A 144,179-nucleotide genomic window follows, 5' to 3' on the forward strand; every position below is an offset into this window, starting at 1 on the left:
TACTCAGAGGTTGATGCGCTTGCTGCTTCCTGAGCAGCTCTTCTTTTCTCCACCCTAGCAGCCCACTTCTTCTCTTCTTTCGTCGGCATCTTTTTGCATTTAAACTGATTAAGTCAGTGTTTGTGTTGCAATTACTTAATACATTTTCCTTAAGTTTCCACTTAAGCTGGCACTTAAGTCTTCAATCTACCTCAAGAATAATTTAAGATATGAAGAGGTAGGGGAAGGGACCGCGAAGGTGGTAGGGAATGAGAATGGCACCCATACACATGCGCTGCACGGCTGCCCTGCTGGTCGCTGCCGAGAGTTGATTCTACAATAAAATAAAATGAGGAATAACCTTGGAGGTCAATCATCACTTTGAAAGCGGATAGTAGACGTCATGTAGTATATGTGTACTAAATTTCAGGTCAATGGGCCAAATGGTTTGTGAGCTACAGGTGATTTAAAATCCTGGACAGACAAACAAACAGCCACGGTAGCGTATTATATAAGAAGATATGCCCATTGATGCCTAAGGTTCCAATTACTCTGACGTCTCGTTCTACACGCATGAATAAGCAGTTTGGTTAAAGTTAAAGTAAAGTAGCAGAGGTACCAAGTGATACAGCAGAACATGGTGAAGACAGCAGTGTGGAAAAGTGTCAGTAGCAGTTGATAATAACAGCCAAGCTTTTACTTTTGCAACCTGAACAGGCAAATCAGTGGCTTAAATGAGGATATGCCAGATTAAATGTTAAATTTGATGGGGCATCCCATAGACTTTGGCATATCATTCCAAGGTTTGAAAGCCTGATGCTAAATGTTTTACCTCTTGCTGAAGTTTAATTTAACCTTGAAATGTTTAGAAAACCTGCATCTTGTGATCACATTGTGCTCTCTTATAGTGTGGATTTGTTTTATTTTTCTCTTATATTCTTCTCTTCTCTTTTTCTAGTTTCTTTAGTTTCTTTTCCCATCATTCTGGTTTTGAAATACCCACATTCTGATTCTGAGCTTATTTATTTTATTAAAAACATTTTTAAATGTGTTTCTTTTCTGATGCCATTTTGTTTATACCACTATTCCACAGATTCCAAGGTGCTGTTTTTGGTCTTCTTTGTAACGTCATAGAAAACTCCCGGATAGAATTTGGCCGTGCTGCCATATGAAGGACTGCTGTTGAAGAGTGCCTCCATTTAGACAGCATAGCTGCAGCTGCTTTCAGTAAAGCCAAACAGCCTTAGTTAAAATTTTTTGGGAACTTCTTTTTATTGTGATATGATGTACTACTCACAACTTTGCTCTGATACGTATCATCCCAACAGTCTTCCTATGCAGTTTTAATAATAAGAAGTAGAAATAATTATTCACATTCAAACAGCTGTTTCTCGATACTCAAAGCAGTTTTCAGAGTGAGTGGAGAGTCACTTCAACCACCACTAATGTGCAACATCCACCTGGATGATGCGACGGCAGCCATTTTTTGTGCCAGTACTCACACCACGCATGAAGTATTAGGTGATGAAGTGGTGAGAGAGAGAGCTTATTGACCAGGCCATGGAGGGCAATTTAGCCAGGACATCAGGATATGCCCTGAACTTTACAAAGGATGCTCATGGATCTTTTATGACCACAGAGAGTCAGGACCTTGGTTTTATCAAAGTCTGCAAATCCCAGTCAAATTAAGTTTTGTAAATAACATAAATAAGTAGCACACCTTAACTTTTAGTGAAATAGAACGGACTTTAGGAATGCCTTCTCTATGCATATTATAAACATTTATACAGCTTCTGTGTTGTCATTCCAGGACAGTCATTTACCTTCAGCCAATCAGCTTCAGTCTTAGCTCTGACATCATAAACAGAGACTGAATGTAAAGGCACTCAAAATCCAAGCTGGAAGTAAAAACAAACCTTTCATTCATCATTTGCAAAAACTCATTAAAATATTTATGTGTAGAGCTTGGTGGATGCAATATGTCATTACTTTCATTTTTAATGTAAACAGATTTTTTAGATTGTCATTAAATGATGTGAAATTGTGCTTTATCATGTATGAGGATAACTTGAAAGCTGATTGATTCAATGTAAATAACTGTCTTGGTTATAAAAACATCCTAAAGAAGTCAACTTAACTTAGCTGAATGATCTATCTACTAATATACAGTACAAGATACTCATTTGGTATTAGCATTTACGTTAAGACTAAAAATCCATTTTTTGGCATTGACTATAAAAACACAAGAACATAACAAGTTTGACAAAGAAGAGCAGATCATTCAGTCCACCAAGTTTGTCAGATTAGCTAGAAGTTAAATTGTCCCAGTATATCATCCACTTGAAGTACACGACTCGGTAGCTAACCAGTTAACCACGACTCTCTGCACAAAGACGTTTTTCCTGGCTTTAGTCTATTTAGCATTAATTTCTACTGGAGTCCTCAAATGTGTGATTCACTATTAGATCTAAAGGATTCTGCTGCATCAAATTCCATTTGAGAATTTTCACGACTTTGATGAGGTCTCCACACAGCCCTCTCTGCTCAAGTCCTAAGAGCTGTAACTGCCTGAGGGTGTCATTGGAGGACATGCCCTTTAGGTTCTCCTCTGCAGTTTCTGGTGATGATTACTTCACAGTACATCTTGCCTGAAGAAGGGGCCTGAGTTGCCTCGAAAGCTTGCATATTGTAATCTTTTTAGTTAGCCAATAAAAGGGGTCATTTTGCTTGGCTTTTCTCTACATTCGTAATAGCTAACACGGTACAACAACCTAGTACTACAGTACTCCAGATAAATTCTCTAATTGGGCAATCTTCGTATAAGATATCATAAGCAATTTTTACAAAATAAGCTCACAATTTATTTGCCTTTTCAGTTGCTTGTGCAGTTCGTCTAGATGATGAGAATGTTTCATCAATGTAAAATCCTAAATCTTTTTCAAAAGGGCTCTCTGGGCTTATTACACTGACAATTACTTATATTATCAGTGTCTGCAGTTTTATTAATTCATTTGTACATATTTAGTAGTGCTGTTGTTTAACTATAATTATCACTGTTTTAGTTTGAAAATACTGTATTGCATGTATAAATGTGTGTGAGCTTGATAGTGGGAAATGAGCAATGCTGCCAGGATAGAATTAAGCCTCCCATGACCCTGTCATTGAATTAAGTGGGTTCAAGAATAGCTGGCTGGATGTGTATAAATATATGTATAACTGCACTGTATATTATATAAGACATTTTACAGGCCATTCGCTCCTTCACATGCATTTTACTATTAGCTGGAAAATTGCAACATGCAGCAGACATGCTGCCAAATGATGTGGACATTTAACCTTAATTATACTGAAGAGCATGCTCTCCTCTAGCAAAAAGAGCTCTTGGAAATAGTACAGAAAATGGAACAGATGATTAGAGAGAAGGGGGCTGATAAAAGGCTGCTGCGAAGAAAAAGAGACAAAGGCATCAAGGGCGACTGTCAGCTTGAGAGCAAGCTGATGCTTTGACTTTGAGCGTTTTCCTGATTTCTTTCAGGTAGGCACAATTTACAGTACTGTGAAAAAGTTTGGACACCACTGGCCAAATGGCATAGTTTATTGACATTTGAAGTAAACCATTCAAAATACAAGCTTGACAGCAAACAAACTAAAACATTCACATTTTTATCAAAATGTTAATTTCCAGTTACATTTTTTTATATAAAAAGGTAAAAGAGCCAATGTAGCACCTGCAGATTTTTGGTCTTCCTACTAAGTCAGTACTTAATAACATTCCTCTTTAGCAAAAATCACAGCTTGCAAATGCTTTGTGGCCAGCTATGAGTCATTGAATTCTTATTTTTGAATTTTTTCCTTACTCTTCCTTCCAAATCACTCCCAGCTGTGAAATATTCTTAGGCTGTCTTGTGCACACAGCACATTTAAGATCTACCTACTAATTTTCAATGATGTTCAGATCTGGGGAGTGCAAGGGCTGGTCCAAAACCTTCATCTTGTGCTTCTTGAGGTACTTCATAGTAGATATCGATGTGTGTTTTTGATCTTGACATTCTTTTTTCAGCTTCAATTTCCTGACTGACTCTCTGACATTCTTCTGAAGGATTTGTTAATATTTAGCAGAATGCCTTCTTCTGTGTACTCACATAATGTTTCCTGTGTCATTAGCTGCCACATAATCCCAAAACATAATAGATCCACCACCAAAACTTAGCAGTTAGCAAAATATGTTTTCCTCAGATCCCACTCTTTTATTCTCTCCAAACAAACCTTTTGTGGTTGCCCTGACAAAATCAAACAGGTTTGCTGTTGTCTTTTGTCATAGGGGCAGACTCTGCGTGCATGAGAGCTTAAAACCAATGAAAGCTCATCTGGAAGTATTATACATATAATGCAGAGACATGGAATTAAGAACGTAGCTGATTTGGCCCTCAAAAATCTGTCTGATGTGTTTTACGTACCACAACAGAATGGAAAAGCTCTGGCTCCATCTGGCAGCACCCCATTGGCTGTCAAGAAAATGGGAGAACAAGTCTGCGTAGGAAAGTCTGCATATAATTGTGTGTTTTGACATGCAAAGCAGTTTACAGTCATGTACAGTAACTGATATGGTCCGGTGATTTGATCGGCAACTTCAGTCGGACATACCCTACGACAAGACGTCACACAATACGACCTCAGCTTAAGTAATTCTGCACAGAAGATCAGAGTACCATCACTCCTTTTTCAGCTAAACCTGCCTTCAGGTCCCTTGAAGTCATATGAAGGTTTTGCTTTGCCTTTCTGAACAGTATATGATTACTTTTATCTGTCAGTTTTATTGGTCTTCTTGATCTTGTCTTGACCATGACAGTTCCCATTTTTTTAATGACATTTTTTACTTCAGAAATTGCTAGCTGGAAATGTTTAGATATATTTTTGTAGCCTTCTCTTTGTAGGCATCAGTTAGTTTAATATTGTAATCCTCAGAAGCAGCCATGGTTGTTGAGTGTTGCAAAATGTTTGAGAAGTCAATTTATTACACTTCAGAACTGCTATCAGCTGACTATTCCTAATGGCGGTTCTTGACCAGGGAGCATGCACCACCACACGACAAACTACCTGGACTGGGACCCGAGTGCAGCGGGTGACACCTCAGCACCACACTGGAACAGTGAGAGGTTTTCCACGGTGCCTGGAGTGCCAACCAGCCTAACACTTAATGAGCTAAGCCAGACCAGACTAACAACTTAACAGGTTCTGAGACTTTACAACAGAAAAGGGGCCCAGACATTTGAAAATGACACATTTACACTTTTATTTTGTTTTTACATTTTCTCAAATAAATTGTTAAGCGTACATTACAATCTTCATTAAAAAAAGTTGTTGTTTAAGTTTGTTTGCAAGTTTAATTTACAATTGTGTACTTCAAATGTCAACAAAATTGGTAGTATATTATAAAAATGTTATCATTTATCTGTACGGTAATCAGCAGCAGTAATTTAAAATAAAGAAAGATTATACAGAAAAACAAGTAATACTTGATGTTTAAGATTAACCTCCAAGCAGAATAAAATTAAAATTTTAAATGACCATTTACTGCTTTTTATTTTCTACAGATATTTGTTCATATACTCAGTGAAATGAATGAATAAACAGACTCACCCACTTTTCTGTTGATTTCTTGCTTAACCAGATACGTAGCAATAAAGGTTTATAAAAGGTTTAATCCTACTTTTAGCCATCATAATAAAGACAACAAGTAACATGTGAAATAAATACAATTTTAACTGAGAATAACAAAGTTTTCAGAAGTTAAACTGTCATAGAGGGCTAATTTAAGTCTAGAAAATTAAATTCCTCTATGTGAGAAATCAAATAGAAATGACAAATCAGATATTCTTCAAATCAAATTTCTTTGCCAACTTCTCAAGAAATATGTTAAAACCAATTAAATGCCTCTGAAAAAGGAAACTCTGTATTTTCTGATACTGTTAAAAATTTTATATCCTGTCTCCATGGTCTATTCCCACTTTTAACTGGTCAGGGCAGCAGGTTGTCAGTGTTGATGGAAATTATTAAAATAAAGGAACTGTTTGAAAACCCAGGATTAAGAAATGTGTGTGGTATTTATGCTCACTCACACCCTTTAGCATTTTCAACTGAATTACCAGCATTTCCTTAGACAGCAAGAACATGCAATTGTAAATGTTTATGTTCAATTTAAAACTTGAGAAATGAAAAGAAGGCAAAGGTAATAGTAATAGATCTTTTAAAAATCACTACCAAAATATAGCAGCTAGATCTTAGATCTTATATTCTTATATATGTGTTTACTGAACAATTGCTGCCACTTATAACAGGTGTACATATAATGGATAACTTTGAGTGATCTGTAAGAAAGCTACTGTATAATGGATTGTCATGTAAAATCATATATCATGGCCATCTCCATATTGAGTCACAATCCTGGTAGGAATCTAAAAAAGAAACAAAATATTTATGTCAACTGGAATGCTTACAGTATATTAGTTTTGAGTAGAAGAGAACCAGTGATGAAGCTGTAAATAAAATTGTAATAAGAAACTAAGAAAGTGTCATAAATAGCTATGAATGAAGCCCATACACTTCGCCCTTAGTTTGACAAAATCACAGAAATGTTCACAACCTTCACCAAACTCCACAAAATTCACTGACGTCAATAAGCAAGGAGGAACTGAATTAGTTTTGAGTGGATTATAATGCTGCAGTGGTGTTTTAGGTATTGTTGAGGGTTTAGGAAAAGTCTGCCAACTATGCTGGGAGGATTAAGGTGGCCAAATATGTGATCTGAGCTATAAAGCAGTAGAGCTTTAATTGTAGTACTATACTGCACAACCGTGCCTCAAACATCAAAAGACGCAGATGGAAGAAATGGCCACAAGCTAGCAATAAGTTAATTAAATAGAGATCGTTGCGCTCGTAGAGTTTTACTCTTGTGGCACACATTGGCCGTGTCACAAAGTGGTGATGCAGTTCTGGGTGCAGCGGGAGTATCTGCTTTTTTGTCTGATTTATTTGTGCAGATACTTTTATCAAGAAGAAGGAAACTTCTTGCAAATAGTAACAAAGGTTTATGTCATGTAAACGGTAAAAAATCTTTTGTTTTTATTATTTCACAGCATCTCCCTTGTTTTCTCATAAGGGGAAGGGAAAGGGTTTTATTAAGGCTGGTTTTGGGATGTAGCTGGGCACATGGTTAATTTGTATGCATAACTAGCCACGTGGTGCTGCACTGCCAGCACAAGGATCAATGTTAAATACCCAGTGATGGTACTTGTAATATTCTCATTAGGGTCAGCTAATTTAACTCCCAAATGAAAATACTTCAAGCTTATTCATTTTTTATTTATTTTAATTCATGCAGGATACAAATCTATTAGTGTTTCTTAATCTTTGTGTCTGATGAGTCACACATAGCAGTTGAAAAGCCGGAGGGATAGGTATGGAAGAGGAAGGCAGAAACAACTGCACGTGGAAGAGTGAGGTTCCCCCTTGAAGACATGAGTGTAGTTGAAATGGAGGAAAATATTGCGCAGTGATGTCAAACACAATACCTGTTTTTTTCTTGTGTGATTTCCACACAGTGATGTACACGTCAGCGACAATCTTACAGTAAACATGAGTGAAAGTTCTGTGCATGGCTGCTACAGCTCTGTGATGTCATGCTGGCTTCACAAAGCATCATGGGGTGCTTGCAAAAAATGTTTGCCTAAGCCAACCACATAGCGAATTTCCAGGTGAACAAGATCACTAGCGAACACAGCATATTCTCTGTAAAAAATGGTTTGGCGAATTTTGCTAATCATCTCTAGCCATAAATATAGGCATCACATACACAATAAAGATTATTTATCAAAGAAGAATTATCATTCAGGGCAAGTAACAGTCATTATCAGAAGTGGTCATCATTGTGAGAATGTCTTAAACTGAAAGGAGATGAAACTCTATGTCAATTAATGTGGCAAGGTTAGAACCAAAGCTTCCAAATGCTGGCAGTGCAGAGAAACACACCACATTTATTTCCTTTCAGCAGAAAGACAGGCTAGGGAAAAACAAGACCATCAATGCTGCACTAAATTGGTGGTCTGTAAAGACAGGACATATATAAGGCAGCTGACACTTTTCTGTAGGCAGGTAAGCTTCCCAGACAAACAAGAATGAGGCAGTTGCTGTACAACTGGTGACCTGAACTGATGCTTTGCTGATGGGCAGATTAACAAGAGGAGGAGAGGTGGCTTGACATAAGACAGCTTGGTCAATCTAACAGGACTGGAAAACTGTTGTTTAGTAAGTCACAGGCAACGTCCAGAAACAAAACCAAAAGAGATTATAGTCGCCAATCAGAAAAGCACAGCTAGGTTAATAAAACAGGACAGCCAGCACTCAGCAAGATATGGTGGAAGAAACACATTTTTTCCAAGACATTCAATGGAAAGTAAGATCTTCTCTGCAAAAACAACAGAGTTGAGATATGCCTGCAGATCTAGTTTTAGCAGAAAGACACCAGTGCGTTTTTCCCCAAAAAAGTATAAAATCTGCATTTCAGAGTAGACAAAACACTTAACAGTTATATTTAAGATGATAACTAAGGTCTTAATTCATCTGGTACCATTAACCTAAGTAACTAAGATATTTTACCCCTCTGCTAACAGCAACTAATCAAGATAATAAGACATCTAAAGGCCAAAAATGAAGATGTGTTTTTTCTAGAAAACCATGAATCCAATAAAAAAAATAAAATTGTCAAAAATGATTCACTGTTATATGTTTGTCTTTTTCATCTCTCTTTTGTTCCAACTTTTATGATTTGTCATAATTACTCTATTTGTATAGTTTTTCCCTTTATCAATTAATCTTTTTATTGTCTTTATTTAAACAAGAGTAATTTAGTAAACTTGATTTAAACCTAATTGCTAAGAACCTTTATCCATTATGAAAAGGGAGGAAAAAATAATTCACCCTTCTGGAAAATGAAATTAATACTTAAATAAAAAGAAAAAAACACAAATTTCCTATATGGTGCTTCCACAAAAACAATGGAAAGAGATAGCATGACATGGTTACTCAGTCCAGAGTGATTACAAGCATTCCTGAAGAAGTCCACTAGCAACTGATGTAAAGGAAACCTCCACTCAAAAAGAATATTTTTTATGTGTGACTTACCCAGTTGTCATTTTTAGTGGTGGCCGAGACAAATTTTTAATCTCATGTTTCAATGTTTCATGAGGGAAAAAAATATTGCATTCATTATAGGGGAAATGCCAAGTTGTCATGCCATTTTCTAACCTGCTCAATCCAGACCAGGGTTGCAGGTGTTGTGTTTGGGCTGGAGCCTATCCCAGCTAGCATAGGACACAAGGCAGGAACAAACCCTGGACAGGGTGCCAGTCTGCTATAGGTCGAACACGCACACACACACGCACGCACACACACATACGCCCCAAACTTGTATGTCTTTGCACAGTGGGAGAAAACCAGAGTGCCTGGAGGAAACCCACACAGATATGGTGAGAACATGTCAACTCCATCATGGAGGACCTGGGACATGCTAAATTGTATTGTATTTAATATCTGCTGGGGAAGGAAGGGACAGTGGCCTACTTGGCCCGGATGTACTTAATATAATTCTATTAAAGTTTTTGCTACATTTTCAACAGTGGCAACAGTAACATGTGTCAATAGCAGCCAATTAGGATGCAATCACAGATGTGGAAGAAATATGTGTCACCCTTTGTTTCATAAGAGAAAGAAAGACCTTTAATAACGGAAGAACTTTCTAGCAATGAAAGCAGGACATTAATAACACTTTAGCACTTCCCATCAACACAACTTTCCCACTACTTTCAAATCAGAAACTTGGCTAAAATTAACTTACCTAACCTTCACCTCCTACCCAATTCTACTCCAGAAGAAATGTTGATTGTTCTTGAAGTCTAGTGACTCAGACAACATCTCAATAATATAGAAACATGTTTTAAAGTCCCTTCCTTTCAAAGATCCCAGGGTATGGTGGGGAAAGGATCTCACACTTAACATCTCTGAAAAGGAGTGTAAGGCAGCCATGCATATAATATACATTAGCTTGATATGTGCAAAGAATTCAATCATTCAACCTATAATCTTTTATTGAGCACATTTAACTCATTTAAAATTGTCCACAATGTATCTAGGGCAAGATCCTACCTGTGAACATTGCAATCGAGCTTCTGCTTCACTGGGTCACATGTTCTAGGCGTGCACAAAATTAACATCATTCTGGACAAAACTCTTTGAATGTCTATCAGACAGCCTTGGTGTTACAATCACTCCTAATCCATTAACAGATGTTTTTAGTGGACTCCTGGATGGGATTGAAGTGGAGAAAGACAACTTGAGTGTAATTGCCTACACCACATTATTAGCATGTAGATTTATCCTGGTCAGCTGGAAGAATCCCAGCCCACCAGTTACAAGTTGGTGTGTAACTGATAATCTATACTATCTGAAATGGGAAAACATGTAATTCTTACTTAGAGGATCTGTTCAGAATTTTAAAAAAATGGCAGGATCTAATTATTAAAACTTTAAAACAAAATTTTATATCAGAGCAAAGGATATTCTCCCTTTTTGTTGTTATTAAGGATTTGTTGTTGCCTCCTCTCTTTCTCTCAGGCAGTGGTTGAATTCAGGTTTGTTAAGGTTGGCTCGATTGTATGTAATGTTATTTTCTCAAAATAAAATAACAACATATTAGCTCTATATATGATAGCCCTAGTGTCATTTTATAGCCATAGTATATAGTAGATTGAATATGCAAATGAAGCACTTTGCATTATAGTCAGTGATGCACAACTGTATTTATCAATAGGGCCTGATGACCCCAATTCTCTTGGTTCACTGACCCAATGTCTGTCTTGTGTTTCTGAGTGGATGGGTAGTAATTTTCTCAAACTAAATAAGGAGAAAACAGAAATCTTGGTTGATGGCAAAAATGGATATAATGAGGGTATTAAAAATAAACTTGATACATTAGGCTTAAAAGTCAAGATGGAGGTAAAAAAAACTTTGGGGTAATTATTGACTCTGACCAAAGTTTTAAATCACATATTAGTCAGATTACTTGGACAGCATTTTTTTCATATAAGGAAAATAGAAGAAGTTAGATCCCTTGTAACTTGTAAGTTTTTATTCGACTAGATCACTGTAACACACTCCTCTCAGGACTACCAAAAAAGACATCAATCGATTGCAGCTAGTTCAGAATACAGCTACCAGAATCTTAACTAGGAAAAGAAAATCAGAGCACATCTTTCCAGTTCTGATGTCACTACATTGGTTACCTGTGCCATTTAGAATTGACTTTAAAATACTGCTTATGGTTTACTAAGCCTTAAATAATCTCGCTGCATCCTATATTTTGGAAAAAAAAAATGTTAGTTTTTTTTAGTAAATATTACTAATAATATTCTTAATTAAAGATCTTTAGAATTATAAAAATACAAATCACTGTTTTGTTCTTGACCTCATCTTCGTGAACTTAGAAACAATTTCTTTTAAATCCTTTGTTTGAGCAAGTTAACTCTCCGGGTTGCTGAGAATTACTATAAGGACATACATACTGTATATTCTTATAATATACATAAACCACACAAATGACTGCCACTTTGGGTTTTTCTATAATTTTCACAAAATATTCCTGTTAATGCTGAAAACAGAATAGTAATAATAACTTGAGTAATATAAACCAGGCATAATACATAGTATTATTACAAATGCAATTCTAGACATTCCAAGGTTATAAAGTGTATCCTGACCATTTCAATGATTAGGCAGAAATCCAGCTTTGGAGTGGTTTTGTTCATATGTGGTGCAGTTAAATATTCTCAAGATTCACAAAAGGCACATAAATGATTCTTCTCATCAAGGCAATGCACTGTGCTTACAAAATGGAAAGAAAAAAAATGTACATATCCAAAATCTGCAACAACCTAATTTTTATGTTAGGAAAGATAAGATAAAGAACAAACTTGCTGAAAAGAAAACAGTGCTAAAGCAAAAGTACAACTATGAATTTACACTTGAAGAAAATAAAAACAACAGTGTTCAATATAAAAATAAACTCTGTGAAGCTGATGTGCAGCACATTCTTAAATTTGAAAGACCGTTGGTAGATTGTCAGACACTAAGACCATTAAACGTTGTCAGCACATAAAACTAAATTAAAACACTATAATAGGGTTAACAGATATTAATTAAGTTAGAGTCTATATTGCTTAAAAAAAGCAAAAGCAAAACATCTAGCTGTCTAGCTCTTCTCAAAAGTATATTAATGCTGTCATATCCTGATAGATAGATAGATAGATAGATAGATAGATAGATAGATAGATAGATAGATAGATAGATAGATAGAGTCTCAATACACTGGAAAGGTTTGGGGCAGCCACCTGTATATTGTCTCTAGCTCCAAAATGTTTTTTAAGTAAGCACTGATGTACATAGATTGAGCTCTAGACTGAATTGAACTGGTAATAGAGAAGATGGCAGTTTTAAAGGGTGAGGCCAGAAGTGATGTCATCTGAGGCTGGAAACCGGAGGTGACATCTTTCCTGGCGCTGGAACGGGAAGTGACGCCCTTCTTGGTGCCAGAACTTGAAGAGACATCTTTCTTGGTGCTGGAACCTGAAGTGATGTTGTTGATAAATCAGGCAGGTTTTCCCATATTTGGCCTGCAGAGATAACAGAATAAGGTTTAATGCACCCTGCCACCCCCTGGCCTGGTGGGTAATTACCTCCACTTGGTCCATGTGTGACAATAGATAGATAGAATTTTATTTCTCCCAAGGTGGAAATTTTGCTTTTTACAGAAGCTTAAGGAATACCGCTCCTCAAATGCACACAAAACTTTACGTAAAGATAAGGGAACAGTGTCAGTGAAGCATTAGGTATGTAGGTATGAATGAGCCCCAGTAGTTTTTCATGGCACACTTCTGCTCAGTAATTTGTTTACTAAAAGTTCTCATTGCTTGAGTCACAGAGAGGATGTGCAGCATTGCTCATAATGGCCATCAGTTTTATTTTCATTCTGTCCTCTGCTACTACGTACAGAATGCGTTCCATAACTGAGCCTGCTTTTGTAATTAACTTTTTGATTTGGTAGGTCTCTCCTGACTGAGTCGGAACAATCGCCATGGCCATTGCAGAATTCTACACTACGTAAAGGATGTCACTACCCATGTTAGGAAAATGCAGTCTCCTTTAAAAAAAAGGAAAAGCTGCCTACTTTGTCCTTCCTTATATAGTGCCTCTGTGTTTTGAGACCAGTCCAACCTGTCATTAATGTGGACCCCCATGTGCATATAGCAGCAGACCACTGGCACTACATGCACTCATTGAAAAGTGACTGGACATAAAGGCTCTTTTGTGTGGTGAAAGTCAACAAGCAGTTCCTTGGTTTTGCTGATGTTTAGCGGGTGACAAGTTGCACCAAGAAACAAATGTCTCCAGCTGACTCCTATACTCTGTCTCATCCCCCTTATCAATGTACCCCATTAGTACAGTCATCTGAGAATTTCTGCCAGTGTCATGATGTTGTGTTATATTTATATATTTTTGTCATACTACTACTAACAGTAATAATATTAAAAAAGGAATATTTGCTATTTTTTAACTTCATTTCAGAATTTTCACCTACCTTTAATATATTTAGGTAACATGATATTCATATTGCAATAAAACGTTAATAAACTATACATAAGTGTGTTAAAGATATGTTAATTCATCCCATCACTCAGTCACTATAAAACACCCAATACTTCTAGTAATGAGTTTTGTGTAGAAATTACAGAGCAATTTTTTGTTTTGTCACTGGAGGGAGCAGTCAGCTCAAGAGAAAAATCAAATCTGTGATAAAATACAAAGAAAAAAATGACAGAAAGAAAATTTTGTATATAGAGAATTTGAAGTCAGCTTATGAAAGGCTACTGCCAAAAATGACATATTGTATAATTTAATAACCGTTTACAATGCTCTGTCACAATTTTATTTCTTGTTGTCTGATTTTTGTGAACACCTCCAAAGTTAACACTCTTTTTCCACAAATACACAATCAACAAAGATTATGCGACTTAAAATGGCTCCCGGCAATTTCTTTTTTCCTCAGTTTGTTCATTTTTTGATTGGCAGCTTAAGTGGAGATAAGGAACTGTACAGCACCTTTGTCTGCTGATATGCTTGCTGTGACGTGAACAGAGGTGGCACTTGTTTTCTGTAATGAGAAACATGACAAGTTACAGGATTTCTAGCCTATTGTGTAAAATGCTGCCTGCATGGATTAGTTGGCCAGTACTGTGACAGAATAAACCTACTGTCACTCACTTGTCGACAAGAAAGCAAAGATGGAGAGCTAGAATTTAACAAAAAATGGCAGATATCTTAAGAAAAGCTGTATAGATAGTTAATGGTCATGATCTGCAAACAGAAAGGCTGGCTGGGCATGAGACTAAGTCATTCTCTCCGTGATGAGTAGTTAGAGACATAGCTGCTACATTATATTAATTAAGTAAAAATTACATTTTTTGACTTATTTTTTTATTTTTTTAACCAAGACCTAACTTAGCATCATTAACCACAAAGCAGGAAAAAACCCAGAACAGAATGACAGTACATTGCAGGGCGCTGTCATGCACAAACCCACACTTGGCTGTTGGAGACGTGCTAATTATTCTAATGTGGATATCTGTGAAATGTGGAATGAGCAAAACCCACATGGACACACAGCAAGTACGTGTTAATTCTTCACAGGCAGTGGGCTGGAATTGAACCTTGGCCTCCAAAGCACTATTATGTCACTTCTCTAATCAGTATCCACTTTTCATTTTTTAAGACATAATACATATTCATAATAACGGGCATTTCTAGAACTCTTGTGTATAAGAACACATCTAGGTGCACCTTTAAATGGACTGGCATTACTTTGCTGATTTCTGTTGATAAAATCTTCTTCTAACTTTTGAAAGTGAATTAGATTTATAAATTAATTTATACATAGATTGTCAACCAATATATAATTACAATTTTATTAGATCAATACAGTGATTAGCACTATTACCTTACAATTCCTGAAATACACTTTTCAATCCGATCCCATCTCATCCCAGTGACTGTGTGGTTTCCATGATTTCCATGTGTTCACAACAGAAACAGAGTCTCCAGTTTCTCCCACATTCAAAGCCAAGTCTGATAGGCTAAAGGATGACTGTAAATTGACTCTGTGACACGTTAGCCTCCTGTCCAGAATTTGTTACTGCCTTGTGTCTGTTGGTACGACATCACGTGTGCCTCGACCAAACCAGTGGAGACTGCCATAGAAAAATAAACTGGAATAAAAAAATAAATAAATGAACTGTTCTGGATGAAACCTGTTTGCAAATTCAATACATTAATACTATAAGCTTAATAATGAAAGACTAGGGAGCTTTGCCCCCTGCTTGCTTTGAGATTTGAGCCAGCGACCAAGCCAGTGGATCATTGTGAGTTGTTTAAGGAGTTTTTGTAAGTAGTGCTGTATCTGTACTGTTGAATTTTCATGTTTGTTTGATTATTCTGTTGCTTTATATCAAGTATTGTGATTAGTGGAACGTGATTTGGAGTTGGAAGATGATAAGAGGCAAGTGACATGAACTGTAGAATGTGTAAATGGTGGTAGCAAGGCGCTTGGTGAGAGCCGAATTTGTGGAAAGTGGACCCGCCACCGCAAGAGTTAGAAAGGGACCCCTAATTTTGTTATTCTGTGTTGTTAGCAAAGGTTGCGCCTGTCTGGGCTTCTTTCAAAAAACAATGCAGTATTTTAGGCTATTCTTCAACAGCACCCTAACCCTGAGCCCCCACTATGCTAGAAACACACCATGCTCTTCAATAATATATACATATAACATTGCACTAGAAAAACACTTGAAACAACACCCTCTTTTACGTTTTATACAGTACATATGACATTGCACTTAGAACACCAAGGGGAACCAAAATCCCTCTACCCCTACTGTTCTATGTCACATACGTATGACATTGCACTAGCAGTACAAAGGTGGATATCTTCGATATTATATAATGTACATGTAACATTGTGCACTCTTCAGTGTTACATTTTGTATTATGGTTTAAAGGAAAAACACATTATTTATTGGGATGGTTCCTTGCACCATTAAGCAGGTTTTGAACTTTCCTTGGAGCTGGAATTTTGCAGGGCCTAGCAACCCTTGCCTTGGTGAAGATTTATTTAATTTACAGTGAAAGCCGATGGTGAATTAAAGTTGTTATTTTAGTACCCTTTTTGGTTGCATGTTGTATTAAGCAAAGTGATTGAAGAATCACTCTTGAATTTGTATGCCTTTTTTATATATATATATTTTTTTATTTATTGATGTTCTGTTGCATTATAATATATTCATTGCTGGTTTGGGTTTTCTGCCAGCTTGTAAGTGCATGTTTGATACATAACAACTTCTGTTAGGCTCCAGGCTGGCTGAGCAGCAGTGCAAACCCAAGGCATTATGTTGTGTAGGATGAAGTTCAGCTTGCTAAAGTCCAGTGGGTCTCAGCTTTTTGTAATGGGGGTTGCATCTCTAGTTGTTAAAAAGGAAATGTGGGCTGCTCAATAATAAAGCAAGATCCCACTAAATATTACCTTTACAAATAAAACACAATATATATGTTTAGCTGGTAATGACATCAAAATTTAGGAAGGAACATCAGCAGACTTGTGAATTTATAGATGTGAATATCAGTAGATATGTGAATTTCCCCTTGAGATTAATAAAGTATCTATCTATCTATCTATCTATCTATCTATCTATCTATCTATCTATCTATCTATCTATCTAGACTTGGATGGAGTTGGATGAGAAAAGGATAATATTGATCACTGTTTACTCTTCCAGTCGTATGGTATTTTATACCAGAAAAAAGAACATGTGCGCAAACAAAGCCAGTCAAAGTGTAGGAAGACAGAATGACGATCATCATGCAGGACAGTTGGGGCCTGGACAAAGAGGATTAGTATCAAAAACATAGTGTTGCTATAGTGGGAAATCATACACTGAAATGGTGGCTAACAAGGAATGCCTTTACCAATGTCAGCAAATCCCTGATTATCTAAGGTAAGGTGGACTGATGCTACCTCACATAGGTGAAAACTCGGATTAAATGTGGCAAAGGTGCTATATAGGCATCAACCTGACACAGACTGACAACAGAGGCACGTAAAAATGAAACAAAAGATTTATTTTTCTTCAGCCGTGGGGCACATCTTCCCCTTGTCCCACAGGTCCTACACAGTCCCCAAAACACACACTAAAAGAAAAAACCCACAAAAATCACTCTCTTCTTCCTCCTCTCCTCCCAGGCAGTTTTGTCCTTCTCCCGACTCAGGCACCATGAGTAGTGGCTGCAGGCTCTTCTTATAACCCACCAAGAAGTGCTTCAGGTGATAATTAACCTAATTCAGGTTGCACTTCCGGGTGTGGCTGCATTCCAGCCCACATGGGCTCGTAAAGCTGTGCAGATTCTCCTGGTGGTGGCCACAGAGCCTAACAGGGCTGAGCCCTGAAGTCCCACACCTGTGGCCCTGATGTAACCCAGGAGGTCTGCCACCATGCATTCCGGGGGACGTAGTGTGCATCCCATGGCTGCTCCCCCGGTCCCAGTGTCAAAGGGGCATCCCGGCCGGGCATGGGTCCCGGCTGTCCGCCACAATGGATGGCCCCTGTGGTGGCAATGCAGTGTTGAGAAGGTGAGAGATGACACAAAGAGAGAGAGATCAGCTGATGTCACCAGGGAAGTGTACCACTCACAGTGGTCAGAGACAGGCTCTGTGCAGCTGATGGGCAGAGCGCTCCATTTATCTCACGCTGCCAAGTGCTCGCCTCTGAGCCAGAGAAGACGGGTCCATAGCCTACCACAGCACAAATCTTTAAAATGAGATGGTTCATTCAAAGCATTTATGAGTTTTAAGACAAGTAGTGTATTATCCTTACAGGTTCGCCTCAGTGAATCGGGACACAGATAAGGATTCTACTATACAAGAAGTGGCAACAAACTGAATTGCTATCTTCATACTATTCACAATTTGTGTACAGTTGACTTAATCTAGTTGACTGTTGGGTTTCAAGTACAACTTCTTCTTCTTTTGGTTGCTCCCATTAGTGGTTGCCACAGTGGATCATCTTCTTCCATATCTTTCTGTCCTCTGCATCTTGTTCTGTTACACCCATCACCTGCATGTCCTCTCTCAACACATCCATAAACCTTCTCTTAAGCCTTCCTCTTTTCCTCTTCCCTGGCAGTCTATCCTTAATATCCTTCTCCCAATATTCTCAGCATCGCTCCTCTGCACATGTCCAAACCAATGCAATCTCGCCTCTCTGACTTTGTCTTCCAACCGATCTACCTGAGCTGACCCTCTAATGTACTCATTTCTAATCCTATCCATCCTCGTCACACCCAGTGCAAATCTTAGTATATTTAACTCTGCCACCATCTCCAACCCATATAACAAAGCTGGTCTCACTATCGTTCTGTAGACCTTCCCTTTCACTCTTGCTGATATGCATCTGTCACACATTACTCCTGGCGCTCTCTCCACCCATTCTACCCTGCCTGCACTCTTTTTTTCACCTCTCTTCCACAATCCCTATTACTCTGTACTCTGTATTTAAACTCATCCACCTTCGCCAACTCTACTCCCTGCATCCTCGCCATTCCACTGACCTCCCTCTCATTCACACACATGTATTCTGTCTTGTTCCTACTGACCTTCATTCCTCTCCTCTCCTCCTCTCCTCTCCAGAGCATCTCAACCTCTCCAGGGTCTCCTCCACCTGCTCCCTACTCTTGCTACAGATCACAATGTCATCAGCAAACGTCATAGTCCATGGGGACTCCTGTCTAATCTGGCCTGTCAACCTGTCCATCACCTTGCAAATAAGAATGAGCTCAGAGCCGATCCCTGATCTAATCCCACCTCCACAATGAATGCATCTGTCACAACTCCTCTGGAATAAAGTCTTCCATTTGTATTTCTTGGTCAAAGCATATAGGAAGAACACACAATTTCAAGCACTCATGAGACATTGTAAAAATATTCTAACAAACTGTCTTGAGAGACATACAAGTTACGAGAGGATTATGAGCCTTTTCATATTAGGTTGTGTTAAAAATCTGCTAAACATAAAAGAGTGGCGGAATGACCAATGCAATTGATTTGTAATTGCATGCCAGTAGCATTCAGCCATTTGTTAGAGCTGCATATTAAAATGAGGCATGCTGCTGAAGTCTGTTGTGTAAGCAAATACTCAAGCTGGTGGCAGTTGAGTACGGGATGAGTACTCGGCCCAGCTACTTGTATCTACACAGGCCAGTCAAGCAACACAGCTATAAAGACTTTAAGGAACTGCTAGAGCTGGTTGACCAGCACCAAGATACAGTCACATCTGTACTTCAATTGTCCAATCGACTGAGCCTATAACAGATTTAATATGAAAGTGCACCATCTGCTACAACCAAAAGCACATTCCATGAATTTAAACAGGCTCTAATGGCAGCACATGCACTGTCAGGTCTACTCCATTCCAAGATAGATAAATCTGAACATGCAACATTTTTTGTTCATTTTTGCCTTCCCTGAACATTGAACTTTTCATTTAAATCACCAAAAATATATATTTTTTCTTAAAATGTTGATTAAAATGAATACATTTTAAAATGCCATGCCTTGCATGGTAGTGTGGAAGGGTCTAAGGCTGATGTATGAACCTGACCAGGCGTTCAGTTTTCTGGTGATATTTCCTCTCATGTTTTCTGTGGTGACAGTTGTTTCCTAACATCACTACATCAACCAACAGATCGTAAGCCTTGAAACATTTAAATAATTTGTTGTATTTGTTTTGGCTAGACAACCAAATATTTTCCATGACTTTGCCTAACTTATACACATCTGTAACCTTTAAAATACAACTGTGCACATCACTTGTCCAGTTCATTGTTGGCTGATAAACTACAGTATTTAGATGCAGTAAAGGTTTACGTGTTTTGGCATGTGACAAACTTAGGAAATGATCTGAAACACTAGTGGATAGAAAACTTGTAAAATACAAGTGGCTTTTTTCTGATTTATCTGTCAGTGTGGAGGCAGTCTCAGTTTTCTACCTCTTATATTTTACAGAATTGTACTTCTGAGAGCAGTTTGGGAGCTCTGGGAGCAGATCATTGATGGGGAGCAGCAGCTGGTAACGCATGAGCTGGAAACTGCTGGATAGACAGCTGTGGCATGAGGACATGGAGAAGGATTGCCTAAATGTTAAATGATGAGTGACACAATTAAGGAGTTGTCTTCTGGGGCTGGAGTTCACATTTGTAAATATAAATTTATATTGTCACACACATGAGTCGGGAATATCTAAGCAACAATTTGGAAGTAAGGACTCACAAACTGGCATCTGGGGAAACATAGTCAGTAATTGCCTCTTCCATTTCAATCACACTTTGGATGACGAATCCCACTGACGTAACTCCTCGTTGACTCAGAACATCCTGCCCCTTCCACCGAATGAGATATTTAAAGAGAAAAAGCAGCCAATAAGAGAGATCATGGAGTTCCAAGAGATGGAAAAAGAGGATGCACTGGATGACAAGTCTGCAAGTCCTTTTTGTCTAATGGACTTGTTCTTTTCTTTTTTTACATACTTATTAAGTGGGGTACTGACTGGTGCCCAACCCTTTACCATCTCATTTTATAATATACAGTATGGAAGTGAAGATCTGTGATACAGTTTGCATATTTGTAGCTGGAAATCCACAAAGAGAGAAAATGAATCACGTATCTTGAAATGGTTTTTTATTTCTAAGCATTTGACTCCTATCAGGAATCATCATCAGAGGAAAATGATTAGACTTCTAGGAATCCAAGGCAATATATAGCAAATGAGGGGAGGGAAGGGTAGGTGGATGTGTGGTGGGTGGTTTGGCGGTAACTGTTGAGGTGGGGTTCGGAGGGTGTTCGTCATAATCCTATGTATTAGTCTTCTTTTCCAGCCTGCATATGCTGGGTTCATGTCCCAATGTCTGCTAATGGTGTTTTCATTGGATAGCCACGTTTCACTCAGTTCTCTGGCACTTTTAGTATTAGCTTTGAATCTTAGTTTCACTGAGTCCCATTTAAATGTGTGTCCTGCCGAACTTGTATGTATTTAAATCAGAAACCATGAGTCCTTTCTTCTGACTGCATTGTGATGTTCCTGTGTACGTGTGGCGAGTGTTTTTGATGTTTGTCCCACGTATACAGCTTTGCATGATTCACATGGTATGCTATAAACTTCCTTCCATGTCTCTGCTGCTGATTTCTTGCCTTTAGTATTAAAAAGGACTGTGCCCAGCGTGTTTGTAGACTTCAGTGCTATTTGGATGCCTGCTCTGGATAGGATGCATGCTGTACCTTCTGACACCCCATGATGATAGGGGAGTGTGCACCAGGTGGGATGTGGATCAGGTTGGAGTCAATTGTTTGCTGGAGTCTATGGCGTCTCCTATGTAAGCATTGTCTGATGAATGACTCTGGGTAGCCATTTGATGTAAACAGTTGGAAATGACAGCACCTTTCTTTTTAGTCTCCTTGGTATTACAATGGGTGTGAACTCTTCTGAACATAGTCTTAACACAGCCATGCTTATGCAATGACGGCTGATTGCTAGCAAAGTGTAATATTTTTTCTGTCTAAAATTCCATATGATAAACACCTGCAATCAGGATGGGGTAAAATTCAAGTCTAATACTAAAAGTGCCAGAGAACTGGTTGAAACGTGGCAATCCAACAAAAATGCTATTAACACACATTTGGACATGAACCCAGCATATGCAGGGTTGCTATATATTGCCCTGGAATCCTGTAAGTCTAATCATTTTCCTCTGATAATCCATTATCCAACCTGCTATATCCTAACTACAGGGTCACGGGGGTCATCTGGAGCCAATCCCAACCAAGACAGGGCACAAGGCAGGAAACAAGCCCTGGGCAGGATGCCAGGGCGCACACACACACACCAGGCACACATTAGGGACAACTTAGAATCTCCAATGCACCTAACCTGCATGTCTTTGGACTGTGGGAGAAACCGGGGTACCCGGAAGAAACCCACGCAGGCACAGGGAGAACATCCAAGCTCCACGCAGGGAGGACCCGGGAAGTGAACTCGGGTCTCCTAACTGCGAGGCAGCAGTGCTACCCACTGCGCCACCATGCCGCCCAAGCTTAAGAATAAAAAACTATTTTGAGATATATGACTTATTTTCCTGTGGTGGGTTGGCACCCTGCCCGGGATTGGTTCCTGCCTTGTGCCCTGTGTTGGCTGGGATTGGCTCCAGCAGACCCCCGTGATCCTGTGTTCGGATTCAGCAGGTTAGAAATGGATGGATGGATGGATGGATGGATGACTTATTTTCTCCCTTTGTGGATTTCCAGCTACAAATATGCATTATATATGAATAAGATACTTTACATATATAAAATAAGACTGGATGAAGCCAGTTCTTTTAATTTCCCTAAAGCGAGTTGTATTTCCTAACAATTCTTTCTATTACACAATAACATAATTAAAATGCTCAAAAAGTGGTTAGTGTAGCCTGACAATATTTTGTATTGACAGAAATTCTGCAATTATGTTCTTTTTGCACTAGCCTTGACTAACAGTGACTCTAACACTCCCAGAAGGACACACTTTTCTCCCAGACGCTGAAAGCTGGGATGGGTAAGGTTGCCAAAGCTCACCTCGCTAGACGTCTCCTGCTGACACGGCAGACACCACTTGCTGTGATTTTCTCTTTTTGAAAACTGAACTTGAAAGATTTACATTACAATCTTTGACACTTTTGAAATGCAAAATGAGGACCAATGGCAGTGCATCTACTCCCAACCTCTCGACCCAAGCATGTTTAAGGTTTTTGTATCAAACTTCACATTAACTCTCATTATATTTAATTTATGGTTCTTAATGATTTTTAACCTCAAGGGAGCAAAGCTTGAAAGGAATTTGCAGTCAAGATGAAAGTAAATCATTCTGCACTTTTATTTTTATTGCTTCTGTTAAGTAGTTCTGTCTTTTTTCTTCTTCAAATTTGTATTTTATTAATGTAGACATTACAAAGGGTTCTTCAATCTGTTATATTGTAGTAAAACGTCAGGAAGAAACTCACCCACATTTACTTAGCACATGGTGGCGTAGGGGCTTATGTCAAGGTTAATGTTGCTCTCAAATGTATAACCTTTACACCCTTTATGTTGATAGCTTAAAATAAGGCACCAAGGCAGCTGGACAATCAGGACTTTGTCTCCTGCCTTATGTCTACTCTTTTATCGTTTGCTGCTGCTATTTGGCTTCTTCCTCTTCTTCTTTTTCTTATTCGTCTTCTTCTTTTTCTTCTTCTTCCTCCTTTACTTACTATTTATAGAGAGTAGGAACAAACTGAACTGTCCAATTGAGTGCTTGTTGTATTGTGGTCCACAAGGTCTTAAGTTGTTTGAACAAAAGCAACATGCATCTGATCATACCACAGTGGTCTGAACAATTTAATGTTCTCTTGCATTTGCTTTGCATTATGATGTAAACCTTTTTTTTGTACAGCTCTCATGCTTTTATTGAACTGGTCACATCATCGATTGATCTGACCTAAGACAGATGTTGATTGTTGCTTATAACATTAAAAATTAGCCCACATGGAAAATGACAATCAATATTTTTACGTATAGCTTTTTCTGTATTTCAGCAAGTCAAGTCAAGATGGGGAGCATGCGCTGGTACAGTGCGTTGGCACACCCACTACACGGCGAAACAACTCAGGATCCCGGTTTGGAACCTCCCAGGCAGACACGTGGTCCAGTCCCACCCTTCGGAAATAACCCTCTATCTGACGCAGCCAGGTGTTACGTGGGTAATCCCTTAGCCTGGTCCAGCCACTCGTGTTCCCAACAATGAGGATCTTATGAGCCAGATCACCCTCGGGTAAATGCGCCACATGGCCGTAGTACCGTAACTGACGCTCCCTCACAATGTAGGTAATGTGCCTTATTCAGGACACCAAGAGCAACTGCCCATTTGACACAAAGTCAAACCAACGGTACCCAAGGATTTTCCGGAGAGACACAGTACCAAAGGAGTCCAGTCTTCATCTCAGGTAACTGTAACCGTATAGCAAGACAGGAAGCACCAGGACTCTAAAGATTTGGACCTTTGTCCTTTTGCATAGATATCGGGATCGTCACACATCCCTTTCCAGCGACCACATGACCTCCTATGCTCTCCCAATCATTCTGCTGACTTCATAGGAAGAGTCACCAGAGACATGAATGTCACTACCAAGGTAAGTAAACCTCTCAACAAGGTCAACACTATCTCCACAAACAGACACACTGCTGATAGTTGTGCCAAAGAGGACATTAAAGGCCTGGATCTTGGTTTTTATCCAGGACACTCGCAAGCCCAGACACTCAGACTCCTTGCTCACTCTCTCAAGCACCCCGATCAGAGCCTCCATTGACTCCGCGAAGATCACAGCATCGTCAGCAAAGTCAAGATCCGTGAATCTTTCTTCTTTCTTTATTTCAGCAGTGACACATTAAAACTTTTCCTATACCTCACTCTCCTTTCCCTTTAAAATACATCATTCATCAGGGAATTTTATTGATCTCAATACAGAGTTGTGTTTACTGAATTTTTTTGCTGCTGGGTCAAAACTTATTACATAAGTGAACCACTTTCAGAAAGAAATCTTACAGACTTCCTTTCTTTTTACATTTACATTTATTCAATTAGCAGAAGTTTTTTTTTTATCTAAAGTGACTTTCAAAAGAGGTCAGCATAACTGAGTAACATCAGTCTGGGTTGGGTTGTTTTGAATGAAGTATTACTGGACAAGGTTACAAGATTGACCATCACGAGGTAAACAGCACTAAACAAAACAGCAGGACACAAGACTAATTTCTCTTTTCTTAGCTAATACTAACTTAGCATCAAAACCATTATCAATTAGAAAGATATTCACAGAACAAGAGAGTCTTGAAACCTTTCTTACCATGTGAAGGAGTCAGAAGTTCAAACTGAATGGGGTAGCTCGTTCCACCAGATAGCATATCAAGTTCAGAGTTCAAATAACATTCAGAAAAAGTTGTTTTAAAACACTTAATTCTTGAAGTTAAAGGAACACTATTGGAGTCTTTTAAAGGTACACAGCAAATGTGATAAATGTCTTCATTTGACTCCTGACATTTATTTCTGATAATTAAAGGAATTCACAGGTTACTCCATTAGCACTATCAATTTGCAAAGAGATTAGTCCCCAAGCTCCCTGAACAATCTGCAAGACATAAAATTCAGCCAGGTAGTGAACTGTTTATATTCCAGAGATATGGCACTTGTGCAAAAGCTACATCTGATCTAGATCAGGTCAGGTTGGGGAGCATGCACAGGTACAGCGCATTACCGCACCCACCACATGACAAAACAGCTCAGGATCCTGGAAGACCCCAGTGCTGCCATGCAGCGGGTGACACCTGGGCACTACACCACTTTTGATCCCCAACAGGCCTGACCTAATTGGCTCTCCTATGATTTTGACTCCTGAGGGCTTTCCCCTATCCCCTTCATAATGCGAGCAGCCTTCCTATGGGCGACTGTAGCAGAGCTGTGTTTTTTTTTTTACAGTAGCTGGAGTGCCAATCCTGCCAACAACCCCTATGATTTCCTTGCATGTTGGAGGACCTCTTGCTGCGCCAGATGCAGTTTAACATCATACCTGATCCAACAACTATTAAATAGAAAACCTGATATACCTGACACTCTTTTAATGGTGGATGGATTTCAACTTATTTGAGCAGACAGATATCAGTGCAGTGTGGGAAAAAGACAGATGGGGACTGGTCATCTATGTGATTTGAGGCATTGGACTTCTGGCTCTTAGAATTTGTGGATGTTATTTGCACGGTAAGATAAGTTATATCATTCTTATTAATATTTATATTTCTCCCTCTGTCAAGTGGGACTCAGTAATAGAAATTATTTACTGTTATAAACAAGCTAATAATGACTCATTCTGACCCTGCAGTTATAATATGAGGTGACTTCAGCCATGTGACTTTGTAAGAAACAAACCTCCATCATTTGTGTCATATTCACTTGATGAAATAACAAGCTGTGGACAAATAAAGATTCATCTGTCTATCTATCTATCTATCTATCTATCTATCTATCTATCTATCTATCTATCTATCTATCTATTGTGATAAAAATGCAACACAAACATCATAAAGATTTGGGGCAGCCACCCATATATTGTTTTCCCAGCTGCAAAAGATAAGTTTGATGAAGCACGATGTGCATAGAACAGAGTCCAAAACAGAACTGATCACAATAGACCAAGATATAGACTTTAAAGTCCCATAGAGGAAATGATGTCATCAAACGGGCCGGAACCAGAAGTGATGTCAGCAAAGGGGCCGGCTTCGGAAGTTACATCAGCAAAGGGGCTAGCTCTGGAAATAATGTCTTCTGAGGCACTGTAACCTTGCAGAAAGGTCTGCAGAGAACTGAGAAAGACAGTCAGTGCACTCTGGCGCCCCTGGTCGGATGTTTTATTACAATTACTCAGACCCTTTAGCTGTCTCCTACTTGCACGTGTGTGTCAAGGCCCCCACCTCAGCCCAGACCCATTGGGTCCGGCGTCCTGCACCGAGAGGTCGTGGGCACGAGAGAGAGCATCAGCGTTGGCATTGTGAGAGCCCTTATGATGAATTAGCAAAAACTTGTAAGGTTGGAGGTCAAGAAACCACCTAGTGACCCATGAATTCGACTCTTTGTGAAGGGCCGCCCACTGTAAGGGAGCATGATCCGTCACCAGAGTGAATTCCCAGCCCAAGAGGTAGTACCTCAGCTGTGTAATCTCCCATTTAATCGCAAGGGCTTCCCTTTTCACCTCTGCATACCTGGACTCCCGATCCAACTGTTTCCGGCTCAGGTACATGACGGGGTGTTCAACACCATCGACGCTTTGGCTCAGCATGGCCCCCAGGCCTATGTCTGAAGCATCTGTCTGGAGAATAAAAGGGAGAGAAATATTAGGAGCTTTTAATATTGATGCTGAAATAAGAGCCTGTTTTAAGTCACAGAATGTAGCATCCGCCTTGTCAGTCCATACCACATGATTAGGAGCCCTCTTCTTTGTTAGATCAGTCAAGGGCGCTGCTCTCTCTGAAAACCTAGGTACAAACCGGCGGTAGTACCTGGCCAATCCGAGAAATGCTTGGACTTGCCGCTTGGTTTGCGAACAGGACCATTTTCAAATGGCATCTATTTTTGAACAGTGTGGTTTCACAGTACCCCGACCCACCAGGCAGCCCAAATATTTTGCCTCTTTCAGTCCAAAGAAACATTTCTTGGGATTGATATGAAGCCCGGCTTCTCCTAGTGCCCGCAATACTGCAATAACCTGCTGTATGTTCCTTCCATGTGCTGGAATAAATGACAACGTCATCCAGATAGGCAGCAATATACGCATTATGGGGTCAGAGCACTTTGACCATCAGATGCTGGAAAGATACAGGAGCCCCGTGTAACCCGAATGGAAAGACATGATACTGCCAGGGTCTGCTAGGGGTGCTAAATGCTGTCTTGACCTTCGCGGAGTCCATCAAAGGAATCTGCCAGTACCCCTTTGTCATGTCAAGTGTGGTCAAAAATTCTGCTTGTCCAAGCCTCTCGAGGAGGTCATCCACACAAGGCATGGGATAAGCATCAAAAAGGGAGACCTGGTTAAGCCGATGGAAGTCATTGCAAATCCTTCAACTGCCATCAGGCTTACTAACCAAGACAATTGGACTGGATCAGGGACTATAACTTTCCTCTATCACTCATAGTTCCAACATCCACTTGATTTCCAGCTCCACTTCTGCTTTCTTTGCCTCAGGAAGTCTATAGGGGCACTCTCGGACTATAACCACAGTTCAGTCACTATGTAGTGCGCAGTCAGAGAGATCCTCTTGGGTTTTTCACTCATCACCTCAGAGATGGACAGGATAGCTGATTCCAGCTCCTGTCTTTGTCTATATGTTAATTCCTCGCTGAAATTAAGGGTGTCTATGTGAGCAAAGAATGAGCAGGTCTGAGCAGAGGAGGGATCGGACTCCCTCTCCTTCCACAGCTTCAGCAAGTTCACATGATAAACCCATTTGCTTGGTCTACGATTGGGTTGTTTCACCAAATAGTCGACCAATCCTTTTCTCTTCTTGATTTCATAAGGGTCTTGCCAATGGGCGAGTAATTTAGAATGGGAGGTGGGAACTAATACCATGACACGATCCCCCGGATGGAATTCTCGAAGCGTCATGCCACGGTCATAATAATGGGCTTGTGCTGCTTGTGCCCCTTCCATATGACATTTTAGAATAGGTCGGATTTTCCCAAATCTATTGCGTAATTGTGCGATATATTCCAAAATATTTGTAGAGGGAAGAGCCTCTCCTTCCCAGCCTTCTTTCAAAATATCCAGTATACCTCAGGGTTATCGTCCGTATAATAATTCAAAAGGTGAGAACCCCGTTGAGGCTTCTGGGACTTCCTGATAGGCAAAGAGAATGAAGGGGAGGAGTTGATCCCAATTCCTCCCATCCCCGCTGACCACCTTGCGAAGCATCTGCTTGAGAGTCTGATTAAACCTCTCCACTAGACCGTCGGTTTGAGGATGATACACCGCAGTCTTTAAGTGCTTTATTTTCAGTAACTTGGCTGTTTCCCTGAATGTCTCCGAGGTAAAAGGCGTCCCTTGGTCCGTTAGGACTTCTTTAGGTATGCCGAGATGCGCAAAGACTCCCTACTAGTTCCCGTGCGATTGCTTTAGATGTAGCTGAGTACAAAGGAACAGCCTCTGGATATCGGGTTGCATAATCCACAAGGACTAATATATATTTATGTCCTCGGGCTGAGAGCTCTAAAGGTTCTACAATATCGACCCTGATTCTTTCAACTAAGGGAAGGGAAGGGAAATGAAAGTAGCACGGTCCCTCATAGGGCTTTGCCGTAACTGAAATTCCAGACAAAAAACACAAAAACGGTGAACCTACTCGTTAATTCCTGGCCAATAAAATCTGAGCTTGATCCGCACTAAAGTTTTTTCAGCACCTAAATAGCCTCCAAGGAGGTGGGTGTGTGCTAATTCATAAACCTGCCGATGCAACAGTTTCCAGACCTCCGCCCCATGTTCCGCGACCCGATATAATAGATCATTTTCTATTACAAAGTGAGGTCCTTGTGGCATGGGCTGGTGTGTGCGTTGGCCGTTGACAAGGACTACTGCATTTTTTGCAAATTTTAGGGAGTCATCATTCCACTGTTCCCTTTTAAAAGAAGCCTGTTTTTTTCTAAATTGAAAGTGTATGTCGGAGAGGGGGTCCAGTCTGACCTCAAGGGGTGGGGATTCCTCCCGACTTATCAAGGCGCAGGTGGATGATGTACTCGCCTGTGGTGGACCAGGAATCTCCCCATTCTCCTTGTGAGCTTCCATATCTCTCTTCTCCGGCTGTGTACACGGCGTGTACACGGTGTGGAGACAGCTTGAGACGAGTTATCCCCATCTATAACAAGTTTTTATCGGGAGTAGTTAATAGTTTACCGCATTTATTTTCAGACCTGTCCCACCCCAGAATTGCTGGAAAAGTTGGACTAGGGTGGACTGCCATGAGGAATTTTTTTAGTGATCCTCCCTGACTCACGAAACATATGGCGGTATTGTACATACAGATGTCTCCGTGAATACATTTAATACTGGTCTTTTCTTTAATTCTTTGTCACGGTAAGACATATTGGCAATCAAACAATTGATCTCTTGGGATCAAACTCCCAATTTTTTAGTATTCTTGCCTGCTGGACTGGGGATAGCCCATATTTAATTAGGACCTCAGCCCCAATGGGCGGCTCAGCTCTCTCCTCCAAGAGAGCATAATAAGTCCCGTTTGTTTCATCCCCAGAAACCAGCCTATGTCTGTGTGTCCCTTTTACACTATCCCCTTGGTAAGTTATAAGCCCGGGTTTGTATTTGGGGAGTGGAGCCTGAACCTGGAGTCCTTCCTGACCCAAAAGCACCTGAACCCCCCCATCCCAGAAACTTGGCCTCGGTACTTTCCTACCTAGTTAGATTCATGTTCTTCTCCCAGTTTCTTCTGTGACTTCATCATGCCGACTACACCACCCGTGTATTGTTTTTCTGGCTGCAAAAGTTAAGTCTGATGAAGCATGATGTGCATAAAATAGAGTCCAAAACAGAATTGATCACCATAGACCAAGATGGATGCTTTAAACGCCGTAGAGGAAATGACGTCATCAAAAGGGCTGGAACCAGAAGTGATGTCAGCAAAGGGGCCGGCTTCGGAAGTGACTTCAGCAAAGGGGCCGGCTCCTTAAGTGATGTCTTCTGAGGCGCCGGAACCTTGCAGGATATCCTGGGAAAGGTCTGTAGGAAACTGAGAAAGACAGTCAGCGCACTCTTCCGCCCCCTGGTCGGATGTTTTATTACAATTACTCAGACCCTTTAGCTGTCTCCTACTCGCACGTGTGACTCTATCTATCTATCTATCTATCTATCTATCTATCTATCTATCTATCTATCTATCTATCTATCTATCTATCTATTCTATTAACTGTCTGAAAGCATGTTTTATCTGTAACTGTATCAGCTCTAAATAACAAAAGCACAGCCCGATTGCTCACACCCCCCCTTTCAGCTTTGTTTGCTTGTTTAACAAAGTAACTTTCAAACAGTGGCTCAGAAAGTTGGGAAAGGACATCTGCATTAACATGTTCTGCACCTGGTCATTGTCAAACTGAAGAATTAAACAGATGTTTTTGAATAAACCATCTAGTGAGTCTAGATTTTTTTTCCTTTCTGGTTATAAAGCTGTTACCAAAGTAAACCTTTGACCCCATAGGTAATAACACATTGCTTTGACTGCCCATTTTATTGCCAGATATTCTTTTTTAACAGTAGAATAATTACAGGCACTGGTCATAAAATTTGAATATCATGACAAACTTGATTTTTTTCAGTAATTCCATTCAAAAAGTGAAACTTGTATATTAGATTACACACAGACTGATGTATTTAAAATGTTTAATTCTTTCAATTTTGATGATTATAACTGACAACTAATGAAAGTCACAAATTCAGTATCTCGGAAAATTAGAATATTGTGAAAAGGTTCAATATTGAAGACACCTGGTGCCACACTCTAATCAGCTAATTAACTCAAAACACCTGCAAAAGCCTTCAAATGGTCTCTCAGTCTAGTTCTGTAGGCTACACAATCACGGGGAAGACTGCTGACTTCACAGTTGTCCAAAAGATGACCATTGACACCTTGCACAAGAAGGGCAAGACACAAAAGGTCATTGCTACAGAGACTGGCTGTTCACAGAGCTCTGTGTCCAAGCACATTAATAGAGAGGCGAAGGGAAGGACAAGATGTGGTAGAAAAAAGTGTACAAGCAATAGGGATAACCACACCCTGGAGAGGATTGTGAAACAAAACCCATTCAAAACTGTGGGGGAGATTCACAAAGAGTGGACTGCAGCTGGAGTCAGTGCTTCAAAAACCACCACACACAGACATATGCAAGACTTTGGTTCAGCTGTCGCATTCCTTGTGTCAAGCCACTCTTGAACAAGAGACAGCATCAGAAGCGTCTCGGCTGGGCTAAAGACAAAACTGCTGCTGAGTGGTCCAAAGTTATGTTCTCTGATTGAGATTTGATGCCACGTAGAAATGGAATCACCAGATGCCTTTCATTAGCAGATCTGACTGGGTCAGAAGGAGCATAGGACCTCTTGAGTGCCACCATATTTGTAAGCACTATGGCTTTTGCTACAAATGAAAAAATGTTCAACATGCACAGGATAGTATTATACACAAAACGTTTTCCTTGTGTTGGATAGTCATTATCAAACTAAACCTTTCCTTATTTTTTTACTTTCCTCTTCTCTTCTTTAACTCAAAACCATAATTTTTTTTGTATTCTAAGTCAGTTTCTACTGAAGAGATTATCAGATCAGTTCTTTGATTTTGTATTTTCAGTTTTTTATTTTAGCCCACTATTATCATGGTTCTTTTTTCTGAATAATCCAAAATTTGGAATGCAAAGCCACCATCTTTTATAGCAGAAGTGCAATGACATTGAAAGCCATGATGGGTAGCAACAGGCATTGTTCCTGTCTACGTTATACTAGCAAATAATCTGTGAAGAAAATGTTATCTCATTGATGCCATAAAAACAAAAATACCAATTAAAAACAAATAACAACAGTAATTCAAACGAATACAATAATATACAAGGATGTTCTAAAATGGGAATTTGCTAGATAAAATGACATATACAACAACAACATTTATTTACTGTATATAGTACATTTTCATACAAATGATGTAGCTCAGAGTGCTTTACATGATGAAGAAAGAGAAAAAAGACAAAATAAGAAAATAGAATTAAGGAAGACTAATTAACATAGAATAAAAGTAAGTCATTTCTATTTATAGAGCAGTTGTTGATCAAAGTGCTGTACAGCTTCCATAAATACACCAATACAAACAGTATACTGTATACAATATATATATATATATATATATATATATATATATATATATATATATATATATATATATATATATATACTAAATGACATCCATGTTTTAATGCCTTCCAGACATTCCAGTGAAAGTTTAAGAGAATTTGTTTTGATCTTTTCAGTGGAAAATATATCTATGCATCATCTGCATAGCAATGGAAAGAAATATTGTGTTTTTATCTAAACGAATCCCAAGGGCAACATGTACAATGAGAAAAGAAGAGGCCCCAGAATAGATCCTTGAGGTTCCACAAGTGATAGGGACAGAGAATGAGGGAAGATCACCCAGGCTGACTGAAACATTCCAAAGCAGTTCCTTGTATACCTACATACTGCTTAAGATGGGCGATAAGGATGTCATGATTATCTGTATCAAATGCTGCAGTTAGATCGAACAGCAACAAGACAGCAGTATCCCCAGAGTAACTTATTAAAAAAAGATCATTTGGAATCTTTAAAAGTGCAGACTCTGTGCTGTGGTGTATCTTTAAACCAGACTGAAATACTTCAAAAATGTCATTTTCATTGAAAATATTTAAATCTGTAGAATGACAATCTTCTCCAGAATTTTAGAAAGGGCAACTTGGAGATGGGTCTGAAATTTGACAAGTCTGTAAAGTCCAGATTTGTTTTTTTAATTAAAGGCTGCACCATAGCATGTTTAAAAAGGCTAGGAATGAACCAGTCTCAAGACAACTGTTTATAATTTCCAAAATGCTCGGCCTGACCAATTAAAAAACATCTTTAAGCAGACAAGTGGAAACAATATCTAGTGGGCAAGTTGTGGGTTTAAGGTGACTAATTACTCCTACCAGCATTTACTAGAGCCATCTTCAATCGAGTCAATTTGCTGGATCAATGAGCCCAGCAGATGAAGATTTCCAAGATCCACTCCACTTCTGCTGAGGTGCGTCAATCGCCAACAGAGGAGCTAATAATGGTGGCTTGAAACAATAGGCCAGATCCATTAATACAAAGGTTCCAGACAGCAGCAACAGATGAAACGACCGACAGCTGAAATATAACAAGGATCATTCATCGGAGAAGACGGCAGGCATGTTTTAAGCCTCTCGAGTACGCCCCTGGTTTGCTCATCCACTGTTTCCTTTGGGGCAAAAGTCAAGGCTTATGGTGCAGGTACACTGGTGCATACAGGAGAAAAGATGGAGGACAGGTAGTCTGGCCTATACGATCATACTTAAAGGGTTTGTCAGCTGTTGATCTTATGTTTAAAAGAGATTGACTATCATAACCAAGCAAAGAAAAGACATTGTGGATAAGAAAAGAACAGAACAAAATGAACAAAGACACAGATGGCAAGCCACACACACTGGCGCCATCTTGTTAATAAGTAACAATTACTCCATGTGCATCCATTAAACTTAATAATATGACCTCTAAATCTCTTAGTAGTGTTGTCTTATTTTAATTTAAAAATGAAATTCACAGCTATTACTTAATGATGTGAAAAATATTTTTTTTTTACTTGCATTTACTTTATTTGACTGACGCATTTATTCAAGACAACTTACAACATTTTAAGTACAATTGATTACATTTATTTTATTTTTTTCAGTTGGAGCACAGGCAGGTGAAGTGACTTGCTCAGGGTCAAACAGTATCAGTTAAAGGATTTGAACCCACAACCTCAGGGTTTATAGTCCAAAGTCTTAAACACTATGTCACAATGCAGCTATTGTATGTCAAAGTCAAATTCACAAAGCTAGTTTAGGATGGGAAGAACACCTTTATTGACACGTACATTGAGTTACTCAGTTCATGGAAGGAGATGACTAACTTACAGATGGTGGTAACACTTCTTAAATACACAATTACAGAAGTATGTGATTAGTTTAATTTCTCATGTCCTTGTGAGTTGCTGGTAAACAAGACCCTTGGAGTCAGGATTCTGCTTCACTAGATTATACTAATTTCCTTAACAATACTTGTCCATGTGTTGAAGTATCAGTGGCACTGGGTCACAGATCAAGATACCTTAACTAAACTACTTTCTAAGAGTGCTAAAGGCAAAAGTTAACAGTTAACAAGGACTGAAGCCAATCAATATAAGCAACATATGATCAAACAATGAATATCATATTAATTAACTAAAAATGAACTCTCACAGCTGCTTGGAATTTTTGAAAGGAGGGCACATCAGTGGCAAGTTATCCGCTGCCTCACAGATCCATTGTTTTGGTGTCAAACACACCAGAACTGCCCCTTGTGTGTGCAGGGTTTGCTCATTCTCTGTCTTGAGTCTGTGCAAGCATTTTTCCATATGCACCAACTTTTCTCCCATAACCCCACATATGCAAGTGACAGGTTTTTGGTTATTCTAAATGCCCCCCTTGTGAGGGTAAGAGTGTGGGTGTCTTACAGTGGACTGGCAGCCTGTCGAGGGCTGTTTTTTGTCTTACAACAAATGCTGCCAACATAGGCTCTTATCTCTCATAACATTAAAACAGAAAAGAAAGTTTGACAATATAAAATTAAATTTAACAATAGTAGAGAGAGAAAATATTAATTTTTGAGCATTTGGTAGACAAAATAATTGAAATTTATGAACATGAGAAATAAGACAGCAAATAAGCATCACCACTGGAAAAAAAGGATAAAGGTGTTGTATTGTTGGTCATACAAAAAGACACAGATCGAGAGCCATGGCAGCAACCACTTGGTGTTCAGAGAGTCCTGCTTTGTGTCATTAGTTTTTCTAAATCATGCTCGGACCATTCAGTAATGAATCGATCGCTGGAGAATGTACTAAGATTCGGAGTTTGCTAAAAAAGATGTTAGCTGCTCGCCTTACCTTGTAATATCAAAGAAAACAGACTTTTTTCTTTTTTCCTTTTGGAGATTATACATGCCACATGTATAATAAATAATGTTATACTATTTTTTACTGTTAATTAGCCAGATGTAAAAAGACAATTAGCTTTCAAAGCTTGAACAAATGTCATATGCTGCACAGTTAAGCAAATGTAGTGTAGAATGTTTCTTTCTCTACTGTGATTTTAATTATTGATCACAAGTGAAAGTGCCAAGTTTCTCCCCTGAGATGCTCAATGTAATTTTTTTGGCACGCACACTTAAGTAAACAAATGCATCTTTATCTAAAATATTAAAATATCAGTTCTTTGAAAGCACCTGGCTTTCACTTTTTGCTATTATGAAGAAGCTTTTAGAAGAGTAACAGCATCCTCGCCTAATGTGTATTTTCATAGAATTAGTAGTCAGTTATCATATTTACTGTTATGTGCTTTCTGCTGGAGGATATCTTGGGTTATAGGTGTTCCTATTTATACAAAGAATTCTTAATACTGTAACTAAAAAATTGAAGTACAATATTTTGTTCTATTCTCTATATATAAAATCCTAAGCCTATAAGTGCAACAATTTTGTGTGACATTTCTATGTCACTTTTTTTGTCATGCTTTAAATTGGGCTTCTTTTAAAACCTACACATACAGTATATGTTTGGTATCATTCTTTTCAGAATTTGTCTAACAATAATGTGATGTTAGATTTTCAGATTCCTATTCCATTTTTAAATTATAAACTAAAATATCAACAGCTCACGTCCCGCAAGACGAGACTTTGTGCCAACAGATTTAACCACGCCTGGGGTGGGAAATAAAAGACAAAGAGTAGATGACAAAAACAGCTGCTGTTCAGGCTTTTAAATGTTCAAATTGCCGCGAGATAAAGATCATGCACAGCAGCAGCTGAATGAGCAAAGAGGAGGTAAAAAAAAAAAAACTGTATTTGTTTCCCATTGCATCACAGTTTAAGAAGGGGTTTCGGAAGAGCAACCACATCTCCCTGGGGTGCGTTCAGCCGAACCTCTTCACAAAGTGTGTGGCAGAGATGCAAATTGGCTGGCGTGTAGCGCAGGCCAGGAGGGTTGGTGAGAGAAGCGAGCAGGGGGAAAGCGCCCTAGCATGAAATAATCATTTAAAGCGAATTATAAAATGAATCAAATAAAATTATGGATGCGAAATGATTAAAGTGGTTAACAATACACAGGATTATGAAGCAGATTCTGCATTGTGGTTGACTAGAGTTTGCAGTTTAGCTAACTAATGAGCTTGACGGATCAAATGGTCTCCTCTAGCTTGAGTTTGCAGTTTGCATTAAATTTTTTAAAATTATATTACAAAGGCAATATTTCAGAGAGAGGTCAATACCGATATAGGAATGAGCTAAGATACCATAACTAACAGGGACCCTCGGTAGCAGCTTTGATAGAATGGGTTGCTTTATATGTAGTTTATGCATTCTTGCCATTTGTGTGCAGGTCTTACATTTTTTTATTTAATTTTTTTTTAAATAAACTAGAATGGTATTGTAAGTGCCAAATCCTTTAAGTTAATGTTAATGGTAAATGTCCTTTAGTGTGCTAGGCTTGAACTTGAATAGAATATAGCTTAACATAGATATTGGATTCAGTTTAACTCCCTATAAGTTATAGAAAATGGAATGTTCATAATCTTCACTCTCTGTGACAGCAGAATAACCCATAGCTTAAAGTTAGACACCTGGAAAGAAACAATGGTCAGATAGACATTAAGGGCATATAGTTTTCTGACTGTCCACTGCATAGAACAATGCATAGAAACCTTAAGAAATGTAACCTAGATATTGAAGCACAATATCATAAGTTCCTCATTTTTCCCTTTATTTTTTGCGTGTATTATCACATTTTTTCTCTATTTTGTGTGAACTGTTTGCTTTGAATTTCATTAAAATCCTTAAAAACAAAGTCACCTAGACTGTGGAGTATTTTTTGTACGACGAGTCATACTAGTGTCAAAATATTTATCTGATAGCTGCATTTGAACTTTTTTGAACCATTTGAAAACCATTGTCAAACACAGGTACAGGTATGGTGAAACAGTGTTTAGTGCTTTGGTTTCAAAGTAGGTTTTTAATTACAAAAAGTTCAATCTAGTTGGAATTTGAATGTTCTTCCTTTGAGTATACAGATTTTTTTTGTCATTATGATTGGGTTTTTCTTTAACATCTAGGATATGTATTGTGGTCTTCTGAGGAATAGAAAGGTCTCACAAAGGAAGAATTTTGGGGTGTGAACCCAGCCCTCCCCATTTACTCTTAGTCCTTTTTAAGAAAACAGATGATTGATAGTGTAAAGAATAAAACAAAAGATCTGCAACACGAGTTTAGTGGGTATCACTAATCTGTCTCTGCAATTGGGTTTGTCAAAACTGAGCCACTTCATTCAGGTTGCCTCCCTATCAAGTGATGGCTCCTTCTGGGTGGTCATCCTTTTGAAGCCCAGGCACTGGAAGGGGCGGAGTCAGGTGCCCTCACTGGGTGTTTTTTTGGAACAGTGGAGGAAGAAAACAACAAGACAGTTAGTGGCAGCACCTGCTCTCGGTCTTAGGTGGTATCACATACCTGCGAAGAGCTTGGATGGTGATCCTCAGGCATGCACACCAAACGCCCAAAAAGGTGAAAGACCTTCAAGAGACTGCCAAACCAGGCCAGGACCTTTCAATACCCTGCCTAACGATAGGCATCACCCAAGGCAACCTGACCCCAAGCTCCACAGGCAGTATTTAAGTTGCAGAGATCCAAAATGGAGAGCTGGCTTTAAAAGGTCACAAATATCATAAATATGCCAAAATATATAAAACAATGCCCCTCTAGGGAGAGGAACCATCAAACCTTTGCCTGAGGCAGGTCCAATACACAATATTTATAAAAGAAAAAATGTATTTGATATAAACATGAGAAGAACAAAAAGAGTAAAAGACAAAAATAAGACAAGAGGCTTTGCCCAAAAAAGCAAACCCACAACAAACTACTGTTGAACCACTGACCTACTTCTCAGCCTGAAATATTAAGCCTGTGGGTGGTCCTTCAGCAGTGACATTAGTATGGCCCCACCTCTTAGAGGTTCCATCCACAAAACACAAGGAATTAAAGCAAAGGTATTTACATTATACATAAACACTGAATAATTAATAAAGAATACAATATAAATAAAAAAATAAAAAAAAATGACATACAAAAAAAATCAAAACCACAAACATAATCAACAACATAAAAGACATATAATATATGACAAAAATGACATTAACCCTGAGCCAGAGCAACAGCCCCGGCTAAACCATAACGCATATTAGGATAAGTGGCCATTATCACAATGTCTGTATGTGCATGAATGCATCTGGCAGTGGACTGACAACTTGTCATGGGTTCAGTTCCTACTTTGTACCCGGTGTGACCATTCTTGTAGCAGTCAGATTTTTGGTTGAAATTTGAAGAAAATACAATGGCTTTAAAAAATTAAAATTCTGTTGTTGAGTGTAAGGTGCATTTTACTTTCAAATAATGTGGTTGGATGGATGGAGAAGTAAATACAAAGTTCAACAAATGTGGAAGATGAGAGAAAAAGCGATACTTACAGGTTTGTCAGGTACCCCAAGAAACAGACCACGATTCAAGACCTGTATATGGTGAGCCCAGAGAGGCACCAATGTTTGTTTCCTTTGTTTTATTTTGCATTTCATTACTTTTTTGTCAATCTCCTTTGTTACATTATATATTTTTTAATCACAACATCGTTTTGAAACTTCAGACTTGAGACTTAGAAGTTCAGATTTTGAAATAAGGGACAGATTGAAAGCTCCCTCTGTTGTTTACTGTATAGGTAACATCTGTTACCATGGTGTACTGTCATGTCACTATATATTGATGTATGTTGTCATTGTTCTGTGCACCACATCATGATGTAAAGCCTGGGAGCACAGGGAACATCTGGAGGAGAGGATGATGAGGAGAAGGGGAATGTTATCCTTTTTCCCCAACTAAGAACCAGAAATATGCTTAAGAAAGCCACATCTTGTAGAGGGGCACCAGGGAGGTCAATGCTGCCAACAAATAGTCCAGACACTACAGAAACACATGATTCAGTGACAGCCATTAAAACAGACAACTGGTAGTCAGTTGGCCAGATCTTTGAATTTCCCCTTGGGATTAATAAAGTATCTATCTATCTATCTATCTATCTATCTATCTATCTATCTATCTATCTATCTATCTATCTATCTATCTATCTATCTATCTATCTATCTATCTATCTATCTATCTATCTATCTATCTATCTAAACATCAAGAAAGGAAAGGAATCCCACCCTGCAATGGATTCAAACTGTGCTTTAACTGGTCCTACATTTACATTACAGTGGAAATGTCAGAAAGACTGAGTAAAACACTAAGTAACAAATTAAAGCTGCGTAATTTGGGTATTAGAGGATGCAATTACTTTAGGTCTGGGAAAGATGATTATTATTTTGCATTTTTCAATAAAACACATTTTTTTAGATTGAATGGCTATGGCATGAGTTCCTTACCTGAACACCTGAGCATTCAGCCAAAATCACTTATATGTACACATAGTCATACAAAACATTTATGTATTAATGGTGTAGGCACAGGTTAAATCCATATTACTGTGTTTCAACGTATTTGTTTAGGTGGTGAACAGATGAAGAACAAAAAAAAAAATGCACAAAACAGCCATGTATCTAGACTAGCTAGATTTTCATTTGTTTTGTTCCTTAATTAGGAAATGCTTGGGTACACATTTTCATTTAAAATGTAATGCCTGAATTGAAAAACGCACTAGTATGTCTAGAGCCAGATTAAAGTGCTTTGCTTGAACTAGAATACAGTCACAATTTCCATATTTTTTACATCTCAACATGTGTTATGTGCCTCTTTATTAACTTGCTATAAATTATTTTATGTTTTTTAAGCTGTTTGTGTCCAGAATAGTAGTCTGATAAAAATGTAAATTTCATTGAACTGCACAAGATACTCTACAGGTATATTAGACCACAGCAACACTGATTTATTATATTAAAAAAATGTAATTTCTAAACCCAAATCAGGAATTGAGATTAGGTTTGACTCTATATATTGACTTTAATTTATATATAAAATATATTACAATTTTAAATGATACCTTTTTAAAGGATACTTTTTGTTATTTTTCAAGTCAAAGTTAAGCTTTCACAATTATCTTCTTATATAATACGCTACTGTGGCTGTTCATTTGGTACACATATACTACGTGACATCTACTATCCGCTTTCAGGGTGATGATAGACCTCCAAGGTTATTCCTCTTTTTATTTTTATTTTATTTTATTGTAGAATCAACTCTTGGCAGTGGCCAGCAGGGTGGCCGTGTGGCGCATGTGTACAGGTGCCATTCTCATCCCTACCACGTTCGCCGCCACTTCTCCTACCTCTTCTTATCATAAATCATTCATGAGGCAGATTGAAGACTTAAGTGCCAGCTTAAGTGAAAAATGAAGGAAAACATGATAAGTAATTGCAACACAAACACTGACTTAATCTGTTTTAACGCAAAAAGATGCCAACGAATGAAGAGAAGAAGCGGACTGCTAGGGTGGAGAAAAGAAAAGCTGCTCAGGAAGCAGCAAGCGCATCAACCTCTGAGTAAACGAATGCTAAACGTACAGAGAAAGAGTATGAAAACTGGGACTCCTCGAGTCAAGTGTATTCACTGCACGTTATCATGCATTACTGGTGGTATTTATTAATTTTCCACATAAAGTTGTGTTTTATGTGAATTTATATAAAGAATTTTTTTTAATGCCTAGCCTGTTCTTGTGTTTTAAAATCAAAACCAAAGGGAAGAAGTCCAAAAGGTTTAAAACTTACCAAATATGTCAATTTTTCAAGCCAAGAGCGTAAAGTATTGATTGACATCTTGAAATCGCACACCTACAGTATTATAAGAAAATGCATCCATGTCATTTTAGCAAGAAAAAAAAACACATTTGTTGTGAGATTCAGTCAGTTTAAAAAGAATCTGGATATGCACTTCACATCATGTCTCCAGGTTTGTGGTTGTCTCTAGCATACACTTAGCACCTCAAAAACACCTTTATTAACACTGTTACAATTAACATTACTGAATGCTGTTGCTGCCCAGTGGTGAATTGTTGTCTCTGTTGAGTGAACAGCTTGACTATAATTTCTGAAAAAATGTCACTCTTATATTATTTAGTCTTTCGTTATGTGCGATGAAGAAGATCGGATACAAAAATCTAAAACATCTGTTGGCACTTCAGTTATTTCAGTCATGGACTGCAGAAATGTTATGAGTTTAAGTAAATGTCTACTGAAAAGAAACAGTGAAAGTTACCAATTAATTTTACTCACTCAAAACATTGTCCCCAGCTTTTATCATATTATAATATCCTCAGCAAAAGTGACTCAGAATGCACTTTAAAATGTAATAATTGGTTACTGGCACTTCTGTCTGCTTCGCTGTGGTCTGAGTCTATTGCATAATCTGTCTTTTTTATTTCCTAGTTTATTTTAATCATGGCAAGCACAGAACACACCACAGAAACTGTGTAATGCTGAGTGTTTATTAGCACTGTGAACTTAGTATTGATTGGCAGGCGACTTTGTGTTTTCAAAAACCTCTTGGAATTCTTACACGCATGCTTTACCAACACGCACAAAGCTGCCACTCAGCCTGAACCCCAGTACATAGACTATGCAAAATATAAAAACATAAAATGTAATAATTGTAAAGCAGTTATTGTTACAATCACTCCACCCTGTGGGATCCACAATTCATGTTGGGTGAAGTCATATATAAAACACTGGAAATGTTATTATGATGTTTTTCACATAATTATTACACAGACTGCACCAGGTTTCACATTAAGAAAGGAGAAGATGGCACACAGTAGAAGGGGCAAGTCCCAGGTGAAAAGCAAAATGTTGGAAGGTGGCACGCTCACGGTACACCTGACAATGTGACAATGAACAGTTGGTTTTCTTTGTTTGATGTGGACACACATCCAAGATTGCACCAAGGCTATAGTAAGAAGGGCAGTACAATGTGGACCTTGACTGTACAAGAGGCAGTGTTTGGGAAAAACAATCATGATTTGAGTATGCAACTGCCATTAAACCCATGTGTCTGTATGTGATGCAGTATGTGCACTTTATTATGTCAAATTGATTTGAGTGCATGTGGCATAAAAAAGAAAAAACTGATTTAAGTGTGCATATTCTGTTGGGACTGGCACATGTTTTGAATCACATATAGTCACAATGGTTTAACATCAGATGCTTAAACAGATCAGATGACTTCACAGCTACTGATTGCTCTGCTACCACATCTGACACTTGGCACATGTTTGTACAGCACTTTGATTTTCATCTTGTTAGGTGCTAAATTTTGTGTTTGACTTTAAGTCCTGTGGTTAGTGTTTTGGTCTCATAATATATGGAAGGTCTCTGTATTTGTTATGGTTACGTGTCAATACCATCCACAAAAAATGAAAACTGGTTCTTACATTAAAAATGCAGTTTTAAATGTTCTTCACATACGCAAACCTCACTTCCGCATTTAAAAGAAATATGCCAGATGTTTAATGTTATGTAAAAGACATTTAGATCTGTAATTAGCAGATAATCATTTTTAATTAGTTTAGAAGTTTATATTTCACAAAACTAACAAAAGAAAAACTGCAACTTAACGCTCTTAACATCTACACATATACAGTTTAAATGAATAGACATAAAAATGATGAATTACACAAGGTTAATTGCTTGATGTGGGAGTTTCTGTTCCTAGGTCAGGATCAATTGAGGCTGAGATTTCTGGTTGTGAGGTTGGCATATTTTTAAATTGTAGAAATATTGTGACTGGAAGTTGACTTTTCATTGTTTAATTCATTCAATGAAGCTGTTTAAGTTGTTAAAATGTCTTTAAGATTGTTGTTGAATTTCTTTGCCTGAATGAAGCTTTTTTTCAATGCAAGCTTTTTTTCTTCTTCTTGTTGTGGACTGAGGTGAAGGAAAAGGAAGAGATGTCAACTGCCTTTCCATGAATATTCAAATCAATGAATACAAATCTCGTGGAAATGGAGTCCCAACTGTAATTAGTTTAATATGGAAACTGACTTTTGACTTTGACTCCCTCTTTCTTCTAGACTAAAAAATTTTTAATAAATAATACTAATAATTATTCTGCTTATTTAATTGTTTTGGCAGAACAGACAGAATTTTGCATAAAATGGTGAGAATTTAGGATTCATTCCGATCATTGCAATCATTAGACTTCATCAATCAATCAGTTAGTCATGTTTCTGATTTTAATATTTATATATATTGTAACACTAGAAAGGCATTGCAAGTGGCATGTTAATAATACTCGTAATCATGGAATGTGCTCTAGTGGGCAGGATACTAAAGTCTAAACCCTAGGTTTGTTATTTCAGATCTTGTGTGTATCAGTTTAGCTGACTGTGCTTGAATTATAAAAGTAAAAAAATACCGGTTTTACTCTTGTTTCCTTATAAACTTTGTGTTCTTTCTTGTTAAAATGTGCAACACATGCACCGTTCTTTAACCAGCGTATCAAATTTCAAATTTTGGTAACTGTGGGTGAGTGTACAGTAGATTGAACCACATGTCTTTTACATCTTCTCCACATATTTAATGATATAACATAATAAACTTGAAGTACTGTAAATACCACATAAGGTCATGCAGGGTTCTTAAGCTGTTTCTTTTGTTGCTGCATTGTAAGAATAGTGAACAAGGAAGACATGAAGCAGAAAATAAAGATCCTGCTTGTTAAAGAGACCAGGATCACCTGCTTCCCGTCCTTTTTAAAGGGTCTTGTTTAAAAATATTAGAGCTGAAAAGAAGCGAGAACACTTTGGTGACATCTTGGGGTGTTATAGGGAGCAAAGAAAATCATTTGTCTAGACTTTAAAACTATTCATTATTTGGACAGAAATCTGTTGTTCGATCAGTATCACAGTGTCTAGATTTTGTCATTTGTGTGCATATTCTGTTAAAACAATGTGCATTGATTCTGCAGTCAGAAAAATAGGAACAGAATTGTACTTCCCATGAGTGACCATTGACTATTGTCTTTGTAAGGCAGCACAGGCAGTTAGGGGTTGGCTTCCTGGATTTTGAATTCCTTGCTCGGTCATTGTCTGTGTGAAACTTATACATTCTCCCTGTATCTTAATGGGTTCTCCTTCATCCCACAAAATGTGCTTAACAGGATGATTGATAATTCTAAATTGACCTTGTCTGCATGTGAGTGGGCTCACACCCTGTTGAAGGTTGCATCCTTACCTTGCACCCAATATCTTCTAGGACAAAGTCTTGCCTACCATACCCTTGACTTGGATTAAGTAGGTTTGGAAATAGAATGGGATGGTATGGTACATTTTATATGTATAGTATGGATGAGATGGTAAAGAATTGGTTATGGCTTCTGTCTCACATCCCCAGAACCCAGTTCAGGCTATGCTACTCCATTCTGAGTTTGTACTTTCTGCTAGATCTGTGTGAATTTTTCTCTGGGAAAATCCAGTTTTCCTCCTACATCCAAATGTCACGTGTACACGGTTAAGTGACATCATTAAATCAGCCCCATCCATGTGAGTGTGGATGTGTACCCTATAATGATCTACCGCATCATTTAGCCTTGTTCACCACTTTGTGTCCAGTCCTGGTCAGGATTGGCTCCATGAATGCCACGAACGAATGAATGCCAGGAATGGAATATTGACAGGACACACTGACTGGGAAAAATTTATGTAGATTACTCTTACTGCTCTCTGAACTTCATCTTAATTATATAAGTAAACACCCACACTTTGAATGTATAGTCCTGGATGTTTCTCTGCATTTAGTGCATATTTTTAATTTACAGAGCCTGTGTCAGATAGGGAATTTTCTTTTAACTGAGTTTGAAGAACTCTATTTGGAAGAGTTTCCTAAAGTAATGTATTGTCTTCTGGTCATTTTTATTGTTGCCAGTAGAAAAGCATTATGTGACAAAAGTAAACTGTATTTTCTCTACAAACGTGCCTATATTGTATGTCATTGTAAATCCCGGATGAACCTTTTGTTCCTGCATGATAAAAAAAAAATGTTTTGTTGAAAGAAAAGAGCTATTAGGCTCATTATAGAACTCAAACAGAGACTTAAGAGGCTACTGTTGTGAACATTCGAGTAGGAAAAGGAAACTAAATGAAATGCATCCAAAATCCGAGAGGCAAACATTTAAAGACAAGTTGAAAAGTGTGGCCTGACTGAATCAGGATTTGAAACACTGAAGATGTGTACAGAAGTGATCAAGTAGGCTAATAAGAGGTTCATTTATAACAATATGTAGACTAAACTCAAAGATGAAGGTGACTGTCTAATCCTAAAATAATTTTTCAGAGAAAGCTTGTGTTTTTCAAACTGATTCCTTAAACTGAGTGTTTCCTTTATTTTAAGGAAATTTTGGACACCCTTTACTATGTGGCTTGTCTTAGATACCTAGCATTCTTGGCATTAAACATCATGGTGCGACTCAAAGCACTTACACCTGAACACCAGCAAAACCAAGGAGCTGGTGGTGGATTTTAGGAGACCCAGGTCCCTCCTGGACCCTGTGATAATTGGAGGTGACTGTATGCATACACTGAAAAAAGTATAACCTCCATTCAACTTAAAATAATTAAGGTAATGATTCACCTTAATATTTTTAATCTTAAATAATATAATTCTTTTTAGCTTATTGATCCCACAATTTTTAAGTTGAGGCAAATAATTTTAGAGTGATTGGATGCAATTCACTTGTTTTATACTGAAGTAAATCTATTTTTTAAGTTGTTACAATTTAAAATGGTTTATTGGTTGTAACCTGTTTTTATGCCATTAAAAATATTATGAACATAACACATTCCAATGCTGTACTTTTTACATTTATTTAAAAATTTTGTGCAAATACACAAGCATTTTGCAGTGTAAATCTTAAATATACAACAAAAAATTATTAAACATTTCTATAGCTTTCTTGAAAGCTTGTTTTATTACAACAGTTGAGAAACAGGGTTACTTATTAGAAATCCTCCGTTATAAAAGTCTGCTGCTGAAAATGACCAGACAGGTATATCCAAGTCCACTCCACTCAGGAAAGTGTTTTTCTTAGTTGGAAAGGCAGCACGCTGGAAAGTTCGACCAGAAGAATATACAAATGGCCTCTCTCACACAGCACACAAACAACCGAAAATATTAGGTTAACTGAAATAGGATTTTTATGTTTATTCCCTCCACTATAACTTACTTTGGTACAAACATTTTTTTTTACTTGGATTGAGATCTGAAACCAAATATTTCAAGCTACAGCACTAAATGACTAATCTTAAGTTGCTTGAAAGAGAAAATTTACGTTGGATGAACAACATCAATGTTATACTTTTTTCAGTGTAGGGTGCAGACCTATAAATACCTGGGAGTGCAGCTGGATGATAAATTGGACTGGACTGCCAATACTGATGCTCTGTGCAAGAGAGGACAGAGACGACTATACTTCCTTAGATGGCTGGTGTCTTTTAACATCTGCAATAAGACGGTTGTGGCGAGTGCCCTCTTCTATGCGGTGGTGTGCTGGGGAGGCAGCGTAAAGAAGAAGGACGTCTCACGCCTGGACAAACTTGTTAAGAAGGCAGGCTCTATTGTAGGAATAAAGCTGGACAGTTTAACATCTGTAGCAGAGTGACGGGCACTAAGCAAACTCATGTCAATCATGGAGAATCCACTGCATCCACTGAAAAGTGTCATCTCCAGACAGAGGAGAATTTTCAGTGACGTCCTACTCCATTGACAGTCTGAGGCGATCGTTCCTCCCCCACACTATGCGACTCTTCAATTCCACCCGGGGGGTTAAACGTTAACATTATAGAAAGTTATTGTCTGTTTTACCTGCATTTTTATCACTCTTTAATTTAATATTATTTTTCATCAGTATGCTGCTGCTGGAGTATGTGAATTTCCCCTTTTGATTAATAAAGTATCTATCTATCTATCTATCTATCTATCTATCTATCTATCTATCTATCTATCTATCTATCTATCATGGTGTGAGGTTCACATCACTACCATTATGTAGCATCAGTTACGTAGCAGTTATGTTGTAGTCAGAATATTTTCAGTTTCTTTCTGTACTTATATTTAAGTTATTCAACCAATAATTAGTCTGTATTTGTTTCCACCAAAACACTCAGCTACTCTTTTTTTATTTACAAACCACTAGATGAACACTCTAAAAAAGACAAATGAAATGTTTACTTCCAATTTGGTCCTCATTTATTCAAATATTTTCCTTTTGTGAAATGAATATTATTTATGCAAGCAACTTTTTGTGCATTATCTCTAGCTTAAGGTTCAGAGTGACATTTCATCCTGTAAATAAACAGTTTGTGAATGTCTGTAGTCTATATGGCAAAGGCACTTTGTGATTCTCACATTGTAGTCTCCTCTTTGAACTTTCATTTTCACTCCCTTCCTGTAGATAGAATCTTGCTGAGTTTTTCTTTCAAATTGGCACTTCACAGGGATTAGAAAGCTGGCACTTAAAAGAGGTGACTGTTTTTCTGGACACTTGGCACCTTTGATCTTGGAATAGGATTCCTATGCAGAAATATAATTTCAACAGATAAAAGCATCTGCACACACAAAGAAACGCCGGAGTCTCCAAGACTGACAGAATGCACTTCCAGTGCACTCATCAGCAGTAAGTTCAGTGACAATACAAAAGTAGTCAACTCCCTTGGACTTTGTTATACAGTATAACAATTTGTCACAATACTGAGTCCTATTGCATGTAATTGGCTTTACATCATTATTCGCTTAAATAACTGCTATTTAAAGTTTTAAAAAAATAATCACTCATGTTATTCAGTATTAGGCACCCTTGATTATTTATAAAATTTGCCAATGTATTTTCTGTTTAGTAACACTCTTCATTGATTACAAGGTCATTCTCTTCTCTATCCTATTATTAACTGGGTCCTGAAGAAACAAGCAAAAACTATCACAGAGCTGAAAAAGGGAAGACAACCAAAAAAAAAAACAGTTCTTAGTGAAAGACAATTGCTCCAAAATGTAAAATATTGAATTATAAAAGGGGTAGCCTGACAATTATAAAAAGATCAGAAAAGCTGATAATGTCAAAATTGTGCCGGTCACTGTGACATCACACATTGATACACAAGGTCACCTTACATGGTCACATCTCAGCAACATCACAAAGTCGTTGCCATCTTTAATCCCTAGAGCTATCAGAGATCGGCAGCCAAACATAACAGTGTTTAAGAAAGAATCAAGATCTAAAAAAAGGAAAGAAGGCATACTATCTCATGTAGAACCAGACTGGATACAAGTATTCAACAAATTATGACAGAATCTTTCATTCCTTAGTAAAAGATGAATAATGAATATTCTTTCTGTCCGTTGTCCAGGGCATTAATGCAGTAATTTAAAGTATTCACTTTCACTACAATTATTCTGATGTAGGTTGTGCCACCAATACAGTGAACTGATCTGACCAGGCCCCCCATATCCTTGGCAATTTCTTCCAACAACTCCTGGGAAACTCAGTCATTTCCAGGCCAGTTATAATCTTTCCAGAATGTCATGGGTCTGCTCCTGAGTGTTCTTACAGTGGATCTTGCCTTGTACACCTCTGTTTTAACCAAATATTCAAATCAAATCAACCTGCTACTCTTGATCTGGTGAAACAGTGGATCTAACTGAAGTCAATTGGGATTTTTGATAATCACAATCTCATAGCTATAAGTGGGACTGAGAATGTAGGTCAATAGTACAATTAAAAACTTAACCAGAGAACTCACCATGCTTCATCATGACTGATCATTATAAATGTCCACAAACCTACTAGAATTGTTGGCCAATCTCACAATCAACTGTTCACTCACTCACAAAAAAGACCCGAAGATTACTGAAGTCCTATGCTTGGGGTAGTTGCTCACTCCTTATCTGAAGAGAACAGTTCACTACTTTCCAGGACAGGACCATGGTTAGAGATTTAGAGATGTGAACTGGCAATCATGATCAGATGATGCAAAGGTGACCATATCATTTGCAAACTCTAAACTACCCTTCATATCTTCTCCATGAAAGTAATGAAAAGAAAGGAGATGAGAGGCACCTTTGGCACAGTCCACTGAAGTACCTTTCACAAGATGCTACGGCTAAATAGTTTGTCCATTGTTCCATTATCAGCATTGAACCTGCAATGATCCTTCTGAATCTGAGGTACAGCTATTGAACACAGCTTCTGTTCCCTGGCTTAGACTTTCCCAGTGGGGATTAACAGAGTGATATCTCTGAAAATAGAATACGTTGGAATTGTCCCAGCTTTAAAAAAGTAGATCGCTAACTTACTCTCCTATTCTTTTGCTTCAATAAAAATATTAAAGACTCATGTTGTTCAAAACAGCTCAGAATTATTCAGTACTTTTAGCACTTCTGGACAGAAAAATCCACTACTGTGGTTTTACTACTCCAGAGCCTTCTAATCAATGCTGAATGAGCCCAGCCAGAGAGCTGGTGCTAATCTGACTTTCCATTTGATAACTTTGAGACCCCTTGTTTAAGGCCTTTCAAAAGTCATTCTCTGTGTCCTTACTAAACACAATGGCTAATGTAGTTGTTGTCTTTTTGGCCTGCTCAGTCAAATCTGTTGAACTTTCTGTTGATACTGCATGGAATGTCTCTTTCTTTAGCTTTGATACCTAAGGTTGCTGCCATGAACCAGCATCTGACTGTATCTCCTTGCAGGACTTGGGAATGGCTGAATGAGCCCATCCCTTTCAACCAAGGTTGAAAAGACAGATTAACCTCAACAGCTCATGTGTCAACAATATGTAAATTAGCAAACATATGCATATTTATTTGTTGTATTAATATAAGTAATTAATAACATGCCTAGGAATACATTGGCAAAACCAATATAACTGATTTATTTTTAGAGCACTTCATAGTACAGATTCTGTCATTTTAAGAGTTTCTAATGATTTATGTTTAGCTGCTGACTCTTCTTTTGGATCTGAGTGCAGCGTTTGACACTATCGATCACACTGCTTGTTGGATCGGCTGAAAAATATTGTTGGAATTCAGGCTACTGCACTAAAGTGGTTATCCTCTTATATGGAAAACAGAACTTTTTTGGTTATGATGGAAAATTGTCACTTCTCCTCTGCAAAAATTGCATGTGGGACACCTCAAGGGTCCATCTTAGGCCCCATCTTGTTCTCCTTGTACATGCTCCCCTTTGGGTCCATTTTTCAGAATTACAACATATCTCTGTTATGAAGATCATACCTTCAATTTAAGCCAGGTCTGCAGCTCATTTCAAAGTGTCTAAGTGACATTAAGTTTTGGATGTCACAGAATTTTGTTAAATTAAATCAAGACTCTGTCATAGGTATAGCAAAGGACATGGGCCTGTTGTCAGCTAATGTCCACAGTCATGTAAAAAAAAACTTGGTATTATTTTTGATTCTGCTCTCAAATTCGACAAACAAGTAAACTCGCTTGTTCATGGTAGCTTCTTTCAACTTAGGAATATATCAAAACTCAAACATATTTTCTGTTTTAAGGAAATAGTCCTTCCTGCTTTTATTTTCATCTTGACTACTGTAACTCTCTCTACCTGGGTATCTGTCAGTCATGTTTGTCACGCCTGAAGTTGATCCAAAATACAGCTGCAATGCTTCTAACTGGTACCAAGAAAATAGAAAGTATCACTCCTGTACACACAACCTTGCATTGGCTGACAGTTTAATTTAGAGTTGAATTTAAGGTTTTATTATTTGTTTTTAAAACTGTCCCTGGCATAGCTCCAAGCTATATCTCTGACCTTGTCAGCCTCCATTCTACCTCTCGAGCCCTATGGTTCCCTGATCAGATGATTTTAATTGTTCCACACATTCAGTTGAGGTTTAAAGGTGGCCGGGCATTTGCCCCAAGACTCTGAAATAGTCTTACAACTTTTATTAAGTCACCCCCCACTTTAAATATTTTAAATCAAATTTTTCGAGTTATTTTAAAGATTGTATTCAACTGACTGTTCTGTCTTGGTGTGTTTTGTTTTGGTGTCAGTTGATCATGGTTCTTTCCTTCTATTACTTTCTTAATCTGTTAGTTGTTTTATTCCTTTCAAAATGTGTCTTTTTTACACGTCTCTTTCATTTTGTTCAGATGTTTGGTTTGTTTAGATGTTTTAAATAATTTTATTGTGCAGAACTTTGGTTGACACTTGTTGTCTTTTAAATGTACTATATAAATGAATATGAAATAAAAATACTTAATTGCAAGTGTGAACACAAGAGCAAAATAAAAAAGAATCCTTCAACAGCAGCTTTTACTTTCACTATCACAGATATAAAACTGTGATATTTTATAAATCTAAAAAAAAAACAAATCTAAATCTCTGAAAGTGGATCAGCAATGCATTGGCATTTGGAAAATTGTCATCAAATTGTTCATTATTAATAACCAAAACTGGTAAATTTGAAACAAAAGCTAAACTTGACAACAATGAGGGTGGCATGGTGGTGCCTCGCAGTTAGGAGACCTGTCTGGGTTCGCTTCCCGGGTCCTCCCTGCGTGGAGTTTGCATGTTCTCCCCGTGTCTGCGTGGGTTTCCTCCCACAGTCCAAAGACATGCAGGTTAGGTGGATTGGCGATTCTAAATTGGCCCTAGTGTGTGCTTGGTGTGTGGGTGTGTTTGTGTGTGTCCTGCGGTGGGTTGGCACCCTGCCCAGGATTGGTTCCTGCCTTGTGCCCTGTGTTGGCTGGGATTGGCTCCAGCAGACCCCCGTGACCCTGTGTTCGGATTCAGCAGGTTGGAAGATGGATGACAACAATGACTGTTCTGTAAAAAAAAAAAAATCTGTAGACTGATTTTTGTCATGATGATTGGTAGATTAGTGTGAATTTGGTAGTTATATTGTCCTCTTATCCTTAAAATACTCATTCCCTCTGACGTATATTCCAAATGGAGCAAGTGGCAGAAACAGAGTAAGTACATAAAATATGTAGCAACCGTTACATGGTAATGTTTTGTATTCCACATTTTTTAACCTAACCAAAGTCAATTTCTGGTATGTTTCACATGCTAGCAATAAAGTGATTCTGATTCTGGTAGTATGGTGGAGAGAAGGACTTTAGGGAACTTCACATTTTGACATGATATTATTTTAGACAACCAATGCCCTGTTCTTTTCACAATTGTTCTAATGCTGTAATTGTTCTGACCAAGATTATCAGGTGATTGGAAGAAAGTCGCTTACAAATGTCATGGAGGTTAATCTGAGTCATTGGACAACTGGTTAGGTTTTCCAAATTATTAATTTGTCCGTTCACTACAGTATGTTTAAAAAAACCCTCACGTTTATCACCCACAAATGGCCTTTATACCTTCTATGTTCTGCTCGCTGAAATGCACCTCTAGGCTTCAACATATTTATCCTGTGCTAAATTATACTCCCTCACAATAGTTACATTTGTCAGGGATTTCCAAAATAGTTTCAAATGCATCTAGTGGAAAGCTTTGAGCATTAAGTGTGACTCACATATATTTATTAAACTCTGCAGTCCAAACCGAAATATCTTCACTCCAAATGTTTTAGTGAAGTCTAAAGAAAGCAGTTTCATACAAAAATAAAGGAAATCATTTGTTGATGCATTGAAAAGAAAAAATATTTGTTGTCTATTAGGTTTCTGTTTAATTATTAGGTATCTTAGTGGCATTTCTTTAAGTTTCTAAATGTTATCACATACACTATGATGTAGATCAGGACATACATTCCGAGAACTGTATGCCTCTATACCTTCAAATCTGTCTAATAGTTCCTGTTTCTATCTAGCTGTCTATTTAACAATCTGAGATCATTCTATTGTCACACCAGCATTATATATATTATATATATTATATTAAGAATATCCCACCAATAAATTAGCTTACAGCAGATAAATCAGAATCTTCCATTATCTATGTAGTTATGCTAATCCTTAATTCAAACACTTATGTGAATGTAACATTAACATTAACTTTCCAAGACTGGCTCTTACGATTACTATTTGTTATAAGTTGTCAAAACATGACAGTTGTCTTTTTTTAAGTTTCTACTCAATACCTTCTGTTGAACTTTAATATTTGTAATTAGTGTAATGCTCTTCTTAACACAGAAATAGATTAGAAAAATAAACAAGTACATCAATGCTGTCCACTATGTAAATACTATTCAAAATGCTGTTTGATGGAATTCACTGAGGTGTCAGAATGGCTGCAGTACTTTACAGCAGTAAAGTGTGCTTCAAACTAAAATGGCATCTGTTTGTGCAATACATATAAGGCAAATTTATATGCACTTGTATTATTTTTCAGCATTGCAGCAACAATTTATCACCCCGGCACATTATGCAGAACTACATTAGCTTTGAGTGTACTGCTGGTAGGCACAGTGCTCCAGAGTGGTCTTCAGTGACTGGTACTTGACCTGCTTCCTTAATTGATTTTTATAAGGCAGTTAGGTTTAATGAGCCATCGGAGGCCTGTTTTTTTTTTCTGCTTCAGGTGATCAGATTCCCCCAAACCCCAGTAATGCTGTTCTTTTTTTTCTTTTTCTTTACTATTAGGAATAAATGGGAAAAAGCAAGGTGGTGCAGTGGTTAGCACTGCTGTTTAACAGAGGCACTGATCTGTATTCGATTCTGGAGCAGTTTTTCTGTAGAGTTGGTGTGTTGTGCCTGTTGCATTTCAATTTCTTCTCACATTCCACCCAAGAAAAACTGCACCCCTTCCTGCTCTCCAGCATATAAAGCCAGCCCATTCCCAGAAGGTAGTGTCTGATGCTAAGCTGACTAACTCAGAGGACAGAGCTCCTACTGCCAACCACAACGTTTGCCGTGGAGCAAATCTATTTTTTGTGTGAGCCATTACTGGCCGTCTTTTGAGTTTATTATTAAATGGGTGGTACCTCAAACTTTCTTGGCTTCTCCGAGTTGTTTGCCTGCTCAGTCACCTCTTGCAATATTTACTGTATAGCAGTTTCCTTTTTTTTGCAGAATATTAAAATAAATAGAAATACTGTTACTGCTAAATAGAGCTAGTAAACTATTTGAGACACTTAAGCATCAAGTCTAATACATGAAAGAAAGAAAGAAAGAAAGAAAGAAAGAAAGAAAGAAAGAAAGAAAGTTACACTTGCAAGGCATGGCTGGCTAATTCCTTCAGAAGACTACTGTATTTGTCTAATTCAGCAACATGAAGAGAGCCAGATCTATTGTTATGTTCAATTTGTTTCAGTTAGCTTCACTAATGATTTACTACTAGCTGTCTGAGGCACCAGAGCAGCTCAGTATTGAGGTTCATTATTATCTTTGACAGCGTTCGGGATATAACGATGGATTGCCTCTGGAGATTAAGAGAAAGCAGTTAAATGCACTAGAGATAGAGGGTATTACTTGAGCCCTTATGCCCTAACAGACTTGCTATTATTTTAAAACTCATTATCACACACTCATGCCTTAAAGATTTGTGTTCCACTGACTTGTGTATTTTGTTAAATGGCAGCTATACAAATACTAAAGAAATGCTGGAGGCAGACTGGCAGAGGCAGACTACTAAAAATATAAAGAATTATAGCTTAGGCATTAATTACTGTTGAATCATAAAAGACAACTTGGAAACTCCTATTATTTATGATTTAAAGATATTTAACTGATTTTTTTTTTATTTGTTCCTTTTAATAACAGGTTTTAAATTTCAAGCAAACATCCAAACAATTGTAGGATGATTAAAGACCCACTGAGGAGCAAATATTATATTCCCACTGAGGAGAGACAGATTGACATGCAGAGTGTGGGCTGATGTCGTCAAGATTGTACTTTGTTTCACTGGAGAGAGTGATGAATGTGGTCTCATCAATGTATGTATCTTTTTATTTCAGTTGTAGGACTTACTTCTAAACTTGGCTTGTCAAATACTTGTTCTTTCTGATTAGAATTGAGCAATGCATACCTGCCAAAAAGTAGGAGGAGGCAGAGTAAATATTGTGGGTACAGTAAAAAGAGCACTCAAGGGTAAAAGCCGAAACCTATTAAATATCAAAATATATTAATGGGGATACAAGGTAAATAAGTAATTCACTCTTATTAAAGCAAAGCCAGATACGACACTGCAGTGTGGACAGTTAAAACATGACAGAAACACATAGAGGTAGCTGAAACAATGAGTCAATGGTATAAATGCTATATAATCTGAAAAGGAAAGTAGAAGGAGTTTGAAAAATAAAATCATACAATAAAGGGAGATACACATAGAAATAGTTGCTGAGTAAATGTAACTTCTAGCAGAACAGTGAACACTCAATCATTGATATGACACCATAGTCTAAACCAGAGATGCAGAATTAAATTTGCCATATTCTTAGATAACAGCACTCAATGTTCAATGTGCACTCTGTCCAGGGTACCCAACTGTCTTGGGCTTTTTACACAGGTGAATGGCGACTTGAGCATGAGATGGAGCTCAAGTTTTCAAAAAGAGGAAAGCCTCAACTCGTGTGACATTAGACTGGCAGTTTTCGAGTTTTGTATGGTATACTATATTCCCAGTGCACTGGCAGGAGACCTCACTTGCTGGATGAATAAAGTCCTTGCCAGAGATGATGTGGGTCTAATTGTCATTGTCTATGTCATATGAACACTCCTAGGTCTGCAGGACAAATTAAAAGAGATATATGAAAGCCTTAAAGGTAGAAATGTAAAGTAGTCTTCATTGAAGTTCTCCCTTTGCCACATGACTGTCAAAATTATGAATGCATAATAATTGTGTTTATTCATTCATTTAGGATGTGACTATATTGTTGAAACAATGACAGCTGTTGCCAGTCATGTGGGTAGCATGCATTTAGATTCATTTTACAAATTACAAATTACTTTATAGGTAGTTAGGAAAAGAATTATAATCCAGTCATAGAAGTTTGTTTTGTTACTTTGACTCACATTTCTGGCTCTTTGTTTTGAAGTAAGTCTCCTGTTTCTCTCAAGTCTTTAGCCTCGTACTGAACTTCTTAGCCTTTTTGAAAGTCCTTTGTAATAGCTGTCGTGTGAAAACTTGATCACTGTTGTTTGTGCCTTTTGGTGTTTCTGTTAAATGTGAAATGAGAGTCTGTTTAGGCAAATTGAAGCCTATAGACTACATAGAAGGCAGCTCATGACATGGAGGGCCAATCAGAAATGGAAGAAGGAGGGACATACATTCCGAGGGGCAAAAAAAGAAACAGAAGAGCAGGACTCCAACATGTAAAGCTGGGTTCATTGTGGTCAAGAAAGCCTTTTTGAGGTTCATTCACATATAATTTGAAAAGCACCTACTGTGATAGCCATGTCTGTCTGTCAGTCTGTCCACATAAAACAAATCATCTCCTAGTGGACTGGTTTTATTGAAATTTGCCACAATTATTACCACAATTATTCTTGAGGAAATTTGTCAGGGCAGTTGAATTTTTTTTGAGGTATTTTGAGTAGGGCACATTGTAGAAAGTTATGAAATTTCATAATCTCCCTTTGAAAAAAAATGGGCAAATTAGAAAAGTTATCTATCTTTAACATTCTGTGCAACATCAATTATGGATCAGTTTACTGTTCAAAATTTACCTTTGGCGGTTGCTTCAAGTTATATATTTTCCTCTTGTATAGCAGCTCTTGTATAGCAGCTCCTCTCCTGATAGTTATCTTCAGATAACTTAAATGGAAACATTCCAAAAAAAAGTGATGGAAGAATGAAAATGGAAGAAGAAAGAAATGGTGCAGGGGTCGCTTTATAAGCATAGAGTGTACAAATATGTACTCAGCATTTACATTGCACTAAACACAACCTCACAGCACCTTTGGAGGTGGAAGGAGAGACAAAGAAAGAGAGAAAGAAAGTGTTCTGCACTTTAATTACTGTGCTAACCTGGGGTCCTGAGTTGGTTTCTCATATGGTGGGTGCAGCAATGTGCTGTATCAGCGTGTGCTCCTAACTTCCTCCTCCTTTGTGACTGTGTTAGTTAGTGGGAAATGTATGAGAAGAGTTTCCCACCTGTAAGTAAAACTTGTGTGTTGTGCTGACTTGTGTTCATGTCTGTCTGTGTCTGTCTGTGCCTGTCTGTGTTGGGTTTGGGGAGCTGGTGTACCGCCTGGTTGCCACACAGTACAATGTGCAACAGGCAGAGTTGGGGTTATGGTCTGAAGAGCTGATTTTGCTTCTGTGTGTCTTGAGACTTAAATTAAGCTCTTTAAGAATAGTGTCACCTTTGGTATTTCCATGATACAATAAGCCAGTTCATTTCCAGGTTCTTAGCTATTTGGATACTTTTAATGAATTATTAGGTTTTTACTAATATTAATAGCTAGACGGGGAACTTACAGCAGTTGCTCTTCTCCTTTCATGTTGTTATTTATTTTCCCGAGAAGGATACGTTTGCCTAAACAGGATTTACCCTTGTGATGGATAGCCGGCGTTTCAGTCTGGCCGGGACGTCCCTCTACAGAAGAAAGCAGCCTTTTTAGGGCATTACATCCCCCGGGATGCTACATGGCAGCTACCCTGGATGGAAATGGTTCCTCAGATTCCCGCAGGGCAGCATGGGACATGGAGTCCATCTCTTCAACCCTGTTGGGTGCCGTGGATGCCGCTAGAGGGAGTTCACCAAGAACGACGTGGTCTATTACGGTTACGGCAACCCGGAAGTACTTCGGGGTCACGAGGACGGAAGCCCACAGTACTTCCGGGACACGTGATAAAGGAAGATGTGGTGTTCACCTGGAGAAGAAATACTTCTGGGTCAGAGACTTTAAAAGGACTGTGGAAAACCCCAGCAGATCGAGCCGGAGTTGGGTGGTAGAGGACGGAGTGGCTGGGAGTGGAGGATTGTTGGTGATTATTGATTATTGTTATTGCATTGATTGAAGAATTGTGGATTGTGTGGTGCTTGATGCACTATTTATTGAAGAAAATTATTAAAGAATCTTCTGGTACTTTTACACGTGTGTCTGGGATGTCTGTCTGGTGGATTAAACTGGGGCAACAGCGACCCCTAGCGTCTACACCTTCTAATAATGTTATTTATTTGTCAGTAAGCTTTTTTGTATATAGTGCCTTGAAAAAAAATATTAATTTTTGAGGTTTTTTTTAAAATACCTCAACACCATCTGGTTTTGGATTGGAAGACATCATTTAGGTATGTGGCTCTTAGGTGGTTGCCAGGGTCACACCCCACACAGATTGCTTCCCTGGGTGAATTCTGCAATTGCATTAATAATGTCCAAGTAAAACATTCTCTATCTGACTTTTTGAATACCTTTAAGAACCATTGTTCAAAAATCTTTCTCATATTTATTATCTGTTTTTGAACCTGCTTTTTTTTTTATTACGAGTTTGTCTTTCCTTTCACTTTTGTGTCCTGATCTCTTATCTTCCTGGTTTCAATCCTTGTCTGTCTATTGACTTGTTTTCCCTGTTAGCTCCTTTAACTTTTTTTCTCATTTTTTCCTGTTGACAGAACATCATGGAATGCATTGATTGAGATTTTATGCTAGAATTATTCATGTGGCCTTTATAGTTTTATTTCTTTTGATAATTTCACATTATTGCCAATATGTTATCATTTACTAGGTAACAGAGTCAGTAAGGGGTCCAGGGTTTGTTCCCATTGCTAACTCTGAACCCCCTGCAACCCTGGTCTGGACTGAACAGGTTAGAAAACAACTGACTGACATTATATAATAATTCAATATTTCTCTGATACTACAATTTATCAGCAAAGCTCCAAGCCTGGAACCTTATCTACTGCATAAAATGAGGCTTGATATGTGTGTATGTAACTTTGCACGCAAACTTTGGGATTTATAAAAGAAAACTTGATGGTGGAACATACGTACTGTATATTTATGCAACTTTATTTTCTTTCTCAGAAACATATTCACTTTTCTATGTGAAAACTGGAAACTGATTACTTACAATAACAAACAGCTTTAAAGTTGGGAGGCCACCACCTGCAGTTAGCACTTTTCTTAATTCATCAGCATGGAAAAGGAAATTTTTTTAAAGATTATCATGGAAATGTACGCAGCATTTCAGAGAAACTGGTAAATGACAGCACACTTGATAAAGTAGGGAATAGCAGGCAAACCAGCTAAACGATGACTCACAAGCAGTATTATAATATAATAATATCTGTAACGGCAGTGCAATGAATACACTTGAATTGAGCATTCATAGTTTTCAGACTCTTTCTCTGTACATTTAGCATTCGTTTGCTCAGAGGCTGATGCGCTTCTTGCTTCCTGGGCAGCTCTTCTTTTCTCCACTGTAGTGCCCCAGTTCTTCTCTTCTTTCATCTGCATCTTTTCGTGTTAAAACTGATTAAGTCAGTGTTTGTGTAGCAATTACTTTTCACTTAAGCTGGCACTTCAATCTGCCTCTAGAATGATTTAAGATATGAAGAGGTAGGGGAGGTGATGGTGAAAGTGATAGGGATAAGAACGGTGCCAGTATGCATGCGCTGCATGGCCGCCCTGATGGTCGCTACCGAGAGCTGATTCTACAATAAAATAAAATAAAAATAAAAGAGGAGTAAACTTGGACGTCAATCATCACCCTGAAAGTGGATAGTAGACGTCCAATAGTATATGTGTGCCAAATTTCAGGTCAATAAGTCAAACGGTTTGCGAGCTACAGGTGATTTAAAATCCTGGACAGACAAATGGACGGCCACGGTAGTGTATCATATAAGAAGTTAATTATAGTATATTATAACAATAGCTTGGGGGTATGAATCATTATATAATGATATTCATCAGCAGCATTGTGATTGTACACATATGATTTTGATTAGCATCGAGGTGTGTTCACAAATGCACATTTACAAGTTTCCTTCTGACTTGAGCACAGATTTAAACTCTCTTTTGAGTGCTTAATTTTAAAATGTAATGTTTATTAACTTTAAACGCATAGTCTCAAACACATAAGGAAACTCTACTTAGGAATTACAGTCTTTGCTCTCAGGCTTCAAATAACAGAATAAAGGCTCGGCTCCTAGCCGTGGATTAAGGTTAGTTTGCACGGGTGCCCCACGTGGCAGGTCGTTCTTGCCAAAAATGATGTCTCCTTCTGCGCAGCCAGTTGAGGAACTGGAAGGGGCGGAGCTAGATGCCCTCATTGGGCGGTTTCTCAGTACTGAGGGGAGAGAAGGTAGAAGACAATGTTAGCAATACTGCTACCTCTCATCCCAGCCGGTTATATACTGTCTATACATACCTTTACAGAGCACATAAAGAGATCCTCTGACATGCACCCGTGACAGTTTGTATGTATTTTTTTATTTATTTTTTAAATTGTAGTCTTTATTTTAATTCTTGTGTGTTCCTTGCACTGTAACTGAAATTCTTAATTTAATTTCCTTTAAAGCAACTGTGATGTACATTTTTGTATGAAAATGTGCTACCTAAAGAAAACTTGTCATTTTTTGCTGTTATAAAAACCTTTACCAGAAGTTTTATAAGGATGAGTGACTTAAATTATCATAATTATTAAACAAAGAAAACTCAACAAACAGTGAAAATCAAGAACATGAATTCATAGATTTTTTTTTAACCCATTACTGGCTTGAGAGCAGATCAGCTTTGATTTAATGTTGTGTTACAAGAATATTAAGAAAATAGAGGTTATGGAATCATTAGAATCAAGTAATCATAATATAGCAAGCTTCATAGTGCTTTATAGACAGGAACCTGCAAAACATAAAACTATCCAATTACCTGTTTTCAAACTTTCTTTGTCCAATTCAGGATTACAGGAATCCTCTCTCGGTACAGTGTGTAAAAGGCAAGAATCAGAACGGATATGGCATCAGTACACAGCAACTCCCAGATTGGAGCACTGTAAAGTTTCCAATTAACTTAGTTTACCTACTGTATTCAGGATGTGAAAGGAAAACAAGAAAATCTGGAGAATCCTTTATACAGACATGGGGCGAAGGTACAAATCCTACTTAGGCAGTGATTGAAACCTTTCTCCTGGAGCTGTGAGGCAGCAGCATTAACCACTGTGCCACCTTGCCACCATATCTACAGTAAGCTGAATCATTGATGAGCCAATGCAGTTTGACGTTAAACATGTTTGTTGAAACTTTTTCCTTAAGAATAATGGAGTGAAAATAAATTATATGGATTTATCCTGGAGGTAAGCTTTTAAAGATAAATGAAGATGCCTTTACCTTCAGTATAATTGTAGCTACGTCTGATGTTTTTTTTAAGGAAAGAACTTCAGTGAACCTCAGTTCTTTCTCCCAAGCTGTGTAACAAGCTTCCCATGACCATCCGAAGTGCTTTTGATGTTTCAGGAACTTCTTGGAGATAAACTTCTTTACAAAGCTCCTTGCGGCTGCTTGGGCTGTCTACACCGCGGCTCTCATTAGAATATCTCTGGCTTGTCCTGACACTGTCAATTAACTATGCTTTTGTCATTTTATTAATTTATCATCCATATCAAGCATTAAATTCAGTACTAAAATGCTTGAATGATACCTTAATTTTAATTCTGCTTGGCTTTTGAAATTAGTATTTCATTTTCAGCCACTCGTATTGCATTGTTCATATATTTACCAATGGTACCTAATTAGTGAAATGACTATATTCTCATTGGGTGTTAATGGGCTGGAGCCTGTCCCAGCCACCATAGGGTGCAAGGCAAGAACAAACCCTGGACAGGATGCCAGTCCATCGCAGTGTGAACACACACACACACACACACACACACACACCAAACACACACCAAGGCCAATTTAGCATCACCAGTAGTACATCTAATAGTGGGAGCAGCTGGAGGAAACCCACTCAGACATGAGAAGAAAATGCAAACTCCACACAAGGAAGACCTGGGGCATCAAGTATAATGCCGTGCGTAGAACTCGCACTATAACATGGCGTAAGCACAAAGCGAAATGTGCTTACGCACAGACAAATCCAGATGCAGGAATCTGTTCGTACTCCAACTTCCATGTTCTTCCACTACATAAATCCCGGTCAGCGTGAAAAGTAACACTCGTGCACGCGCTTTATGTAACGCCCAACTTCTCCCAGAATTATGCCTTTTTGAATATGTAAATCAATATAAGTCGCCCTTAAGCGCAGCCTTCTGTGAAAAGACAATGGGAAAAGCACGGGGAAAATATAAGAATTTCAGTGAATACCAAGTGGAGGCAAAGGAAAAACATACTACAGTGGAACCTCGGTTTACGAGTAACTTGGTTTACGAGTGTTTTGCAAGATGAGCAAAATTTTTTAATAAATTTTGACTTGATAAACGAGCGATGTCTTGCAATACTAGTAGTATTGATACACTTTGTCTGCTGAGTGTCATGTGATCACAACTGAGCTGATGGTTCCTCTCTCGGCGATGCGCTCTCTCTCTCTCTCTCTCTCTCTCTCTTTCCTTATCTCGCTCGCTCACGCGCGTCTCTCTCTTTCCTTATCTCGCTCGCTCGCTCACACGCGCGCGCGTGTCTCTCTCTCTCTCTCTCTCTCTCTCTCTCTCTCTCTCTCTCCTTATCTCACTCGCTCATGTTCGTCTCTCTCTCTCTCCTTATCTCTCTCGCTCGCACGCAGCACGTCTCTCTCTCTCGCACGCCCGCCTCTCTCTCTCCATATCTCACTCACTCGCGCGCACGTCTCTATCTCTCTCTCTCTCTCTTCTCTTGAGGGCAATCGCCTCCTATTCTCTGTCTGAGTCTGTGTGCCTCACTCATATGTAGTCAACGTTCGTACGAGCGTATACTGTTTACTGCAGCACTGTGACTGCGTATGTGTGCGCGCGCACTTGTGTGCTGTGAAGTGCGAGTCCACATCTTGCACCCCAAGACATGAAGCTGAGTCTCAGTACTTTAACAATACCAGCTTTATTCAGCTTGAAACAGCAACAGCGCTGTTATTTATTGTAGCGGGATCTTTATAATGTTCCTGTTATCACCCGTCGACGGCAGACGCTTATAGCATTTTTTTGGATGCGCTTATACGGCGAACTGCTACAGCGCTGGGAGACTGCGATTGCTTTGGGACACTCTTCCGGTGTCGTCCTGTTGGGTGGAATCCCACATGAGTTTAGAAACTCACTCACACCAGCCATGATTCTTTTTAAAGGTAAAGTGCAGGTTAATTTGTTTTATGTATTTTTACTATATATTTTGTATTAATCATTTTTATATGAATAGTTTTGGGTTGTGGAACGAATCATCTGAGTTTCCATTATTTCTTATGGGGAAATTCACTTTGATATACGAGTGCTTTGGATTGCGAGCACGTTTCCGGAATGAATTATGCTAGCAAACCGAAGTTCCACTGTATTTGCTTAATTAAACCGTGGTATAATCAACAAAAGGAAGTTGATCGAGTGACATAGCGTGTTGGAGAAACCTGAAAGCTCACGTTCGCAAAATTGCACATTGCCGGAAATAAAAAAGAAGTCACATATCAAAGTCACCATGAAAAGGCGAGTTGTAGCCCACTGTCTGAGTGTCATATGAAAGCTTATTAGGGTACAGAGAAAAAAAAGCACACAGTGGGGAAAAAGCACGAAATGTCAACTTCAATCTCGACATTTCCACTTTGATCATGTAGTTTATTTTGTCATTAAAGTAGAACATCATAAACTTCATCTTAAAATCGTTTAATTAACAAGTTTCTCAAATCATATCGTAATTAAAGTAGCACGTTAAATGCTTTGTTTTGTATTTGATCTTCTATGTGCTCTATGTGTGTGAATTACTACTTGCTTCTTAAACCGGCTCTCTTCCTCCAACTGGACAAAGAATCCATTACATTCGTGATATTACAGCTCTCTGAATAACTAAAATACTGAGATGTATACGTGATACCATTTTCATGATGATAGGAGTTAAAGCACGTTATTAAACATGGGTTTCACGGCGCAGTGATTGTGTGCGACCTTTGATGAAATTATTTATTGCAGCAGTACTCAAGGGTGGCTCTAGGCTTGTGGTGGCCCTGGGCAGAGGAAGAATCGGTGGCTCCTTTGCCCGCCAATGTCAATAAGGAAGCTTATGCACGGTGGATGGCCACGTCCATTGCGGACACTGCTAAGCCGCCTCGTGCTCATGACACAAGCATTTAACTTTTGTCGAAATTTGTCACTGCGTTTTTATCTGTGTTGTTATTTTCTCTTTCTGTTTTATATTCAATATATATTGGCGTGGCCGCCCCTGCAGTTCTTACTTTTCTTTCTCCAAGTAACCAATTGCCACACAATCAGCTCTGTAATAGATGTAGAAGCTTAGGGCACCGATTCTTCAAAAAGTTTAAGAAACATTGAACTATCTTTGTAGTACAGTACATGTTTAATTATTCTATACTTCATTCCAGTCCCAGTGAAGAATATAGATTATTTAAATGAAGTTAAAGTTTTACCTGTATAATATAATAAACATATTTTGCTGCATTTCATCTTAAAAATGATATTGTCATCATATGTAAATACGCGCTTTATAAAGTGGCTCAGGTTGTGCAATATTATAACTGTAGTGCAAGTTTTCAGTGAGGTAATTGTACTTATAAGTACAAACCGTTCTACAAGGTGCTGTATACCGATAATTCTCTTTCCGATCAGCTGCTGCTGTGATTCACACTCAGATACAGTGATATAAATACTCCGAGTGGTGCAGTGAAAGTAATATGGAAAAAGATGATCCGCTGTTTCAACTCCTAACGGGAGCAGCTGAAAGAAGAAGAAGGTGCAGTGAGAGTAACAACGCTAAAGCAGTTATGGTATTTGGAATACTGTGGCTATTCCCTGGACCATTATATTGTTACAAGTTAATTACAATCAAATGCATTACACTAATAAACAATATGCGGTTAGTTTCAGTGTATTTATAAAGCCGCATCAGGAAAATAAGGTGTAACCACACAGGAACAGTAGCACTGCTTTGATGCTGGGTGCCGCCAGTCTGCAAACCGAGCGGAGAACTTGCGTACGACAAGGTATGAGGTACCGTGGAAAAGTGTGTGGCTTTACGCCAAGTGTAGGTTTTATACATCGCGATTTGAACGTGGAAAAGTTCTTACACAACATTTCTGTGAGTACGGCCCGTTTATACATGAGGCCCCTGGTACTTGAACTTGAGTCTCTGTACTGCAAGGCAGCAGCTCTACCACGGCACCAGTGTCCCACCCTTAATTATATTAGTCCAATTCAATCCAATCCAACCCATACAACCATCCATTTTCTAAACCTGCTTATCCAGAGCATGGTTGTGGGGAAGCAGGAGCCTATCCCATATTATATTATATTATATTATATTATATTATATTATATTATATTATATTATATTATATTATATTATATTATATTATATTGTTAGTTTTATATATTATATATATAATATTGTACATTGGGGTGTCCAACTTCAGTCCCGGAAGGCTACAGTTGTTGCAGGTTTAATTAGTGAAGAGTTTTTGTTGTTAATTAACTTCTTTTGCCTTGACCTGCTATTTAAACCCCCAATTGTTTTGTTTTTCCTTAATTAGCAGTCAAACGACAATAAGATACAAAACAAGCCAACGCATGACCAGCTAAGCTGTGTTGTGTCCATCATACAATATCAGTAACACTGATCTGCTCGGGTTCACTAAATATTTTAAAAGTGGTCTTAGAAAAAAGAAAAACAACAAGTTTTGGAAATGTCTGCTGTGGCAGAATGAGATCAGCAACACACCCTGGAATTAAATGACGGATTTAATTAGCAAGAAGAATCACCTTCTAATTAAGGAGTTGGTTGGAGTTTGAAGCCCCAAGTTGGTTGGTCATCTGCTGGCTCACTTCATATCTCATTTCACTTTGGCTGCCATTTAAGGAAACAATAATTTAAAGGATTGACTGTTTAAAAAATAAGGCAATTAAAAGGAAGTGAAAAGAATTCAGTTAACAGCAGAAAGTGGCAGGAAGGAAAACGAGCACCCTCTGTGGCCCTCCAACATAGGGGTTGGAAACCCCTGTTCTAAATAGTCAGGCAACGGGGATGTCATAAACGAACTGTGATTAATCTCTAGGGAATTTACAATGGATTATTTTCAGTGTCATATTTTGGGGGTTTCTGGTTTCAATCATCTTTGGTTTTACTAAGAGGGGGCATCGTTCATTCTTCAGTTAGTAAATGTTTCTAATTTGTAATTAGGGTAGGACGATTATTGCATTTGTTCATTATAGTAGTGTACAAAAGGCAGACAGCCACCAATCACTCAGTTAGACTCAGTGACTTGCAGCGGATGAGACCCTTTCTCTCCCTTGTTTGTTCTTCAAGCACTTCCTCCTCCAGCCTCGTCAATTCCCTTTTTCCAAGACAGAGTTTTTGACTACAACATAAACTCATTTTTTATTTAACGAATTCATCCGCCTACTAGTTAGGACAGGACAGATAATTACATTAGACATCTGAAAATGATTATGACAAAGCTTATACTTGTCTCCTCATTAGCAAAAAAAAGCTGCATACAATATATATAATTACTCTGAATACTTAACTTTGTTTTCCATTTTAGTGAAAGTTTAAGATATAAAAATGCATATTTTATTAATCAGCTCTGGGCTTCCATTTCAGAGTTCACAACCCAAAGATAACAGAAATAAAACGTTTCTCCATGCATGTTTAATATGTTGATTTGATTATTAATAAAACATGGTGAACCGTTGAAAGAGGCGTAGCTGTTAATAATCATCTGTTATACGCCTACAAAGTTTAAGGTGACTTTCTAAATTGAATATCATGTCAGAGAATTCATTCATTTCATGTGCCTTAAGGCCAGATGGGAGTGATGGGGGACTGCTGCTTGTATCGACAGAAACAGAACTCACACAAATGTGACAGCAGTGCCGTAAGTCACAGGGCTTAGACAAACACGTGAAAAGATGTGCAATGTACTCTAACATGGCCAATTAACTGGCAGTTTGATTTTTGGCTAATAAATCGTCTGCTTTTTTACACAGTTAGCTATGGGATCAATTTCTTATCATGATATTAAAGTTTAGAAGTTCTTTATCACTATCAGTGTTTTTTTCTGTTTCCTATTGGATTAAATGTCTTTTACAATCAGGGCAAATTTGGTATCCAACAGCTCACAGTACATTTACTGGAGTTTGGATAAGGACCAATATGATGAATTGTTATTGTGTTTTCAAGAATTATCTTAACAAGTTCTCCCCTGTAGCCAAACATGTACGTTCGTCTTCAAATAAAAAGGCTAATGCCTCTTCATCTATCCATTTAATGGCATCTCATTTGCTTTTGAATGTACACCTGCCTTGCCCTTCATTCTCTACTGTCTTGTCTAAATCTCTTTTTCCTAATGAGTTAATCTATTCTAATAATCTCGATTTGCTCAGTTAGAGAAGTACAAGAAGCATTTCTTTTTTCTACACCCCAGAGAGTTGCTGTCTTGTAATAGCTCATCTATTACGGGCGACACGTTTTCTGTACCTCACAAACTAGAAAGGGGTTATCTAGGAACAATAAAATAACAAAATGAGCACAGCCTTGAAAAAGAACCATAAAAGCATGACAGAGTCCAGACCGGCCTGTCCAAAACATATTACACTCCAAGACAAGCCTGACCATAGGCAGACAAGGAGGCTTCAGGCATGTCTGTGCCACAAAATGGAAAACAGGCTTTTAAAGTTCAGAATCACAAGACACACTCAAGGAACTTAAAATATGGCTCGTAAGATGGAGAATCATGGAGTCTCTGGGTTCTATAGAGACAAATCCTACAAGAAGTTTTATGAAAGAGGATATCTGTTCACAAAACATAAAAATACAAGAAAAAAACTCAAAAAGTGGAAAAAAGGAGTTGCCTGAAAAGCGAGCCTAAGGAAAACAAGTTCCAATAAACAGAAGCAAATAGTCGGCACAACCAGTACATCCAATGAACAAATACTCAAAATAATCACCAAACCTCTCACTCAATGTGATGTAAGGGGATAGCCCACCCCTTTGACTTCCATCCATTTTATATAAGAAACATAGGAGAACAATGCCACACACATGAGGAACCTTCACAATAACCAAACAGAATAAAGTGAACAGGAAATCAATAATTACAATAAACATTTGACAAAGAATTCACAAATAACAGAAGTGATAATTCAGCAGAAAATAAAGATAACACTAGGACTATGGTTTTGTTTTGTTTTATTAGTAGTCCCTGCAATGCTGAATTAAACAAAGTTCATACACATAACTGGTGGGTGGATGGACAGATGAATAGAAAGATGGCAGGATGGACGTATGGATGGGTAAAATTACCCTTTATATAGCAGAACTGCCAAAAGAAAGAATGTGCAGTGTTAAAAATTCCTATTATTTTTTAATTATCTTTGCAATAAAGCAAAAGTCTTCAAGCAATTGACCTCTCCTTTGTGCTGATAGGATGACCTCAATTGACACTTGCCAAGGGCACTGCTGCTATTAACTTTGCTCTTTCTCTGCTATAATTCTCTCTCTCTTGATTATTTTGACGCTCTCACGGTTTATTCACTCTGCCAGTCGCCCTGCTGTTCTCAAGTCATTGTTCTTCCAGACACATTTTTTGCAGATCTCACTTCTTCTGATTACTTTCACATCTCCACTGAACTTCCTTCTCTTTCTCTTCCTTTACCTTAGGATACTCTTCTTGTACCTTTGTAGTTTTTTGCCCAGAATTTCTCCATGCCTTGAAGATACCAAGGCTTGAATTGTGCCACTCTTTCTATAAGTGAATCCCTGCAAAGTCTTGTTGAAGCTTTCTTGGAAAGAATGCTAATCCTCATCTTTATCTAGACTTGGAGTCACAGCTTCCAGTAACCAAAGAGTACAGTTTCTTTTGTCTTTGCAGCCTGTGTCACACACGTGCGAGTTGGAGGCAGTCAAAGAGCCTAAAGGTGAGTGATATCTCGCGAGACAAGGGTTTATCACGTGGTGCTTACCTGAATCTCTTTCTATCTACAGAAAACCGGAAGAAAAATAAACACTTCCAGATGCAATTCCAAAATGGCCGCGATGACGTCACTTCCGGTTCCAATCTGATGACGTCACTTCCGGTTCCGCACTCGATTACTCTGGTCTACTCATGATAACGTTGGTTCCGTGGTCCCGCCTCCAATCGCCATTTCCTGCCAACCATTTCCTCTCCCATCATCCCATCTGTTATATAAACGCCATTTTGTTGCAATACATTATTCACTTTGTATTGAAAAGTCATTTTGAATCATCTTCTTTCATTTCTGTCTGGACGACAATATATGGGGACAACCCCCAAACCTTTTTCTATTTTGAAAGGACTCTTTATTTATTACAATTGGCGTAGCCGGCAGGATATTTGTCCGTCATGAGCGAAGAACAGGACCTCAATACGGTGCTACATACTATCATGGGCGATCTCCAAACTCTGAAGATCCAGATGGGGGAAACCAGGACCCAATTAGCAGAAACCGAGGCTTATTCCCGTGCTGGTGCACGGACGGAGGTGGCTCGGTCACAGCCAATTCAGTTAACTCCTTTGACTGAAGCAGATGACATCGAGTCCTACTTTTTGATTTTCGAACGTACCGATAAGCGGAACGCTTGGCCGAAGTAGGAGTGGGCGTACCTACTGGCTCCCTATTTGAAGGGAACAGCGCAGAGGGCCTATTACGACTTAACTGAGGAGCAGGCAGCCAATTATGATGCTCTGAAAACTGAGGTGTTCAAGCGGTACGGCGTTTCACCAGAACAACAGGCGAGAGAGGAGGGAGTGGCAATGTGATCCGGAAAGGCCGTTAAGAACGCAGGGCTTTGAAGCTTGGGTTAAGGTGTGTCGCTGGCTACGGCCCGACATTAACTCCTCCCACAAAATAGCTGAGCTCCTTGCGTGCAAGACATTCGTACATGCCCTACCTGACCACATCTCCCAACAAATACAAAAGCATACGTTCCAGGATATGGACACCTTGATCCAAATAGCAGAGCGTCATTGGGCAGTCTATAAATCGGGGTGGTCGGAACGGTCTTCTCGCCGAACCCAACAGATATGTGGGGCAATCCCTGAGCCCCCCCGACAGACTCCCGAACCTGCCGTTCGAAGAAGGGACAGACTAGCCGGTCCCCCTCGCTGTTTCAAGTGCGGGGAGATCGGACATCTGTCCCCGAACTGTGCCTACGAGCCTATGGATTGCTCGATAGTAAGGGGAGAAAGGTACTGTGCCGCAGTGAATAACCCTCTGTCTCTTCCATATACAGGTGCAGTTATTATAAATGGCAAAAAGGTAAGGGCAATGTTTGACTCCGGGAGTAACATTTCCATTGTTGCTGCCCGTTACGTATTACCGCAACAGTGGACTAAAGGGAAAACTAGTCTAAAGTGTATACATGGGGATATTAAATATTACAAAACAGCCAGGTGTGTAATATCGGTAGAGCATAAAATAACCAGTATGGCTATGGCAGTATTACCCGATCCCCCTTTTCCAGTCATATTAGGAAGAGATTGGAATAAAATTAACAGCGGTAAGAACGTAACTGCATCTAATAAGAATTTGGGCTTAGTGATGGAGAATAATGCTCCGACTGCCTCCACGTCATGTCCCTCAGTAGCACGGATCCATACGGGTACCCAGTGTGAAAGTTTTGATGTCCCATCATCCCTGCGGGAGCTGGTACATTTGACGCAGAAGACGTAGAGACAATAGCCCCTCCCATTGAACTCGAAAGAGATCCTATTCAAAACTTAACGACACAATTCCGAATAACCCCATCATCATTCAAAAGAGAACAATGGAATGATGATTCATTAAAAAATGCTAGAAATGCGGTAGTATCTACAGATGGTTATACAAACCTAGATCCCATGCCACCGATGCCGTTCTTTGTAATTATAAATGAATTATTATATAGAGTGGCAGAACACGAGGGTGAAGTGCGGGCTTTGTTGTTAATCCACGACGCTTTCGGAAACGTATGTGAATTAGCACATGCCCACCTTCTAGGAGCCCATCTAGGCTCCGAAAAGACTTTGGAGAGGATAAAACTCAGATTTTATTGGCCGGGAGTTAATGAGGAGGTCAGGCGATTTTGCTTCATGTCCGAGTGTCAATTCGCCAGATACCCAGAAGGTCTAAAGCTCCTCTTATTCTCCTTCCCCTTATTGACATCCCGTTTGAACGAGTGGGTATAGATCTCGTTGGTCCATTAGAACCCTCGTTAAAAGGCTTTAAATATATTTTGGTTCTAGTAGATTATGCCACTCGCTTTCCAGAGGCTGTTCCGTTGTGCTCAGCTAATTCAAAAAATATCGCACAGGAATTGGTAGGGATATTCACGCGTGTTGGGATTCCCCAAGGAGGTCTTAACAGATCAAGAGACTCCTTTCACTTCAGAAACGTTCAGGGAAGTGGCCAAATTACTCAGGATAAAACATCTAAAAACATCGGTTTATCATCCTCAAACTGATGGATTGGTTGAACGCTTTAACCAGACATTAAAACAGATGTTATGCAAGGTAGTTAACGAGGACGGAAGAAACTGGGATCAGTTGCTTCCTCTCTTTTGTTTGCCTACCGGAAGTCCTCAAACCTCAACAGGGTTTTCTCCTTTTGAATTATTGTATGGAAGACAACCCAGGGGGATTTTGGACATGTTAAAAGAAGGTTTGGGAGGAGGAGGTACTCCCTACTTCAAATATTCTTGAATAATATATAGACTAGAGAAAATCAGACCTATCCTAAAAGAGAATTTAGAAAAAGCAAGCAGCACAGTCATGTTATTATAATAGAAACACCACCATTCGGAATTTGTCCCGGTGATCGTGTTATGGTATTAGTCCCAACCTCCATTATAAATTGTTAGCTCATTGGCAAGGACCTTATGAAATTATCAACTATTTAGTTAAACAACCTAATCATCGACCGAGTGAAAGAGTGTATCATATCAACTTGCTGAAACCGTGGAAGGAAAGGGAACCCGATCCCTCCTCCGGACAGCCTAGTTCACTTTTTATGTCCTGTGCCAAACTTAATTTTGGTTCCGATTTGACACCAGAACAGAGGCAAGATCTCAAAAGGCTATCTTGTCTGTACCTGAGGTGGTGGATGAATTACCTGGACGTACTGCGTTGATTGCGCATGATATTATTATGGACCATGGAGTGATTGTCAGGGAGAGACCTTACAGACTCCCGGAGGCAAAGAAAGCGGAAGTGGAGCTGGAAATTAGACGAATGCTAGATTTAGGGGTTATCGAAGAAAGCTATAGCCCTTGGTCTAGTCCAATTGTTCTAGTTTCTAAACCCGATGGGTCTTGGAGGTTTTGTAATGACTTCCGACGACTCAATCAGGTCTCTAAATTTGATGCGTATCCGATGCCGCGAGTGGATGACCTGCTAGATCGACTAGGAAGCGCTCAATTCCTAACTACCCTTGACATGACAAAAGGGTATTGGCAAATTCCCTTAACTGTTTCTGCAAAAGAAAAAAACGCATTTAGCACTCCCAGTGGACATTGGCAGTACAGGGTCCTTCCATTTGATTTGCACGGGGCGACAGCTACTTTCCAACGTCTGGTAGACACACTGCTACGGCCCCACAATTCCTATTATGCCGCCTACCTAGATGACGTCGTCATCTATTCCAGCACATGGAAGGATCATGTACGGCAGGTGAAAATGGTACTTTCCACACTGGCAGCAGTAGGGCTTCGTATTAATCCAAAGAAATGTTTCTTTGGATTGAGAGAAGCCAAATATTTGGGCTATCTACTGGGGGGAGGTGTCGTGAAACCACAATGTCTTAAAATTGATGCCATCATAAATTGGCCCCGTCCGATGATACAGTAGATAAAGCATTTAGTGACTTAAAATTGGTTACTTATCGTAGGGGTTCCTTGCAGGCCAACGCAGATGCTCTCTCCCGGGTCCACGACCTCTCGGTGCAGGTCGCCCGACCGGATGGGTCTGGGCTGAGGGGGTGGTCATGTCACACACGTGCGAGTTGGAGGCAGTCAAAGAGCCTAAAGGTGAGTGAAATCTCACGAGACAAGGGTTTATCATGTGGTGCTTACCTGAATCTCTTTCTATCTACAGAAAACTGGAAGAAAAATAAACACTTCCAGATGCAATTCCAAAATGGCCGCGATGACGTCACTTCGGTTCCAATTTGATGATGTCACTTCCGGTTCCACACTCGATTACTCCGGTCTACTCATGATGACGTTGGTTCCGTGGTCCCGCCTCCAATCGTCATTTCCTGCCAACCATTTCATCTCCCATCATCCCATCTGTTATATAAACGCCATTTTGTTGCAATACATTATTCACTTTGTACTGAAAAGTCATTTTGAATCATCTTCTTTCATTTCTGTCTGGACGACAATATATGGGGACAACCCCCAAACCTTTTTCTATTTTGAAAGGACTCTTTATTTATTGCACCTATTAAAGTTGATTCTATCCTTTACATAGCATTCCTGTATCTCTACATCTTAGAAACAAATACTTTCTAATCCAATCATTATGTCTTGAATGGGAAATTAGAAAGTGGCAAGGTGGATGGCCACTAAGATCTAGGCTTGAATGTCAGTCTCATCACCACCCATTCTCTCTGATGCACAGGGGTTGGCACTTAGCTTATCTTTCGGTGAACCAGGCCTCACTTCCAATCACTGTTTCCTCATGTATTCATAGGTTTAATTTTTGTAATGCAATTTTAGTTATCATCCCATACATGAGTCTGTCAAGTCCTCCATGTGTAGAGTTTGCATATTTAAGTGGGCCTCCAGATGCTCCATTTTTTCTCACATAGTTCAAAAACATGCAAGTTAGGAGCATTGGCAATGCTTAATTGGCCCTTGTGTATATGTGTGTGCCTTTTGTGTCAATGTGTTTACCCTGCAATGGCCTGGCACCCTGTCCAGGTTGTTGTTCTAGCCTTGTGTCCCATGCTTTCTGTGACCGTACTCAGGATATGGCGGGTTTGGAAAATGGATGGAATGGGCATGAGTGTTTTAAATTGACAGGAGACTGTAAAATCGACTAGTAAGAATAAATGTATGCATGTGTATAAGTGTACTCTGGGACTTACTGGAATGTCATGCTGAACTAAATGCCTTGGATGATACTACTATGGGTTTTTCCTCGTAACTGTGTAATGGAAAAAGCAGCTTCAGGAAATGAATGAGCAGAAAGCTGTATGATTAGTTTTCTGGCCCAGTTAGGCTGATCCAATGCAAATGTTTGTCATATAAATTATTATAGAGTGGCAGGAGATTTTGTCCAAAGGATCATATGCTTATTTATTCCACAAGAAATACCCTTCAGTTTCAAACACTGGTAATTTCCAGTGCATTCCCAGTCTGTATCCTGCTGTGAGGTTACTGACTATCTGTCAAAAGCTGTCTTGTTACATCCAATAATCTAAACTATGACCTCTCTTGTAATGTTTAGAAATTACTGAATGTTTCCAGATCAAAATTTCCTGCATAACATTTTAATAATTTGCCTTAACAACTCATGGGCAACATCTTACTATTTCTGGTGTCTAATCAAGACATTCATGCACTGAGTGATATCATTCTTGATAGCTTTTAACCACATTCTTTCCATTGCCTACACTTCACTTCTATGTACACCTGTTTTATTGACTCTAATCTCTTCTTAAAACAGTATTTCTTCACTCATTATTCATTATTCAGGAATTACCTTCGATGCTCATCCATCTGCTAATTCTATACCAGAGGTGACTGTGTGAGAGGGTGCAGACCTATAAATCCTTGGGAGTGCAGCTGGATGATAAATTGGACTGGACTGCCAATACTGATGCTCTGTGTCAGAAAGGACAGAGCCGACTATACTTCCTTAGAAGGCTGGCGTCCTTCAACATCTGTAAAAAGATGCTGCAGATGTTCTGTCAGACGGTTGTGGCGTGTGCCCTCTTCTACGCGGTGGTGTGCTGGGGAGGCAGCGTAAAGAAGAGGGACGCCTCACGCCTGGATGAACTGGTGAGGAAGGCAGGCTCTATTGTAGGCACAGAGCTGAACAGTTTGACACCTGTGGCAGAGCGACAGGCGCTGAGCAGGCTCCTGTCAGTCATGGAGTATCCACTGAACAGTATCATCTCCAGGCAGAGGAGCAGGTTCAGCTACACACTGCTGTCACTGTCCTTGTCCACTGACAGACTGAGGAGATCTTTCCTCCCCCACACTATGTGACTCTTCAATTCCACCCGGGGGGTAAACGTTAATATTATACAAAGTTATTGTCTGTCTGTTATACCTTCATTGTTATCACTCTTTAATTTAATATTGTTCTTTATCAGTATGCTGCTGCTGGAGTATGTGATATTACCCCTTGGAATTAATAAAGTATCTATCGATCTATCTATCTATCTATCTATCTATATAATCCTTCACTTCTTTTTCATTTTCTAAGGGTCTTGCTTCTCAGCTTTATATTTTACTATTGTAATAGCCATTTGCTTGTTATTTAGGTCATGTATTTTAAGTATTTTCTTAGTTATATTAAATGTTTATGTATAAATTAGTGCAATGCATATGGGAGGTCTTTATAACCCCCACAAGCTAAATTGAAGTGGTATATTCTATTTTTTGTCCCTCTGACCATAGATTGGTCTCAATTAGTGACCTGCCTTGCTGTAGGTAAGACATGAAAGGCACACAGTTCCAGACCGTGCCTTAACATACACAGTTGCATGCAGTGACGTAGCTAGCTTGCTGAAGGCCCCTGTGCAGTGCCCTGAGGTGGGCCCCTCCTGTCTAGTTTAACTATTAGTAATTTATTCTCAATCCTAAATAATATCAGATCACACGCTGGTGATAAACGAACCGGCTCTCTAAATGGAATTTGTAAAACCTTTTTTAATCGCTTTAGTTCAGCAGCTATAAGTTAGTAAAAATAAAGTAAATTGTGGGAATGGAATGTGGGTGGTGTGGGTAGTAGTAGTAGTATATAAAAATATGTAAGATGTAGACCCACTTACTTTTCCAAGACAACTTTGCGAAGAAAGATGATTAAAATGTAACATAAGCTAGAAAGTAGAAACTGTTCTATGCTATTAAATGAAGCCATTTCAATTTGTAACAAATTGAAATGACAACATCGGCTGACAGGATACTACTACACAATCGACCTGTTTTGCACAAGTTCTGAGAAAATGGACATCATAAAGTAAGGTGTCAATGGTTCCAAGGAATTTGCCTGCTCAGTAGGCGATTGCTTTGTCATATACAATGTTTGTTTGCCTTTAGTAGTTTCTCATTTTTTTAACGGTTTTAGCAGATAGCACTTGATCTGAAGCCATTGTATCGCTACTTCCAGACTCGGTAGTTGTAACCATTTTACTCACTGCACCTTCTGCATAACCTGCTTGCGACTGTTGCGACGATTCACCAGCATCAGCATTCTCAGTTACTACCGCTGGCCCTTGCTCAGTTTTGAGAAAGGTAGAAAGCTTAGTGTTTCTCAGTTCCTGTTGCAGGTATGCACTTTATTTAGCAGCACAACTCTTATAATGTTTGCTGGATCTGCTGCTACTGGCTGACATGGCGAGAGTATAAAAAGAGTCAAATTGTTCAAATATTCTCCATTTGCCGACTAACGGAAACCATAATTTAACAACTAAATTGTTATGATTTACCGTCTGTGAGTTCAAATTTCGAAAACTGTTGACATCAAAGTACAAAAGTAACAATTATTTACGATAATAATGTATATTTACATTATTCATATGACATCCTTCAAAATTTCTTCCGTTTACATCTGCTATGGCACTCCAAAGGCTGCCAAATTTGGGAATGTGCGCTTCTCTGTAAGGCCGACTAGGACGTGTTGTGTCTCTGATTAGACTATGAGCCTCTGAACTCCCGAAGTCTAAATTCGTGTAAACCGTAGGTCTGCCGAATACGTAATATTATCATGGATTGGATTGGACTTGCCTGGTGATGGTGCAAACAAGTCGCTGAATCTGTGAATTATTAATGCAATGAACTGTGCAAGTGATTTAAGCTATTTAGCTCGTAGGCCCTTGTGCTTTGTACAATCTGCACAATCCATTGCTACACCACAGTAAGCATGTGCAGAGCCGTACATTTAGAATGTACTGAATGTGAAGTAAAGCATAGAGAAATCATCCTTAAGTATAAAAACAATTGAAATTTAACAAGAAGAAATATTTTATCTTTTTTTGCCTTTTATTCAATGTGTTTAACAACATTTCTCTATTCTTGTGTGGACTTTTTGCTTTGAATTTTCGCTAAACATTTTTAAAACAAAGCTTTTTTAGGCCGAGAGATTTCCTTTGTGTACGCGTTTGACTCATGCTTCATCCAGCCTTACTTACCAGCAGCTGTCTGTTGCTAATATCTGATCCAATACAACAGGGATGGGCAGATTCAGACCTGGAGGGCCGCAGTGGCTGCAGGTTTTTGTTTCAACCCAATTGCTTAATAAGAAGCACTTATTGGTCAAGTAACATTTCTGCTTCACTTTGTCTTGCTCGTTAAGATTTTGAACCTTTATTGCTTATTTTAGTTTTAAAAAGCTGTAGTCTTCGTTTTTAATTGCTCCTTATTAGCAAAAAGCTACAAATGACAAAAGAAACCAGCATTTCTCCATTTAGCTTGTTTCCATTTACACCTGTGTGGATTTATCGTGCACTATTGGGTTTAATTAAATACTTGGAAGGAAAGTGAAGAGAAAAAAGTGAAGGACTGAGAATAACTTGTCTGTTTTAGACTTCAAATCATTTGGATGATATCCTTAGAAAGGAAAACAATCTAGGATATAAGAATGACTTGTTATGGCAGAGTTAAAGCACTAGCAAGCCATGGAATTAAATAATTGACAAGGATTGGTTTTTAATTAAGCAACTGGGTTGTAACAAAAACCAGCAACCACTGCGGCCCTCCCGTGCAATACAGTAACAGGGGCCCGGAGCAAAGTGAAAGGTAAAGGAAGGGCTGGGGATGAAGTTTCTGTCGATTCCTAACATTAGACAGAGTGACTCACCTAACTCACCCATGTCTATGTCAAAGTACTTTCTAGATTGCTCTTTATTCTAGCTCATCTCTCTCTGTTTCTTTCTCCTTCTAGTTAAGCCTGTGAACTAACTTGCTTCCATACTCCAAGCTCAGCTATCCTTTGGTATTTAGGTGGCTCCATCCAGCAGTTAATTTTTGAGAAACCCATGGGGTCACATCTGGTGTTAGAACATGCCTGTGGAACTTCTGGGGTTTTCTCTGCAAGAGCTACCTCTGTTGACCCCAGATAACCAAGCATCACAGTGCCCTTCTAAAGGACTAGCCTACTGGCCTGTCATAATGAACACCAGGAGTTTCTGTATGCTATCCTGTATCACACTGCTACCACCTAGCAATTAAGGGGGTTTTGCCTGTTCTCATACATCTTCATCCTGCTATTGCTTCAGTTCTGTAATCAAGGAATAATTAGCCTGAGCTCACTCTTTTAACCCTTGTTTTACAGTTCCCCGAGCAATGTCATTCTTCTTGCTCCTGGCATGGGACATGTATAGTCCATGCCAACATACAGTATGTGTTTCTGTGTTTCCTATGGTGTTGCTGGGTTCCTCCTGTGTTATGTATCTCCCTTTAATTTCTTTAATTCACCCATTCATCAGACAACCTTTAACAAGGATTAAACTATGTCCCGAGGTCACTGTCAAAGTTACTGTTCACTGTAATATTTTAATATTACTTTTAAATAAGAGAATATAACTTATGTATCTACAGTAGTGATGAGCAAACCTCACTGAATTCACTTCACCACAGGTTTGACAAAACACAAACAGAAGTCAGAGAAGTCAGAGAAGTCAGATGAACTGTCATATCTCACAGAAATAAAAACCTTCATAAGTGATTGATTGCAGGATCCATTAGAACTTTTCTGTCTGAGCTGCTTGACTCGTGCAGCCCCAACTGTCTGCTGGGAGACAACTGTCAATAGCAGCGGTTCTCAAACTAAGCACAGCCCTACCTAAGCTCCTTGAAGGGGTACCACGAGAATTAAAGAGATAAAATAATTTAATACTAATACCATCACAGCTAATCCCAACTGGTGCTGGATTTTTTTAAATCTATTCATCTGTGTGCATGTAACGCTCCTAAAGCACTCATGAGCACTTCAAATACTGTTGTTATAGGAACTTTGAAATTCTATTAAGAAAATGTGATTCATTAAATTTTATCTTTGTTTTTTACACACATACAAAAAAAGGCCTATTATCACCAGGAGTGACTCCATTGAATTTTGGCACCTAATAGAGTTGATGGGGAGAAATATGCCAAACTGTTTTTGGCAGCACATTTGCTGAGTTTGCTGGTTTTCTCTGTGGCCAGGTTAGGGAAACCTTTTTTTCCACAGAGCCCCATGATGTTTTGTGATGTCACAAAGCTGTAGCAGCCAATGTTAGATGGGAATGCCAGTACAGTCTATGTCACAGGTGCCCATAATGAGGATTACTCTCACTAGCATCTCTCTATTCAGCCATTGTCTCCTTTTACTTACTTGTTTTAAAATATTCTACTAAGGAAAAATATATTCAACAAAACACTAGATTGCTAAAAATTTGCCAAGTTAAAGCTAACCTACAAAGCAGAGCAGATGTGCTGCATAGTACCTCGGGTCCAAGGAACTGATGCAATTTCATACTAGACTGCATATCAGAAATCTACGAGAAACAAGTTGATACATAAATTTTTAAATAAACAAATAAATGTACCTTGCCGTTGTTGGTTTATTGGGCATTTATTTTGACAATGTATAGATCACAGTACAGAACTACTGTATGACTAAAATAACAATAATTTTGATTTTTACTATTGTGTTTTCTGACTTTATAAGTGATTGATTTATACAATAAACCTAAATAATGTTTAATAAAAAAAAAAAAAAATTGGTCCTTACAATATGGCATTTGGCAGTAAAATGAAAATGTGCTTTTTAAAAGTACTTTGGACATTTTTCTAATAGAATTATTAACAAGGGAAATATAGAAAAGATATGACTTGATTAAGTATGGTAGAATGAACTGGAAAAGTATGATCCTATAAATATATATTATTCCTTTATCTATTTAATTTACAATGTATAAGCTTGGAAAATAAATCAATCCTCAATTTGAGATAACTGTTCTTCTGGGAAAGAATGATGAATATAATAATTGGTTGCTTGTTTTATCTTTAACTGAAAAGAGCATATTAAAAAACCATATGTGAGCTTAGGTGTAGTAGTTTTATCATATTTCCACCTTATGAACAAAAACAGATTTCACATTTTTATTTTAATTTTGATGAATAAAAAGCCAAAAGAAATGTAAATGGGAAACATTTTGTACTAGATAAACAGAAGGAAGTACACATTGTTTTAACCCTTTAACATCCAGCGTATCAGCATAACGATTTGATTTCCTGGTAAGCCTGTTTTAGTCACGTTTTCATTTTAAAATAAGTCACGATATTGAAGCAAGTATAATATTCCTGTAGAATAGAAGAAAAGTAGTGAGAGTGGCATGTTTATTTCTAATAAAAAATATTATTCAACCAAATACTAATAAAGCACATTAATCTAGTAAGCATCCCCCGAAAGAAGGAAAGAAAGAAAGAAAGAAAGAAAATAAATGATCTAAACAGTTAATGTATAGTCATTTTTCACATTCCTACTACTAATGTTTGACTAATATCTATCCAGATCTACAGGTTATATGCTTTCCTGCACACAGGCTGTTGGAGTACAGCACTGATCTGCCAGTTGGTTGCTTGCAGTCATAGGGTTTATCAATATGGATTCTAGTAAAAGTCACACAGACACAATCCTGTAACTTCAATTGCTCAAGAAAATGCTTTATGATTTTTCAATCTTAGTGATACCTGAGACAATCTGAGTAATAACAAGAGCAAAACTTTATTCCATTCACTTAAATGCAGCTCCTTTACATAAATTACAAAAAGAAAGAATGGTATTTTTCAAAATTCACAATATTATCACAATTTTAGGAAATAAATAAAGGGGAACACAGTATAGCAGATCAAAATGGAAAGATATTGACTTTGTTTTTTCATCATCATTGCAGTGTAATCCATGATGTGCCTCAACACACCAATTCACCCATACAAGATTTTCCATGTACATTAACAACAAACTGATTACCAAAAAAATAGAAGGGCCAGACACTCCTTCTAGCTGGAAACAAAAATAAAATTGAACCAGTTAGAGGACTGGATTGAGCAACACCAGCTGCTGGCAGTATGATTGTAACATTTTCAATTGGCCACCTAAATCAATCTGTTTGTCCTCAACAGATCATTTTACAATACATTCAGTGAATGCAGAGATTGTAAAGAATGAATATGAATTAAAAACTAATATTAAACAATACATTAACATTAAACCAATAACATTAAATAGAAAAAAAATGATGTCATAAAATGGATGGACAGATGGATAGGTAATTCTCTGCCTCACTGTCTCTAGACAGCCATTCTCAAGAAAACCAAAAATATTCCATTTGAATGAAAAAGCAACAGTGACAGATGGCCTCTTTCCATGATGGCGTATGTTATATATAATTGCAGTAATTTTCCTCAGGTTTCCTGCTCTTTCCTTCACCTTTCATCTCTTCCTACATCAGCAATTTATGCCATCCTCTTCCATTAAATCTTTTAACATTTCAAGCCCCTGTGATCTTGCTCTACTTTTCGCTTGTCTGGCAGTTGATGGCTTGTTAGCCCAAGCCCCGGAAACACTTCATCATTAACTGTATACTACCGCATTTTTCAACACAGAAAATGGGGGACTTATTTTTGCAACCCCTTTCTCTCTTTAGACATTCCATTATTTTTCCTGGTGCTTCACTCAGGTCTATTACAAGTAGAATCAGCTACTTTATCAATAATTGTTATAATCTTACTTACCAATTTCTGTCAGGTAGAATTCTGCAGCTCCTCCACTTAACGGATGAATAAAACACTGCAAACAGCAACATAGAGTGAGGTGTTAAATTATTTACATTTTTGATAATAACTAAAGATATTTATACAATGCATTGTTTTAATTGTTTTCTGAGTTGTTAGTTTAAGCATGTGTGCATTATGCACTAGAGTATTCTCTTGACAGTAGCATGAAGTATTCATAAAACCCTAAAGAATATATTTTTGGAATGATTTGCTTTACGCTTTTAGTTGGCTCTTTATCTCAAAACACCTACATTATGCCCATCCATTTCAAATAATATACAGCATGTTGGCAGAGGTCAGATATTTGTTATTACTTTAGCATGCAATTAATTCCAATTTGTGTGTCATTAATAATACTAAATAGATTTACTTGTGATGCTTTAAAAATGACTTTTTCTTTAAAAGTCGCTATAGATGCGATAAAAAATTAACTGTAGGCCAAATCAGCAACATTGTTCATTGTCTCAAGTGATTTCATATGCTCTGTAATCCTGAACATTCTGCTGCGTTACAGTCTCTTTGGCCTTACTGATATGGCCCCTTCATTGTTAATCTATTAAAAGCTGTTGCAGTGCTGTTTACTTTGGATGTTTTTTCCCCACAATGTATAGAGCAAGTCTTGGTGGTCTAACAAAAAATTACATTGTATTAAAATCATTCTTTATGTTAAATTCAGCCACTGCTATATAATTCAAGAATCAGACCATCAAACATGCCACAGACTGATCTGCAATTCATTTTTCTATTGATAAGTTTTGTGGTCGGGTGCAGGAATGATGGGTCTCCAGAAGCCAAAAAGAAAGTCTGGGGTGCTAACTGGGTTGTACATATTATTGTCGGTGGACAACACATCGCTATTTAGCAATTGTGTTCCATATGCAGGAATTCAATAAAGAAGGGTAGAGGGTTGCAACAATTTCTAGCAGAGCTCCGCCTGACAGGTTGCTCTTGCCAGTAATAACGCATCTGTCTGGGATACCCGGGCTTTTATGGCAGCTGCCCCAGAAGGGGCAGGGTCAAATGCCTTCATTGGGTGGCTTCTCTGCGCTGTGGGGAACGAAGGAGATGTCACGGAAAGCAGCGGTGCCCCCTCTCATCTCAGTGGGTTACTACATACCTCGACTGCACCTGTGAGGAGGTCCTCCGACACACATGTGTGACACTTTTTAGAACTGGTTGTGGTAAGTGGAATGATAAACATATCTTGAAAATGAAAATTCCACAATTAGTCCCTGAGAATTCTGGGCTCTGGTCATTGCCCACTCACAGACTGAGTGCATTTTGCACATTTCATCTTTTTTGTGAGGAGTTTTCTTGAGGTACTTGGGTTTGCCTCCCTCATCACAAGTATATTATATTAAATGGTAGCTGCAAACTCCCTAAAGCAGGAATCGCCAACCTTTTTCACCCTGAGAGCTACTTTAACAAAATGAAAATGGCCAAGAGCTACTCATGTTTTCTAACATTTATTCTCATAGCTAATTTCAACCCAAACAAACTGAATAAGCTTGTTTTGCATGACCATTTACAAAATGTTGGTGTCCACAACTCACATTTTGCATTAAAACATCACAAAAATATTTAGTTCACCTGCAAGTGCATTTTGTTGGTCTGTATGCATTTTCTAGTGTATCTCATACTATTGAATTAAAACACAAATGCTGTCAAAACAAAACAATGCAATTCCAAATACGCAGGTGTTACTTATTCATTTGTCATTTTGTTACATGTCACTGTTCCACTTCACAAGAGTATTCACATGTTCAGTTGCATGTGTGATGTGTTTTTTAGTTAGTCAGATGACTGGCACTACATGGAGTCAACAAGAGAGGTGTATGGTGGAGTGGAGCCACTTAGGTTCACTCTTATGGAGTCATTTAAATGTTCATTTGTCAGTCTTGTTCTGAACTTTGATTGATGACATTCATGTCCGAAAATTTAGACTCACAGAGGTATGTAAACCCAAACAAAGCAGCCATTTTCAGAGCTGCTTGGTGAAGATTCTTATAGTTATCTGGCTCTACTAAGCTCCAGAAATGCTGAGAATGCTATTGAGACTTTAACTGCGCATTATTTTAAAGGTTTACTAATATATAATATATAAAATCCAATGTCTCTCTGTCTGTCTGTCCACTTTTCATAAGAGAACTACTTAATGGATTTAGATTGGTTTTTTTTTTTTTTTTTCTATAATTTGCTTGAGCATTCCAGTTGATTCTGGGACTTCTCTCATTTCGCAATGTATCGTAGTTCGCTTGCGATTTATTTGCACGAAGCTGAGATCCACGCAACTGGTTGCCAGCTTTGGAGCGTGTACCTTAACTCTGCTTAGCTAGCGAACGAGAGAACAATTGAATTCAACTTTGTTTGATATTTAAAATAAAGTATTACTTAGGTCTTGATGAGTTTCAGTTATTCTCTTAAGTGTATGCACATTGAAAAGATAAATTGCAATTCAGAATGTGGATCGTGATTTTGTGTTAAAAGGATCGTGATATGATTTTTTGGAAAGATCGCCCACCCCTAATTTGACTAATGAAGTTTTCAAATTTATGTAAGATTCGTTAACCCTTTGCTCCAGGGAGCTGGCGCCCTGCCTGGGATTTGTTCCTGCCTTGCGCCCTATGTTGGCTGAGATTGGCTCCAGCAGACCCCCGTGACCCTGTGTTAGGATAAAGAGTGCCCTAAAGAGTGAGTATTCATGTCCTATGATAAACTGCTGCCAAAGATGATTTGTACCTTGTGCTCCCTTTCCATCAAGCCATCAGCTTGATTATGAAAATTCTCAAACATTTGCTAAAAGGGTATGCAATGTCCTGTGAAAGAAATACTTCTTTGAGCTCTGAAAATACACTTATTCTGTTCCATTGCACAGGAAAACTGCACAGATTGGAGCAGAACTGTTACTTATTCACTCTCGTATCTGTCAGAATCCTGTTGGGTGAGGATTTCCTTTCATGGTGTTAAGCAGGAGTGGTCTGAGGAACATTTTTTATGTTTATTTATTGGTTCATTCTAATTATATCATGATACAACAACAGCTAATCACTATAAACAGCAGAATAATTCATGAGATAAGTTGGATTTTTGCAGAAATAAAAATCAAACTCTCACAGTTATTCCATACACATATACAGTGCCTATAAAATATATCATCTCCTTGGAAGATTTAATATTTCATTTTTATACAACATCAAATAACCGTGGATTTAAACTGGCTTTTCTAACACTGATCAACGGCAAAATACTCTTTAAGGTAAAGGTGAAAATAGTCCTCTGAAAAGTGATCTATATTAATTACAAATATAAAGCACAAAATAATTGATCACAAAAGTATTTATCCCCTACATGTCAGTTTTAAGTAGGTGCACCTTTGACAGCAATTCCATGCATGACTCTGTGAACAGGTCTTTCTCTCTCTATCAGGTTTACACAACTGGACACTACAATTCTCCCCCTTTTTCTTTCTTTACAAAACTTCTCAAGATCTGTCAAGTTGTATGGAGGTCAAGAGTGAACAGCCTTTCTCAAGTCCAATCACAAATTTTTAATTGACTCTGACTCATCCATTCTAGGACATTAATATTGTTGTTTTTAAGCCATCCCTATGTAGCTTTGGCTTTATGCTTGGGGTTGTTGTTTCCTAAAAAACACATTTTCGCCAAGGCATAGCTTTCTTGAAGACTACATTAGGTTTTCCCACAGGATTTCTCTGTAATTTGCTCCATTTGTTTCCACCCGTTCCCTCACTAGCCTTCCAGGGAGTGTTACACAAAAACTTCCTCACAGAATGATGTTTCAACAATCACACTTCATGGTGAGGATGGTGCATTTCTGATAATGTGCTTACGCCTAACATGATATTTTGTCTTACAGCCAAAAAGCTCAATTGTGATTTCATCTGACCATAGAACCATCAGCTGACTTCAGATTCTCCTGTGTGTCTTCTGGCAAACTCTGAGATGTCATGTGTGTGGCTTTCTTGTTGCCACTCTCACAGAAAACTGCAACTGGTGAAACACCCAGGCAACAGTTGTTGTCTACAAAGTCTCTGCTATCTCAGAGTTATGAGAAGTTCCTTGGTGACCTCAATCACTTGTCTTCTTCTTGCCCGATCACTCATTTTTCAAGGATGGCCTACTCTATGCAGATTTAAGTCTGTACCATACTGTTTCCATGACTTAGCTACCTGAGATATTCAATGGTTTGGATAACAAAAACAACAACAACAACATTTATTTATATAGCACGTTTTCATACAAATTATGTAGCTCAAAAAGCTTCTTGTATCCATCATCTAACCTGAACTTTTCAATAACTATGGAATATACAGTACAATAAATTAGCTATGAAGAATTCTGTCACTTGGGTATGCATATCTTAAGTACACAAATTGCATTATACATTAGGGCCCAGGGGTTCTCAACGTCGGTCCTGGGGACCCCCTGTCGCTGCAGGTTTTTGTTCCAACCAGCTTCTGTTTTTAATTGAACTCCTGGGCTAATTAAGTGAACTGATATTTCCCAAGTTCTGTGTTTAAAGAACAAAATATTAATTAAAAAACTAAGTTTGCTAAAAAAAAAAAATATTAAAATGTACCAAGCAGTTATATGGGAATAATGTATTTTTTTTCTTTTTAACAGTATTTTCATCTTGATTTTCATTCTACTTTTCTAGGTGTTCTAATTGTTTAATTAATCCATTATTTACTAATTAGTGGGTCTGATTCTAAAGTAGCTGCAGCCTTTGATTATTCAGTGGTGTCTGCTCTGCTCGTTTTAAGTTGTCATTATTAAGATACAATGAAGGGGGAAAAACTGCGCAGAGAAAGGGCAAAGTAGAATGAAATCAACAAAAGAGAGTTAAGCATTTAAATCTATAGCAAAAGCAGAAATATTTATAAATGTCTTAGAAATGTAAAAATCATGCTGCTATGCTTTTCTGAATGTCGAATAAAAGAAAAAAAGTACCAGCTAATTAAATGAGATTAGTGCTATCAGGTGTTGTCACTGATTAGGAATCTGGTTGGAACAAAAACCTGCAGCCACAGGGGGTCCCCAGAAAACACTGAGAAACACTGCACTAGGCCACCTTGTACTGCTGACTGGCATTATGCTAAATATCCACTCTCCCTGAGAAATACTGCCAGTATCCGTGTTGCATTTTTATTATTTGCAGTTATTCCATTGACTTTAAAAATAATAAAGGCATCCCAAAGAACACAATGGGTTTGATTATTATATTATTTCGAAACATTCTTAATAATGTTAAAAAATAAATAGGTTTCATCATTTTGTTTGTGATTTTGGAACCACTATTTTGTGCATTCTGTTTGGTCCGGTTACTAGGTAAGGTCAACTGGACATCACCTGTTAAGTGGTATAAAGGTTAGCATTGTGCACATTCTGGTTGTCCAAGTTTGTGAATACAACACAGTGAGCATTTCTACTAGTATTTGAATCTGATTTTTGGCTTCAAATTGTTTTCTTAATTGACAATGTAAATGTTGTTGAACAATATTTAATGTGAAGTTCATGATGCAGATAACTGATTTATGATGGGTTACATATCTTCATAAATATATACTGTAGTTTAAGTTTAAAATATCTAAATTTAAAACGATATGTGTATAGTAAATTTACATGTTACAACTCGTTTGTCATTGTTAAGTGTCTTTAAGATTATATGTACTGCATGTAAAGTAATGTCTCTCATGAGAACACACTTAGGAGTTATAGAGAGAACATGAGAAAGATCTCCCGCAAGGACCACAGTTGGACAGATGTCTTTCTCGAGGCTCTGCCATGTTGCATTTAAGGTTAAAACTATAGATATCTGAAGCTAAAGCAGACAACCAAAGTGACTCAAAGATTTAAGGACCTCTTTTCATGACAAGCGGCCAACGAGGTATTTGTAAAATGTCTTTTGTTTCATGTTTGCACTAAATATTTTGTATTTCATCATGTGTGTATGATAGTTACTGTGTATTCACTAAAAGTGTTTTGTACTGGTTATTCACCATGTACTTTTCACAGTGTGGAGGCGTGACAGTGTGAGTAAGACAAGCCCAAGCAATAAACGCCCATTTCAAAGAACTGACCTTGGTCTGTGTTGTGTAGCTAGCAACTGACAATAACTTTCATCTTTTGCTTTGGCACTGGTCACATCAAATTATTTTGGTATCTCTTCTTTCAATCAAGATTTTGGTTTCATTTACTGGGTTTGTTCATTAGAGTATTGTCTTACCTCAATCAACTTTTGCCTGTTACTAAAACCACAATCCCTCTCCTTATTCCATTCTTAAACACCGTTCCTGGCCAGCAGAGTCAATACACACACACTCTTTGATTCAGTATGTACAATGCTAAAGTGGCTATTTCATCATGCATACTGCAGCTCTACCCAGTTAAGAGGACAGAAGATGGAAGCAATTTGTTGCAAGGGTAAAGTGTTTTTGCCCTGCAATGTGAACACTGTTGGTATCACAGGATCAGCAATCTTTGTCACCTTCTGATGTCCACAGTCACAATGTTCAGCATCACTGAGACCAAGGCCATTACTAATGGCTGCACGGGGCATCTATTTATACTATTTCCACTGAAACACTTTGTAATCCTGCTGAGGCATGTCAAAGGACATGTTTCATTTGGCTGCTGAATAGGCAGCTACCACCCATTCATCCACAGCCGCCCTGTAAAGAGTTGCCTGCTGGCTGCAATAATGCTTTTTTGTAAATCCTGTAATGGGTACTAAACAATTTGTAACAGCATAACATTTATTTAAAAATTCATTATCAAGTTAACCATATTTTGATTTTCAGGATTTTGGTAGTCTAAAGAGTTAATTAGTTGATCCCCGTCCCACCAAGACCATCTATATTTTGTATATTGCTTATAATTTTAACATGCATGAGCAGACAAACTGTATTAAGCACACAGCAAAAGTGATAGTTTAACAATAACAAATTATTATAAATTAAGAACCATTTAAAAATGAAGGGGAGTTAAATAAAAACTCCAGTCCTGAAGAAATTATATCTCAGGGTGATTGATAATTGATTATTAACAGATAAACTCACTGAGTCAGATGGAGTCTCGGTTCAAATGACCTTGGCCCATGACCACCCACCTTCTCCACATTCTGCAATAACATAACAAAATGTCAGACGGTGTATTAAGAAGCAGATTAAATCCTTTTGTCATTGACTCCCTGACTCCCAATATCTCTGATTCACATATCATGGACCGAAGTAGAAGGCATGCAGTGTAGCACCGAGTACCAAAGCTGGAATACTGTACTGAGAAACAGAATAGAGGACAGTTAGTAGCTGTTCATGATGATTGCCCAGCTTTTAGTTTTTGTGTCAATGATTAAGACACAGATTTGTAATATAAACAGTATGGCCACCCGTGGACACTCCAGGTTACCTAACTCCAGGCACAAAGACTTGGACACAAGTATGAAATAAACAATAAGATTTATTTCAGGAAACACTTCCTTCCACAGCACAGTCACAAAGCAGCACACAGCAATTCTCTTTGTAACTCTCTGTCTTCTTCTTTTTTTGTCTCTGCCTCCTCCACTCCTCCCAGCAAGCTTTGTCCTCCTTCCTCCTGACTCTGGATCCCTGAGATATGGTAGGCAGCTCCTTTTATATTATCCCTCAAAGTACTTTCAGTGTCCCCAAGACTTGCCCTGGAAGCACTTCCAGGTGAGGCTGGAGCTCCACAAAGTAGGGCTGCTCAGTCCCCACAGCACCTCCTGGCGACACCCATGGAACCCAACATGGCTGAGCTGACAAACTCCAATTTCCATGATGCTGTGTGGGAATCCATGGCACTGCTGCCACCCAGGGGGACTGTCATCTAGTGTTCCAGGGGAGATAATGCTCTGCGTGTGCTGTTTTTCCCATCCTTCCTGACTGAGGGAACCCTGTCCAGGCCAGGCTCTCGACCCTCCTCACAACAGCTAGCCATCAGTTCTAATTGGTGTATGTTACATCAAAATGGTGAGTGTTCAGTCTTAATTTAAATACTGAGACCAATGGGGCACACATGTCTTAAGTAGAGAGATTATTCCACAGCTTTAGGGTCCTGTCACTAAAAGCTCAGTTTCACAGTGTAGCTTTATTTATCCTTGGAACAATTAGAAGACCACTATCATGTATGCTCCACTATTCATGTTTTGGTATGTTCTGTTAAATAAGTAAGCCATTTAAAGCTTTACACATATAAAAACATATTGTATTTTGAAATCAGCCCTAAACTTGCACTCACGCCATGAATCACCCTGTATAATTCATGTCACCTACAAACACTCGCCTCTGCTCCTAGTCCTGGGCTTATAAATTATTTACTAATAGATGAGGTTGAACTGGAGCAAAATCATTAAGTGCTGAGCCTGTGAAGATGTGCCTGTGAAATAAAAGTGATCAATCACAGTATTTTTTTTCACGGTGAGCAGCAGAGATCATGCTAAGATGCTAAGAAAATTTGTGTGAGTCAGAAAACAAGGCAGTGATAGTGAGAAAGGTTTGTCAGAGTGTGAGGGCAGCAGCACAGCTTGAATTCTCTAGACAGTCGAGAAGCTAATACCTCAAATTCCTTACTTTATGACTGCTCTCTAGAAATGAATGCCTAGGTTCAGAGAAAACTTATTTTAAATGCAATTTCAATAATAATGCCAGCCTCTTACCAGTGTGCACACAGCCTTGGCAATGATGACCAGGTCACTGGCAATGGCTGCAACAAACATTGAAGATGCAAGACTTACGATATATAACAAAATGTAAACAAAAGAAGAATAAAAATAGTTTCCAATCAAATAATAAGCAAAAAGTATAAATACCAGTATAAGCAATATGTTAATTATTTCTGGAACCTGCTACAAATATGCTTAAAATGGGAAGAAAGCACCTAGTTGTCAAGACAGCTGACTACAAAATATCCCCTACTTTAAATTAACAAAGTTATTTTAAGAACTCATTTATCAACAATGCCTTCAGAAGTTAGAACCAGTTTGTGAATCAAATCAGGACATTTTATAGAATATGTGCTGCTGTTAATTATAATAGAAATTATTTAAAACTGTAAATCATACAACCCCATGCCGGCAGGATTAACTTAACACCAAGAGGTGGGGTGAAGTAACTACTACTGGAGGACATCTGTAATTTGAGTTCTAACTGAATTGTCTTGTCAGCAACCTTTTACTTACTGCATGCTTATGTCAGGAAGGACTGTGGAGCCTTTCACATTCTATAAAAAATCATAAAAAATAACCCCAGGTTAAACTAGACCTGTGCAAATCTACATTTCAGTAAAATTCAGTCATTTGAGAAATTCGGACAGGACTAAAATTATAGTGGTCCTCTGGTAATAAATACTTTACCCCACTGCCTGGTGTTAAAGATATTTAAACTATTCTTCTTCAGTGCAACTATCGGTCAAAAAAGAACAGGAATTTGGAAAGTGTCAAAGTGCAGAACCATTCTCGTATAGACATGGCATGGGTAGAGATCTGCTGTAGAAAAGTAGCAAAATATGTGGAAAGACAAAGCCTAATGGTATGGGACCTGACAGGTTCTCTTGGTTTTTGTTCAAGTCAGATGAGTATTGGGTGAGATCCCATTCTCCCCATGAGGTCTGCCTATCAGATCCAGCATGTAACAAAGAGAAACATTTTCATTGCAATTTTTCATAATCTGTTATCTTCACTGGGCGGCTGTTATAGGGCTGAATTTGTGTTGGTTTTAGGCAATAGATTCCTCACTTAACACGCCTTTGTTAAAGACCTTCATTAATTAATAATAGATCATTTAGACAATGAACACATTTTCTTTCTATTTTCATGCTTTAAACAGTTCTGCTAAGTGGTACGTGAAAATCCTTCTTCTAAAATAATCATTTTGCTAGAATGCTAAAATTCACAGGGGATTAAGATGCAAACAGGAGGGGGACTGAGTTATATTTTCGATTGGTTCACTAAATAAGATACACTATCTCCATCTTTCATTGTGATGCCTAATCTTTGATTGGCCAACCTTAGATGCTCTAAGTCATGTTAAATGTGGTCGGCCAACAAATGCTAGATGTGTTAACTTTAGACTCATTTTCACTGCTCTTTGAACTCAGTTATGGGTTTCAATTTACACAGTTAACCATGCAGGACTAGTATCAGCCTATAAACCCTAATTAGAATTCTATGACTAATTGGATCTGGTCATCACAGGGTAACTAGATTCATACATTGTCTGTGCTACATGGGCTTCCTTCTAATATTTCATAGTTCAATAGTTTTTTATAGGTTGATGGGGTTCTTGCTTGGTGGCATGAGCAGAGCTAGGAGCTAAGCTTCCTTGAACAGTAATAGGAATGTGATTGTTAATACTCGTAAATCTACCAGCGTTTAAGACAATATCTTTAATTAATTACATAAAGAGTAACTAGAACCAAATAGGGGGATGGTTACTTCTTTGGGTGGATAGACTCCAGCTTTCTGTGACATTCAGTGCAGATTCATAAAGTTGATAGATGGATGAATTCAGGAATTTATTTATGTAACCACTGCAGTGGGCTGGCGCCCTGCCCGGGGTTTGTTTCCTGCCTTGCACCCTGTGTTGGCTGTATTTGGCTCCAGCAGACCCCCGTGACCCTGTAGTTAGGATTTAGTGAGTTGGATAATGGATGGATTTATGTAACCAGTGGTTTAGTCTATGACATGATCAGATACTTAACTTGTATTCTCCTTATGTGGAGTTTGTTTTTATTCAGGGTATGCAAACTGTTGTTTTGATTTGGTGTACTTTAAACATTTTTGTACACTTTAAATACATTTTTCTTATATATAGCATATCTTTTGTTTTCTAGGGGGTTGAATATGAATTTGAACATTCATTCTCTAGTACAGGGCGGCACGGTGGCGCAGTAGTAGCACTGCTGGCTCACGGGAAGGAGACCTGGGTTCGCTTTTCGTGTCCTTCATGTTCTTCCTGTGTCTGCGTGGGCTCCGGTTTCCACCCACAGTCCAAAGACATGCAGGTTAGGTTCATTGGTGATCCTAAATTGTCCCTAGTGTGTGCTTGGTGTGTGTGTGTGTGTGCGCCCCCTGTGGTGGGCTGGCACCCTGTCCGGGGTTTGTTTCCTGCCTTGCACCCTGTGTTGGCTGGGATTGGCTCCGGCAGACCCCTGTGACCCTGTAGTTAGGATATAGCGGGTTGGATAATGGATGGATTCTCTAGTACATTATTTTTAAATTAAAAATGAATACATTTTAACTTTAGCACCATGTCACAATTTCTTTTTTTTGGAAGTGTTGCCATTCTGTGTTTTTTTTTTTGACAGTTATTTGTTGCAGGTATGTTCTCAGAAATCGTACTCATATAATGGCTTACTTCTACAGCTTAACCAGGACTCTGTGTCTGATATTTTTTCCATTTGTGTATTTACTTATTGACCAGATTATTATGAATATTGTTTGGTTTATTTATCTAGCACAGTCATGCGCCAACTTATGACTCCTTTTGGGAATGGCCATATGGCTGTATGTTAATTTAGCTGTACATTGCTCACAAAGTAGACAGGCTCTGGGGTCTGGTGCGGGTCACTGGTTTGTATACTTTAACTGCCAGCACGGAGTAGCACAAACAATATTTGAGTCTTAGCGGCCTTTTTCAGGGTTCCGCATGGCACTTTTGAACTGCTGCTCAGCTGTTATCATGTCACTCACTCCCCCTCCTGTGCAGCAGTTTGAAAGGCCCCATGCAGCTAATGTCCTGAAACTCCACACAGGAAGCTCGTTGTTCATGTGTCAGTACTTTATGCAGTGATTAATTAATACTTTATGGGTCCCCAAATGCTCCTCATCATTCATGTGTTGGTGCTTCGTAGTGTTGGTTAAATCATTGGGAAAACTTGTTCATTTGTTGGTGCTTTGCACATGATTGGTCACTACTTTATGGGGGAAAGATTGTGTAGTGTAATATGATTAAAGAAAAAAAACAGAAATCAGTCATAAAAGGAAAGTACCAGAATTATTAATATTATTTACACCTGATCATCAGTAAAAAAAAATAGAAAGAATATTGGCCATAAGTAACTTAGTCATCCGTATATCAGCCTATGCCTATATTTTGTTATGATTATGGTATATTTAATAGTTCTTATATTATGTTCCCCTTTATGTTAAGCCAAGGGGACAGGGCCACCTGACGCTGCAGCTAAGGACCTTCCTGCAGTGATATGTAAGCCACATGTGTGTCAGAAAAGTAATGAGACTGGCAACACTGCAAGCGATCTGGCAACGCTGCGCTGTTATCCTTGATAGAGCACGTGTATCAGTACCCTCCGATAGCTCAGTGCGAGTTTCAACTCCTTCTGTTAACTACGTGATTTTTGTGACTGCTATTAGCGAAGTTGTGTTTTTGGTTGTGCTTCACGCAAAATGGAACAGTGGAATTTGGAGCAACGTTGTGCCATTAAACGGCAAGTGTGACATTTGAAAAGTTAAAACAGGCCTATGGGGAACATTCTTTATCCCGAGCTGAAGTTTTTCGCTGGCGCAAATCATTTTTGGAAGGCAGAAAACACGTTGAAGATGAACACCGTTCAGGGAGGACTTCAACTTCGAAAACCAATGAAAACATCGAACGTGTGAACACTCTTGTGAGATCAGACCGTCGTTTAAAATTAAGAATGTTGAGTGAACAATTACATTTGAACAGATTTACCGTTCATCAAATTTTGACTGAACATTTGCACATGCGAAAGGTCTGTGCCAAAATGGTGCCGAAAAACTGCCCTCTCCATAACAGAATTTTTGACCTCAAAAGGCATTCCTGTGGTTCCCCAGCCCCCTTATTCACCTGACCTCAGTCCGTGTGACTTTTTCCTTTTTCCTAAACTGAAAAATGTCCTCAAAGGACGTCATTTCGGGACTTTAGAAAACATCCAAAAGAGTGTAACTCTTGCTGCAGAAGACCATACTGTTCAAGACTTCCAGCGCTGCTACCAACAGTGGGAACAACGTCTCCATCAGTGTGTAGCTGCCCAAGGGAACTACTTTGAAGGGGATAACATTGATGTTTGAAAAAAAATAAAAACTTTGGTAAATAAAAAATCAGTCTCATTACTTTTCTGCCACACCACTTCGTCTACTTCGGCATGGCATTCATCTTCTGCCCTTTGACTTTTGATTTTGCATGTTGTGATAGGATTCCATGGTGTGTTGACTTCTGGCTTTTGTTTTAAGGCTCTGCTTTTTGGATTTTTTCTTTGATTTGTTTGGTTTTGGTTTTTGTTTCCTTGACTTTTACCTTTATTCTCCTGTGTAAACTTTTTCCGTTCTTAATACATCTTTACATATTAAAGGAAATTAATAATAAGGGAACAATTTGTTACAGTTTTTCCTCTTTTCCTTTTTGAAAAATTTTACTTTAAAGCCTTTGCCTCACTACTGGGACTGTGCTGGCCACAAACCTGAATCTTGTGTTTCGAGCTAGGCTATATATACAGTAGTTCCAAGGTCTTCACTTTGTATCAGAACTGTGTGGGAGTGCAGGTCTGACTTTTGCTTTCAGTGCCTTTTCATGTTTTTGAGTTTTATCAGCAGGCAGAACCATAACACTTTCAATATAAGCAGTGTGCAGCAGTAATGTCTACCGTATAGACCACCAGCATATTACCTGCCTCACCAGGGGTGCTAAGAAGAAGGATCAGTTCTTCACCCTGATAAAAGACGCTTACCGCTCACTAAAACCGTGGAGCACCATTGACATCAGGAATTGACTGAAGGCACAAAGCAGTACTTTTAGAAACATGTAAGGAATGCAGATCCAAACTCTGAAAAGCAATTAAAATGGCTAAACATCAGTACAAGAGTAAATCAGAGAAAGAATCCGATAGTTGTAACAATTTGTTCAAACTACAGATTACAAAGTGAAAAGTAATCCAGTTTTAACTATAGTTTCCCTTTCCATTCAACTTAATGCTTCCTATGCCTGTTTTGATCGTGATAACGAGTATTGTGCCTTTGAGTTGCCTGTAGTACCACATGATTCATTCTTTTTTCTTTCTGTACAAGACTTAAAGAGGATTTACGGAATTAGTTAATGTCTACAAGCCACCAGGTCTGGGGGATTTCATTTTTGTGGTGGCCAATTAGCTGCCGTCCTTGCTGACATCTTTAATGCTCTGTTTTCGGAATCTTGTTCTAAAGGACAACAATTATTCCTGTGACTATGAAAACAGACGTGCACTGCCTGAATGACTATAGACTGGTGACTCTCCTTCCATATGAGATGAACTGGTTAGTTCTGGGGCACATTAAACAGGCTATTTCAGATTGTAGTCATCGGCACCAGTTTACACATCATCAGAACTAATCCACAAAGGATGTAATATACTTTGCTCTTCATACCATGCTGTGCATTGCTTCCAGGATAAGCTATGGCTCCTATGTTTAGGAGTGGCTTAATGGATTAATTATTGAACCAATTCCTATGTTGGTGTTACCAATGTCAGTGTAAGTTAACAAATGTTAATTCCATCAACCTAAAGAAAAATTGCAATAATTAAATTTCTATTTTAATCAAATAACTGAACACTTCTGGGCATTGACAATAACTGTGTCTTGCACTGTACTGAATTTGCCTGATATTAAATCGTTGCTACATGAATTTGATTACAATGAATGTTGCATATATTCTAATAATACGATTTTCTGCCTTCAATAAAGTACCTCAGTATGATTATATTCTTCAAGCCATGGTGCAAGTATATTCTAAAAAATACAATTGATTTCTTTTTTTTGGACGACTAGAGCTCTTTGTATTTATATTCTGTTTTGATTGTTCCTCAGCTAAAGCCTTTTCTTTGCTCTAATGGTTCAAGGCACACACTTTAAGAATTTTGTTTACCTCTGGGTCTCTCCTGTCTTCCCAGATTTTTCATGTCTGACTTCATTCTTCTATGATATTCTACTAACCATATATTATATTCTTAAATTATATAGAGTTTAAACTGTTCCTTCTCCCTTTCTTTACTATTGTTTCCCTGTTTTATCATATTAAAATAACAGCTCACAGAAGCCCTTCTCTGCACAAATAGATCCCTGTAGTAAAGAATTTGCATGTTAGCTATACGTAAATAAGGATGCAAGCAGACTTCACTTGAGCTGATATTGCTGCACAGTCTGTAAGTGGTGTTTGATGCACATGCTTTAATAACAGGTAGTCCCAGATGAGAACTACAATATGAGCTGGAATTTGAACCATTTCTTAAAACCAATTTAAAAGCAAAAATGTTCCACTAGACACAGTAAAAGAGTACTTGAGCCAAAACTAAAATTGGGTATGTTCTAGTGAATTTCTTCAGATTAATTTCCATAAAAATGTAAATATCAAATTAAGAACAATTTTGAACTAGCTATTATTATTATTATTATTATTATTATTATTATTATCAGGCGGCACAATGGTGCAGTGGTAGCACTGCTGGCTCGCAGTAAGGAAACCTGGGTTCGCTTCCTGGGTCCTCCCTGTGTAGAGTTTGCATGTTCTCCCCGTGTCTGCATGGTTTTCCTCCAGGTGCTCTGGTTTCCTCCTACAGTCCAAAGACATGCAGGTTAGGTGCATTGGTGATCCTAAATTGTCCCTATTGTGTGCTTTGTGTGTGTGTGTGCCCTGCAGTGGGCTGGCACCCTGCCCGGGGTTTGTTTCCTGCTGTGTGCCCTTTGCTGGCTGGGATTGGCTCCAGCAGACCCCCATGACCCTGTAGTTAGGATATAGTGGGTTGGATAATGGATGGATGGATTATTAGTATTATTATTATTACTTGGCGTTGTACTTTTCTTTTTTTTTCCAGTTCTACTGTAGTGAAGTTCTGCTCCACCATAACCTAATCAAAGTTCTCAGCAGTGAATGAAACTGGATACCCAAACCTGCTTCAGAACCCACTGCACCAAATCTCTAAAATGAAACCTTTAAAAAAAAACAATAAAGAACTACTTAAGAATGTTCATGTTAGGCCCAGTGTTAATGCCAAGTTGGGGCTGAGTGGTCTTTTGGCCTGGAACTCCTTCAGATTTTTTTGTTTTCTCCAGCTTAAGTGATTTTTTTTTGTTCATCCTGGCCAACTGAACTTATTATTGAATGGTAATTAAAAAAAATAATTCTATATATAAGGACTCTATTTCTCTTATTCATAACTATCTCATGTAAGTGTCCATCATATATTTTTTGTATAATATTTAAGCATTATTTTTCTTATCTAATTTTAGGTGGTGAATGAAGCAGACAAATTTGACACTGAACTTTGGTTTGCATATAATTTTGCAACTGGGAAACTCATTGCAAAGGGTGTTTTGAAGTTTAAAAAGGTTTTTGGTGTAGAAAGAAAGGAACATTGCTCTTTATGGTTTGAAAACACTGTATACCTGATTTGCAGCTGTGTATTTCTCAGAGAAGGGTCCAAATGAAAAATGATCCTCTGGATATCCAACATGGGTAAACACAACCCATGATGAAACAACAAGATTTACTCTTAGAGAAACACTGTAACCCAGAGATGCCACTTTGACTGGTGCTGTCCCCACATAGATAGATACATTGGTGATGGTTTAGAAATTGCCCCTTGTTCCAATCCCCCCGCCCACAAATATAGGTTATATCTTGAGTTAAACCAACGGAAATATACGTGCAAAATTTCATAAAAATAAGTTCATCTATTTTTGTATGATTAGTGAACAAACAAACAGAAAAAGAAGCAGAAATCCAAACAGGTTACAATTTTATTATGGTAAGAAAAGTCTTTTGAAAATATTATTTTTGTTTTAACAAAAATAATATAACTAAAATTAAAAAAAATTCTGAAAACTGGCTAAACAGTAAATCATGTTAATACTATTTTAGCTGCACAATTTATTGTTTCGCAAACAAAATATAATGTGAGGAGAAACACTACACATAAATGGGCACAAAAAACAAAAACATTCAAACTGCATTTTATAGTACGATTTTATATGTAGTTTTCCACTGAAATTCTAAATATGATACCTGTATATGCATATGTCAGTAATAACTGTTGCATGTGGTGAGTAAGCTGGGCATTTCTTAATTTGGATGCCTCTGGAGAGAAAGTATCCACAAGCTCATCGAAAACCGTGAGCACTTCATTGCAAGGCACAAAATCTTAAGGAAACCTTGTGAAAATCGATTTAATAAAAAAACTGACAAACAGATTGTGTATGCTTTTATTTATGTAATTACTTTCTTTCAAAATCTCAAGGTAAATATTCTAATCCAAGCCCTTCCACACACTTTTATTACTGTTTACTTCAGTGCATGGCACTGAAAATGAATGTGAATATTTATAATTGAATCCAACCAACAATTCATTATTAAGCCTTTATTAATGCAGTTTAAGGGCACTGGGGATGAAGCCTGTCTTGGCAACATCAGGCAAAATGCAGGAGCCAGCATTGCAACGGGCACCATTTAATTGCAGGACACACACCTGCATATCTTTACTGTGTGGGAGAAAAAACAGAGAAGCCAAAGAAAAAATCAGCACAGGAGAGGTGTTGGAGAAAAACTAAAGGACTCTGTCTGTTAGTGCAGGAATAGATGGTTAAATAGATGATTAAAATACTGGGCCTCATTTATATAAGGTGCATATGCACAACCATTTCCACACTCCTGTCAAAATGTACAAAAACTTAACTTGGTGTAATGCTACGCACATTTTCATGGCAGTCTCAGATCATGCATTCGCATGTTTCTGCTTGGTATTCCAAATGGCTGGCACCCAGCATCAAAGCAGTGCTGCCGTTTCTGTGTGGTTTCCCTTTCTTTTTTATATATGCATCCATCCAGTCCGGACTTTATTAAATACACCAAAATTAACTGCATATTGTTTATAAATTTCAACCACTTGACTGTAATCAATCTGTAACAATATAATGGTACACAGAACAGTCAAATTATTCCAACTACCTTGGCTGCTTTAGCGTTGTTAGAAGACATTGCAAAAGGAAGAATCAGAAGAGAGTGCATATTTAGAGATCATACTACTTTATTGTCCCATGATGATGATGATTGGCTTCTAAGTCGATTTAGATTTCCAAGAGCTGTCCTCTTGGAGCTGTGTGTTGAACTGGGGCTGACTTTACAAAGGCAGACTTTGAGGAATTTTGTTCTACCTGCTCCTTTGCAAGTTCTGTTCACACTCAGGTTTTTAGCCACATGAGCTTTTCAACATGAACTGGCTCAATGATCAGGTATTTCTCAGTCATCACTGAGTCGTGCCAGCTGTATGGGATGGTATTATCTGCTTGTCATCTAGATATATAACATTTCCTTACGCCATGGTTGAACAGAACAGAAATGTCCAGTTTTCCTAATCTAATCAGAGCAATTGAATGCACGCACATTTCTATAAAGGCACATTCAGAAAATGAATTTGCTTAGGTAAATAAAAAGCATTTCCACTCTATTAATGTGAAAATGATCTGTGATATGAAAATTCATCTCATTAACATTGTGGCAAGATATATAAGTGTCTACTCAATAATTTTAGCAGGTCACTGCTCAAATGGTGTGAGACCCAGAATTCCACTACCTCCTCTAATGTGGTGTTTACTCTCAGACGGTGGAATGCAACTTTCCTTTTACTGTCGACACTGATATCTGACCACTTCTTTTCTATTTCAGGCAACTTGAACTTTTGAGTGTTTCCGCCACACTGTGCCACTTCATCAATTTCCTTTTGCTGCTTATACCACTGCTTAAGCGACCATATAGTACGTTTTTCCTTGCCTCCACTTCACTGAGAAGGACCTCCATTTTGCATTCACTGAAACTCTTCTTTTTTACAATATGCTTTTGCCATTGTCTTTTAACAACACACTGAACGGAATATGCAAAATTCTGGGAGGAGTCGGGGGGGGTGGGGACTATAGGTGTGTGGATGTGTGCTAAAATCTTGTGTTTTAAAATTCACGTTGATTGGGATTTATAAAGGGAAACTGCATAGAACTTCACTTACGTGCAGATTAATGCAAATGAAGTTTTTTGTGCATGCGCACATTTCTAGTTTTGTCCATACGCCATGTTTTAGTGTGAATTCTATGCAAGGTAAGAGTGGAATGATACAGTAGCTTTGAGGCTAGGGATCTGTGCCAGCAGTCAGAGGTTGCTGGTTTAAATCCTGTAAATGCCAGGAGTGACTCTACTCTGTTGGGCCCTTGAGCTAGGCCCTTAACCTGTAATTGTTTCATACTCGGTAGGACGTTAATCAGAATCCAGCCCTGCAAGCGGGTCCTCCAACTTACAGAGAAAACTTGGGGGTTGGTGGTAGGATTAGAATTCCAACCACCATAAAAAAATTCACACTGTTCCAGAGTGGTGTTGGAGGTGTCACACACTGCACTCGGGTCCCAATCCAGGTGGTTCACCATGCTGTGGGTGTGGCAATGTGCTATTAGCACTTGCTTGCAAACTTATATTATACATGAGGCCACTGGAAAGTAGATTACAGTCCAAGACTTTAATATGTGTGCATGTATGTGTGGCATTGCTTCATTAGGGATACACCATTTCTATGAAACTCTCTCACAATTTGAACTGGAAATTAATATTTTAAACAGACACTGAGAACAAGCATGCCATCTCTTTTCTTACCTGCTACCCACAAAGCAAAGTCAGCATCTAAGTCCATTCTCATGATGATTTAACTCTACATTTCAGACAAGAAAGAAGAATGTGCAGACTCCACACATTTGTGTACTGGGAATCTTTGGGTTCTAACCACTACACTACATTGATGTCCATTTGCAAAAAAAATGCAACGTAAAAACATTGAAGTATTGAATACAATGTGCTCTGCAAAGTATTTGGCTGAAAATGTATACTGATAGGAATTTTAAATTGTAGAATTAGAGTACAAATCTGTCTAGCAAAACAACAACCTTACATAGAGATGTGACTTCCACCTAAAATGTGTAGCCACTGCAGCACTTCAGCAACAGAGTTTGAGACTCCTTTAAAAAAATCAGCTCACCAGGGATGTCTGTCATTAGGAATGAGACTGGACACAGGTACACTGAGATACAAAAAGAAATACTTAGAGTCGGGGATGAAGCTGATTTTAGTGTCATGGCAAAGCAAGCTGACAAGTAGCCAGGGGTTTTCATCTGACTGCATGCTTTTACCTTGTTTTGCTGAAACATACATTGCAAATGACTATGGAGTGAGAACTCCTGCTGTGCACTCTAAATATTGGCTTATAAGTTTCATATTGACAGAACCACTTTTTCAGTTCAGCCCTAAAAAGTGCAAACATGGGCAGTCATAAAATGTGACATTGCTACTTCTGTTGTCTTCTCCTATTCAATGTCAGCTTTTGTAATGGTGTGTTTCTATGTAAATTAGTGAGTGACAAGAGAATGTTTTATAGAATGATTGAGAAGGAGGAGTAAGTCATTATCAAAGAGGAAATATTTACTCAATTTTCATAAATAATAACCTAATAAGCTTTACAGCAAAATATTACATCTATAAATAAAATGCAATTATTGAGCTGTAAATTTGCCTGTGTGAAGCAGTTGGTTCATTAAATCTAAGCCATGAGGATTAGTATTAATAACTAATCCTATTTTAAATCCAAATTGAAAAAAAATCCTTTAGAAAAAGAATTGCAGTAAGCATTTTGTTTTCTCTGAGCTGATCATTTTCATTCATATCTTCTGTACTTAACAGTTTAAATACTTTAAAACAAGGCTCTTCAGAGAACAGCCAGCTTGTTCTTATCAAATCCACCGAGTCTATAGCCATGGCTCATATTTTCATTTTGCAGCCCAAATGGAGGCCTGCATATCCTTTTACTGAAAAATCAATTTGTCTATTCTTAATAAATGGGCAAAAGCTAAATTCATAGCTTAAAATAATATTCTCACATTTTTAACGCAATAATGAAAAGTGAAGCAAAATGACACATTTTATCGGCTAACTGAACAGTGTCACACGCGTGTGTGTAGGAGGAAGCTGTATGGACCATGTGAAGGTAATTCCACACCAGGCCAGCGGGTGGCAGGGTGTATTAAACCTTCTTCTGTTGTCTCTGCAGACCAAACACAGGAAAACCTGCCTGATTCAACCTTGAAGATGTCACGTACGGTTTCGGCGCCCAGAAGCATGTTACTTCCGGTTCTACGATGTCACTTCCGGTCCTGACCTTTAAAGCCACCATGTTTTCAACAGTAAGACAATTCAGTTTGGGTCTCAACAAGTGCACATTAGTGCTGTTTTTCAAATCCCCACTTGCAGTCAGGGACAATATATGGGTGGCTGTCCCAAACCTTCTTCTTGTGTTGAGGCTGATTATTTTCACAACATATTACAACAGATTGTGATCTGTTCAGTTAGCCAATAAAAGAAGTAATTTTGTTTCACTTCTCATTGCTTCCATAATGGGCAACATGGTACATCACCCTACTACTAATCCAGTTATGTAAAAGCAAGTGTGCTGCAATTTCAAAGTATGATTGTAGTCAATACTGTTTCATGCCATCTTTCTTAGTATTTTTCTAGAATTATGAGAGATGCAATACTACATTTCAAAAAGTATTGAGGACATGTCCCACTGAGAAAATACATTCCTGGCTCGGACCTCAAACCACAATATTCTAATACCTCTTCACTTTCAGGGTGTCAGTGCTTCACTAGTCATTGTTTATTATAAAAACTGGAAAATGAGGTTGTAGTACCCATGGCCATTTACAGTATCTTCTTAAACATCTACACTGGAGGCTACTCACTTCTTGAGAAGAAAAGAGGAGATGACCGTCAAATAAACCAAATGAGCAATTTTGGCACAAATGAGAAGAAAACATGAAATGTCTTGACCTAAAACATCTATCCATCTATGCATGTACAAACCCACCTAAGCCAGTTTAGGGTTGTAAAGAATGTGAGCCTATTCTGCCATCATTTTGTGCACAACAAGAAACAGCTCTGGATGAAGTGCCAGCCACTTACATGTATGATCATACACACACTCATACATACCTACAAAGGGCCAGTCTATGGCTGCGCATAATCCAAATAAGCATATCTTTGAAATATCAGAAAGGGAAACCACAAGTAAAGGAACTACACAAGCATGTAAAGCCCACACAAAAAGCAAGCAGGCATTGGCAGCAAACCCAAGAGCTGTCAGGCAGTGCTAACCACTATGCTCCTGACCTAAAGTAATGGATAATTTGTGCCCCTCCATATCTGTCCAACCTCCTCCATGTTGCCATTCTCTCCCGCACCCATAGATCCTCTTCCTCCATCCACTTGACTGTCCCTTTCGTCCGTCTTACCACCATGCTCTGGAACTCATTACCTTCTGAGCTTAGAAACATTGATTCATTCTCATTTTTCAAATCTAAACTTAAAACTCATTTGTTTAAGACTGCGTTTTATCTTTGAGTACAATTGCTCTGTCTGATTTTAAATTTTGTATTTTTAGTTTTGTTTTTAATGGTTGGTGTCCTTGAGTATTTAGAAAGGTGCCTTCGAATAAATAAAATCTACTATTATTATTATTCTTCTACTCAATGAACCATGAAACAAAGCAGCACATTGAGAGTGTAAGAGCAGACTATTCACTGTATGAGGAAGTGTGTCAAAATCAAAAGGAAAGACTTCCAGAGAGAGTGGCAAACAGAGGACTCAACAAGCTGGATGTGTGTCACTCATTTTTCTGTTTTATATTGACAAGGAAATGATGTAATATTTTTCATCTGATTTTTGAAAGTGAGTGACAAAAACACTTCAAAATGGTAAGAAAAAAGATTTAGCTTTCCTATCTGAGTGTCTAAATTGTCATGGTGTTGAGAGTAAGGGCTATGAGAAAAGCATCAGTTGTGCTCCATTTATACTTATTAGAGATGGGCGTCTGATGAGAGATTTGTGATAACATCACCAAGAGGTAATAAACCAATGATATGGTTTTTCTTTGTCAGTGATGGAGGAATACTGATGCATTTCACAGACTTTAAATAACAGAGTGAACATTAATTTCACATGCACTTTTATCATTTATTTATAGGGGACCTGCAAGAAAACACATTTTGTTTGGACAAGAAGAGACTTTCATAGATTATCTGCTTCATGGAAAAAGAACATTCCAAGTCAATAAAGGTTAGGTATGGTGGTTGACTTGAAATATTCTAAAGGATCACTATATTGTAAAATATATCGCAGCGTTATGCCTCCTTTGACTAATAAATTATGTACCACTTGAAATTCTTTTCTAAGACGGTTTTTCAGTAAGTGTTTTTTAAATACGCCATCTCAACTGATACTGTACGTTGCTGATAAAAGACTGACACATTGCAGCAGCACTAAAAAGAGAATTCCTCCAGCCCATGTAAAGCTTTGAGTTTACTGAAGTCAATTCAAGCTGGCCTTGTAGAATTTCCAAGGTGCCATTGGTGTCTGAACAATTGCTTCTTGAATATAAATGTCAGCCTCGTAAATACTCGTTATGTTTTGTTAGTTTTCTTCTGATGTCTCTTTGAAAGACGTTAATCCAGTGTGATCTGAATATATCAATCTAAAATGCAGACTAGTTTATTCCATTAAAGAATTCTAAAGATGAAGCAGATGTTCTCAGCTTGGTTCCTACATTTCATGCAATTTTGTTTGCGACAAACTACAGGTCCCCATGACCCTTTGCTGAATTACTGTTAAGTTGGGAAAGTTCATGAATGAATGCCGTGGTCTTAGTCCAAAGACATTTTATTTTTAGGCTTGTAGTTGCATTTCTTTGATGTTTTCAAACATAACAACTATTGAGATGGTAACAGGTCAAGCTTTTAGTGAAATTCAAAGCTAAAACAAATCTCAGAAATTTCAAATGAAATGTTCATAGCATAAACATAAATCTAAAATTCTTAACTATTACATTTTACATTCAGGCTTCTTTATCTATGTTATCTTTCATCATGTTTCTACATGTCGGTTCTGTGTTTTATGTTATGTTAGATTATGTTATGTTCAGAAAACTGTATGCACTAAGGCCTTACCATTTGTAAGCCAACAAACATAATGTTTTTACAGTTATATCAGAATTATAGTGAGAAGGAACTCAGCCATTACATACTGTAGAATACACTTCAATTCTGGATGCGCCAAGTATTCCGTAATTTAACTTAAGGTCTTCAATCGATCATATTTATCTCTCTTAAAACTGTCCAAAATGTACCCAGAGCAAGACCCAACCTGCAAGTGCGCCAGTCTAGCTTCAGTATAACTAGGCCACGTGTTCTGAGAATTTAGTAAATTGCCATCATTTTGGACCAAAATTTCTACATACTTCTCAAACAACCTGTGTTACAATCACTCCAAATCCATTAACAGCAATATTTGGTGTATTCCCTGATGGCATTCAAGTGCATTGGGAGAAATCGATTGTAAAAGACCTCACTGTTAGTATGCAGGCTGCTCAACTGGAAGAATCCCAACCCACTTTCTATAACTTGGTGGGCAACAAATATCCTGTATTATCTCAAATGTGACAAAATCAATTTCATTCTTAAAAGATTTGTCCAAAACATTTTTCAAATATGGCAAGAATTCGTTAATACTATTTTAGAATAAGCAGGCTGGGTTTGTGATTTTTGTGATTTTTTTCTTTTTTTCTTTTTCTCTTTGTTATGGGTGGGAATTGAATCTTTTGTTGTTGTTGTGTTTTGTCTATTTTAATGCTGTTTTTTTCTTTGTATTTTTAGTTTTCCTTTGCATTCATTGCAATAAACGTGAAGTAAATGATTGCATGTGGTATGTTATTATAATATGTTTGATCTCTTAAATGCCATTGTAATGGAAAAGAAAATAAAAAAAAATGATAGTAAGGTAACAGAAACATTTCATTTACAATCTGGATAATAAGGAATAAAACTCCCGTTTGAAGAATGCAGGAACAGTTAGAAACAGCGTTCCACTATTTCAAAAGTTTTAACTTAAGTGTTCCCTTACTTCTCATAACGTCCATTTACTCCCTAACCCAAGGGTGTCTAACTCCGCCTCTGGAGGGCTGCAGTGGCTACAGGTTTTCATTCTAACCATCTTCTGAATTAGTGACCAGTTTTTGATGGTAATTAACTTTTTTGCCTCAGTTTTAATTAACTTGACTCAGACCTCTTAGTTGTTAGTTTTTCCTTACTTAGCAGCCAAACAATAATGAGACAAAATGAGCCACCACATGACCAGCTAACCACAGTATCTGAAAATAAAAGTAAGGTGAAGGTCTCAGTAAGGTTAATCTGCTCAGGTCATTAAAACACTTTGACGGTGTTCTTAGAAAAAACAGAAAATCAACAATTTTGTAGATGTCTTCTTTTGCAGAATGAGAGCATCAACAAGCCATGGAATTAAATAATGGGTTTAACTAACAGCAAGAATCGGCTTCTCATTAGGAAACTGGAATTAGTTAGAGTTTGAAGCCTCAATTTAACTGGCTATGTGTTGGCTCATTTTTGTCTCATTTCTGATTGGCTGCCATTTAATGAAGAAAAAAATCAATTCAGAGGACTGAATCCTTAAAAACAGGGCAATTAAAATGAAGGCAATAGGAGTTAATTAGCATTGAAAACTGGTTAGGAAAAGGGTTAGAATGAAAACCTGCAGCCACTGCGGCCCTCCTGGACCAGAGCTGGACACCCCTGCCCTAACTCAAGATGGTGCACAAAGCACAGGTTAGGATCTTGCTGTTTCAAGATCGGCAGATACTCCTTTGCTGTGTGTTAAATCGATGTAGGACCATTACAAAAAAAAGAAATCACCCTTTAGGTGCCATAATAATTCACAGATTGGCAAATTTCGATAATGTGGATGTTAAAGGAAATCAGATTGGTCAATTTATCATGCAGGAGTGTTTAATTGTTCACTGCACAGAACTGTCCGGTCTGTATATAGCAGTGTACAGTGAGGTTCAGCATATGGAAACACGCTTTTAGAGTTGAAAAAATTAAAGGGTGGAAGAACCAGAGCTAAACTGAAATATTATGACAATCCCCTAATTTCCCCCCTCTCTGTCCATCAGCAGAAAATTAGTACAGCCACAACAATGTTGATATGTTGTGTTTAAGCATACAGTCATGCTGAATGCTGGAAAAAGGAGCAGTATGATTATCTCAAAAAAAAAAGTTGCAACTGGCTATTAGTTCATAGCATTAAACTGGGATGCAGCATATATAAGTCACTGAATTCTCTTGGCCAATAACTTAAGATGTCAAATTAATGGACTAAGTATGATGCCTCCTATAGCAGAGCCTGTCAGAAAATTTCACTAACAAAGAAGATAAGTGTAGGGATTCTGATGTGTCATGAAAGATACAGGCGAGAATCTACAGGGGAAAGATCCATGCATATTGGAGCAGCATAAAAGGAACTGCGATCGCAGGTTGGACTGAGAGAAGAGAAAAGACACAAATGCAGTGTGGAGGCACCTGTGTTTATCCAACATCTCTCCAGTTAAACAGTAGAGTAACTTCAGGAGGTTTTCTGTCATTAGGTGGTAGTTGGCAGGCTAAAAGGGAAGGAGAGAGGTTTAGGAGATGAAACAAAATCAGTGAACAAGCTGGAGTCAACACTGGAAAGACAAAAAGAAATGTGTGCCAAAACCCAACACAAAAAAAAAAACTAGAATCCAATTTGAAGGAACAAAGAGCAGAGGCGTTAACCTGAAACACCAAGAACTGCTTGCAAGATGATTATTTTATTCTTTTAAAAAATATCCATATACTTGGAAATTGTTACCCAGTCAGCACCAACTTAAGAAATGTCACATTAATAATATCACAACCAGTGACAATTGGGACTGCGCTCCTAGCAATGACTCACTGCATTGGAGTATCAAAAACCATAAAATGGCCTTTGCAGGCTCAATTGTAATGCCTTTATATCTAATGTAAGTTTCTTTTTTTATAATAGTCTCTTATGCCTCAAAAGAAAGAGGAAGAATATTAGGCAAAAGGGAGCAAAAGGTGAAACTTAGAAAAATGAGCAAAAAGTCAGTAAAACAAAAAAGTCAATCCTATATTCCTATATTCATCCAAAGCCCTAACAGTAACCAGTATCATTATCAAGAGTCTTTAACAAAAAGTTTTTGAACAATAAAAAAAACTGAGATAGAAAATCATCATGCTGCTATACACTTTGTGTTCTGATCATGTTCTTTTTTTATTTGTTCTCCAATGTACAAAACCACAAAACAAGACTAAAATAACAGTTCAAAAATGAAACCAATTCATACCACAGTCTTTTCTCTTTGTTAATATTGCTGTCACTGCAAACATCTTGTTGACTAAACAGCGAGCTACTTCAGTTAAGCACGCATATTCTCATTTCCTACTTAAGATTGAGAAACAAATGAGTTACCTTGATGAGAAAGAGTCACAATAATGCATGTAGGCTATTTGTATATTCACAAAATTTGCAGAATGTTTTAGAATATTTTTCTATAAAGGACATCCGGTGACACATTGGTAGCGCTCTTGCCTTGCAGTTGGGAGACCCAGGTTCACTTCCTGGGTCCTCCCTGCATGGAGTTTGCATGTTCTCCCTGTGTCTGCGTAGGTTTCTTCTGGGTACTTCGGTTTCCTCCCACAGTCCAAAGACATGCAGGTTAGGTGCATTGGCGATTCTAAATTATCCCTAGTGTGTGCTTGGTGCGTGTGTGTGTGTGTGCCCTGCGGTGGGCTGGCTCCCTGCCCGGGGTTTGTTTCCTACCTTGCACCCTGTGTTGGCTGGGATTGGCTCCCATGACCCTGTAATTAGGATATAGCGGGTTGGATAATGGATGGATGAATGGACTTCTGCATCCAATAATGAAAGAACCCATTAATCTTTGACTAACTAATGGAACAGGTCATTTTACACATGAGTCAGGGAGCTGAAAAACAGAGTCTGTTCTTTGTTATTGACAGTTCAAACCACCGTCCTTGAGAAAGGGTGTCTTCAGTTCTGCTATATTTAAATAAACATCGAGAACACTACATCAGACCATTTGTTGATGTTTTGACAGGCTTTCTAAGGAAATGTGAAAAAATGCCACTCAGATTTCATTATCAAAGTATGTTTTCTCAACTGTGTATATGTATGCAGTTATGTATGCCAGGAGGCAAATAGAAATGCATACAAATTCATTGGGATACCATCAGAAGAATTCAAAATATGTTTTGTTCACATAAGTGAGTGTGAAGTGTAAACTTTTGTTTGGAATTAGAATTTAAAAAGAAGCTCTCAATATGAATATTACTGAATGAGGGATATAAATAATACAGAAGTGCAGATGTTATTTTATTATTTTATGATCTTGTTTTATTTTGGTTAAAGGATATAAAGTGTATAATTTCTTGTAAAAGGAACATTTGTTAAACCATGAGATGCTGGTCTATTATAACGTATTTATCCTAATGCACAGTGCAGTTTTCTACCCTAACATGAATAGACTATAATTAACAACAGATAACATCAGTAAAATAAAAACTATAATTGATTGAGTGGCCTTTAGACCAGCACCACAAACATGACGTGCCAACAACTGCACACGTCTCCGTTTGATTGGACTACGTCTCATAAGAAGATTTGTTATGAAATGGTAACAACACTATAGTATCAAAGGCAACTGCCAGGGATTTTTGTCCTTGTTCATCTAATTTTATTTTCAAATTTTCATTATTGTTATTTTTGTTTGTCTTTATTTTTATTTTTGTGACTTTATCACACCAATGCTGTGTTATTTGTATTTTGACAGGTGCTGCCTTTTTCTGTGTTTTCCTCATGGATGCCTTCATAATGGTAATACTCAAAAATTCCACACTTAATCAGGTGAGCAGATAGAAAATCATCATGCTGCTATACACTATGTGTTCTGATCAGGTTCTTTTTTATTTACCATTGTAAGATATGGCCAGCCATGTAACCCGGCCAACACCCCCAGGCCACCAGATGGAGCCCTCCTTGCAGCGTAGAGGTGCCCCGAATGCCAGCAGGGAATTATGGACAGTAGTCTTTTAATGCACAGCCCTGCTGGATACTATGGGGGCCGCCAGGAGTCGCTGCAGGGAGGCCCAGGGACTATTTTCCCTATAACCTGGAAGTACGTCCCACTCACATGGACAGAAGAAATGACGTGCTTCCGGGATGAAGGAAAAGAGAAGTTTTTACCTGACCCAGAAGTGATAGAAAGTCACATGGACTGAGGGACAAACATTTCTGGGTCAAGGAGTATAAAGGACTCTGGAAAATCCCAGACAGACGAGCTGAGTTGGGAGGCAGGGTGGCTAAGCATCTGGGAGAGGAGGATTGTGATTGTTTTTGATTTATTGGAGAATTGTGGAGAGGAGCGTGCTTTGTGTACTTTATTATTATAATATATCCTATTATTGGACTTTTATCTGGTGTATGACGTGGTGTCTGAGGGTACAAGGGTGCGAAAAAAGCCCTAATTTGTCACACCATATATACCCGTGGATAAGTTCTCCCACGGATAAGTCAGGACTTGATTTTACAGTATAATTTATGTTACTTTATAATGTCGGTCATATAAGTCAAATGCGGAAAATTCATGCTATTGGTCCTAGAGATTATGATATGCTAACACCCACCTGAGAGAGTGCCCACGGAGCACACTGCCTTTTTTTTCTACGTGGGTGCGTCAATGCGCTGTATCAGCACGTGAGCTCCTAACCTCTCTCTCTCTCTCTATTGTGCCTACGTGACCACACAGTAATACCAAAACTATTCCAAAACAACGTTTGCACTGATTTGTGATTTTTGTATCACACACCCTCATACACCTTTATCATAACAGCATCCTTTATCTATGATAGAACGTTCAATCAAAAGAAAATATGAAGCTGGTTTTATGTTAAATGTCATTGAAGTAGTGAAAGAAATTGGTAACTGTGCTGCTGCAACAAAATTCGATGCGTTTCAGAAAATGATGCGAGATTACAGGAGGCAGGAAGATATAAAAAAAAAAATTAAGTGCCTCATTTTTGAACGGGTGTTTAAGTCAGGGTCTGATTTTATTATCGATTTTTCGGATTTCAAGACCCAACTTTTACGTTAGTATATACGGTATTTATTTTTTTCTGAGGTTTTCTGGTTTTGTGAGGGGTTTTTGATTCTACTTGAGGTTTCACACATTGGAAAAACCAATACTTACTTTTAATCTCACCTTAAAGAATAAGCCATCTAAAACTATATGTTTTATTTGTTAATTACCCCATATAGCTTATTGTGCTGGTCAAGAAAGAAAATTAAACTCTTGTTTTCATAGAGAATAGAGACACATTTTCTGATAGCACAGTTATCTATGGAGACCAACGTTAGTCCTCAGCAAACAATTTTAAAATTTTGCATTGTGTCGCGTAATCCATGTCAAGTCACCCAGTAGTATACTCACAACATGCAAAACATTTTTTTCTAAAATTTTGGTAAATAAATACTTTCAGAAAATCAGTATATTGCACACACAGGAAACACATTCACACAGGAACAAACGTCTGAGTAAAAGACAGGACTATTAACCAGTGAATGAGGGAAGGGAGGTTTTGCAGCTCTTGGTAAACTCTTATTCAGCTTTGTGTCTCCTAATCTCTGGGCTACCCTCTTCCCATGCATATTCCTGAGGCTCCACCTGTCTCAATATTCATATCTAGATTGAAGACTAAGGTAGGAAATACAGGCCAAGGGTGGGTTAGCCCAGCACCCTCAAATATGGGAAAAGGGGTCCTTTCATCGGATTGGCTGGCTGAGCAATGTTTCAGCCGTGAAATGGCCAAATGGGGAGGCAGCTTAATGGATGAGGTCTCCAGGACTCTAAAAATATCCAAATCTTATTATGTGATATCATCTACTGTTAAATTCTGCTCCATACTTCTAAATTTTTTATTTTTATGCTGTATTGAGGATTGTTCTGTTCTGTGTATTGTATTGTATTGACCCCCTTCTTTTGACACCCACTGCACGCCCAACCTACCTGGAAAGGGGTCTCTCTTTGAACTGCCTTTCCCAAGGTTTCTTCCATTTTTCACTACAAAGTTTTTTTGGGAGTTTTTCCTTGTCTTCTTAGAGAGTCAAGGCTGGGGGGCTGTCAAAAGGCAGGGCCTGTTAAAGCCCATTGCAGCACTTCCTGTGTGATTTTGGGCTATACAAAAATAAACTGAAAAAATAATCTGAAATAAACCCTTTGGATCACATGAAAGCCTAAAAAGAAAATGTATGGGATTTCTGAAAATGCATTTTATAAACACAATTTTTGTACTATAAACCACTTAATACCAGCTGAGAAAACAGTCTCAAACCTAAATTCATTGTTCAGGTGTTTCCTTTTATTTTTATCCTGCCTATGCTGTTCACACTTCTAACTACGCAAAGCTTCAGCACTGCTCTATATAGCTCTATAGTTAATGTGACTCTTCACTAAAAGGAATAAAAGAAAATGAAGATCTCTGCTGATAAATTTTGGATCTACAAACATAGCAATGAAAATGTCCCAAACCAAAAGTTTCACTGCTGCTGAAATGAGCAAGTAGGTTGGCATTTTCAATTGGTCTACGCAGAGGTTGCATACATGTCCTAAAAAGTGTCCGTCCTGCATCACACTGGTCAGAAGTACAAAGCAGCATGCCTTTAATTTGTAACTTTGTAATCTGTATGATGTGCTTCATTTATTTAAGATATCCATATTTAAACTAATGGGGGTCTACACATGTTGAACATCTCTAATATGAAATTCTAATATCTGAAATAGAAACTGCTGTTATTCTGCTATGACAGTGTAGGAGTCAATGTAAGGCTGCAAGAATTGGCAGCTATGCTCAAGAAAATCTGAACTGAAAAATATGCATTTGAAGTAAACAAATTATCACACCATGTCAAAAGGAGGAGAAAAGACCTGCCGTTAAGATAAATGATAACAAAGGGCCACAGGGGATGCAGATTTCAGTTCTCAAAAGAACCAAATCAGTAAATGAGCCTAACAACATCAATTGAACAACAAGAGTCCACACAGCATTCACCTTCTGACTGCACTTCCAACCGTATAACTACAGATACTGTAGGTAACATCACTGTCTAATTGGAAATGCAAAATTTGCCAGAATATACTGTGTAGTTAGGTCCATAAATATTTAGACAGAGACAACTTTTTTCTGATTTTGGTTCTGTACATTACCACAATGAATTTTAAATGAAACAACTCAGATGCAGTCGAAGTGCAGACTTTCAGCTTTAATTCAGTGGGTTGAACAAAAAGATTGCATAAAAATGTGAGGGAACTAAAGCATTTTTTTTAACACAATCCCTTCATTTCAAGGGCTCAAAAGTAATTGGACAATTGACTCAAAGGCTATTTCATGGGCAGGTGTGTTCAAGTCCGTCGTTACGTCATTATCAATTAAGCAGATAAAAGAGTTGTTTTGAGGTGTGGTGCTTGCATGTGGAAGATTTTGCTGTGAACAGACAACATGCGGTCAAAGGAGCTCTCCATGGAGGAGAAAGAAGCCATCCTTAAGCTGCAAAAACAGAAAAAACCCATCCGAGAAATTGCTACAATATTACGAGTGGCAAACTCTACAGTTTGGTACAACCTGAGATAGAAAGCAAGCACTGGTGAACTCAGCAACGCAAAAAGACCTGGACGTCCACGGAAGACAACAGTGGTGGATGATCGTAGAATCATTTCCATGGTGAAGAGAAACCCCTTCACAACAGCCAACCAAGTGAACAACACTCTCCAGGGGGTAGGCGTCTCGATATCCAAGTCTACCATAAAGAGAAGACTGCATGAAAGTAAATACAGAGGGTGCACTGCAAGGTGCAAGCCACTCATAAACCTCAAGAATAGAAAGGCTAGATTGGACTTTGCTAAAGAACATCTAAAAAAGCCAGCACAGTTCTGGAAAAACATTCTTTGGACAGATTAAATCAAGATCAACCTCTACCAGAATGATGGTAAGAAAAAAGTATGGAGAAGACGTGGAACAGCTCATTATCCAAAGCATACAACATCATCTGTAAAACACGGTGGAGGCAGTGTGATAGCTTGGGCGTGCATGGCTGCCAGTGGCACTGGGATACTAGTGTTTATTGATGATGTGACACAGGACAGAAGCAGCCGAATGAATTCTGAGGTGTTCAGAGACATACTGTCTGCTCAAATCCAGCTAAATGCAGTCAAATTGATTGGGCAGGGTTTCATGATACAGATGGACAATGACCCAAAACATACAGCCAAAGCAACCTAGGAGTTTATTAAAGCAAAGAAGTGGAAAATTCTTGAATGGCCAAGTCAGTCACCTGATCTTAACCCAATTGAGCATGCATTTCACTTGTTGATGACTAAATTTCAGACAGAAAGGCCCACAAACGAACAGCAACTGAAAGCCGCTGCAGTAAAGGCCTGGCAGAGCATTAAAAAGGAGGAAACCCAGCATCTGGTGATGTCCATGAGTTCAAGACTTCAGGCTGTCATTGCCAGCAAAGGGTTTTCAACCAAGTATTAGAAATGAACATTTTATTTCCAGTTATTTAATTTGTCCAATTACTTTTGAGCCCCTGAAATAAAGGGATTGTGTTAAAAAATGCTTTAGTTCCTCACATTTTATGCAATCTTTTGTTCAACCCACTGAATTAAAGCTGAAAGTCTGCACTTCAACTGCATCTGAGTTGTTTAATGTAAACTTCATTATGGTAATGTACAGAACCAAAATTAGAAAAAAGTTGTCTCTGTCCAAATATTTATGGACCTAATTGTAGCTGCAGCATTTTAACACATAGAATATCCATAGACCACAAACCTTCTCTAAACACTATTTGCTACTGTTATGCCATACAGTGACTTAATAATCAAAATGGCAGAAAAATTTCACAGCAGACTGAAGTACTTCTGAAACGCATGGAGCCAAAGAGCTGCAGTGGTCTGTGCATGTGTCTGTATCTTCTGCCGTCACGCTCGTTACAATATATAAATTTAGTGCCATGTGCTACTGAATAGATAACAACTATTTTTCCCAGCATCAAGCCTTTTGCTCAGTGTCTTTTGTGCACTCCTTGAAACCCCAGTGGTTTAAAGTGAAAAACTAGAGGAATAGAGGGGGCTTCTGTACTTATTCTGTGCTAGAGTATTTTTGGAAGATGTAAATGTTCCAAAATACTAAAATACCAAAAACTCAAATTATGTCTGGTCCCATGCATTTCAGAATTAGGGATGTCCATGAGCCTGCATACCTAATTGTATATTCCAAAGTACCAAAGTAAGATCTCAGTGCTCAGCCAACAACGAAGCACTAATAAGACCCCATGATTACCACAGGGTATTTTGCATACTGCTGAAGATGCCACCATTGGCATTTTAATTGCTGACCCTTCATCTATGAGTTCCACCATCCCTGCTATTAAAATTTGCCTTCCTCTCTCTTACTACATAATATTAACTTTGTTTTCTGGCCTTATTATTGTCAGTCACTATTATTATGCATGCCATTTCACAGATTTATATCATCGTTATCCTGGATTTGGATAGCTTCTTTTGGTGCTTGTTGGGTAAAATTGTGGACTTCTAAGCTCTCCTGGCATCTAACAATGATCCATTTATAAGCTATATGTATTTTACAGTTGTTCTCCTTTTGTAATAAATAAGCTGTATATAAAAAAAAATATTGTAAATCCCTTGTTTACTTGCTATGAAAAAGAGTAGTTTTTCATTGGCAAAGAAGCAAGTAGCAGAATCCTGTTATATTTCTTAATTCTGCAGAACTGTATATGTTAGTGTTCCGGATTTTGTTTTGCATCATTAAGCCATTTGTTGAACACACAACCTACAATGTGAAAGACTAATTACTAGTTATATGCTTCAAGTTTCTTTATTTTACACATTGTTCTCAGAATTGATTATTTAATAATCAGATTATTTCGTTAACAAGAGAAATGAAAATGGTCAAATAGTCGGTTAGGAGAAATGGTAACTTGCACTGTTAAGGGGATGAACAGCTAGCAGAATCACCCTTTGAAATAACTAGCCTTCTGCTATACAGCAGTTGAAATTTAAGTCGAGGGACAATATTGAAGTTTTAAATAATGCACGTCTAGATTTGAGCAGATTGCCTCTATTTTTTCCTTAATCAAATTATACCATGACTGCTGAGAACACAAATGAAAATTAATTATGTACGTGAAGATTTCACCATGTAAGCATTAGGTGCAAGCAAAAATAAATGGAATTTCACAGCAGGCTGAAATATTACTGTGGTCACCGTTCAAATAATTTATACACCTGGGTTGACTTTATTTTTTTCCAACTCTTATATCTTATTTTTTGAGTGTATGATAGCACTCCATTTATTTTCTGATCAAAGCCATTGCTCTTTCCAATGATGCACTTTTTGTACAATAAAACACTGCATTCCAGCCCGTGTTTATTATTTCATGTTAAACAAGGGATAAACTGAAAATCATTCCCTCTATCCTTGGCATTGTATGATGTTCATTATTTACAGAAATCAAAGAGTGTGAGAGAAATTTGGCTTTTTTTTCATTGAAGCAGTGGCCAACAGCAGGGGAGCCTACGATTGATCCAAACGAGATCAATACAATGCTGATGAGTCTAGAAATAATAAATAGGTAATGAATAGGTTATAGGTGGCATTAAGTTCAAATGAGTAGCAGACCACTTTAACAGAATTACTTCTTAAGCAGAGAATAGATTTTTTTGCATAGGAATGAGTTTAGATTTTTTTTCCTGTGCCAGAAAGAGTGATGATTCATTGTGACTGAAAAACACTTCACAGATGAAAATAAAAACATATTTTTTTCTGAACAATATTCTTTTCAGAGAATTGATGTAGGAAATTCGGTGGCAATATAGATAAACAAACTGTCTTATCATTAATCCAATTACTGGGCTTTCAGTAGGGACAAAAATAGTTTTTTTAATTTAAAACATATACTGTAGCTCCATACACAGGTCCAAAGTGCTGAAGATAATTACAAATATATGGGTGAAACAAAACAGAGAATTCCATTCACCCCCCAAAAAACAAAAACCAATGATAAACACAACACAGAAGTACCACATTTCTAATTTAATACTTTAACAAAAACAGTTGCAAGGTTTTTACTTTGATGTAACTCATACAAAATAAATATCCAATTAAAAATAAAAACATTCAACATAAAGATAAGAGTAACCAGAATTTTCATTGGCCTCAAACAATCAGTTTAACAAAAGACTTTGACATATTCAACAAATGAATGTGAGGGACCCAAAAGTCAAAATGCTAAATTTAGGTAATGTTACAGAGTAAAAAAATGAAGAAGACACTGCATTTATGTAGTGCTTTTCAAGACACTCTCAGTGATTTACATGTGCCATCCATCCTGGATGGTACAATGGCGGCCATTTTTGCATCAGTACACTCACCACACATTAGCTGTTATGTGGTGAAGGGGTGAGATGGATACATAGGTAGATAGATTATACTGTATTTGTCCCCATTTAGGCAATGTGGAAAAGAGCATGATTAGGGGGCTAGAATAACCAGTTGTGATGGGTAATGTAGCCTGGACATCGAGAAATATCCTACTCTTTATGAAAGATGCCAAGGAATTTTTATTAATCGCAGAAAGTCTGGACCTCGGTTTTATGTCTCATCCCATCCCTGCACCGGGGCATTGAAATCCACATTCAGACCACAGGATAAGCGCCTCCTGCTTGCCTTACCAACACGTCTTCCAGCAGCAACCAAAGCTTTTCCTAGATGGTTTCTGATCCAATCCAAGTACTGGCCCGGTCTGAACATGCTCAGCTTCAGGTGGATGACCTCTTCTGAAGTGAATGTAGTATGGCTGCTGACAAAGATACTGTCATTATGGAAGGTGGTAGGTGAAGTCTCTATTGGCCTAACATATTTACCAAATGGAAAGAGTGTGAACAGAAGATGGATGAGTTAAGTTTCCACTTCCATGTCAGAAGTGGTGAGCTTGTTATCCTGTGATGGGCTCTGAAATAGAGCATAAGTGAAACATTTGCAATGATTCTTTAAAACCATGAACTCCATCATTTGGTTGCAAAGTGGTCACCGAGTACTGGTCAAAAACTTATTTTATGACTTATCTAAATAATCCAACCTCACTAAGGCAAGCACATTATAAAAGTAAACCATAATCTATATTAGGCTTACATTAATACAACAATTGCACAATTTTTCTCTAAATTCCTTCCTTTGCTCATCCACCAGTTGTGAAAGTGTTCCTTCACTTTCTGTAGACATCAGTCTTTTGTGAAAAATTTGTAGCATTGAGTGAGATTACCTTAAATTCTTCATTTGTATAGCTAATGGCAGATGCAGACCTATGGTCCTCAAATAAAAGGGAATTTAAAGGGGTGAATTTTGCCAATAATAATGATAAACTTGAATATGAATTTTAGGCACCTTGTCCTAGGGGAGTATTAATAGAGGCCTCCCATGGATGGCAAAGATAAGCGGTTATCCTTACTGTGGTTTCTCAGGTCCTCAATTCAAAGAGAATGGAAAACACACTCAGACGTGGTGTAATGTGGAAATCCAAGATAAAAGAATTGTGTTGAAGAAAAAATGAAAAGAGTATGGAAGACACAAATGCAAGAATGTGATAAAACATTAAGCCAAAAGCTTGAAGTACTGTGTGTTATAACGGCGGTCACTTTACCTGTTTGTGCTCCAACAGGAAAAACAAAAGAGATGTAGCTAATTGTATCTTAGATGTTATAAGTCACTTTGGACATCAATCAAATCTACTCTCTACATATAAAATCCTAAACCTAAAAGTACAACGATTTTGTGCAATGATTTTATGTCACGCTTATTTTAAAAACTACATATATATGTTGGTATCATTCTTTTCAAAACTTATCTAACTTAAATGTGATGTTGTTAGATTTTCAGATTTTTAAATTCCATCCATCCATCATCCAACCCACTACATCCTAACTACAGGGTCACTGGGGTTCTGCTGGAGCCAATCCCAACCAACACAGGGCGCAAGGCAGGAATCAAACCCCAGGCAGGCACCAGCCCACCGCAGCCGTTTTTAAATTATAAACTAAAAAATATCAAGAACTGATGTCCCACGAGATGAGACTTTGTGCCAAGAGATTTAACCACGCCCGGGGCCAGAAATAAAAGACAAAGAGTAGGGCAGCTGCTGTACAGGCATTTAAATGTTCGAAGTGCCGCGCGACATGCAGATCATGTGGCACGGCAGCAGCAAGCCAGCAGCAGATCAAGCAAAGAGGAGGTAAAAAAAAAAACTGTATTTGTTTCCAGTTGTATCACTGTTTAAGAGGGGGTTTCGGAGGATTGACTGTGTCTCCTTGGGGTGCATTGAGGCCCCCTCTTTACAATGCGAGCGGCAGAGATGTCAAGTGGCTGGCACGTAGTGTAGCAGGGGGGAACCCCCAAATAATAATAATGTTATTAGATCACTGGAGCTGCTTACACTTAAATATGCCATATGCAATTGTCCATGATGATTATCAGTTCCTGCTATTCCTAGTGACTTGGCTTTGGTTGATGGTTATTGCAAAACATAGTTTTACAGGAAAGTGTATTCTTTTGAATTGAAAAGGGTAATCAGTTTATTTTAAAGAAAGGACAAATAAACAAAGATTTGGGGTTTCTGGCCCCGTATACTGAAAAATAATCCACAATTTCAGTAACAACAAAATTCAAGGTCAAAGTCGAGAAACACATTCAAACAGTTGACAAAGTAAGATGGCGTCGGAGAAGTATTTATGGAGGAGGGTCCGGAAGTGGAGGAATGCTGGGAAGGAGCCGTGGTGGATGATGGGATCGAAGACATCATAGGTGGAGGACAGAGGAAGGGCGGAAGTAACGTAGTGAGGGAAACTATAGGAGGCAGAGTCATGGCGGCGGTGCATCTTTTCTTCTGTAGGAAACAAAGAGAGAAAGGTTAGTACCCCGCCACTTCCTCCTGGCATATGTCTTCCCGATCGTATTAAGGTCCGTCCGCGGCCCCCTACTCGCGCGTGTGTGATAATATATTATTATCAATAAAAGATTTTTACAATTTTCAGCTCTCTAAGCCATTAACTCAAGTGCAGTATTTCTTTTTGCGATTTTCATTAGGTGTATGTAAGCCCCTTTAAAATCCACAGATATGAATGTATATTGTCACGTTTGGATGTCTGAGTTGCACAAAAAGACAACCAGAAGAGAAGTGAGAAACATAAGGAACAGTGTTGGAGCTTTATTCAGTATTAGAACTTTATTCACACACACAGCAAACCTGACAACTTCTTAGTTGTTTTGCTCCAGTGACAATTCCTTCATATTAGAAGAACTTCAAGATATTCTTCTCTTGAAGGGAGGCAAGAACGGAGCCACAGACAGTCTGCATAGGACTGAGAACAAAATACTACCTAAGTGAGCTGGCTTTGAAGCCTTATAACACTGTGTGATATATGAGTTACACACTATGTCTGCAGGTCGTACTGCACAGGTAAACTTTTAAGTTGTTTGAAAGTGTGTGTGTATTTTTTTTTAGTATCTGCCTGCTGTTTGAAGTAAGTTTTCTCTATGGCTGAACCTGCGCCAGAGAACAAAAGCATAGCACGATCACTCACAACATGCAAGGAGTGCCAGTACACTTACTCTGATGTATTAACATGAACAGTGGGGAGGGTGGAGTATTTCCCCATAAGAAATCCAAGCGTCACTATCTAAGACCTCAGAGTTTGCAGCATCACAATTGAAAAATGGGTGCCAATCAAAGAGTGAAAGTGGAAGGGGGTTTGGTATTCAGCAACAGCACCATAGACTGGGGGTCAACGAAGCTTAATGAATTACCAAGGTGAGAGCCAGTATTCCACTAAGAGTACTGGTACTCAACAGTGTAAAGCAGCATTAATCACTGAGCTTTGTGTCTTCCTTGAGCTTCGCTGATCTTTCGCTTTCTATTTTACAACGTGATCACATCTCCCTTTGTTCTGGTCCAGGACACCACCATATCTACAGTCATCCATCCACCCTAATGATTACTGATGCTATTCGTGTGGCCTGTCACTACATTCTTCATTTATATAAAGCATACTTTCTGTGGGATCAGGAGCATGCATGTTAGCATAATATTAACAGATATCGACAAATAAAAAACAAATGTTGGCTAAAAAATCTGTCAGGTTATTTTTGAGATTTTTGGGTATTTAGTTTTCCTATTATGGGGGAAAAGGAGTTTACCCCTAAATATTGATGCATCTACATGCTTTTTTAGTGGATACCTACTGACTTACATGTGCCATACTGACAAATCTCAGGTTTTTAACTAAATGGTGAAATGGTGTTTTTATTGATGAGTGAGTGAATAAGTCAGTCTACTTCATGTTATCCATCCATCCATTTTCTAACCCGCTGAATCCGAATACAGGGTCACGGGGGTCTGCTGGAGCCAATCCCAGCCAACACAGGGCACAAGGCAGGAACCAATCCTGGGCAGGGTGCCAACCCACCGCAGGACACACACAAACACACCAAGCACACACTAGGGCCAATTTAGAATCGCCAATCCACCTAACCTGCATGTCTTTGGATTGTGGGAGGAAACCGGAGCGCCCGGAGGAAACCCACACAGACACGGGAGAACATGCAAACTCCACGCAGGGAGGACCCGGGAAGCGAACCCGGGTCTCCTAACTGCGAGGCAGCAGCCATGCCGCCCACTTCATGTTATAAATAATATTGATTATCTGATGTTTGGAGCCTCCAAAAAGCACAGTAGGGCAATAGGAAAAATATTTGTAACAAATAAATAAAATGGCTCAATTCATAGCAACTTTTTTGCTTTTGTATTTTCCCTTTTAGTCTTCCCCATGTTAGTTAAAGTATTTTTATTTTTTTCAGTTCAGTTTTTCTTTGAATAGTGCACTTCACCATACAGTATGTGATCCTGTTTACTTAGAGGCACTTTTTTCCTAAATTTCCTTTTCTTATTACATTTTTTAACATTGATTTTTTTCAAATCACTTTTTCTGTATTTTTTGTTACCATATGGGTGGCAGTCGTCTGGTGTGCCTGTCACTGCAAACTCATTTGAGCTGCTCATATGATTGTGGATGAATTGAGCCCTGCTATGGGTGGCCATCCACTACAGCTGTCTATACTGGGATGATATTACATTATTTCCTGTTATTTTTTTTTATAATAAAATGAAGTGAACAATTATTCTATAAATATACTTGGTCTGTTGCTTTAGATATTTTTTGCATTTATATTTGTGATAAGCACCCTGTTATCTGTTTATTTTTATGTTTCTTAATTTTTTATACTTAGAATAGCCAAACTTGGAAATCTTTTTTTTAAATATATGTATTTATCTTGTCCCTGTAATGGTCTTGTACCTCATCCACTATACTGCAACTTCTGCCTTGCTCCTAGTGCTCCAACCCTGGTGATCCTGAACTACTCTACTGCATATAATAGGAGCTTTGGGTATCACTGCAAAAAAGCTTAGCTAAAAAATAAGATATAAACACTGAATATCAGGAGAGAATAACTTAATATTAGTGAAATTATCTGTCCATGCAGCAAGATCATTTTACTTCCCAAGACATCGTAAAATAAGTTAGTTCCAGTCTAGAAATAAGAAAGCTCTGATAGGCATCAAAGGTTTGAAATAAGTAGAAAATTACTTGAGATTAGATTTCTACTGTGGAAATACACTGAATATTAGAAAATAATTTTTAATTCAGTTATTTTTCATTCTTAATATTAGCACACTGAAAAATGAAGGCCAAGGAAAAAGAGAATAAATCACTGATATAAGTGGAACATTCTTAATACCAGTGGAGAATGATTGTCCAGTTACTTGAAACAAGTTAGCTCATCTTGAAATAGGTAGTCCAATATTTAATCTCAGAGCATACATCTTAAAACAGGAAAATTATTTTACAAAAATCACAGGACCTTAGTTTTTTTTACGTTTGCATTATTTAATTGTACTGTTTTATTAATAAACTTTTTTGATTAAATACAATTTGAGATATTTGTCTTCGCATAACTGCATCCTTTGTCACAAACTCGACAAAAGCCACAAAAAGGTTTGGGGCAGCCACCCGTACATTGTTTCCTGGCTGCAAATTGAAATGAACAATTGTACAGAAGTGGTACAGATTGAAGTCCAGAACAGAACTGATTTGCTGGGCAAAGATGGCGGCTTTAAGAGAGAGTGGAGGAAGTGATGTCATCAGTTGGACTGGAACCGGAAGTGCTGTCGTTGGGCCCGGGGCCAGAAGTGACTTCATCTACGGCTATGGGACTGGAAGTGGCATCATTGGCCCCTTGACCAGAAGTGATGTCATTGGGGTCAGGCGGAATGTCCCGTAACTGGTCTGCAGAGAAATAAGAGAAAGTGTTAGTACACTCCACCACCCCCTTGTCTGACATGGAAGTACTCTCATTCATGCCCTTTAGCTGCCTCCCATGCACATGTGTGACACCTTCTTCTCTGTCATAGACTCCTGAGGGTGAAAGCCTGCCTCAATCTTTGACTACAGTATGATTAATGTTACTACTTCCAATGGCCAACATCTGCTGTAATGATGAGTTGATGACAATGCTGCTTCATGAAGACCAACAATTTATGGCCATCAAGCTCACACAAGCTCAATCCCAAGTGGAAATTCACATACTCCAGCAGCATACTGATAAAGAACAATATTAAATTAAAGAGTGATAAAGATGAAGGTATAACAGACAGACAATAATTTTGTATAATATTAACGTTTACCCCCCGGGTGGAATTGAAGAGTCACATAGTGTGTGGGAGGAACGATCTCCTCAGCCTGTCAGTGGACCAGGATAGTGACAGCAGTCTGTCACTGAAGCTGCTCCTCTGTCTGGAGATGATACTGTTTAGTGGATGGAGTGGATTCTCCATGATTGACAGGAGTCTGCTCAGCGCCCTTCACTCTGCCACGGATATCAAACTGTCCAGCTCCTGCCTACAATAAAGCCTGCCTTCCTCATCAGTTTGTCCAGGCGTGAGGCATCCCTCTTCTTTATGCTGCCTCCCCAGCACACCACCGCGTAGAAGAGGGTGCTCGCCACTACCGTCTGATAGAACATCTGCAGCATCTTATTGCAGATGTTGAAGGACACCTGTCTTCTAAGGAGGTATAGTCGACTCTGTCCTCTCTTGCACAGAGCATCAGTATTGGCAGTCCAGTCCAATTTATCATCCAGCTGCACTCCCAGGTATTTATAGGTCTTCACCCTCTGCACACAGTCACCTCTGATGATCACGGGGTCCATGAGGGGCCTTGGCCTCCTAAAATCCACCACCAGCTACTTGGTTTTGCTGGTGTTCAGTTGTAGGTGGTTTGAATTGCATCATTTAACAAAGTCCTTGATTAGTTTCCTATACTCTTCCTCCTGCCCACTCCTGATGCAGCCCATGATAGCAGTGTCGTCTGCAAACTTTTGCACGTGGCAGGATTCCGAGTTGTATTGGAAGTCCGATGTATATAAGCTGAAATGGACTGGAGAAAGTACAGTCCCCTGCGGTGCTCCTGTGTTGCTGACCACAATATCAGACCTGCAGTTCCCGAGACGCACATACTGAGGTCTGTCTTTAAGAAAGTCCACGATCAATGCCACAAGGTGTGAGTCTACTCCCATCTCAGTCAGCTTGTCCCTAAGGAGCAGAGGTTGAGAGAGTCTGAACTCTTTTACTAGGCAGAACAAGTGGCCAGCTGTTGTCCGTGATTATACCTCACACCAAGACAACATTTTGAACACACTCAGCAAAGGTGGATAATGAGAACTATAAAGTGAGCCTTGCATCTGTAGATTGTTAGACTGTGGCCCTGAGGGATTAACTGGTGCAAAGAGAGCCACAACTCTGCAGATAACATCCCACTGTTTCCAGAAACTGAGCCTTTCTGACTGTTGTCATATTATGGCAAGCATGATGCATGACTTATTTGTGGCAGTCCCTAGCTTAACCCAAGTGAATTATCTGGAAGAACTGAGCTCCCATTCCAGACCCTGTCATATCTGAATGATATAAAACAGACTTATAACAAAAATACGGTCATTAACATTAACCCTGCAAATAATACATGAATAGAGATAAGACATATAAATAACATCCCTCCCAAAAAAATGATTACTGATGACTTTCAATATCTGGAGTATCCACTCACCTCAAACTTTTTTCACAGTCTCTCCTGTGTGTCTGATGGCTACAGAATTCTAATCTGCCAATGTGGCTGTCTACATTCCATAAAACTAATTTATCTAAAGCTCTGTCTGAATTTCAGTGGAGACTGTTATATGAAATAAGAGGTTGATTGATTGAATGACAGTGTAAATGAAAGTGTACATTGTGATTTTCATGCACTGTTAGCCTCTGTCAGCTCTCTTTTTAATTTGGTTCGAAGTACATTAGAGTGGTAGTAGAATTTGCAGGGAGCTAAAGCAGTGTGGGTATTTTTAAAGCCTCTTCCTGGGTGCCCTTTGGTGGAATTGGCAGCACACGAGCACACTATTCATTCATGAAAGCTAAGCTATTGTCAGCAAAAGTGTACCATATTTAAATTGTCCAGTTCTAAAATAAGACAAGCATTTTCTTGGAATTAACATGAGAAACATACTAGATATATATTATGTTGTATTAAAGTTACACTTCTAGGTACCATCTTAATATGCATTATAGCCATAAGAAAGGAGTGAACAATGGGAGAAGCCTAAAGTTTTGAAATTTAAGGCAACACAAAATACTCCTGCTCCAATTATCCAAAAGGATGTCTTGCCCTACTCAGATTCTAACCACCAACAAATACAGTCCCCCACCAAGCCGTATTGTTTACTTGCTTCTCTCCCTGTCAGAAAATAATGAGATGCGGGCTCCGAGAGTGTTCTTAAGTGTTAGTAAAAACAAAACAACCAAAAAAAAAAAAAACACTTTCCATCATGTGCATGTGCTGAAACTCAGCCTGATAACAGACTATTTTGTCCTTTTTGTAGTGCAGCTCAGTGCAACAGGCAGTGTCCAGATATTCTGTATTTCCTCGGACAGCCCTTTACATTGGCCCTCATTTAATATTCCCCAATTACTCTTAAAGTAACACTTAAAATATGAATGATTTCTCAATATCCTAACTTGTATGACATTGCTCAGTGCCTCAATGGGTACATCAGTGCACCGCTTATCACCAATCACATTGATTCTATTTGACAGTGGCCAAGCCTGATCAATCAGATATCTTGTGATTGCAAAGTTCATACCCATGTCAAGACACTAGCCAGGCAGTTTGCTTTGGTTATGTATCCATACTGTGAAAGAGCACTTCAGGTGAACAAAGCAACCCTGAAACAGTGGATGGCCAGCCAGGCACTGTCAGTTAAGAAAAAACATGTTCGGAGTCTGTAAACTTTGTTAGTTTTGTGACGCAATCAATAATTTGGTATAGAGTTCTACAGTTTGGGGTTAGTGATTTCTGTCCTATGAGGTAGTCTGCTTTTCCTTTTATTTTTTTCACCATATATAATCTGACTGGCTGTCTAAAGCTGCTTTTAGTTTAATTGATGTATTATCATAAGAATTTGGGACCCATTTTAATATTTGCATTTTAAACATTGTATCAGAGAATTTAAAAATATGAAAAATATATATATATAATTACGTAAATGTGTTGTGAACTGGAGACATAAACATGGCAAAAAGAGACGGTATCTCCAAAATTCTCCACAACACCGTCCCGACCATATTCAACCTGCTCACCTCAAGGCTACCAGTTCCCAAATGCTACTTGCAGGCTTTGGCCTACCCAGGCCAAAATACAAAGAATGCCCAAAAATACACTAACCTGCCATTTTAAGAAGTACATGTTGCTAGTACGAGATTGGACTCTCTATTGCCGTAATTCTTTGTGGCATAGATTCAAAAAGGTTCTGGAGACATTCCTCAGGGATTTTGGTCCATATTGACATGATAGCATCATGTAGCTGCTTCGGATTTGTTGGCTGCACATCTATAATGTAAATCTCCCGTTCCACCACATAGCAAAGGTGCTCTATTGGATTGAGATCTGGTGACTGTGGAGAGTTTGAGAAGATCTGAGGTTTGTGATATGGCATGTTATCCTGCTGGAAGGAACCATCAGAAGACGGGTACACTGCATTCATAAAGGGATGGACAAGGTCAGCAACAATACTCAGATAGGCTGTGGCATTTAAAAGATGCTCAGTTCATACAGAGGGGCCCAATGGATGCCAAGAAAATATCTCCCACACCATTATACCACTTCCACCACCAGCCTGAACCGTTGATACAAGGCAGGATAGAGCCATGCTTTCATGTTGTTGATGGTGTAATAAAAAGAGACAAAAGCATAAAGATTTGGGGTTTACGGCCCCATATACTGTACAGTTTTGCAAAAAAACAACCACGGTCAGTGATATGGCTTTTCAGCGTTACAACAGACAAAGTGCATATGATAAGAGGAGCCATTTATGGGGTGGGACCAGAAATTGGTGGATGGAATGCTGGGAAAGAACCGAGGTACTGTATGGGAGCCATGATGTCATCAAAAGTGGACCAGAGGAAGGAAAGGAATGCAGAAGTGGTAGCGCGTGGTTAGGGAATCCAGGTCAAATTACGGCAGCGTTGTTTCTGTCTTTCTGTGGAGATAAAAAAAAGAAAGGTTAGTACCCCACATTTGACCCCTGGCACGATATATTATGCTGTTCGTTGGTTCTTTATGTGGCTTCCTATGCACGCATGCGTGACAATGGCAAATTCTGATCCTACCATGTGAATGTCACAGCAGAAATCAAGAATCATCACACCAGGCAAAAGTTTTTGCAATCTTCTGTTGTCTGATTTTAGTAACCTTGTGCAAATTGCAGCCTCAGTTGCCTGTTTTTATCTGACAGGTGTGACACCCGGTGTGGTCTCCTGCTGTAGCCCATCTGCTTCAAGGTTCGACATGTGTGCTCAGAGATGCTCTTCTACTTACCTCGGTTGTAATGATTGGTTATTCGAGTTACTGTTGTCTTTCTATCAGCTTGAACAAGTCTGGCCATTCTCATCAACTAGACATTTTCACCCAGAGAACTGCTACTCACAGGGTGTTGTACCTTTTTCTGACCATTTGCTGTAAACCCCAGAGACGATTCTGCATGAAAATCCCAGTAAATCAGCAGTTTCTGAAATACTCAGATAATCCCACCTGGAACCAACAACCATGCCACATTCAAAGTCACTTAAATCACCTAACTTCCCTATCTGATGCTCATTTTGAACTTGACAATGTCTACATGCCTGAATGCATTGAGTTGCTGCTATGTGATTGGGTGATTAGATATGTGCTTTACAAAACAGTTGAACAGGTACACTTAAAAAGTGGGTGGTGAGTGCATATCAAAAATATCTCACAAGAGAGACAAACATGGGCAATTCTGGGTTGTAAAGAAAAACTAATGGGAAAATTTATAAAGTGAAGATCAAGTAATAAAAAATAAAAAAGACTAAAACCTCAAAAATGATTGGCCTATAGGGCAATACAAAGCAAACAAGTCAAAATAAACAGCCCAGTTATCAGAGTCCAAACATTAAAGTGAAAATCCATAAAATGTAACAATATTAAAAGAAAAACAATACTCTTCATAGACTCGATGATTCACTGTTTGGTTCCCCTCTCTGATCAAATATAAATGCAGAGGGAGGACCAGAAGCAGTGACATCAGGGTAGCCCACTTCCTGGGGCAAGTTACAGGGAATGGAGTTACTTTTAAAGACACATTTTAAATAATAACCATAATAATAGAAATTACATAAATTATCAAAAGTAATTCTTAAAATTACCTAAAACAATAATAAAATGCAAAATTAAATACAAAGCAGGGAAAAAAATTCTGGTTGTGATACAACAATATGAATCACTGTAAGCCAGTCTTGCAAGCAAATCCCAGGCTCTTTGGCCATATTGTTTCTAGAAAAATCTGAATACAGAAGACTATAGGTTAGGGGCAAATGAAATGCTTTATGTGCTCACAGCTCTTGGCTCTTTCTTCTGCACTGTACTGCAAAAAATACTGAAATATTTCCTATCAAAAGGAAAATTATAATACCGAAATATGTACTTCAAAGTGGATAAAGAGGAGCTCACACTGTGAAAGAATCACACAGATAATGATAAGCTCTTTAATGTTATACAGAACCAAAATGTTTAACATCGATTACATTTTTATAAGTATCAAAGTAGACACACAGAGAAATGTGCCAGTGTAATACATGGACATGAATCACCATTGTTCCTTTAAATGAATTGAAAAGATAGGAAGAGTATGGAGCAGTCAGTTAGCAACATATTGAAGACTATGAGGTTATGGTTGGGCAGATGTATGTTAAGCGGGCAGGTATGCTAAATGGCATATTCAAGTGCAAAAGAAAAATAATCCTGCAAATGTCCTGGTGCAAGCTTATTGATGACAAAAGAAACATAAAGCACCACCACTACTACAAGTACTTTTAGTTTACTATTATTATAGTCAAGTTAGACAGTACCAACCCTTAATATGTGAGATAGTGTATACAAATGCAAAGTTAGATCATCTGAATCAGAACTTGCTACCCTTGCACATATGTAACCATTTATATTCTAAAAATTGTTTCTATTGTACTGTAGGACTGTGAAGAGACAAAAACAGGGCAGAAAATAGGCCCTGAATGAGACATTGGGACGCCCATCTTTAATGGGACACACTCATAAATTCTGTGGTGGCCAGAACTGCACACAATACTCCAGTTGAGGTCTCACTAGTACATTATATAGTTTAAGTATAACGTCCCTCGATTTAAATTCAACAGCTTTTACAATATAACCTAATCTTTTATTTGCTTTTTTTAATCGCTTCTGCACATTGCTTAGATGATGAAAATGTGTCAAACTTAAACCACTAATTTTTTTTCCAAGATTGTCTCCTATCTCATAGTGATAATTGCTGTTCGAGTTGCTAATATGGAGAACTTTTAACTTTTCTACATTAAGCTGCATTTTGCATGTTTTCACCCAGTTCTGAAGCTTTTTCAAATTTTTTACATTATTTTAAAGTTGCAGGGCTTGGAGCCTATACTAAAAGTATTACATGGATTAAAGGACCCAGCCGTGAATGGAGCATCTGTGCACTGCAGGGCAAATAAACCAAAAGGTGAGAGGAGCCAGTAAATACAATACATGTCACTGAGTCACCTGAATTCTTGCAAAAAACAGTACATGGTGCGAAGTCAAAATGATCAAATGAGTAAATGATGTCAACACTACGCAGGCCTCTTTTAATAGGGGCAGAAAACACCTGGGGAGCTCAGCTGACAACACCCTGTAACTGCACATACTAACCATGTGACCACACCTGACAAGTCATTTGACCAGCCCGACTTCATGACACAGTTTTCATGAATTTGCAAGCAACATTCAATTTTTGTTGTTTAATTCATTTATTTTCAGTGACCTGTGACCAGTGATTCTGCTGCCAATTTGGTAGATTATTTCTTTGCATTTCATTGTCAGTTTGTGTATTTTTTGTAAGAGTGTCACCATTCTGAATTTCTAGTTTTCATGGTTATCATCTTAATGTGTGTCTGTTTTTTGGATTCTGTTTATGATATGAAAATATTCAATATTAAGTATAAGAACTGTATATAAGTTTTATATGGTTTTATGTTCTGTTTTTCTGGGATATTTTGTATCAAGTGTAGGTTTTCAGGTATAAAGAATTAAAATATGGCACCCTTTTTGAACTCCAATAAGTATTTAAAGTTATTAAAATTACTTTGCACCATCTGTCAGTCCATTTTGTTTTACATTTTAGCATAGTAGGATGCAGCTATTTTGTGAATCCCATTGTTGAAAGTAATTGATGTGATGCATTAAAAGGGCGCATGCTATGACTTTTATGATCCAAGTCTGCAGATATCACTAACTTTCTCCTGTGCATTAACCAGCATTTGAACTTTGTTGAACAATTAAAGAAAGTCTTCATGAGAAAACTTATTTTTAATTAATCTATTTGGTTAGCATCTTCTGGTAACAATTGTAGTTTTGTTTATGACTTTGAATATAGTGGTCTTAATATATAATTTAGTGTTAGTGACTTCTGGACTGAGTTTGACTGACCTTCTTTAATGTTCCTAAATCTCAGTCATTCAATTAATTAATTCAGTCCATTTGGACTTTTACAGTTTCACAGGGCCAGACGTGACTCTCAAACAAGAATAAACATCTGGGGACAAGCCATTTAAAAGTGTCTAACGACTAGCAGCAAAATTCTGCGATGCAAAGGGGGGACACACAGGCTTTCTTAAACACCTGCCCTCAGTTTCTCCAGTCTGTGCATTTTAAACTGCCACTGGGGTTTCAGGGAGAGTCCAAATAATGCTGAAAAAATGACTTGACACTGACAGAAAATAAAAATCTAAAATTGCTGTTATTCATTCAAGAGATCAGTAACACAAAGTAACTAAAGCTTAATAATTAATTATTAATTTGCATATTGTAATGAGCTCTGTGACAGTGGAGACAGACAGACACACACACACATAGACTGCCACAGCTATTGGGCTTCACACATTTGAGAAGTTCCTCAGTCTGCAACGATATGTTTCTGTCATTTTAACTATTGCATTTCTATATGACATAACAACTGCAAACAGAGAGTTTAGATAAGCATTGTGGTCTATGGATAAACAACATGTTGAAAAAACTGTGGCTATTTTGTCATGGCATATTTGCATTTCCAATTAGACAAGTAATGTTAAATTTCTTTAGTTATTTGTTTAGCCATGCAGCCAGAAGGTGGATGCTGTGGAGCTGTGTCCATACTTTACTGGCATCGTTAGGCAGATTTGTTGATTCAGGAGTTTTGAGTACAAATCTGCACCTCCTGTGGCTCTTCATTATCAGCTCTTATAATGGTATTCCTTTTGGTGGAGTGTGACTCTACATTTACAGTACTTCCATCCATCCATCATCCAACCTGCTATATCCTAACTACAGGGTCACGGGGGTCTGCTGGAGCCAAACCCAGCCAACACAGGGCGCAAGGCAGGAAACAAACCCCAGGTAGGGCGCACACACACACACCCGGGACAATTTAGGATAGTCAATGCACCTAACCGGCATGTCTTTGGATTGTGGGAGGAAACCAGAGTACCCAGAGAAAACCCACGCAGACACGGGGAGAACATGCAAACTCCACGCAGGGAGGACCCGGGAAGTGAACCCGGGTCTCCTAACTGCGAGGCAGCAGCACTACCCATTGCGCCCCCGTGCCGTCCCTACATTTACTTCAAAATGCATATTTTAGATTTTTTAGTTCATACATTCATGAATATAGCTGCCAATTCTTTCAAGCTCACTTCAACTCCTACACTATCATCATAGCGCTGAACAACACAGAGCACGCACACCATCTGAGACAATATATTGTTCACTTTTAGCATTTGTTCACTGATATCGTTGAATGCCAATGTATAATAGCATGCTACAGAAAGGTATTTCCCTTGCATCAGGTTATTTTTTTATTTTTAAAACAGGTATTTATTTTTAAAATGTGCAATGCGCCCTCTGCACATGTGACATATGTTTATATGTCTAATAGGGTTTTTGTAGGTGACTTCTCGACTGTAGGTAGTTCATCGTAAACTGAAGCTTGCTCTCTGCTGCACCAGATTAAAAAGAAAACCTCTGATCTTTGCAGTTCAAAATCGCCGTCCCTATTTTGAGTGCTGCCGTCAGCAGGTGTTGGATTGGTTTAGAAATGTGACACACAGTGATCCATTTAATTGTTCCCAACCAGTTTTAAGCAAAATTATTTCAAGGTTGTCTCCAGGCGTGTATACAGTATATTATACATCTGGCTTAATGGTCTCCTGGTTACAAAAATGACATAGCAGCGCTGGAAAAAGTCCAGAGAAGAGCAACAAGGCTGATTCCAGGGCTACAGGGGATGAATTATGAGGAAAGATTAAGAGAGCTGAGCCTTTTCAGTTTAACTAAAAGAAAATTAAGAGGTGACATTATTGAAGTGTTTAAAATTATGAAGGAAATTAGTCCAGTGGATCGAGACTGTTATTTTAAAATGAGTTCAACAAGAACACGGGACACAGTTGGAAACTTAAGGGTAAATTTCACACACACATTAGGAAGTTTTCCTTTACACAGAGAACTACAGACACTTGGAATAAGCTATCAAGTAGTGTGAAAGACAGTAGGACTTTAGGGACATTCAAAACTGGACTTGATCTTATTTTAGGAGAATTAAGTGGAGAGCTTTGTTAACCCAGCCACAGGGGATGCACAAACAGGTGTGTTTCTTCGTGCCGGTCCCAAGCCCAGATAAATGGGGAGAGTTACGTCAGGACATCCGGTGTAAAATTTTGCCAAATCAATATGCGGACAACAATACAAATTTCCATACCGGATCGGTCGAGCCCCGGGTTAACAACGACTGCTACCAGTACTGTTAGCCAACAGGTTCTAGCGAAAAGTGGGCTACTATTGGCCGAAGTAGTAAAAGGAGAAGAAGATGTGTCTGAAGGAAGGAGCAGAGGAGGAAAGTAAAGAGAGTGGAACTAAGGGTATGAACTTTGAATGTTGGCAGTATGACAGGTAAGGGGAGAGAGTTAGCAGATATGATGGAGAATAGGAAGGCTAATATATTGTGCGTGAAACAGACTAAATGGAAAGGGAGTAAGGCCAGGTGGATTGGAGGTGGATTCAAATTGTTCTTTCATGGTGTGGATGGGAGGAGAAATGAGGTAGGAGTTATTCTGAAGGAACAGTATGTCAAGAGTGTTTTGGCAATGAAAAGAGTGTCAGGCAGAGTAATGATTATGAAGCTGGAAATTGGAGGTGTGATGATGAATGTTGTTAGTGCATGTGCACCACAAGTTAGGTGTGCAATGGGTGAGAAAGAAGATTTTTGGACTGAGTTGGATAAAGTGATGAACTGTGTACCCAAGGGACAGAAAGTGGTGATTGGACCGGATTTCAATGGACATGTTGGTGAAGAGAACAGTGGAGACGAGGAGGTGATGGGTAGGTATGGTGTCAAGGAGAGGAATGAAGAAGGTCAGAGGATAGTGGAATTTGCCAAAAGGATGGACATGGCTGTGGTGAATACATATTTTAAGAAGAGTGAGGACCATGGGTTTACGTACAAGAGTGGAGGAAGATGCACACAGATAGATTACATCCTATGCAGAAGAGTTGATCTGAAGGAGATTGAAGACTGCAAAGTGGTGGCAGGGGAAAGTGTAGTTAAGCAGCATAGGATGGTGGTCTGTAGGATGACGTTGGAGATCAAGAAGAGGAAGAGAGTGAGGGCAGAGCCAAGGATCAAATGGTAGAAGTTGAAAAAGGATGACTGCAAGGTTGAGTTTAGGGAGGAGGTGAGGCAGGCACTGGGTGGCAGTGAAGAGTTACCAGACAGCTGGGAAACTACAGCAGATGTAGTAAGGGTGACAGCAAGAAGGGTGCTTGGTGACATCTGGAAAGAGGAAGGAGGAAAAGGAAACCTGGTGGTGGAATGAGGAAGTACAGAAGAGTATACAGAGGATGAGGATGGAATAGAAGAAGTGAGATAGTCAGAGAGATGCAGAAAGTAGACAAGAGTACAAGGAGATAAGGTGCAAGGTGAAGAGAGAGGTGGCGAAGGCTAAAGAAAAGGCGTATGATGAGTTGTATGAGAGGTTGGACACTAAGGAGGGAGAAAAGGACCTGTACCGATTGGCTAGACAGAGGGACCGAGCTGGGAAAGATGTGCAGCAGGTTAGTTTGATAAAGGATAAAGATGGAAATATACTCACAAGCGAGAAGAGTGTGTTGAGCAGATGGAAAGAGTACTTTGAGAGGCTGATGAATGAAGAGAATGAGAGAGAGAAGAGGTTGGATGATGTGGAGATAGTGAATCAGGAAGTGCAATGGACTAGCAAGGAGGAAGTAAGAACAGCTATGAAGAGGATGAAAAATGGAAAGGCCGTTGGTCCAGATGACATACCTATGGAAACATGGAGGTGTTTAGGAGAGATGGCATGGGAGTTTTTAACCAGATTGTTTAATAGAATCTTGGAAAGTGAGAGGATTCCTGAGGAGTGGAGAAGAAGTGTACTGGTGTTGATATTTAAGAATAAGGGGGATGTGCAGGACTACAGTAACTACAGGGGAATAAAATTGATGAGCCACAGCATGAAGTTATGGGAAAGAGTAGTGGAAGCTAGGTTAAGAAGTGAGGTGATGATTAGTGAGCAGCAATACGGTTTCATGCCAAGAAAGAGCACCACAGATGCAATGTTTGCTCTCAGGATGTTGATGGAGAATTTTAGAGAAGGCCAGAAGGAGTTGCATTGTGTCTTTGTGGACCTGGAGAAAGTATATGACAGGTTGCCCCGAGAGGAGTTGTGGTATTATATGAGGAAGTCGGGAGTGGCTGAGAAGTATGTAAGAGTTGTACAGGATATGTATGAGAGACGTGTGACAGTGGTGAGGTCTGCAAAAAGGAGTGACGGATGCATTCAACGTAGAGGTGGAATTACATCAGGGATTGGCTCTGAGCCCTTTCTTATTTGCAATGGTGATGGACAGGTTGACAGACGAGATTAGACAGGAGTCCCCATGGACTATGATGTTTGCTGATGACATTGTGATCTGTAGTGATAGTAGGGAGCAGGTTGAGCAGATGCTGGAGAGGTGGAGATATGCTCTAGAGAGGAGAGGAATGAAGGTCAGTAGAAACAAGACAGAATACAAATGTGTAAATGAGAGGGAGGTCAGTAGAATGGCGAGGATGCAAGGAGTAAAGTTGGCAAAGGGGGATGAGTTTAAATACTTGGGATCAACAGTACAGAGAAATGGAGATTGTGGAGAGAGGAGAAAAAGAGAGTGCAGGCAGGGTGGAATGAGTGGAGAAGAGTGTCAGGAGTAATTTGTGACGGACGGGTATCAGCAAGAGTGAAAGGCAAGGTCTATGGGACAGTAGTGAGACCAGCTTTGTTATATGGGTTGCAGACAGTGGCACTGACCAGAGCGGCAGGAGACAGAGCTGGAGGCAGCAGAGTTAAAGATGCTAAGATTTGCAATGGGTGTGATACGCACTGATAGAATTAGAAATGAGTACATTAGAGGGTCAGCTCCAGTTGGACAGTTGGGAGACAAAGTTAGAGAGGCGAGATTTCATTGGTTTGGACATGTGCAGAGGACAGATGCTGGGTATATTGGGAAAAGGATGCTAAGGATAGAGCTGCGAGGGAAGAGGAAAAGAGTAAGGCCTAAGCGAAGGTTTATGGATGTGGTGAGAGAGGACATGCAGGTGATGGGTGTAACAGAACAAGATGCAGAGGACAGAAAGATATGGAAGAAGATGATCCGCTGTGAAAGAAGAGGAAGAAGTGGAGAGCTTAGTTGGGCCGAATGGACTGTTCTTGTCTAGTTCGTTCTAATTTTCTAATATCTGGTTTCAGTGAGGCTAGGGCTTTTATGAAAAGCTCATGGCAATTAGAAGAAAGTTTGCCATTTCAATTCCAAGGAATAACATAAAATCACAAGTCAAACAATACAAAAATAAAAAATAAAAAGGACAAAGCACATCAACCAGTTGACATGTCTGACAGCCCATACTTAGCCAAAAATAAGCAATTTATAATCACAATATAACCTAAGATGTTACTTCAAGTTACATCACAAGAAAAAATATATAACTATTTATAACCATTTATATTTTTTGTGTAAATAGTTAAAAGGTCAATGTCACTTACCTTTGTGGGCAGAGAAGGTGGTACAGTGATGGGATGCTTTGGTGAAGAAGCCAAATGGAAGTGTGCTGTGAAGCAGACAAGATGCTGGCGGTCCATAAAATTTGAGAGGCTGTGAAGGGAGGAAGGTTGTTTAATAAAGGAAAGCCATAAGAGTTTAAGATTCCAATAAAAATGAGTTAAACAAGCCTACCAAAGGAATCAGGAGTGAAAAAAGAGAGCCGCATGACCATCTGGGACATGCATACACATGCAAGGGAACTTTTTAAAGATGAGATCCAGGAATAAGTGAGGTGACGAGTGGCCAAAGGCACTTCGAGAGCCCTCATTGGTGAGATAGTAAATGGCATTGGAGGAGTTTGGGCCACTGCGGTCCCACAGCTGTAAAAATTAGGGATGACTTTGTGCCTACTGATTCTGGAAAGACCTGAGGAGAGAGTGCTGATAGGACGTGAATGAGGAAGGACACTGGAACATATAAAGAGGGGTCACTCAGCACTGCCTGTTAGTTAAAATCTTTATCCTTTTCTTGATTTAAATTTGAAAGGAAGGAAGAAGAAGGGGATTCATATTTTATTTTTTTGTTTTTTTTTTTCTTTTTGGAATCTGAAGAGTGTCATTGAGACATTGTCTTTTCCTGTTTATTATAATTTATGATGACCCATCACTAACTTAGTTTCCATTTTGCACTTGTGTTTAATTTTTCATTTGGTGTCCTACTGTGCATTGGTGGGCACAGGGTGTAACAACATCTTATGAATGGTCCAGAATCCAGAGTACCAAATGAAAAGCCATTCAGATACATGGAGAACATGTCACTTCTAAACACACAATAACTGTGCGAGAAATCAGGCACAATTACTTGGGGCTGTGAGAAAGCAGAACTAACACCATCAACCCTATAATGTTTAACTTGATATATGATGCAGGAAAAGATAACAAAAGTTGATACAATTTAAATGAAAATTAAATCACAAACAGAAACAACATTCTATGCCTCCTTCCTCCTTGTGTCAACAGTTCTTTAGATGCAGGGACCGCAGCCATCAAGAATCAGGGCTTAACAGACTTAATGTGGCTTGTTGTAAACAAGCACAAAATTTGGCCCCAGATATTCATCATCATGCAGGAAATGAGATAGCACTTGTTTGCACAGTGTTGCACATACAAAGAGCTTTGTTTTGGAATGGACGCGAACTATCTGAAGGACCAATGATGTCACTTCCACCTCTTCAATTTTCTCCATCCTCCTTAAGCCATCTGACCTTGGAAGTTCTTGTCACTTTGGACTAAGCCTTTGACGAGAAAGGAAGTCTCTGGCAAGCTTAACCTTAACGTCAAGACTGACTTATCCTTCTTCCCTTTTTCCTACAGACAAATCATATTTGAAATTAAAATAGGGTCATCCACTCGTGCCTCAGCTCTTCTTTTGATTATGTTGTATTCACTCGTACAGGTCAGAACCTGTTAAAAAGGAATTGGGAGTCACCTAAATTAACAATTTAACTACAGATTGGGGGCTACAAGACAAAATGAAAAGTTTTAGCATTGCCCACTGCCATGGGTGAAATGCTGATTTGTTGGAATTTTAAGAACATAAGTTGTGACTAGCCAGAACTGGTTCAAAGGCATGAGGCCTGCGCATCAGAAGGAAGTTGATCTCTAAACTATAACACCCCATTGGGTACAGTAAGGAAGAACAAGGTCAGAATAAATTTAGGGCATGCCAGCATCTGGTCATCTCACTCTCTCTTCTATTTCATTAAGTCTGTCCAGAGACCATGCAAGATCAAGGACCAGTCAGCTCAACTTAGTCCACAAATTTGAAAGAGCCACCTGATATCAAGACATATTGGGTGCCTAGATTTCCAACAAGAACAGCTGATAGCTATTCAGGATGTCACATCCATCTGCTTTTGGCATGTTAAAAAACATAGTTTAGAGAATGTTATTGTTTGAATAATTTTTGAACCTGCTTCCCTGCTTCACCTAAAACTCTTTCTGTTAAACCATGTGGGGTCTAGAGATAAGAGTAGGGAGGAATTATTTCTTTTTTTTTATTAATTTTATTACAATCCATACAAAGCAATCAAGTTTTTACAAAAAGAAAAATTGAGTTAAGAACAGATCGATTCCCACCCCTGAGAGAGAGTTAAATTTAAGGCTTGTAAACATACCTAAATTAATAAATTCTCTGTGCTTTATGAACTTATTTTAAAATATTACTGATTAGATCCTGCCATGTTTTGAAAAAAGTCTGCACAGATCCTCTAACTGAGTATTTGATTTTTTCCAACTTTAAATAATATAACACATAGGTTTCCCACTGACTTAAAAGAGGAGAGTTTGGGTTCTTCCAGTTTATCAGAATAAGTCTGCGTGCCAACAGTGTAGTGAATGCAATCACAATTTGTTTGTCTTTCTCCACTTTAAGCCCCTCTGGAAGAACCCCAAACACAGCTGTTAATGGGTTAGGAGGGATTGTGAGTCCAAGGCTGCTTGAGAGGTAATTAAAAATGTTTGTCCAGAATAATGTTAATTTGGTTCAGGCCCAGAACATGTGACCCAGTGAGGCTGGGACTTGGTTGCAACGTTCGCAGGTTGGATCATGCCCTGGAAACATTTTGGAAAGTTTTAGTCAAGACAGATGTGCTCGATATATAATTTTGAGTTGTATAATTGTATGCTTTGCGCATATGGAGCTTGAGTGAATTCTCTGCATTGCTACTTTCCACTCCTTTTCTGATATATTAATTGAGAGATCTTTTTCCCAGTATCCTCTTGGATCTTTGAAAGGGAGGGATTGTAAAATGATTTTATATATTGTAGAGATGAAGTCTAAGTCCTTGAGATTGAGCAATATTTTTTCCAGCATGGATGAGGGTGCAAGATGAGGAAAATATGGAAGGTTCTATTTAACAAAGTTTCTGATTTGAAGATAGTGAAAGAAATGTGCAGCTGGGATGTTAAATTTGGAATGTAATTGTTCATAGGATGCAAAGACGTTGTCTATATAAAGATCTCTAAGCAAGTTAATTCCAAATTTTTTCCAGATATTAAAAACTGCATATGTTTGTGAAGGTTGAAAGAGGTGGTTCTCTTGCAGGGGTGCCACAGATAGAAGCTTCTCCGTCTTAAAATGCTTTCTACATTGGTTCCAGATTCTAAATGAGTGGAGCACAATTGGGTTATTTGTATATTGCCAATTGCGTGTGTTTATTGGAGCACAGAGCAAGGAATACAAAGAAGTACTGCAGGATTTTACTTCTATTGCGGTCCAAGCCTGTGTATGTTCTTCTATTTGTGTCCAGGTTCTTATCGCCTGTATATTTGCTGCCCAGTAATAAAACTGGAAGTTAGGTAGAGCCATGCCGCCTAGGGAGGAATTATTTCAACAAAACACGCAGTCAACTCTCGTTCATCCCGACAGTGACCGCTGAATTCTTAAGTTAGCAGATGTAACCACTGTGCTGCCCATTAAAAATAGTGTCTTATTAAATTTGCAGAAGAGATTATAAAGTGCACAGGAAAAAAGAAGGTAAAATAAAACCCCTCATTCCTATCTTGCCGTTTTGTTGCATTGTTTCTCAACTGGTTTGCTTACTGTTCCACTGTCATTAATGCTCTCCCCTTTTTCAACTCTTGTCTTTCTCGCCAGTAGGCCTCTGCCTTAAATTCTCCTCTCGACTGTAGACTCACATTGTCTTTTACTCAAGGTTCAGGCCCTTTTTGGCCCACAGACAACAAGTTATATCTCCGTTTAGAGCAGGGCTCCTCAGGTTTGTTCCTGTTCAACCTCTATGTCTTTCATTCTGTCACTGAAGTTCATTGCTAGATTAAAGATTTTCTTTTCCAAAAACATTATCCAAATCATTTGTGCAATGGATAATATTAATTATTTTATGTCCCCCACTTTCTTTTCTTCTCTTAAAATAGGTATTTGATGATGAACTGTGATGATGTTGGTTTGCTCCACGCTCCCATCGTCCTTCTGGGAACCCTGAACCCAACACTGTTGGTAATGTCACCGATAAGCTTGGCAGTGAGGCATAACAATGTAACATGGGGATGGTGCAAAAGTGCCAAGTGCTTTTATTAAAACCAACAACAAGCAAAAACAAAGTGTCCCAATAAAGTGCAGTGTATCAAAATCTTTTAAATAAATCATCCAGTAAAAACAAAGGTGAAAAGTGGAGGTTAAAATCCAATAGAAAAAATCTTTAAAAAACAATGACGAAGTTAAAACAATGGCTGGAAACAGTCTCTTTAAAATCAAAGTCTGGTGCCTTCTTTTTACCTGGCGGCCCTCTGCTTCTCCCATCAGGCTTCACAACAGGGGAGTCGCCCTACCTGCAGGTGACCTTCTCTCTTTTCGACTGTTCTCGAGGCTTCCAGATCCCTGGCTTCGGTTCAGACCGAGACTTGGCTTTCCCCAACGGCCAAGACGCTCACGTTGGGGAATCCAATTTCCAAGTCTCCCAATTCCCGCTGCCTTCTCGGCCTTACGCGGTCAGCCATCCTTCTTCCAGTCACTCCCACTCCTGACAATGCTCAGCGGGAGCGACCACTACCAACTGCCCTAGGTGTCGGCCAAACACCCCACTATGGCTCACTGTCCAGCTGCCTGCCTCTCTCGCACCGGCTTTCTCCTTGCTACTTCCTGCCGCCTTCTTCTCCTGCAACCTCCAGCTCTCTCTTTTCTTTTTTTCCTCAATCCCACCTGATTTCTCGATCCATCTAACCTCCGTCCGTCTTTTTTTTTTTCCTGTCCTACTAGCCACTTCGCGATTCTATATATCACGGGGACATTGATCAGCTGTGGCAATCAGCAGCTCCCAAGAACAATTACGGATGTGGACGACTCCTCACCTGTGCACTTAAGCAAGGACCGCCCACATCACAAATCCCTTCAGCCACACACCACCAAGCCCCCTCGCAAAGCCGTGAGTGCGGCGATTATTTATTTTAAAAAGTGGCCTTTGACATGAGCTGTGGACCCGCTATACCACATGAACACACATGTACTGTATAAAAATGAGACAACTAATTAAGTGCTAAAAACAAAATCTCACAACAAACAGCAAATCCACACAATCCTTCTAAATAAACAGTATCATGAACACCAAGCATGAATTGGCATTCCGGCCAGAATGGAAGTTTAATGAAAGAATGGAAGGAGTTTGCCACCCTGATCCATTTGCTGCTCTAGTACAACAGGTGGCAGCAGCTCTCTGGTGGTTCTCCCATATACACTCTTGCAGGGTTTCATGGGAATTGAAGCTCCTATGGGCTGCCATGCTGGGTCTCATAGGAGTCACCATAGGGAACTGTGGGGGCGGGGGTATTGGCAGGTTTCCTCCTTGTATTGAAGTTCTACCTGACCTGAATGTGCTTCCTGGATGAAATGGCGGCACACTGTACTTCTGGGTTTGGGGTAAAGGAAGCCACTCCACCACACTCAGGGAGTCAAAGTCTAGTGCAAGAGGATGAAGCTCACCTGGAATAAAGGAAGGAGAAGAAAGACAAAGAGGGGGAAGAAGATTATTGTTTGTATTTGTGCTTATGTGATGCTTGGGAAATGCCTGTGAGAGGTATTTATAAAAAATGAAATAGTTATTTGAACCTGGGACCTGTGTTTGTGTTAGTGTGTTTGGGGCTCAATGGCCCCACCTACTGATC

Source organism: Polypterus senegalus, chromosome 17, assembly GCF_016835505.1.
Source record: "Polypterus senegalus isolate Bchr_013 chromosome 17, ASM1683550v1, whole genome shotgun sequence".
Lineage (NCBI taxonomy): Eukaryota > Metazoa > Chordata > Cladistia > Polypteriformes > Polypteridae > Polypterus > Polypterus senegalus.